The 144,179-nt window shown below is 40.6% G+C and overlaps 2 protein-coding genes across 6 annotated transcripts; both read left to right on the top strand.

Annotated features, from left to right (window-relative positions):
• The first annotated feature begins 28,931 nt into the window (after positions 1–28,931).
• Positions 28,932–50,228, top strand: poglut3 (protein O-glucosyltransferase 3). The gene is made up of 8 exons (XM_060826059.1): positions 28,932–29,287; positions 29,787–29,984; positions 34,657–34,937; positions 35,042–35,252; positions 40,088–40,284; positions 44,101–44,295; positions 46,580–46,684; positions 47,791–50,228. Exons 1-8 carry the CDS (start codon positions 29,068–29,070, stop codon positions 47,914–47,916), a joined length of 1,533 nt encoding a protein of 510 aa, XP_060682042.1. The 5' UTR covers positions 28,932–29,067; the 3' UTR covers positions 47,917–50,228.
• A 19,769-nt stretch (positions 50,229–69,997) lies between these two features.
• On the top strand, positions 69,998–133,089 carry c6h11orf65 (chromosome 6 C11orf65 homolog). 5 transcript variants are annotated; one of them, XM_060826692.1, is made up of 10 exons: positions 69,998–70,050; positions 72,397–72,541; positions 92,561–92,732; positions 109,122–109,214; positions 114,092–114,145; positions 115,749–115,964; positions 117,664–117,800; positions 120,980–121,150; positions 127,146–127,201; positions 132,984–133,089. In XM_060826692.1, exons 2-10 carry the CDS (start codon positions 72,507–72,509, stop codon positions 133,085–133,087), a joined length of 1,038 nt encoding a protein of 345 aa, XP_060682675.1. In that variant the 5' UTR covers positions 69,998–70,050; positions 72,397–72,506; the 3' UTR covers positions 133,088–133,089. The 5 variants fall into 5 exon arrangements, with proteins under 5 accessions (XP_060682675.1, XP_060682679.1, XP_060682678.1 ...); XM_060826696.1 differs by lacking the exon at positions 115,749–115,964; XM_060826695.1 differs by lacking the exon at positions 120,980–121,150.
• Positions 133,090–144,179: the final 11,090 nt, after the last annotated feature.

Genomic DNA, 144,179 nt, shown 5'->3' with positions numbered 1-144,179 from the left:
TCTTCAGTGACTGATCAACAGACTTCCACATGTATACATAACAAAATCAACCTCCTCACCCACTTCCCACTCAGTGCTGACAGTATTCTGGATGTAGACATTATCAGGAATACTGAACATGATCAATTTGAAGAAAGCAGTCCAATTGTTTCACAAGCTACATTAACTGACCGAAAATCATCTACTAATTCAATCAGCAACTTAGACAAACCATTACCTCATTCTTTGGGAAGTGGTGACATTGAAATAGATGAGAAGTTCCAAAAGCAGCAAGCTAAACCAGGCAGTGACCCAGCACCGTTCTATTCGTTCAGTCCCAATCGCTCTACTGCAAATGTGAAGAAAAATACATTGCGACATTACATAACAAAAGTTACTGACATCTATCACCATAGGAGACCTTCTGCTAAGTTCAAATTAAATGTTTTGCATAAAACAAAGAGTGCACCCTTACCATCGTGCGCAGAGTCCAGCCAGTTATTCCTCAAAAATAGCTTACAAAGTAACAACCAAGAGGAATCAAAGGTTGTTTCACTGGTCCGAGATGACATGGCAGGTACCAAAGTAGAACACCAATCTGACAAGGACAATGCAATTTCCACAGCAGATGAATTAAATGGACAATGGATCCAGCAAAGTATCACAGAAGGCAGGAAGAATATGTTAGATGTTCATTCCCCAAATATTGATGACATTACTGTGGTCAGTGAAATAAATAATTTTTGTGCTGTAGATAAATCTGAGACAGAGTCTGTAATTTCACCACTGGATCAAGAATTTGACCAGTTTTCTCCTACAGATAGCCCACACAGGCATGAACTCAGGCCTGTAACTTGTTCGTTAAACAGTGCTGTTGTCAATGCCCACAAAGAAAGTCCTAACTTTTTGGAAAAGTGCAAAGAGGAACCTAAAAGTGCAGATTTAGCAGAAGATAAAACTCCTCAACAAAAGTCTGTAATTACGACAGACAGCTACAAGGATGAGCCATTGAGTCATTCACCAGTCACAACTGTTGTCAGTGCAGTTAATCAAAATGGCAACCATATATCTCCAGCACTTGATTCAGTGTCCATTTACAATACTTCAACGAATACCACTGATAGCAGTAAATATAAGGCCGTAAATATAAGTATTTCACTCAACAATGCTGCTGACATTACAGATATTAGAGAACATTTACAAAAAAACTTATCAGAAATTAACAAAATTCCAGCAATATATTCACTAAATGACATACAGTCCGTGAAGCCTGTTACAGACATCAAGAAAGATGCTTTGCAGAATGATTCATCAAAGGTGCCGGAAATACTTCATGATAATAAATCTTTTAATGTATTAACCTTTAATACAATACCTGCAGCTAACAGTGCACCCTCATCACTGACCAGTCAGAGTTTCCCTGTAACTCTCCCAGAGAAAAGCCATTCACTGACTCAATCGCAACTTAATGGAGATGTTACGATGGACAGGGGGCATGATGAGTATTTGCATAAGAATCACAGTCATCGCTCAACACCAGATTCACTTGGAGATCAACTGTTTCCAGTAAATGGCACATGTGACAACACAAACGAGTCACTTTCTCAGTCTCTGCTCTTTGATCACCTCTCTGTGGGTCCAGGAGCTGTCTGTAATGCTAAGAATTACCAATCCGAAAACCATGGTAGGGATTCAGCAGGTAGACTAATCAGCCAAAGGACTCCAACGAATATCACATCGAGAAAGGAAAATATTCAACATAATGTGTACCCAGATAAAAATTACATTAATTTAAATAGAAGATTCACTAAAGATAATGTGCAACATTACAAATTAGGAATACCCCATATATCTTCAACATCAGATTCCAAGATTGAGCAAGAGCATTCAACTGATATTGCACAAAGGCATAAATATCAGTCACAAAATTATTCACCACATAACAAAATGAACTCACTGATCAATTTCCCACTCAGTGCTGAGAGCACTCCGGATGCAGAGGTTATAAAGAATACCAAACATTACCGATCTGAAGAAAGTAGTCTAACTGTTTTACAAGATACATTAACTGACCAAAGGTCTCCTCCTAATTCAATCAGAAACATAGATAAACCATTGCCTCATTCTTTGGAGAGTGATGACGTAGAAATAGATGAGAATTTCCAAATGCAGCGAGCTAAAACAGGCAGTGACACCGCCCCATTATATTCCTTCAGTCCCAATCACTCCACTACAAATGTGAAGAAAAATACATTGCAGCAATGCATAACAAAGGTTACTGACATCTACCGCCGTAGAAGACCGTCTGCTAAGTTCAAATTCAATGTTTTACGTAAAACAAAAAGTTCACCCTCACCATGTTCTGCAGAGTCCAGCCAGTTGCTCCCCGAAAGTAGCTTACAAAGCAGCAACCAAGAGGAATCAAATCTTTCCCTGGTCCAAGATGACATGGCAGGTAGCAGAAAATGCCAATCTGACAAGGACAGTGCAATTTCCACAGTGGAAGAATTGAATGGACAGTGGACTCATCAAAATATCACAGAAAGCACAAAGAATATGTTACAGAGCTGCTCCCCAAATATTGATGGCATCACTGTGGACAGAAAAATTAATAATGTTAGTGATGTAGGTAACTTTGAGACTGAGTGTATGCCTTCACCACTGAATCAAGAATACAGCCAGTCTTCCCTTACAGATACCCCACACAGTCATAAACAGGGACCTGCAACTTACTTGTTAAACAGTGCTGCTGTAAGTGCCCACAGAGAAAGTCCTGCCTACTCGAAAAAGTGTAAACAGGAAATCGGAAGTACAACCTCAGCAGAAGGCAAAATTGCTCAACAAAAATCTCCTACATGCACAGCAGACAGGCAACTGTGTTATTCATCAGTTACTAAGGATGTCAATACCATTAATCAGGACAAATTTACGATAAGCCATGTACTTCCAGCACTGGATCCAGTGAGCAGTCATCACTCTTCCAAAACTATCATAGACAGCAGTAAAAGTAAGACAGTAGGTTTTTCACTCAATGATGCTACTGCCATAGCAGATGCTGGAGTCAATGAACATTTACAAAAAGACTCTTCCGAAAAGAACAACATTCCAGCATTAGGTTCATTAAGTTGCATACAATCCACAATCACGATCACAGATACCAAGAAAAATACCACACCAAATGTGCCATCACATCTTACTGAAATACATGATGACAAAAAAGGTGATGACAGATTAAAGTTTAAAGGTTTTCATAAAAAAAATAATGCACCCTCATCACAGCTGAAGGTGACTGAACAAATGCCCACTACTGATATCACTCTCAGCAATCATGAAAAGTCACCGACCCATTCCATAATGAGTGGTGCATTTATAATGAACAGAAGAAAGAATTCTTACTTACAAAAGAACAAACCTGAAACCAACAATGAGTTTTCATTAGTGACCTCATTGGCTGGACAACAGTCTCCTTCAAAAATCATAAACAACAAAGAATCTAAGTCACCAGCTCATTCTCCAAACCAAAGTGGTGTAATGGATGCAGGAGATAGCAAGAATCTGGAATTTTGCCAAACTGAAAACAACAGAGAAGCTTTCTCTAAGAAGCCAATTGATCTGCAGTCTTATACAGACATCACAGATGCCAAAACTACAAAGTTTCAGCATTGGTTTCCAGATAGTGACATTTCTTTGAATCAACGATGCAGTGTTAATTTAAAACACTATAAATCAGAAACTGACATTAGTTCTTCAATACAGGATCCAATTCATCAAGTGTCTTTTATAGATATGGCATGTCACAAGAAAATCACAAGAAAGTCAATGAAAAGTGATGATTTTACTTTGGCTGAAAGATATAATAAAGGTTGTGAACACATTGATAGCCATCTAAACAACAACATTTCTTCATCACATGATTTGTTACCTGCTCTTCTGTCTCCTGAAAATATTGTACATTACAACAGAAATGTAATATGTGATAATTCACTGACTAATGCAGAATTCCTGGCGCAAAGCTGTGAGAACGTGAACGAAGGTAGCAAAACATTCAAATATGGAAGGAAATCATTCCATGAAGAAATATTTCAGAATCAAGCATTGAGAATGTGGATGAAAAATACAAAAGTTTCTAATTCATTTCAGCAGTGTTCTCCAGAGGAGAGCCAAATTGATTCAGATCTCGCAGAGATTAATAACTTTCGTAATAGATTAAATGCCTATAGTGATTTTTCTCAATACAGAGCAACTTCCTCTGGTATTGATGAAGATGATCCATTGAAAATGAACAATAAATACCAGGCAAAGACAGCTAGATTCTCAAAAACGTACCCCAGCTTGAGACATTCTCTCAGGCCCAATCCTCAGAACGTTCAAAGTTGGTGTGGTAATCTCTATAAAACAAAAAGTTTAAAAGATATTAATTGCAACCAATCCGCCCTCCAAGATCATGAAAATGTATTTTCCACAAACAGGCTGTATAATTTTAAACCAGCTGTTCAAAACAAGCAAGTCAACACCAGACTTCAGTTTTCAAATCAAATGAAATCCAACAGACTTTATCGCTCTTATTCTGATCTCCCATTTTCTGGTGAGAATGAATTTGACCAGAATAACTGGGTTACAGATCCTGGCAATAAGCTTAGCTTGGACAATCATGATTTAGAAATTGGAAATAAAGACAAAACAAATGTTTCTAAAGAAGAGAAAAGGAAAGAAACACACCTTGAGAACATGAGAAGAGTTTTGGTTGTGGACAGATTGTGGAAACCTGGATACCTTCACAGCAGGGTCTCATCTCCAAGAAATGAGGATGTTTTCAATCCACTTACAAGTGAAATAAACCAGGATCCGGGGGTGAATGATGATACTGAAAGGAATCATGAATATTTTCCTGTAGACATTAATTTATTCTGGCCTAAGGAAAATCCCACAGATATAATCAGACTTTTAAGTTCATCATCTACAGGCAGTAAAGTATCAGAAAACAGTCTTTCACCACATCAGCAAAGTACACCAGTTGTAGTTGACAAACAAAACCTTTCTTGTTACTCCGATACAAACTCGGACACCACTACTGATGATGAATACTTCTTGGATAGCAATGAACTAGTAAAAGAATCTATGTTATAATAATGTTCCCACCTATAGGAATGGGTGGCAGTGTATGTTATTGATTTGTAACAAATCATGTTCTGTGATGTACTATTGGCTGCCATGGCCATCTGTGTGTGTGCTAAGATGCTGTCAAGTATGACACTAAAATATTCAATGGTATTAATACCACTTGGCTATATTTTCAAATGTATAACTTAGTTGTCAGTCTCTTTGGCAGTAATATGATACATTTTCTAAAATGGGAAGTAGCTGTCTTATTGCTAGAGACAGTTGTATTTAATTTTCACATTTTAAGGGGGGCTTAATTCACACCCTGATGTTAAATAGTGATGAAATGTACCTATTTGGTTGTGGTTATATATTTATATAAATAGCACGCAAGACCATCTTCCCTGAAAGCATAAATACTTGGGTTTTAGCTAAATAAATAAATTTCGGATCTGGCTTTTCATCAGATATTTGATGCAGGATCTCATCTGAAACATTAACTTATTTTTGCCCTTGTTGGACCTGCATTCAAGTCTTTCCTGTTCTCATTATAGAGGGTTTTCAGCTTTCTAAATGTTTCTTCTTTTTCATACATTATTTCAATTCTTTATTGTTATAAATTCAATTATCTTCAAAACTATACCTAAGGGGAAAATCAAAATGTGTTACACTACTGTAAAACATGTTACCTGTGTGCTCATAGTTTTGCACAGTATGTATAAGTAGTATCATTAAGCAAATATTTGACAAAATAACCATTTAAAAATGTGCTGCTATTAAAATAATGCCGTTAATATTGTATTTATATAAACTTCTAAAAGTTTGGGCTTTGAATAAAACACTTTTATGTTTTGTTATAGGAAGTATACACTTCATCCTTGTGTATTTTCCTATCTATGAACTATGCAAAATAAAAATACAAAACAAAGTTTGTATTATATGTTGAGCTGTGCAGACATATACAGGTTTTAGAGGTTATTATGTATATAAGAATGACAAATTTAGATTCAGTTTTTGTGAAATAACTTGTTTCTCAAATCAGATGAATAATAAAAGAAAAGCAAGTAACTTACATTCATATGGCAACTTTAACTTCAGTGTCATAAAATCTTATACAGCCAATGAACTGCTTTAAGATCATAATCAGTGCTGTATTGTACAGAAATGTAAGAGCTTATTTGTGTACAACATTGTCCTAAAAATATCAGTGAGAATAATTCATTTATCAGATGTTAGTTGAGGAATAAAAGTTGATTAGAGAGAGGGATTCAAAATGGTCGCAACCCAGTAGGTCTGAGTCAGCTGAGCTCTGGCCAGGATCAAGGCAAAGTGGGGTACCTACCTTCCCCTCAGTTTTTAAACTACTAAAAATAGTTTTTTTTTCCCCAGCAGTTACAGTCATTCTGCATCAGACTTTAGTAGTTTGATACATTTTAAAATGACTAAAGGTAGGCGAGCCTAATCTTAGAGTTTGTCAAGCTCCGAGAGAGGATTGACACATTGATTGAAGAGACCTGGTCCAATTAGGAGTCAATCTTGGTCATGCTGTAGAAGCATGACCGAGAGATTGATAAACTCAGTCTGTCGGAGGGGCGGAGCAATGAGCCGCGGCCTCTGAGATGGCTGTTGAATCTTCCATGGGTCAGGTCTGGGCTCTGAAACGTCGAATCCGGGCCTTAGAAGAGCATATTGATGAGCTTGAAAATCAAGGAGGAGGAAGGCCAGCTTGTTGACTTTTTGGAGCAATGGCTCCCACAACTGCTGAAGCTGGAGTTTGAGTTAGGCTGCGTGTGGGTTGAGTGGGCCCACCGGGTTGCTATGCGCATGCCCGGATCGGACTAGTGCCCCCACCGGTCCTGGTGCAACTCCAGCTGCAGGCCTCCAGAGATTTGGGGAAGGATCCCCAAGCCATGGTGTACAAGGGATCCAAAATAATGCTGTTCCAGGACTTTTCTCTAGTTGTGGTACGCAAGAGGAAGATGTTTGATGAGGTAAAGAAGCATCTGAGGGATTTAAATATTCAGTTGCGATACCCGGCAATGCTGTGTTTCAATCATGAAGGGTCTGTGTATAACTTCAGATTGCCGGAAAAAGTAAAAGAATTTTTGAGTGCTCTTAGATAGACTGATGGACTTGAACTATATGGACAATCACTTTATTTTACCCCCTTTTGTTCTCCTCCTCCCTCCCCCTTTCTCTTTTCCATCTTTCCACAGGGGGGTTCTTTCTTTTAGCTCTTATCTATAACTTGCTTGGTTTATCTGGTTGTTGGGTGATGTTTCTGAGGTTTTTTTTCTTAATATTTGCTGTGATTGTAATTTTATATATTTTATTTTATGTTGCTGTTTTGTTAAGAGTGCCAACATCATAATATGGAGGGGGCAGGTTGGTTGCCCACTTCCAATTTTTGTATTATAAGATATTGGCATTTGTTTATCTTTCTTTATAATGTTTGGGCTGAGGATATGGCTCTAGCTGGGAGGTGTTATGGGATAAATGGAAGGTCGGAGTGTCCCCTGTGGACCAGGGAGAAAGTCTCCTTTTAATTATGTCTTATGTTCTTTTTTAGAAATAGTTCTTAGTTTTTTTGATTTAGTTGTTTTAAAGGTTGTACTTTTAAATTTATGTGAATTGTTTAAGGTCTCTACTTGCTGCTTTTTGATGGGGTTCTTCCTCCTGGGGGGTCTTGGACTTGCTCGAATGATCATGGCTGGTCTTTCATTTAAATGGTGCACCTGGAATGTCAAGGGGAGCCACTTGCCAGTTAAAAGGAAAAATATATTATCAAGTTTTAAAAAAGAGAGAGTTGATGTAGCCCTTTTACAGGAGACACGTCTACTCGACATGGAGCATTTGAAGCTGCAACAGGGAGGATTTGGTCAGGTGTTCTTTTCATCTTTTAGTTCAAAAAGTAGGGGAGTGGCCATCCTTATTTGGAAGAATCTTCCCTTTCAAATGCTAAGCCAGATAAAAGATGAGTCCGGACGGTATATATTACTTAAAGCCCTAATATATGGAGAGGAGTATGGGATTTTGAATGTATATTGTCCCTCACTCGGCCCCCACCCCTAGCACATCCTTTTAAAGTTGTAACAGATGTGCTCTCCAAGTTGATGGCTGTTGGGGTGGTCACATAATTATAGGGGGAGATTTTAATTGTATTATTGACACCAAGGTGGACAGGATACCTAGGGGCTCTGTGGGTATATCTCTGAGATCTAGGCAGTTAGCTGATCTGAATAGAGAGTTGGGACTGGTAGATGTGTGGAGGTGTTTTCATCCTGAGGCTAGAGATTTTACTTTTTATTCTAACCCACACAAGTGCCATACCAGAATCAATATGTTTTTGTCCCGACTTTTCTGAATTTGACATTGTCTTGTAAAGTAGGCAATATAACTATTTCTGACCAATCAGCAATGTATATGGAGGTCAAGACTAGTGATAACAAGATGGGTTCCTGACATTGGCGTACGGACCCTTTCCTATTGAAGGATATTAAGTTCATCGAGTATTTCTCACAGGAATTTAAAATTTTCTGGGGTATCAATTCAGGGACGGCCAGTAACCCATCGGTGATGTGGGAGACTGCTCAGGCATATGCACGCGACTTGGTTATCTCATATTCTGCCACCCGGAAAAGTCAAAAGGGAGAACAATAGCATCTGCTTGAGGCTCGCCTGAAGACAGCTGAGACAGCATATGTTGACAGGCCCTCCATTACTAAATTACAGTGGATTACAGCCCTCAGGGCTACTTTGAATACTGCACTTACTCAAACAGCAAAGAGGGAGATACTATTTACGAGGCAGAGATAATTTGAGCATGGCGATAAGCTGGGCAGGTATCTAGCCAACCTTGCCAGAAAGAAAAAGACACCCCAATTCGTTATGTCTATTAGGTAAGGTGCTGGTACCTTGACTTGTGATTCCTAAAAAGATCATCGCAGCCTTTAAAAAGTTCTAATTTGAGTTGTATAAGTCGGAGGGCTGTGAGGATACAGCAAGGAAGATGGAGTCTTTTTTAAAAAATCTGGTCCTCTCAGGCTTAACCTTGGAGCAGATGTCGCTTTTGAACGCCCCCCCCCCCCCCCCCCCCCCCGACAACCCAGGAAGTTCAGAAGGCAGTGAGACAGCTCCAGAGTGGTAAAGCTCCCAGACCAGATGAATTCCAGGCTGAGTTCTATCAAGAATTCATAGACAAATTGGCCAGAATGCTTATTGTTATAGTCAGGGTAGCCTCCCGCCCTCCCTGAGAGAAGCAAATAGCTCTCTCATTCTTGAGAAATGATAAGTCCCAGATGAATGTACTTCATACAGACCTATATCCTTATTGTCTGTGGACTTGAAAATTCTCTTTAAAAAATGTTAATTGCAACATTCAAGAGGCACTTGGATGGGTATATGAATAGGAAGGGTTTGGAAGGATATGGGCCAGGTGCTGGCAGGTGGGAGTAGATCGGGCTGGGATATCAGGTCGGCATGGATGGGTTGGACTGAAGGATCTGTTTCCATGCTGTACATCTCTATGACTCTATGTTGGCGAGGGTTTTACCATTTATTATAAAAGAGGATCATATGGGGTTTATTAAGAGTGTTAAACATGGTACAAGTCTGCCAGCAGGGAGCAATACCGGGATTAGTCGTCTTCGTAGATGCAGAGAAGGCATTCGATCGGGTAGAATGGCCATATCTTTTTTATACTATGGAACGGTTTGGTATTGGAGAGGTCTTTACCAAGTGAGTCGCAGTGTTATGTAACGACCCTAAAGTAATGTTGATTACCAACGGCATAAGATCGGATAGCTTTAGTGTTGGCAGAGGTTGTCATCAAGAATGCCCTCTCTCACCACAATATTTACACGAGTGATTGAACCGCTGGCAGAAGCTATCCGAACTGACCCTAATATAACGGCCCCGGAGGTAGGACCGGGTAAGCATGAAATACTCTTTATGCGGACAATGTCCTTCTTTTCTTAAATGATTCACTGATATCTGTGCCCCACTTAATTCAAGTGGTTAACTTATTTGGTATGTTCTCAGATTACAAAATTAACTTTATGAAGTCAGAGGTCATGCCACTAGGAGGTCTTACCAGCATTTCCAATTTTGCGGATTGATCTCACTTCCCCTTTCGGTGTTCACTGGGAGGTTTTCTCTATTTAGGTATTTTTATTACCCTGGTATTTGGTCAGCTATACAAAGCTAATTATATGCAATTATTAGAGAAAATAAGGCAGGACCTCCGATACTGGGAAGATCTCCTGATATCCTGGCCAGGAAGATTAGCTTTGGTCAAGATGAATATTCTATCTTGCCTATTATACCCCATGAGAATGCTTCCTTTGATGTTGCCAAGACAGGTATTGCTTAAGCTTTATGGTTGGCTTGTCTCCTTTATTTAGAATCATAGATGACCCCTTATTAAATTAGATAAGTTGCAAATCCCACAAATAAGGAGAGGTCTAGATTTTCCAGATTTCAGGAAGTACCAACTGAATTCTCTGTTATCATATGTGGCTGATTGGGTCTCTTGTGGTCCACAATCAATTTGGTTGGATATTGAGGCTTCCCAAACAAAATGCCCCTGCATCAATCTATTATTTATGAGTAAGATGAGAGTTATTATGGATCATTATAAAAACCCAATTGTACTAAATACAATCAAAGCTTGGAGGATGATGCGACTGGATGAGGGTAATTTACTAAAAACCTCCCCTTTTACTCCTATAGTGGGGACGTTGGGATTTCAGCCAGGTTTGACTGATGCTGGATTTAACATTTGGGAGTCCAGAGGAATCTTCTGTTTGGGAGCTGTGTTCGATGGGGAGGTCATGATATCCTTCGAACAGTTATGTCAGAAATTTGGGTTGCCCAGCAAGGACCTTTTTCGATATTTTCAAGTACGAGACTTCATACAAAAAATAAATTGATGACTAATCCTTATCAATCAGATATGGAAGTGAGTGTGCTTCGGCTGATGGGTGCACTCTCAGTCAGTACTCTCTACCACTCGCTAGATAATAAGGTATCAAAGGACATGGAACGGTTACATAAAACCTGGAATCAAGAATTTGGGATGGAAGCCTCCTTAGAGATGTGGAATGATATCTGGGAAAATGCCAGGCAGGTAATAGAACTCAGGCTATTCAACTGAAGATACTTCAAAGGGCTCATTTGGCACCAGAGCGGCTTGCAAAGCTCAAGGCAGGAGCATCCCCAACGTGCCCTAAATGTAAAATAGAAGTTGGTATTCTCACTCATTGTTTGTGGTCATGCCATAAGATCCACAGATATTGGGAAAACACTTCAGTAAGTTGGGTATCAGAAAGTCTCCCAGGACTTTCGAATTGGCATAGGATAGTTAAGGAATGTATTCCCCTGGACTTCCTTACAAATACGGTGCACCAAAAAAACGGAATTATTTTGTAGAACATGGCAGCCCTTTTTGAATTACACCGATGCAGATGCATCGGCCATAGTGTTTAGAGGCTTTGTTTAGCCGTGAGGATGATGTTTGTTGGTTGGTTCGGGGGCCCCTGGGAGGAAGAATCCCGTATAAATACGGGTTTTATTATGACTTGATATAATTTTATTTTGAATGTGTATTTATTTATTTTTACATTAGATTAGATTCCCTACAGTGTGGAAACAGGCCCTTCGGCCTAACAAGTTCACACCGACCCTCTGAAGAATAACCCACCTCGTCCCATTTCTCTCTGAAGGATGCATCTATCACTATGGGCAATTTAGCATGACCAACTCACCTGGCCTGCATATCTTTGGACCGTGGGAGAAAACCAGAGCACCCCGAGGAAACCCACACAGACACGGGGAGAATGTGCAAACTCCACACAGACAGTCACCTGAGGCCAGAATCGAACCTGTGACTCTGGTGCTATGAGGCAGCAGTGCTAACCACTGAGCCACCATGCCGCCCTCTTTACCTTTTTTTTAATTGTTAGTAATGTACAATATTGTGTTTTTTTAATATATATAGTCTTTTTTATATCTTATTTTGTGTTTTGGTAGTTTGTAGAGTAGATTAGTAGTTGTTTTTCTTAATTTTATTTGGTGCAGTTATTATACTGTAAAGTGGATACACTATTTTGTAATTTTGTAAAAAGAAACTCAAAAATCTTTTTCTTTTCAACAAAAATATTTACAAAAATAAGTTGATTAGAACTAGAAGAGCTTCCTTAGAAAAAGGAATAAATAATAGCTTTCTTAGAATAATGTAATAGTATTTATTTCTAATTGATGGTTAACATTTTTTTTTACAACAGCACATGGAAGTGAGTTTTCAACATATTACCTGACAATTGTCTTTGAATTGATTTGGTAGATGGCAACTGAGCAAGTTACCTGGCAGAGATGATCAACTGATTGCATTCAATGTCAGGAAGATGTGGCAGAGCAATTAAAAACCGATAAAGTGCTATAATCAACAGCTTGTTTAATGATCATAAACTCCAGATGTTAGACTGGGGTTTCACATCCTTGCACTGCATACTCACCACACTATCAGAAAATACAATAATCGGAGACAGGGCAATGCAAAGGAATAACAATGACTTGTATTTACAACAACAAAATCAGAAATTACTGGGAAACCTCAGTAGGTCTGGCAGAGGAGCATTATAAAACAGTATGATACCAAACCACAAAAACATACAATAGATCAGATAACCAAAAGTTTGGTCAAGGAAGTAGATATTAGGAATGACTTAAATTAAGAAATTGGGGTAGTGAGAATAGTGTAAGGAACAAAATTCCAGAGATTAAAGTCCAGCCAACAATCGCATTACCAATGGTTCGGAAATTTAAAATTTCATGAAGTTCTGTGAGGAAAGGTATCACTGAAAATTAGTGAATAATAAATTCAAAATAAGCACTAATAATATTACATCTGTCTTTTATCTCAGTTGGAATGAAGATATGGACCATGCCAAGATGAACCATATTTGCATTTTCCTTCATAAATTTCCAAATCAGCTCTTACATATTTGCAATATTTTCCTGCAGTGCTTGTGATTAAGCTGCAGATTAATTCATGACCATCTTATCAACCTACTGCACCTTAAGGGGAACTATGTGGGCTTGGTGCTTGTCTTGGGGTTAAGAAATTTGAGTTCTGAAGGAGGATCACTGGACTTGAAATGTTAACTCTGTTTTCTCTCCACAGATGCTGCCAGACACACAGAGTTTCTCTTAATAATTTCGGTTTGAGTCAGGGCAATTCTTGATGTCCCCAACCCCCAATGCTATCACCTCCTCTCATTCCTACCTTATTTTCCACTCTTAGGGACTGGCAACTTTCAGTCTGTCACCACCCTAGACAAATCCAAGATAGCACTGGAGGAGTGAGTGTCTCAAGGTGAGTGGCTTAAAAGTTCTACCATTATACTCAGGAAATGAATGTCGGAAGCACAGAAATTAAACTTTGAAGGTAAATATCAAGTCATCATGGACATCTGTAAGAATGTTTGGCCTGTTTTCCGATATTTTGACATAGAAAAATTCTTGGATGCAGCTGTTTAGTTTGAAAAATGGCTGAGCTGCACTCGAAGTGTAGCTACTTCTTCAATTGGTATGTTACAGTTAATCCCTGTATTGCGATATGTCACTTCTCTTCATATTACCTAATTGTTACACAAATGAAATTATATGAACTCAAGGTCTCTTTCAATATGCCTATTGATTAATATACTAAATAACAGAGATCTTGAGTCTGAAAATCTTTGAATATACCTATTAATAACTTGGTCACTTAGGGCATTGTAGCTGATTTCCATAGCCTTGAGTTAATCTGAGAGAAAAACCAAGTGGGTTGTAATTTGTGTACCTACTGTTGGAAATGTACTTGTGTGAAGATTGTGAAAAGCAGTAAAAGAGGCTCTTAACATTGAAAAGCCTTCAAACCAATTATTCATTCCCTTTCAAGTCTATAATCCTCATCCTTTATATTTAAATTCCTTTATACCCTTGTATCCTATTTCTGAAACCTCTTCACTCAAACTGCACCCCTCCTTTGACTTCAACTGCTTTGTCCCTATTCTTCAGAAATCTCAGTTAAACGTCTCTCTATCCTTCTCTCTTACATTAAAATCATCAAAATTTATTTTGTTAACCAACCTTTAAAAACTCTTTCAAATATCTTGGCTTTAACATGCTTTGAAACCTTTTTTTCAGTGAAATTACTATGACTATGAAATTGGTTTATCATTTTCTGAATCAATGACACGACAAACACTACAAGCTGCTCCTTTGTTAAGGTGAAGTGGAGAGAAGTGCCCGGGAGAGAATATTTGTACTGACCTGTTAACATTTTTAATTACCTGGAACTATCTTGCCATTATCTCTCCACCTTTATATTCCGTGCCTGTGCACTTCCCTCCACTTCACCCGCTCCAAAAGTTGGTGATTTTAAATGAACCTGTTGGACTATAAGCTGGTATCATATGACATTGTAACATGTAAAAGACATTTGAACAGGAAAGGCTTGGAGGAATATTGGTGCAATACCAGAAAGTGGGCCTAGTTTGGTTTAGGAACATGGTCGACATGTACTATTTGGACCAAAAGGTCTGTTTCCATGCAGTATGACTCTATGACTCAGATATCAGCCCAATTCTCCACATTATTCTTAGGACCCCATTCCTCACCCACCCATACACCTTCATGCCATCTAATGTCTGCCATCCCTCAGCTGCATGTCACCAATGTATCCTCAATAGCCACTCACCCAGTAAGGAATAAACCTCGAGAGCTGAGTCATAGAAATGGGAAGTCTTTGAAATGTTCAGAAAAAGAAATAAACATCTGACAGTTTAATAGAGCTCATCTTTTGTACACTCCAGACCATTGAAAGAAAGCTAGATTTCACATGCTCATTGAGTTGTAAAAACAAACTCTATTCATAACAACATCATGACATAATCCTTTATTAACTTCTTAATGCAGTCAGTCAAATTACGTATTCAAAAATCACTGAGGAGCAAATGCATCATAGTGTTTGAAATTCAGCCAAACATTCATAATGGAGTTATTTTTGCTAAGATCATTGTAATTTTGGATGCATGCCTTCAGTTTTGCTGATTCCTGCACATATTGTTGACTTTTGGGAGGTATGATTATTAACCCCCATAGTGTTTAATCATTAGCCAACTGCCCGGGCTGTTTTTGACCTCTTTTTATTCAAGATTATGTCTGGTTTTGGCATATATGTTAACTGTCAAAATTGGTTTAATCATATGGTGACAAAAATAATAAGAAAAATAATTTTGCTTCAGAGTATTTGGACTTTGTTAGAAAAAATTGTTATGTGATCATTTTGAAGGATTAGTCACTAAGGCACACTGTAAGGGCTTATGCTCGACACATCGATTCTCCTGCTCCTCAGATGCTGCCTGACATGCTGTGTTTTCCCAGCACCACACTCTTATCTCTGATCTCCAGCATCTGCAGTCCACACTTTCTCCTACTTGTAAGCAACCAGAATACTAGTACTAACTGCAACTTCAGAACAAGTCACTTCCATCTGTTCAACCACTCAGTCAAAAGAGAGTGCATGAGACTGGCAACACTGAAGTCATGAAAGGGGACCTTATATGTCAGGTATTTTATAATTCTGATCATTTAGTTAAATATTTGCATCTTACAAAGACTAACTTACTATCTCCCTGCTTCCACATGTGGAACTGTAAATTATTGTCCAGAAAGGATCACTCTAAGAACACTGGGAGATTTAGAATAAGGTAAAACTAAATGAAACATATGTAGAGAAACAGTATGAGTATTGTAATTGGCTAAGTAAGCTATGATATTGTAAAATAAACTTCAGAAATATGACTGAGTCAAGAGTGCAGTACTGGAAAAGCACAGCAGGTCAAGCAACATCGAGGAGCAGGAGAATCGATGTTTTGTCCCTCTGGATGGGTACATAAATAGGAAGGGTTTAGAGGGTTACTAAATTCAAATTTGATTGGAGTTTGGTATCTTCAGGCATAATTTAAACTGATTGACCGAATTTGAATTTGTTTTTTGTTTCATGGCAACCCATCTGCTGCTATTTGTTTCGACCAAGTGTTACACTGTTACCTTGTTCTGGACTCTCTATGTTTTGTCAGTCTTTGCTAGCGCTTCAACTCTGTTAAAGGTACAGTACACCGCTACACCTTCATAACACCTCCCCCCTTAAGAAAAAATGAACCATCATAATGAAAAGATGGCTTCATTATTTTTCTCAATTCCTTAACCATAATGTCATGACATACATATGACTTTAATCTAAGTTCATTTTAACTTCTTCCCTCTTAAATATAACATTGAATAGATACCAATCTTATCTATACTTTATCAGTTAAAACTGTGATAATTCATCTGTGATTACGTTCTTATGACCTGCAATATGTACAATATTTAAATTAAAAGTCTGTAATATGAGACTCCGACGAAATAGTCACATATCTTGTCTTTAAAGCATTCAAAGAATGTAAGAGGATTGTGATCCATGTACACAACCCTCTCCAACACATTGTTCGTGACATACACATTAAAATGTTGTAAGGCCAGTCCCAAAATCGATAGTTCTTTTTCAATCGTGGAGTATTCCCACTGGTGAATGTTAGTTTCTTCGAAAAGTGACCAATTGGCAGTTCAATCCCATCATCATTTTCCTGTAGCCGTACAGCTCCAACTCCTATGTCACTAGCATTGATGGCAACTTTAAAAGGTTTTGGAAAGCTTGTTGTAGCTAAAACAGATGCGGTGGTTAATTTTGTTTTCAAATGTTCAAATGCCTCCTAACATTGTTCTGTCCATCGAAACTGTGTTCTTCTTCAGCAAATCGGTTAACACCTCTTTCTTTGAGGTTGGTCGTGGAAATTCCTCGATGACCTTCGTCTTTGCGATCAGTGGGGTCACCCTTCCGTGATCGATGTTATGTCCAAAAAACATCACCTCTGCTTCCGCGAACTCAGTTTTGTTTATTACCCGGTTTGCTTCTCATAGTCGTTCAAAGAACTCTGCCAACTGTACCATGTGATCTTTCCAAGATTTACTAGAGATTACTACATCATCCAGATAGACTGCACAGTTTGTTAACCCAGCCACAACTATGTTCATGAGTCTGTAGAATGTGGTGGGTGCGTTCTTCATTCCAAAGGGCATCACTTTAAACTGATATAGCCCATTTGATGTTACAAACACAGAAATTTCTTCCACCATCTCTGATAAAGGTACCTGCCAGTAACCAACTTAGTGATTAGATTAGATTCCCTATAGTTCAGAAACAGGCGCTTCAGCCCAATAAGTTCACACTGACGCTCCGGAGAATAACCCAACCAGACCCATTCCTCTACCTTATATTTACCCTTGACTAATGCACCTAACACTATGAGCAATTTAGCATGGCCAATTCACCTGACCTGCACACCTTTGGATTGTGGGAGGAAACCAAGCACCTGGAGGAAACCCACGCAGATGCAAGAGAATGTGGAAACTCCACACCTACAGTCGCCTGAGGCAGGAATCGAACCCGGGTTCCTGGTGCTATGAAACAGCAGTGCTCACTCCTAAGCCACCATGTCACCCAATGTAACTGATCTGTCCAACTTTCTCGATACAGTCCTCCAATCTCAGTATTGGATATGAGTCCAATTTGTAATGGCATTGACCTTCCAATAATCCACACAAAATCATTGAATCTAATCCAGTTTGGGGAACTAAGATGATTGGTGAACTCCACTTGCTCTGGCTCTGTTCAAAGATATCCTTGTTGAGCATGGCCTCCACCTCCTGGTCCTAGCCAGCTTTGAAGGGATTAAGCTGATACTTCATTTACAATAGCATTAGTCCTCCCCATCTGATTCTGACATATGTCCTCATATTGAAGTAACAAATCTTTCAACTGCATGCTATGCTCCTGAGACAGATAGTTTACTAACATATCCCATTCCTCAAGGACTTAATTTTTAAACATATTTTGAGGCGCATCAAAATGTACACCATCTGGATTTGATTCCTCACTCTGCGGGGCAGTAGCTAACACCTGTCTTTCCAGTTCTTTCTCTCTAGTATAATACGGTTTCAACTTGTTCACATGACGTACCCGATACCTTTGTTATATCTGGCATCTTTACTAGATAGTTCACCTGATTCAACTTTTTCTCAATTTGATAGGCACTACTAAACTTGGCTTTGAAGGGAGCTCTTACCACTGCTAACAGCACTAACACATCATCCCTCAGGAAAAAGTCTGAGTATCTGAGCTTCCTTCTGCCACCTGCTTCATTTTATACTGTGCCCGCTTTAGGTGCTGCTTAGCTAACTCAAACTCGACTTACTCTCTCCTTTACCTCTGATACATAACCTAAGTGTGACATCTCTGACTTTGGCCCTGTCAGTTTTTCTTTAATTAATTTCAAAGGGTCTCTTACTTCATGCCCGAATATTAAATCAAAGGGAGTGAACTGAGTAGATTTGTTTGGGGCATCTCTAAGGGCAAATAATACAAATGGGATACCTTTATTCCAATCATTCGGGTAATCCTGACAGTATGCTCTTAACGTGGTCTTCAGGGTCTGATGCCACCTTTCTAAAGCTCTCTGGTATTCAGGATGATACTCACTGGATTTAAAGTGCTGTATATCTAAGCTCTCCATAACCTGCTTAAACAGCATGGCAGTAAAATTTGACCCTTTGTCTGACTGAATCTCTCTGGGTAGCCCATACTGTGCGAAGAAAGCTACTAATTCCTCTACCATCCTTTTGCCTTGATGCTCCATAATGGAATTGCCTCCGGACATCTGGTAGACACATCCATTATGGTTAACTAGTACTGGTTCCCACTTTTAGTTCATGGGAGGGGACCTACAATAATAACCTGTGTGAAAGGTTCATCAAATGTGGGAATTGGCAACAAAGGTGCTGGTTTTATTACCACCTGTGGCTTACCTACCCTTTAGCATGTATGACACATATGGTAAAACTTAATCACATTCTTGCACATTCCAGGCCAATAAAAATGTTTTTGTACCTTAGCCTGTGTCTTTCGTACCCCTAGATGACCTCCTACAGATGGTTCATGTGCTATGCGTAACACTTCCTGTCTGTATGCTACTGGCAACACAATTTGGTGCACTTCGGCCCATTTCTCCTCTGCAATAACTGCCGTGGTCTCCATTTCTGTCTTAAGGATTCTATCTTTCAGATAATAACCCTCAGGAATATTCTCTGCCTCCTTTTCAGAGTACACATCCACATATTTTATTTTTGTCTTGTCTTACTGTTGCAAGTCCCATAGCCTTTCAGAACCAAACACTTCTGTCTGCCCGTCTGCCTGTTCAGGTTTTTCCTGCACCGTTATGTCAAACAGGGTGTCTGCTAATTGAACCTCAACTCCTTCATCTTTCTCTTTAGTTTTTGCTTTGTGCTGTGACTTATGATAGTGGGATCTGGTTACTATACAGTCTCAGAAAATACCAGGTGTTATGGACTGGGCCAGACCACTGAAAACGTTCTTAAGCAAACAGCCCAGACCATAAATTTGCAAATTGTTTCGGTAAGTACACAGTGAAAATTACGCGGAGTGAGGTTGCGAGGTTGATTACCAGGTTGTAAAACAGACAAAAATGTATTCACAAGACTACACACTGAAACAGAAAGAACAGAGTAAAGAACCCTTACAGAACTCAGTCTATCCAAATTAGACTTAATTATGCTGTTCCGAATATACACAACAGTCCCAATAAGCAAACCCTCTTGAAAGACAGTAAAAAAATGGAACAGATGCTTACAAGTAAAGTTAGAAGGGCGGAAGGAGAGAAAGAATTTTTCACTCAGGTCACAGTTGAACTCCCAACTAGTTCTGGACTGAACTGAACCGCTTAGCTAGAGAACTGACCACTCGCCTTTTATGATACGGGTCACTAGTAAAACATGACCACTTTGGCCTGAAGTCTCATCTGTATACATATAAACAAAAAGGCTTCTCAATACCCTTTAATTCTGTACCAAACCAGTACTGGGAGCATTTTATTACCCCTGTGCAAAAAACCAAGGACACAATCTCCTCGAGAAAAAGAACAGCTTTTAGGGGAAAAAAGGGACTGGTTTTGTGACACAGGATATTTCTGTTTTAACTCCTTAGTTTCTTGGTCTTCCTTGGGCTTCTCCACAACAAGAGATGTTACTCTCAGCTTGGACTCTGCTAAATCATCCCAAGAACAAATTGGATTCTTAGGACTGGCACTTTGTCAATCACTCCCACAGTAACTTCCCCAGTCATGGGTTTGCACAGCAACCTGATCTTACATAGGAGAATTTCTGTTCATCTATCCCACAAATTACCACAGTCTCGGATAATAGATCAGAAAGAGTGCAAATTTGCTCACCTCATAATATAAGTGACTGGTTAGATCCTGTATCCCTCAAAATGATAACTTCTTGTTCTTCTCCCCTGTTCTTTCTGAGTAAACTTTACCCAGAGAGGCAAATTCTTTATAGAGATCAGGTACTAGCTCAATACCCAGCCCCTGCCTAGGCTATGCACTCTTCTGTAACTTCTTGACTCTTCTTGGGGTTCCCTTTACTACCTTTACTGACACCACAGGCTGAGCTTCTTTTACCACATCTTTTCCCACAGTGCCTTTCTTTAATGATCAGCACTGTGACTTCATGTGTCTCACTTTACGACAGTGGAAACAAGTGAGGGCTTTCACCTCCTTTCCACCCTCTGGGGCTTCTTTTTTATCGTGTGGTAAACTCTTATCGGTGCTCTCTACTCTTGGTTTTGTAATGTCGATCTCCCCTTTTCCCCACTTCTATCCCGCACAGGATGAAATTCTAGCCAGAACCTTGTGTTATGCACCAACATGTACTCATCTGCTAATTCTGTTGCCCTTCCTGAATTTTTTGTTCCTCCACGTGAATTCTTATCATCTCTGGAAGTGAATTTTAAAACTCTTCCAACAGAATAATCTCTCTTACAGCCTCATAGGTCCTACCTATCTTTAAAGCACGCACCCATCTATCAAAATGACTATGTTTAATTCTTTTGAACTCAACATAAGTCTGACCTGGTTCCTTCTTTATGTTTCTGAACTGCTGACTATATGCTTCTAGTACCAATTCATAAATGTTTAAAATAGCCTGTTTGACCTCTTCATAACCTCTTCAGCCCTCATCTGACAGAGTGGCAAATACCTCACTAGCTCTGCCTCCCAGTTTAGTCTGAACTAGCATTTCCCATAAATCCTCGGACCACTCCACTGGCCTAGCCAATTTTTCAAATGAAATAAAGAAGACTTCAATATCTTTATCGTCAAAATGTGGCAGTTTTGACATATTTGTATATATCACTACCTTCTCTTTTAACCTCCATCCTGTTGACTTTGCTGACTAAGTCGCAACTTCTTAAGTTCAAATTCTCTCTCTCTTTTTGTCTCTCCCTTTCTTCTGTCTTTCTTTCTGTCTCCCTTTCTTCTCTCTCTCTTTGCTCAGCTAAGAATCTTCTCTCTCTTTTTCCTCTCTATCTTTCTTCTCTCTCTTCATCTTTGTCTCTCCCTTTGTTTATCTTCCAACTCCATTTTCCTCAATTGTAATTTAAGTTTTTCAATATTTCACTTACGTAAATGATTTGGATGCGAACATAAGAGGTACAGTTAGTAAGTTTGCTGATGACGCCAAAATTGGAGGTATAGTGGACAGCAAAGAGGTTACCTCAGATTACAGCAGGATCTGGACCAGATGGGCCAATGGGCTGAGAAGTGGCAGATGGAGTTTAATTCAGATAAATGCGAGGTGCTGCATTTTGGAAAAGCAAATCTTAGCAAGATTTATACACTTAATAGTAAGATCCTCGGGAGTGTTGCTGAACAAAGAGACCTTAGAGTGCAGGTTCATAGCTCCTTGAAAGCGGAGTCGCAGTTGAAAGGATACTATTTAGTAAGCTTTCTTTTATTGGTCAGAGTACTGAGTATAGGAGTTGGGAGGTCATGTTGCGGCTTACAGGACATTGGTTAGGTCACTGTTGGAATATTGCATGCAATTCTGGTCTCCTTCCTATTGGAAAGATGTTGTGAAACTTGAAATGGTTCAGAAAAGATTTACAAGTATGTTGCCAGGGTTGGAGGATTTGAGCTACAGGGAGAGGCTGAACAGGCTGGACTGTTTTCCCTGGAGCATCAGAGGCTGAGAGGTGACCTTATAGAGGTTTACAAAATTATGAGGGGCATGGATAGGGTAAATAGGCAAAGTCTTTTCCCTGGGATCGGGGAATCCAGAACTAGAGGGCATGGTTTTAGGATGAGAGGGGAAAGATATAAAAGACACCTAAGGGGCAACTTTATCACACAGAGGGTGGTATGTGTATGGAATGAGCTCCAGAGGAAGTGGTGGAGGCTGGTATAATTGCAGAGGCACTTGGATGGGTATATGAATAGGAAAGGATATGGGCCAGGTGCTGGCAGGTGGGAGTAGATTGGGTTGGGATATCTGGTCGGGCTGGACTGAAGGGTCTGTTTCCATGCTCTACATTTCTACAACTCTGTGACTCTACTGCACTTACATGTTTTCTCTGATGCACCTAACAGTTTGAGTAACTGCCTTACTGTTTTAGCTTTACATTTGTCCTTGGTTAAACCCAAATCTAACTTGTTTGCTAAATCTAAAATTATAGCCTTTTTCTTTCCTTCTAAACTTTCTAGGCAAATTTGAGAATCATCTTCAAATCCCAGAACCGCTTTAGCAATTTTAATAGCGATTTCTCTCACTTTCAATTTAACCAATCACAAATCACTGAAATTAACCAAATTGTCTCACCTACATTTTATTTAAATATCTAGGACACTAACCTGCAAGCGTTTAAATCTACTGGGCTTTTTCATATCCCAAATCTATTCAAATCTGTCCAAATCTCAGACTGGATCTGTCTAAAACTGTTCAAATCCCAGATGAGCCCCCAAACTGTAATGGTATGGGGTAAACCCCTCTGCTAATTTAAACCAGCCACACAGAAAAGATTCACCTCATGCTGTAATCTGTTAAAATTCAAGAGGCAAAGAACTATCCCAGAGGTGACTATTTAAAGTAAAAAATAACAACTTTATTCTTTAAGTCCAACAGAGAATTTGGACTATTTACAACTCCTTTCCCTCAAACCTATATTTTACCTCCCATTCTAAAATCATGATCTGATGAAAGAAAATCCCGATTAAGATTTACCAAAAAAAAAGTCACGTTTCAAAACTAGTCAGCTTTGCCGATTGGGTAAAAACAATGACTGCAGATGCTAGAAACCAGATTCTGGATCAGTGGTGCTGGAAGAGTACAGCAGTTCAGGCAGCATCCAACGAGCAGCGAAATCGACGTTTTGGGCAATTTTGCTGTGCTCTTCCAGCACCACTGATCCAGCTTTGCCGATTCTCCTTTGTGGATTTTCTTCAATAGATTCTCTCCAGGTCAGCCTCGATGTTCTGCACAAACTCTCCACAGACAAGTATCTTTCAGAGAATTCTTCAACTAACAATCTACATTTGTTGGTCTTTGGCAATTCTTCACCTAACTGTTCAAAATGTCCCATTTTATACCCCAAAACATTGGATTGTTTCATTGGTTTTAATATTATCAAAATACTAAATTCAAATTTTAGTATCTTGGGGCATAATTTAAACTGATTGGCCATTGAATTTGTTTTTATTTCATGGCAATCCATCTGCTGCTATTTGTTTCTACCAAGTGTTGCATTGTTACCTTGTTCAGGACTCTCTGTGCTTTGTCAGTCTTTGCTAGTTTTTCAACTTTCTTAAAGGTACAGTACACCTGTATACCTTCATAACACAATACAATATTCCAGGTGAGGTCCGACAGTGTCTTGTACAAGTTCAGCATAACCTCCTTTCTTTTGTATTCTACGTCCCTATTAATAAAACTAAATCCTGCCAGCTTCACTAATTTGTGCACATATATACCTTGGTCTTTGTGCTCCTGCAATTCCTGCAGAGTTGTACTCTTTTTATTATATTGTTTTGCTACCTAAGTGCTTCATCTTACACTTTTCTCATTGAACTTCAATGAAGTTTGGGTGTCATGGTGGCACAGTGGTTAGCACTGCTGCCTCACAGCGCCAGAAACCCGGGTTCAATTCCCGCCTCAGGCGACTCTCTGTGTGGAGTTTGCACATTCTCCCCGTGTCTGCATGGGTTTCCTCCGGGTACTCTGGTTTCCTCCCACAATCCAAAAATGTGCAGGTTAGGTGAATTGGCCATGCTAAATTGCCCGTAGTCTTAGGTGAAAGGGTAAATGTAGGAGTATGGGTCTGGGTGGTATACGCTTCGGGGGGTCGGTTTGGACTTGTTGGGCCGAAGGGCCTATTTCCATACTGTAAGTAATCAAATCTAATATATTCTTCATCTGTTGCCTATCTGCCCACTCCACTTGTCTATATCCTTTTGAAGTTCTACACTGTCCTGTCACAGTTTACAATGCTTCTAAGATCTGAATCATCCACAAACTTTGAAATTGTCTCCTGCACACCATATCCAAATCATGAATATATATCAGGAAAAGCAGAAGTTCCAATACCAATCCACGGGGAACTCCAACGCAAACCCTCCTCAAGTCTGAAAACTACCCATGAATCAGTACTCTGTTACCCATTGCTTAGCCCAATTTGAATAAACGTTGCTATTGTCCCTTTTATTCTACAAGCTATAGCTTTTCTCACATGTCTGTTGTGTGGCATTGGACTGACTGCTTTCTAGAATTCCATGTTTACCACATCAACGGCATTACTATCGTTGAACCTTTCTGTTATCTCTTCAAAAAAACTCCACTAAGTTAGGTAACCTTCCTTACCTATCTCCATTTTTCCATGTGATTGCTAAGTTTATCCTGAATACTAATTTCTTGAAGCATCCCCACCACTGAAATTTAACTGACTGGTCAAATTGGACAGAAGTAGGCTGTTTGGCCCCTCAGGACTGCTATGCTACACAATACCATCATAGCAGATCTGACACTCATGTAAACCTTTCTGCCCTTTCCCCATTTCAATTTAGAAACTGATAAATTTCTAATTTTTCCAATTTATTCTCACAACTCTTTATTCCTCATGAAACTTTTCTGAACTTTTTCTAGCTTAAGTATATCCCTTTTTAAGTAAGATGCCCAAAACTGTACAGAAGGCATTCTCAATAATGCTCTCTGCACCTGTAATAGGGCTTCCCTACTTTGAAACTCCATCCCCTGCAATAAACGTCAACCCACCATTTGCCTTTCTAATTGCTTTCTGTACTCACATGGTAACATTTAATGATTTATTTGCAAGAACATCCAGATCTTCCGAAACAATGTTCTCTCTCCATTTAAATAATAGTTTGCTTTTCCATTCTTGCCATTCAAATCTCACCTGTTGCACATCCCTGAGTATAAGATCACTGTATTATTGGATATATGTCAAGAATGTGGTGCTGGAAGAACAGACAGCATTCAAGGAGCAGGAAAATCAACATTTCAGGCATAAACCCTTCAACAGGAATGAGGCTTGAGGGCTAGGGGGCTGAGAGATAAATGGGAGGGGGTTGGGGCTGGGGAGAAGGTAGCCGAGAATGCAATAGGTCGATGAAGATGGGGGAGAAGGTGATAGGTTGGAGAGGTGGGTGGAATGGATAGATGGGAAAGACAATGGACAGGTCAAGAGGGTGATGCCAAGTTGGAGGCTTGGGACTGGGATAAGGTGGGGGAGGGGAAAATGAGGAAACTTGTGAAATCCACATTAATCCCATATGGTTATAGGATCCCAAGGCGGAAAATGAGGTATTCTTCCTCCAGGCATCGGGTGGTTCGGGTTTGGCGATGGAGGAGACCCAGGACCTACATGTCCTTCGTAGAGTAGGAGGGGGAGTTGAAGTGTTGAGCTACGGGGTGGTGGAGGTGGTTGTTGCGGGTAACCCAGAGATGTTCTCTGAAACAATTCGCAAGTTGACATCCTGTCTCCCCAATGTAGAGGTGCAACAGATACAGTAGAAGACATTGGTGAAGGTACAGGTACATTTCTGTCAGATGTGGAAGGATCCTTTGGGACTGTGGATGGAGGTGAGGGGGGTGGGCGGTGTGGGCATAGGTTTTGCACTTCCTGAGGTGGCAGGGGAAGGTTCCGGGAGTGGGGTGTGGGCTGGTGGGGGGCATAGATCTGGTAACAGAGTCGCGGAAGGCATGGCCTCTCCAAAATGCTAATGTGGGAGTGGAATATATCCCTAGTGATGGGGTCTGTTTGTAGGTGGTGGAAATGGCGGAGGATGATACAACATATACAGAGGTTGGTGGGGTGCAAGGTGAGGACCAGGAGGGTTCTGTCCTTGTGTTGGGAGGGGTGGGGTTCAAGGATGGAGGTGCAGGAAATGGAGGAGATATACTGGAGGACATTGTCGATTCACCCAAGATTCACAAACCTGACATCCCCGATCAACCCTTTGTCTCAGCCTGCTCCTGTCTCACTGAACCTATCTCTGCATATATTGACACCGTTCAGTCCCCCTAAGTCCAGAAACTCCCCACCTATGATTGGGAACACGATCCACATCCTTCACTTCCTCCAAGACTATTGTTTCCCTGGCCCCCCCATGTCTTATCTTCACCATGGACATCCATCCTTGTCCATATCTGTCCAAGCCCTCCGTTTCTTCCTCTCACGCCGTGCCAACCAGTACCCTTCCACTGACACCCTCATCTGCCTGGCGGAACTGGTCCTCAACCTTAACAACTTCTCATTCCAATCCTCCCACTTCCTCCAAACCAAAAGGGATAGCCATGGGCATGCGTATGGACCTCGACTATGTCTGTCTCTTTGTCAGTTACATGGAACAGTTCATCTTCCGCAGGTACACCAGTACCATCCCCCACCTTTTCCTCCGCTACATCGATTACTGTACTGGCACTACCTTGTGCTCCCACGAGGTGGTTGAACAGTTCATCAACTTCACTAACACCTTTTACCTGACCTCAAATTCATCTCAGACACCTCCCTCGACCTCTCCATCTCCATTTCCAGTGACCGACTAACGGACATCTACTACAAATCCACCAACTCCCACAGCTACCTGGACTACACCATGTCCCACCCTGTCTCCTGTACCTTTATCTATCTATTGCACTCTCGGCTACCTTTCCCCATCCCCACCACCCCCTCCCATTGACCTCTCAGTCGCTGGCCCACAAGCCTCATTCCTGCTGAAAGGCTTATGCCCGATATGTCAATCCTCTTGCTCCTCGGATGCTGCCTGACCTGCTGTGCTTTTTCAGTACCACACTCTCAACTCTGATCTCCAGCATCTGCAGTCCTCAATTCCTCCATTATAAGATCATAAGACCATAAGACATAGGAGGGGAAACAAGGCCATTTGGCCCATCGAGTCCACTCTTTAATCATAGCTGATGGATGTTTCAATTCTATTCCCCGTAGCCCTTAATTCCTTGCGAGATCAAGAATTTCTCAATCTCTGCCTTGAAGACACCCAATGTCCTAGCCTCCACTGCGCTCTGTGGCAATGAATTCTACAGGCCCACCACTCTCTGGGTGAAGAAATGTCTCCTTATTTCCATTCTAAATTGATTCCCTGTAATTCTAACGTTGTGCCCATGGATCCTAGTCTCCCTGCCTAATGGAAACAACTTCCCAGTGCCCAGCCTTTCTAAGCCATGCATATCTTGTAAGTTTCTATTAGATCTCTCTCAACCTTCTAAACTCTAATGAATACAATCCCAGGATGCTCAGCCGTTCATGTATGTTAGGCCTACCATTCCAGGGATCATGCATGTGACTCTCCACTGGACACGGTCCTTCCTGAGGTGTGAGGCCCATAATTGGATACCATATTCTAAATGGGGCCTAATTAGAGTTTTGTAAAGTCTGAGAAGCACATCGCTGCTTTTATGTTCCAACCCTTGAGATAAATGACAACATTAGATTGGCTTCTTAATCATGGACTCAACCTGCGAATCAACCTTTAGAGAATCCTGGACCAGCACTGTAATCTCTTTGTACTTTGGCTTTATGAATTTTCTTACCGTTTAAAAAATAGTCCATGCCTGTATGTCCTACTATCTCCTGCTTGTCTCAATGTCAAACTTCGTTTAACACCTTTAGTAAATCCTAACAATCCTTTTTTATAGAGGTTCAAAATATTTTTGAAATTAAGAAGAGACTAAGAAATAATTTGTCTATTCACAATGTGCTTCAATCTCAGAGTTGTCCACTGGAAAGTCTCAAGGTGAGGTGAATCCTATGTGCTTTTTTAACATGAACATTCAAATGTGGTCATTGTACCTGAAAACAAAAGGCTGCTCGCTTAAGTACCCCACATCCCAAGTACACCATGCTTCCATCTTTTAAAGTCCAAACTGGACTTGTTCAACAGTAGGTCTATAATGAGCTGCTCTTCTCCCTACCAGTTTATCAAAGATTCAAGGGTGAGTGGGATCAAAGAGCAGTAGAGGAGCAACCCCTCAGACTCAGTGTAATCATGAAATACAGACACATACAAGTGACACTTATTTCAGGTAGCTATGGACTACATTAATTGATCTAAAAACATATTAAATTGGACCGTAGCATGCAACAATCTCCACACCTATAGAGTAGGAACAGACTCCAACTTAAGGACTTCTACCTCCGCTTGACTGCAGGACGGAACACCACCCACAGCGCAGATAACGAATCTTATTTGATAACATTCCCGTGACGAGTCTGCAGACATTTTACTAAGTTCAAGACGCTACACAAATACAAGTATTTCGGTTCGGTTCCACCGGGGATCCGCTCCTGGTTTTCCTTTCGTCCCGACGCGAGGCTCTTTGCTTCCTTGCAGCCAGTGGGGTTTCCGCACTCCAGCCATAAGGCGGCCAAGGGATGTTCAGTTACCCCGGGTGGCATTGAAGTTTTTTGGGTGGAGTGGTGGGGTTTGCACATGTATCCGTTGTGAATTGGAGCAGATGGGGGAAAAAATGCAACGGCAGTGTGTGTCATGGGCGTTTTCGGCGGGATTGTTTTTGATGGTTTCTGTTGGTAAATGTGAAACAGGCAAAGAGGAAGTGAGTGCTGCAAAAAGTTTGGTCTGGGGGCCGGGTCTGAGGGCTGATGTTGTGCTGCCGGTTCGATATTTCTATATCCAGGCAGTTACCCACACAGAGGAAAATGTCACCTATTCTCCCGGTATGTAAATTATTCCATATTAGAATTTTGGCCTTTTGAACTATTTTGTTCACTTCCAGATAGAAGATGGTCAATCTGTTGTTTGTGATTCACTGTATTAACTGTATTGATTTGTAATAGTTCTGTGTAGCCAAGTGTAGGTTAACATCGCTAAACTTCAGGAGCATAGTCCCCATTATTGTTAAGCACTTGTCAGTGTTATTTTGCATGCACCTTTTTGTAACACGAAAATACATTCGATTCCTCACAAATAATAACGAAATTATGACCGCCACCAGACATCTGGGAGTCATTTAAAGACTGTAATTGAATTTTTGTGCTCACATATTCGTGCAAATTAAAAACCGCTCTGAATTTTCTGTTGAGTCTTGCCCCTCCAGCAAAGATCCAATCTTGTGGGTTTTAAAAAATGTTTTCAATATTATAATATAATATGTCAACAAAGAGTGTATAATAAATAAAAATAAAAAGTAGTCATTCATTTTCCTTTTAAATTCAGGAAGTAATACATTCAATGTGGTGATTAAAGTACTCTCCTCCAGAGAACATGTCCGGCGCTATGTACCAGCACCCTTGGATCGAAATGATGGAACATTTCTTATGAGGTATCGACTCTATGGAACTGCCAGTGAAGGGCTAAAGATTGAAATATTTCATCAAGGTCAACATGTAGGCCAGTCTCCATATATTTTAAAAGGTAAATTCAGATTTTACAAAAAGTGTTTGGGCAGAGGTAATAAAAGAAATCTGCAAAATGGGAAACAGTCCTATTGAATGGAGATTGGCCTGAACTGGAGCACAGTACTGAGACATGGTTGATTTTGAAGTTGCATTGTTAAGTAATCATGCTTGTTTTAGGGCAATTTTGTAGAGTGGAACTATGTCATAATGGGAAGGTAAAGGAAACAACAAGTGAGTTAGAGTTCGAGGGATGATTCTGCACAACATTTGGGATATAGGAACCCCAGAATGAATGTTCTGGAAGCGACTTGGGGGACGAGACAGCTGTACAGAAATCACAAAAAGGTTACAGCATTTAGGGAGGTAATTCAGCTGTTAAGTCTGTGCTGGCCCTCTGGAGGAGCAATTCACCTGACCTCAGTCCCCGTTTACCTGGACCCCTGCAAATCTTTCCTTTTCAGATAATTATCCAATTCCTATTTGAAGCCCTCAATTAACCCTGGTTCCACACACATTTATACAGTGCATTTCAGATGCTCATGTTGCCATTGTTTAATCACCTTTAATGTCTACCCTCAGGTTCTTAATCCCTTCACCAATGGGAATAGTTTCACTCTATCAACTCTGTCCAGAATGTGCATAATTTTGAATTCCTCTATAAAATTTCTCCTCAACCTTATCTTCAACCCAATTTCTCCAATCTGTCTACATTACTGAAGTTCCTCATCCTTGAAAATGTCCTTGTCAATCTACTTTGCTCTGCAGTGTGGTGCCCAGAACTGGATGTAATTTTCCAGTAAAGGCCAAACCGATATTTAATATGGGTTTAATATGACTTTCTTGCTTTTGTAGTTAATGTGCTTATTAATAAAGCCCAGGATGCCACTCTTTAACCATGTTCTCTACCTGCTTTGGCCCTTCAACATTTTCTGCACATATATACCCAGGTCCCTTTGCCCTTTGCACATTTACTATAATTGTAATTTTTTTTTATTGTCCCTATGTTTTTCTTACCAACTTATCAGTATGTTCCACCAACCTGTCTGTGAACTTTACAAGTTCTAATCCACTCAACTAATGGTTCACAACTTGCAAAATGCAAATTTTGAAACTGTGTACCTTGTGCAACAAGGTCAACATCATTAATATACATTAGGAAGAGCAAGAGACATGATACCAATTCCGGGAAACCCTCTACAAATCTTCTTCCAGTCTGAGAAACAACCATTGCCACTGCTATGTTTGCCGTTACTTGGCCAATTCAGTACCGATATTGCTATTCTGTATGAGCCTTAATTTTGTTCACAACTCTGTTGTGCAGCACTTTATCAAACGTCTTTTGGAAATCCATGACCATCAGATCATGGACCCCACTACTGTCATCGACTTGCCCATATGAGTTATTAATTTTATCTTGATTTATCATTTATGAAACCTTCACCACCAGCAAGGTTAAACTGATTGGCCTGTATTCGTTTGATTACAGCTTTGTTCAAAAATGAAGTAAAAGTAATATTTGCAATTTTCCAGTCCTCTGCTGTTACCCTAGAATCTAAGGAAAGTTGGAGAATTGTGATCCATGCCTCTGCAGTTTTCGTTTTGTGAGATCCCAGCTGGTGGTAACATTGGACAGGTCAGTTCCTCGAGTGAAACCTGGCTCGATAGACTAGAAGTTTCATTTTTGCACGTTAAAACACATTTGCAAGAAAATACCAATGTACTTAACAAAAGAATATTTATTATAAATAAGGGAAAAAAATTACCCTGTACACCATTTGAGAATTATTTGAAACTGTAAAGAAATTTAAAGGGAATGTTAGTCATAGGACAGTGTTGCTGGGCAACAGACATTTTGCCCTGTCTTTCTTTCTGTTTTCTAAAGCACTGAAGTATTCACCTGGTGGGTTTTCTTCCTTCAAGCCTCAGTTAAATAAGTGTAAATGCATTTCCAGACAGCATTGACAGAAATCAAAAATGAGACTAAACCTTTCACTTCTTAATCCACACAATATAGAAATCAAACTTAAAACTGTACATTGATTTTTCTGTGTTTGAACTCCATTTTCAAAATAACAATATATCACATTTTTCTTTCTTGGTCAATTATGTGAGCTGCTTTGTTCCTGGTAGTGTCAAGGTTGTTGTGTTATTGGAGCTGCACTATTCGAGACAAGTGGAGTACCTTCCATCACATTCCGGAGTTGTGACTTGTAGAAGGTGGGCCAGCTTTAGGGAGTCAGGAGGTGATTACACACTGCAAGATTCTAGCTTCTGACCTATTCTTGTATCCACAGTATTTACATGGCTAGTCAGTTCAGTTTCTGAGTTGTGGTAACCTCTGGGATGTTGATTGTCAGGGATTTGGTGAAGATAATACTGTTGAATGTCAAGGGTCAATGCTCAGATGCTTTCCTGTTGGAGACAGTCATTGCTGTCATTTCTGTGGCATGAATATCACTCATGCTTGTCAGTCCATGTCAAGATATTGACCTTGCCTTGCTGCATTTGCATGTGAACTGTTTCAATATCTGAAACGTTAAGTAGTGTTGAATGTTGTGCAATCATACCCAGTGCTGACCTTGTCATGGAGGGAATGTCAGTGATGAACCAGCTGAACGTGGTTGGACCTGACACGGTGCCCCGAGGAAGTCGGCTTGCTTACACCGGATTACTCTTTGTCTATTTCCATAGGCATGGAGTCATAGAGGTTTACAGCACAGGAAAAAGGCCCTTTGGCCCATTGAGATTGTGCTGGTCCAAAACAAGCACTTAACAATTATAATCCATTTTTCTAGCACCTGGCCCATAGCCTTGTATGGCTTGGCATCACAAGCCCACATCTAAATATTTATTAAATATTTTGAGGGTTTCTGCCTTGACCATCCTTGCATGCATTGAGTTCCAGATTCCCACCACCCTCTGGGTAAAACCACTTTTTCATGCCATCTCCTCTAAACCACCTACCTTAAATCCATGCCACCAATCTTTGATTTCTCCACCAATGGGGAAAAGGCCCTTCCTGTGTGCTATCATATTACAGTTTTAATATTGTAAAATACTTACAGCAGTAATAATCAAAATATTGGAAGATTTTAGTAATCCTATTTCAAACTTGGATAAGCTAAATGAATCTGGCAAAAGTGAGGAAGATTTACTTAGTACTGCATTCTGCTTTGGTAAATTTTCCCTCCAAGGGGAAGGATGTAAATTTGCAGATGTGAGGGTCATTGTGTTGGGTGGGGTTGCCTCTTGTGATTTTAAGGGCTGTCAGAAATGCAGTGTAGGCTGGGAAGAGGTGCTGTTAGTCAAGATAGAGAAAAATAACACCATAAATGGGTAGCTCTCTGAGCTAAATAATGGGGAAAATCTGTTGGAGGATAATGGTATAATCGACTATATTAAAGCCTGCATAGAGGCCAAAGTGGGAAGATGCTTAATTACCGAGGTTTTAGTGAACATGAAATGTATAGGGAGAAATTTATATTTTAAGAAAAGGAGCAAAGATAGAGAGAGAATAAGAATCGATTAACATAAAAGAGAAATTCAAAGTTTTACCAATAACATGTTTATGTAAAAAAAAAGTTGAGAAGTTAGTCATTTGGATCGGTTAACTAGTGAAGAGGATACTATGAGTGTAGCAGTAAAAGGAGGAGGAGGTGGTCGTGATGATGGTAGGAAGAAACCATCAAAAGCAAAAGGGAAATACTACTGGTTGCCAGTTCTTAATGTAGAAAGGCTACCTGGTCTGGGTGGGATGCATCCCAAGTGACTAACGGAAATCAGTGAAAATTGTGGAGGTCCTGCCAATGGCCTCTAAGTCTCCTTGGATAAGGAAATGTGCCAGACTGGAGTATGAAAAACATTGTGCTCCTATTTTTTTATTATTATAAGTTAGGGAAAGGTAAAGAGACATACCGAACAATATCACTGGACTTGCAGTCTAAAGGCCCAGACTAATGTCTGGCAATGTATGTTCAAATCCCACCATGGTAGTTGGTGGAATTCAAATTCAGTGAATAAATTTACATTTGAAAGGTACTCTCTCTAATGGGGATCATGATACTATCACTGATTCATTTATAAATGCATTTGGTTCACCGATGCTCCTTTAGGAAGGAAGTGTGCCATTGTTGACCCCAGACCCACTGCAATATGTCTGCAATTTTCAACTGCCTTCTGAAACGGCTGAGGACGTCACTCCAAGGGCAATTGAAGATGGGCAATAAATGCTGGCCTTGCTAGTGATGTTCACATCCCACGAAAGAATAAAGAAAAAACAAATTTGCTTTCGTAGCATCTAGAAGGAGGAGTAGACCATTCAGCCCTTTGAGCTTGCTCTTCCATTTATTAAGACTATAGTTGGTCTTACAATCCTGCCTCCTACCATTACCCTTGACTCCCTGTCTATCAAAAGGCTATTTAACTCAGCCTTGAGTTAATTCAGTGACCTAGACTCTTGATTACTTTCTGTAGAATGAATTCCATACACTAATTGAGCGAAAAAAAATCTCACCTCCGTTTTTGCTTTTAAGACAATGTCCCGTAGTTTCTCCTACAAAAAGAAATGTCAGCAATCAACATAGAGAAAGCCTGAACAATCATTTTTGGTAGTGATAATTGTTACAAAGTTAATGTGTGTAGTAATTACATATAACAATAATTGGCTGTATTCCTGCTTCTGTTATCAGGCCCAGTTTATCATGAATACTGTTTCTGTCCAGAAGTGGAGCCCCAGATATGGAAAGATACTGTATCCTGCCCTGCAGAAGAGGAACAGATTTCTAGGGACTTCATTAATTTTCCCAGTATAGACCTCTCACTCCTCCTAGAAGAAGTACCAAACCGATTTGGTGATCGAGGAATTGTTCATTACACCATTTTGAATAATCAGATTTATCGACGAACAATGGGACGGTACACCGATTTCAAAATGTTTTCAGATGAAATGCTGCTTTCTTTAGCCAGGAAAGTAGGTTTCAATAAAGTTACTTACTAATTTTTTTTTAACATTAATCTGTTTTCAAGAAAGAATCCAAATTAAATAATGATTCATTTTGTATGTACTTTGCTTAGGTTCGATTGCCTGATGTTGAATTCTACGTAAATGTTGGCGATTGGCCACTAGAAACTCGCCAAATGAAGGACAATCCCTTGCCCATCATTTCTTGGTGTGGCTCTGAGGATACCACAGATATTGTCCTTCCAACGTATGACATAACACGCTCTACATTAGAAACTCTGCGTGGTGTTACAAATGACCTCCTTTCCATTCAAGGACAGACTGGTAGGTTTTATTTCTGGTTACTTGTAAGCTCATAAAACTTCATAAAGTCATAGAGATGTACAGCATGGAACCAGACCCTTCGGTCCAACTCATCCATACCAGCCAGATATCCTAAATTAATCTAGTCACATTTGCCAGCACTTGACCCATATCCCTCTAAACCCTTTCTATTCGTATACCCATCCAGATGCCTTTTTAAATATTGTAACTTTACCAGCCTCCACCACTTTCTCTGGCAGATCATTCCACACACACACACACACCACTCTTTATATGAAAAAGTTGCCCCTTTGGTCCCTTTTTAATCTTTTCTTTTTCACCCTAAACCTATGCCCTGTAGTTCTGGATTCCCCCACCAGGGAAAAGATCTTGTCTGTTAGCCTATCCATGCCCCTCGTGATTTTATAAACCTCTATAAAGTCACCCCTCAGCCTCTACTGCTCCAGGGAAAACAGCCTCAGCCTATTCACTCTCTCCCTATAGCTCAATCCCTCCAACCCTGGCAACATTTGATGAATTGAATAACACAGTATGTACTGTAATAGCAATTTTTAAAAATTTAAAGTTTTCATACATATGAACTAGGCACAAAGTAGACCACTTTGCCCATAAAGACTGCTCCAACACTGATTAAGATTGTGGCTGATGTATTAGTCCATGTTCCTACCTACCTTGATGAACCTTTTACTCCCTTGCTTGTGAAGAATCTGTCCATCCCCTTTTTTAAAAAAACACAAAGATACTGTTTCCTTCAGGTTTGAGGAGGAAGGCTCCAGAAAGTTCACCATCTTCGAAGAGTCAGATGAGGAGAGTTTATCTTCTCTTAATTTGTTGACCCCTTATTTTTAAACAGTGACCCATAATCCTAAATTACCTAAGAGGAAATATGCCTTTCACATGTGTGCACTGTGTCAAGACTTCCCAGGATTTTCAATCAACACATTACTTATTCCTTTAAATGCCAGTCGATGCAAGTCTTGGCTGTCCACTCCTTCCTTGTGAGGCAACTCACTTTTTCCAAGTATTACTATAGTAATCTTTCCCTGAACTGCTTCCCATGCATTGACATTACCATTAGGTGATACCTAAAGTATCACCTCCAATTTTTGTTTTTAATTCCCCTGAATAAACAATAATATTCTATTAACTTTCCTAATTCGTCACTACGTATTTCCCAAGAATTTTGTTACTAAGTGGTCTTCTTGTTTTCCCTTGCCCCTTTGCTTCATTTTCTTGGTATTTCTAAGATCAGTTGTATGGAAGCAGGATTGTTCAGGATTGGAAACTAAGTTGAGGTTTGACCAAACAAACACAGCCATCAATATCAACATTTCAAACCCTTGGCACGTCCCAAATCCATACGGATTTTTTCTAATTGCCCATTTGAATGTCTGTAGTCATTAATGTGTAGCTGCCTCAGCAAATGGCATCCCATGTGACTTTAACTGAAATACACTATTCCTCCTCATCCAACTTAACTGGCAGTGGTTTCTTATCTCTTAAGTTTTGGGATTATTCCCACAAACCCATCTGCCTTCCCAACCCCTATCCGTCCTGAAAACCTGTTCAGAACACAGGTCTTTGATCAAACCTTTGGTCATCCCTCCTAACTATTGCATAATGGGAACTTATTCAATGTAACATTTATTAAGGTGTGGGCGATGTGTATCCTTAGTTACTTTTAGAGGACAATAACAACAACTTGTATTTATATATCACTTTTAACCCAATAACAAGTCCCAAAATGCTTTACAGGAGCACTATAAAACAAGATATGGCACCGAGCTGCAAAGGGAGATGTTGGGTCAGATAACTTGATTCGGAGAAAGTGAGGACTGCAGATGCTAGAGATCTGAGTCGAGAGTGCGGCGCTGGAAAAGTGCAGCTAGTGGGGCAGTATCCAAAGAGCAGGAGAATTGAAATTTCAGGCATAAGCCATTCGTCTGGAATGACTCATTCCAAATGAAGGGCCTATGCCCGAAACGTCGATTCTCCTGCTCCTCGGATGCTGCCGACCTGTTTTTCTAGCACCTTACTCTCGACTCAGATAACTTGGTTAAAAGGTAGGCTGTAAGGAATATCTTTAATGAAGCAAAGAGGTGTAAGTAAGGAGTTCCAGATGTTGGCGTAAGGCAACTGAAAATATAGCCACTGATGTTGGAATGATTACAATTAAGGGTATCCAAAAAGTCTGACGAGTGTGGATATTCGACTGGGTTATAGGATACAAGGTGATCACTGAGCTGGGAAGGGGCAAGATCATGGAGAGATTTGAATTAGAATGTGAAAAACCAGCGTGCTTTGGAATATTTGAGTCTAGGGTATTAATGAGGGTTTCACAAGAGCTTACACTTGAAATGTTGACTCTCCTGTTCCTTGGATGCTGCCTGACCTGTGCTTTTCCAGCACCACACTTTTTGACTCTGATCTCCAGCATTTGCAGTCCTCACTTTCTCCAAGCTGAGGGCCATGTAAACTGAGGAGATGTAACAGAGGTAGGAAGAAGTGGTTGTAGTGATGGCACAAATACTTAGGTTGAAGATCATTCTTGGAGTCAAAACTGGTACTTCTCTTGTGAAATGGTTATTTTAATCTTGGACTATTGCCAAAGAGAGAGAGTGACTAACTTGGTAGCTAAGGAACTGTTTGGAATGGGAACAGAAGGCTACGATTTTAGTCCTCCCAATATTGTATTATCAGTAATTTCTGCTTATCCAGCACTGAATGTCACATACAGACAGTCTCCCAATTTTGAATGGATCCTGCTCGCATTGATTTTATCCCGCATTGTGTTCTGACATGGGTACCATGTAAAATAGCTGTTTGTAAGTATGAGGAAATATTTGTATGTTGGACCTTTTATTTGGTTTTTATTTGTCATTTTTAAACTGCGGATTCTGTAAATCAGGAACAAAAACAATTTGCTGGAAAAGCTCAGCAGGTCTGGCAGCACTTGTGAAGGGAAATCAGAGTTAACATTTTAGGTCTGGTGACCCTTCCTCAGAATTGGAGGGTTAGTTCTGAGTTTTGAGGAAGGGTCACTAGACCCAAAGCAGTAACTCTGAATTCTTTTCACAGATGCTGCCAGACCTGCTGAGCTTTTCCAGCAACTTCTGTTTTTGTTACTTTTAAAATGATATTCTTGTACGGGATTGTGTGTGTGTCAGTACAAGCATTAGTAAATCAGATGTTCATAAATCAGGGACCCCTCTATGTAGTATGATCATTTTAACAGTGGTGAGAAGCTGAGGGGGTGGTCGTGAGGTGGTGCTAGATATCAGTGACATCTAAAACTAACTACTTTCAGATATTATTGCAGAAAGGCAGCATATAGGTGATCAAAAGTGAGAGGTCCACAGGTAACTGTGTGTGAACAGGAAGATGAGAATGGAACCAGTCCCACCCAACTGGACATTTGGAGAGCCGTTAGAGTTGGATGATGTGTTTGATCTTATCAAAGGCTGCAGACAAATAGAAGATAGATTCCTTTGTGACTGCAACATAGGATGCTGCTTATGATCTCAATATCAGCTGTTTCAGTAATGTTGTTAGGGAAATTTGGAGACATTCAAGCATGGAGCTCGAGAAAAGATATGCATGGATCTGGGAGGATCTGTACCGGGATAGGAGGATCAGAGTAGTTTTTAATTTAGGAGACAAGGTTCTGCAAAGTAGACCTATTAGTAAAGTTTGATCACATGGGATTCGGGGTGAGTTTGCAAATTGGATACAAAATTGACTAAACAGCAGGAGACAGTGGTGGTGGAGGGTTGTTTTGGAGGCCTGTGATCAGCAGCAATCCACAGGGATCAGTGCTAGGTCCACTTTTGTTTGTCAACATATAAATGATTCAGGTGAGAATATAGAAGACACAGTAAGTTTATGGATGACACCAAAATTGGTGGTATAGTGAATCAGGTTAGCTAAGATTACAAAGAGGTCTTGATCAATTGGGTCAATGGGCCGAGACGTGGCAGGTGGCGTTTAATTTAGATAAATGCGAGGTATTGCGTTTTGGTAATACACACAAGGGCAGACTTATACTGTTGCTCATGGGAAGTTTTGTAGAACAGAGACGTTGGGGTTCAGTTGTTTGAAGTTTGCGTCATGTGTAAATGGAGTGGTTAAGAAGGCATGTAGCATGCTTGCTTTCATTGCTCAAACCTTTGAGTATAGCTGGGGTGTCATGTTGAGGTTGTAAAGGACGTTGGTGAGGCCTCTTCTGTGTCTAGTTCTGGTCACCCTGTTATAAGAAGGCTATTAATGAACTGAAGAAAGTCCAGGAAAGATTTGCCAGGAATGGAGAGTTTGAATTATAAGGAGAGGCTGGATAAGCTAGAACGTTTTTTCCTTAGAATGTTGAGGAGTGATCTTATACAAGCTTATAAAATCATGACAGGCAATAATAAAGTGAATTGCAGATGTCTTTTCCCTAGGATGGCGCATTTCAAGTGTAGGGGCATATTTTTAAGGTGAGAGGAGAAAGACGTTTTAAATATAAAAAAAAGGAGGGGCAACAGAGTGTGGTTCATGTGTGAAATGAACTTCCAGAGGAAGTGGTGGATGTGGGTACAGTTACAATGTTCAAAATTTGGATAAGTACATGAACAAGAAATGTTTGGAGGGATATGGGTCAAGTGCAGGCAGTGGGACGAGGTTACTTTGGGATTTGGGATCAGTCGGATTGAAGGGTCTGTATCCATGTTGTATGACTAACACCTTGAGAACTGTTAAAATATTAGATGGGAAACAGAAGGGAAAGTTGAAATATTAAGAACTAATAACTGATATGTTTAAAGTTACTCAGATTATTTTTGTTTCTTACAAAATGCAAGGTCCTGCCTGGGAAAATAAAACTGAGCAAGCTTTTTGGAGAGGCAGGGACAGTCGAGAAGAAAGGTTGAAACTAGTGAGGATCTCCAAAGAGCATCCTGACCTTTTGGATGCTGGAATAACTGCCTATTTCTTTTTTCGTGAAGAAGAAAAAGAACTCGGGAAAGCACAATTGATCAGTTTCTTTGACTTCTTTAAGGTATGATTTGCTGAATAAATGAAGCAATTATTTTAAAATTTTTTTTTAATTTTGAAATTTTGTTGTAAAATGCAGTGTTATTTAGGTTGCAATTTGGAGTATTAGGATTCAGGTATATGTATAGATGGACTCTTTCAATTTCCCTCACCCTGTTGCATTCCTCGTGTCACTTATGTTGGTACAGATTAGTAGGGGCTAGAAAGATGGCCGTTTCTTGGCCTCTAAACCTATTGATGCAGATACAACCATGGATGGACAGTGTTTTTTTTTTAAGTGTTAAATGCTAAGGTTACTTATAGAAATTGCTAGCCTTGCAAATCGCATCACACGGAATGTTGTGACACTGAAGTATTTAACGCGGAGGGTGCTGTAGTCAAAGATTATACTGCATCACAGAAGGCATTCTGATATTTATGTTATCCAACCCCTTCTATTCCTACCTCCACTGTAACCAGATATTGTACTAGTTGTAATCATATAATGACAGCAATGTTTACTTTTTCTACCCTGTAAACAAAATTTGAGTTAAGAAATTTTGATAGCCTTCCGAAGTACTGAATCCTGAATTTGGAACATCTGAAACCAAGCACAATTCTATTGGAAAACAACAGTCATGCTCCAGAATAGAGGCCTGAGGATCATCCAGCATTTGCCCTTTGATTTTATTGTTCTGAAGAGCTGTAGTAAGCTAACCAATTTTGGCCAAAGCTCATACCCACAGTTAGGCCTCATGGAGGAGAAGAGGAAAACATTTAGATGTGGCTAGGCCAATAGCAGTTCACATTTCTTTGTGGAGCCAGGGGAAGCCTTCCTGCTCCTTGACTTAAAAAAAACTAGACAGAGATTTGAGTCTTTAGTTTTGACTGGCATGCAGCAGTCATAGAGATGTCCTAACAAATTCTGTGGTCCAACTCGTCCATGCCAACCAGATATCCTAACCTCATCTAGTCCCATTTGCCAGTACTTGGCCCATATCACTCTAAATGCTTCCTATTCATATACCCATCCAGATGCCTTTAAAATGCTGTAATTGTACCAGCCTCCCCTACTTCCTCTGGCAGCTCACTCCATACATGTACCACCCTCTGCACCCTTAGGTGCCTTTTTATATCTTGCCCCTCTCACCCTAAACCTATGCCCTCTAGTTCAGGACACCCCCTCTTCCCCCCCCCCCCCCCCCCCCCCCTCAAAACCTGCAAAAAGACCTTGTCTATTTATCCTATCCATACCCCTCATGATTTTGTAAACCTCTATAAGGTCACCCCTCAGCCTCCGACACTCCAGGGAAAACAGCCCCAGCCTATTCAACCTCTCCCTATAGCTCAAATCCTCCAACCCTGACATCATTTGATGCGGCACAGTGGCTCAGTAGTTAGCATTGCTGCCTCACAGCACCAGGGTCCCAAGTTCGATTCCAGCCTAAGGCGACTGTCTGTGTGGAGTTTGCGCATTCTCCCCGTGTCTGCGTGGGTTTCCTCTGGGTGCTCCGGTTTCCTCCCACAGTCGAAAGATGTGCAGGCCAGGTGAATTGACCATGTTAAATTGCCCGTAGTGTTAGGTGTTTTAGTCAGAGGGAAATGGGTCTAGGTGGGTTACTCTTCGGAGGGTTGGTGTGGACTGGTTGGGCCGAAGGGCCTGTTTCCACACTGTAGGGAATCTAATCAAACATCCTTGTAAATCTTTTCTGAACCTTTTCAAATTTCACAACATCCTTCCGATCGGAAGGAGACCAGAATTGCATGCAATATTCTAAAAGTGGCCTAACTGATGTCCTGTACAGCCTCAACATGACCTCCCAACTCCTATACTCTTTATTCTGACCAATAAAGGAAAGCATACCAAATGCCGTGTTCACCATCCTATCTACCTATGACTCTACTTTCAAGGAACAATCAACTTGCACTGCAATATCTCTCTTTTTCAGCAACATCCCCAGGATCTTACCATTAAGTGTGTAAGTCCAGTTCTGATTTGCTTTTCCAAAATGCAGCACTTGACATTTATCTAAATTAAATTCCATCTGCCACTTCTCAGCCCATTGGTCCATCGGATCAAGATCCCGTTGTACTCTGAGGTAATCTTCTTTGCTTTCCACTACATCTCCAATTTTAGTGTTATCTGCAAACTTACTAATTATACCTCCTGTGTTTACATCCAAGTCATTTACATAAATGATAAAAAGTAGTGGACCCAGCACTGATCCTTGTGGCACATCACTGTTCACAGGCCTCCAGTCTGAAAAACAACCCTCCACAACCATCCTCTATCTTCTACCTTTGAGCCAGTTCTGTATCCAAACGGCTAGTTCTCCTTGTATTCAATGACATCTAACCTTGATAACCAGTATCCCATGAGGAACCTTGTTGAACGCCTCACTGAAGTCCATATAGATCATGTCTGCCACTCCGCCCTCATCAATCCTCTTTTGTTACCTCTCATTTCCCACGCACAAAGATTTGCTGACTATCCCTAATCCCTGCTTTTCCAAATACATGTAAATCCTGTCCCTCAGGATTCCCACCAACAACTTGCCACCACCAATGTTAGGCTCACCAGTCTATAGTTCCCTTACCACCTTTTCCTTACAACCTTTCTTAACTAGTGGCACTACGTTATTCAACCTTCAGTCTTCCGGCACCTCACCTATGACTAACGTTGATACAAATATCTGAGCAAGGGGTCCAGCAATCACTTCCATAGCTTCCCACAGAGTTCAAGAGTACACCTGATCAAGTCTTGGGGATTTATCCACTTTTATGCATTTCAAGACATCGAGCCCCACCACCTCTGTAACGTTGACATTTTTCAAGATGTCAACATCTATTTCCCCACATTCTGTATCTTCCATGTCCTTCTCCACAGTCAACGTTGATGCAAAATACTTATTTAGTATCTTGCCCATCTCCTGCGGCTCCACACATAAGCCGCCTTGCTGATCTTTGAAGGGTCCTATTCTCTCCCTCGTTATCCTTTAATGTATTTATAAAACCCCTTCGGATTCTCCTTAACTCTATTTGCCAAAGCGCTCTTGTTCTCTCTTTGCCCTCCTAATTTCCCTCTTAAGTATACTCCTACTGCCTTTATTCTGTAAGGATTCACTTGATTTCTCCTGTCTATGCCTGACATATGCTTCCTTTCTCTTAACCCCTTTGAGGGATTATCACAGACATCTCCTCACGCAGAAACAATAATCCACGATCATTTTAAATGATTTTAGATATCTGATTCAAAAATGAAGCCTTAATTTTAACATTCAAGACAATCTTTTAAAAATTCAGCATCAAACTAAATGTCTCCGCAGTTAATGTGCAAGTAAGTAGCTTATTGTTGAGTCTGTTTCACACCTGGAAAACGGATGCAACAATTCTGACTTAGATTGTTGATGTTGATGTTGGTGCTGATGTTGATCTTATTTCTCCGGACTTACTTTCTTTTAACTGCAAAGCAGAACCTATCATTAGTGTATTTAAACTCAGACCCAACACCTACAATTTGCATTTCTTGTAAGTATTTGATTAAATTGACTTGCAGAAACATAAATAACATTTTTAATGTATTAACATTTTGTTTCCTGTTGTGAATCTAACTTACAAAATATCAGCAGAGAATAAACTTGAAAGTATTACATCATATTAACCTTATCTTGTTAAGTGTTTTTTAATTATTGAAATTAATTTTTAAGGTCCATCCTCATCATTACCATTACTATTGAAAAAATGTACCATTTTTAGAAGGGTTTTTGTCGATGTATTTTTTAAATATTCAAGTGAAGATTTTTTGAATTGAGATGAGATGTGTTTCTGAACATTTTTCCAGTATAAATACCAAGTGAATGTGGATGGTACTGTGGCAGCTTACAGGTTCCCGTACCTTATGTTGGGTGACAGCCTTGTGATGAAGCAGGACTCTAAATATTACGAGCACTTCTACAGATCTCTGAAGCCGTGGAAACATTATGTTCCGCTGAAGAGAGATATGAGTGATGTTATTGAGAAGATTAAGTGGGTGAAGGTAAGTGAGTGAGTTGCAATATTATTAAAACTAAATATGTAGAATTGCCTCAAAGACTGGATAAATGTGGTGTGTGTCACTAATCCAAAAATTTTGGGAAGGTATTCCTTTCATTCTGATTATGCTGAGTTAGTGTCTCTGTGGAAGCCAGTTTGCACGTATCACTAGGTGGATAGTATGTGATTTAAATTAGTGTCGATAGCATGAATTAATCTCCTATTTCAGCTGAGGTGGACCAGAAGTTTCCCCTCTATCTTGCCCCACAAAGTGAAAGGCAATGGTAAACCACCATTGACCTATAAAAATTGCCAAGAAAAACAGCCTAGAATGAAGTATAAGCAAACAAGGTCAAGGACCTGCCTTGGGGTCAAACGATTAGATTAGATTAGTTACAGTGTGGAAACAGGCCCTTCGGCCCAACAAGTCCACACCGACCCGCCGAAGCGCAACCCACCCATACCCCTACATTTACCCCTTACCTAACACTACGGGCAATCTAGCATGGTCAATTCACCTGACCCGCACATCTTTGTGACTGTGGGAGGAAACCGGAGCACCCGGAGGAAACCCACGCAGACACGGGGAGAATGTGCAAACTCCACACAGTCAGTCGGTAATTGAACCCGGGTCTCAGGCGCTGTGAAGCAGCAGTGCTAACCACTGTGCCACCATGCCGCCAAACAATCATGAACAAGTCTCTCTCCATATAGTATTGTTGCAACAAACTCATAGTCTGGAACGAGAATAAATAGGTAGTAATTTGTTTCTACATAGTAATCAAATTTTGTAATTTCATTTTTTTAGGAACTGTGCAGATATGGTAGTGAGAAAGGTGCACGAATGAGTATTTATTGATGTGACCAAATGTGATTTGTAGCGAAATGTAAATTGTGCACAAATCTAACGGTGAAACAAACTGTTTATGTTATAATCAGTTCTGAAACTGATTATAACATAACTTAAATCCAGATTTAAAAGCAAACTTATACAAAATGATTTAAGTGTTCTTGACAAGGAAGTTGCCCTTTTAAAGGCAAATTTAAGTTTAACAAACTTCAATATTAATAATATGTAATAATAGCTTGGGTTATTCTAAGTTATGAGGATGGCTGTCTGCTAATATAATCACATTGCAGAGTTTCCTTTAGGGATACATAGTTTTATTGATAACAGCTGTAAGTTATCTACCCAAGGGCCTTGTATTAGGACATTGCTATATCATGCTGTCATATTGGCCAGACTTTAACATAATTATTACCCAAGTAGATTTACTTATTTATTTGATGTAAAAAAAAATTTACAACAGATACAGTAATCCATGCCACAAGAGTAACGCAGATTGGCATTTTGATGCAATTTAATTTTCTGTTACAATTATTGTTTGGAACATGTGATAATTTGATTTATATATTAACATGCCAGTCTGTTCATGGAGTAGTTGTATATTTTTGTAAATCTTTTACTTTCCATCTCTTAAAGTAGTAAATTTTGAAAATGCATGATGGAAAATTATGTAGAATGCAGCATCGAAATCTGAGTGCACAGTAGTTTTCCTTTTTTGTGGGTGTCACGTGACAAGGCCAACATTTGTTGCTCACCTCTCTTGAACTAACTGGTTCTTAACAGTCCCCTTAAATGGCCCAGAGAACCAATCATATTGCTGTTGGTCTGGAGTCACATGTAGGCCAGACCAGATAGGGATTTCCTTCTCGAATGGACATTAGTGAACTAGATTTTTTTTATGACAATTGACCATGATACATTTTTCACCATTAGACCATTAGAGCGGCTTTTAATTATGGATTTTTCTGAATTCCAATTTAACTATGCCATGGTGTACTTTGAACCCAAATCCCCAGAAAACTAGACTGAATCTTTGGATTACTAGTCAAAAAGTGTGGCACTGGGAAAGCACAGCCGGTCAGACAGTATCCAAGGAACAGAAGAGTCAATATTTTGAGTATAAGCTCTTCAGCTGCTGCCTGACTAACTGTGTTTTTTCAGCACCACACTTTTTGACTCTGATCTCCAGCATCTGCAATCCTAACTTTCTCCTCTTTTTGGATTACTAGTCCAGTGACTAATTACACATCCAATACCTTATCAAAGCTTCCCCAAAAAGCAGTAACATTATTTTGAAATAGATGTAAACCCTATACAAAGTACTCATCAAAGTGTGAACCTTGTTTTATACTTGTAACAATGCAATGGCTAACAAATGTCTGTGAATGGAAAGCTGTGAACCTCTTGCTAAAATCTTTCATTTTTATTGATCTTCTCTTAGGATAATGATGCTGAAGCACAGAAAATTGCCAGATCAGGACAAGCTCTAGCTAGAGATCTCCTGCAACCTTCAAGTCTTTATTGTTACTATTACATAGTCTTACAGGTTTGAGAGACTTAATAGATCTATTTATTATATTGTACAGTCCTAAAAGACAGTTTTATACTGAGTTTGATTCATCTGGATGAGTGGATGATAACACTAATGGAAGGAAACACTAGGGATAGAAGTACTCATTGTTGATGGATCTTTGATTCCTTAAAAGCACTTTTGTCATTTTTATATGTTTTGCTGTTCAGAAACTTGGGATTCCGACATGGAACCTTTATACTCCCTTAATTTTTTTCAGTAAAGTAGTCATGTGGATTTACTGGATTAAAATCCACATGTGAAAATCAGAGTTTGTTGCATATTTTTTAATTGGAACTGCAGTTCTTTATTCTCTGTCTCTGTACAATAATTAAAGGCCTGAGCATCATCTTTTAAATTTATAGCTATTTCTTCATCCTAATAACTTTTAAGAATTTTCTGATTTGGTTATTTAGTGGTAATGGGTAGAGAAAATTTTTGGAATGGTGTAAAATTCATTTTTTATTTGTATGGACTGAACTTTTAGATCATTATTATGGCATAATTATTATTTCTGTAATTCTTTTGAGCTAACAGGAAAAGATGCAGACAATTGGACTAGTTTAACCTGACATGGGAGCAGTTATTCTCAATTGTTTTCAGCAATTTTTGGATCAAGTGATTCCAGTTTTATTTTGTGTTAGCATTTGGACATGGAGACAATTGTTAGCTACCTTTTTGTCACTAAACACTGTTTTTAATGTGATTTTGTGTACTGTACAGACTGCTAAACATTCAGATCATTGGTTGAAATGTTAGCTAATGCCTTTTCATATTCTGTTGTGCTATTCTTCTGATGTACTGCAAAAACACTAGCATATCAAAAGTTGTCATCTCGTCAACAGTGGGACCAGGAATTTCAATTGCCATTATATTTAGTGATTGTAATATAGCAAGTTATTTTTCTGCACATAAGTCCCTTCAATTAGAGTAGCAGAATATTGAACCTGATTTGGGGAATATAATATATTTGTATATCTTGTCACTGCCTGCCATTAGAAAGTAACTAATTTCTCAATAATACACCTGTTAAAGTGGTGGCAATTTTCTAATTTGGATTGCTTTTCCTGTCTACTGTTTAGGAGTATGCCAAACGACAGACTACTAAGCCTGAAATCCGCAATGGAATGGAGCATGTTCTTCAGCCAACTGATAATGAGTCTTTCTGTAACTGCAAGAGAATAGCCAATATCAAGGAAGAACTTTAACTGTTACCAGCATCATTGTCTTTGTTAATTTTGTATGCGTTACTTGAAAAAAATCTCTCTTCCTTTCTTCAACTGTTTCCAGAAAGAGCCTGAAGTAACGTGCATTTAGATGTGAATTAAAGTGTCACTTCCAGTAGCCATTATTCACCACACATTTTCTTTTCCCCTCTAAACGTAATGCTGCTTTTGTGTATAATGTTAATTTTATCCTCATGGTGTCAAATTGACTATATGAAATGTGAACTTTAGAAATTAAACTTGTAGCAGGAGTGATGTGCTGAAGTTTGTAACTTAGAATTAGTTTGTAGTTAATCAAGCTGTAATTCGCAAGTCAAGACACACCAAATATATTTCACCTGATTTTGTCAGTAAGCACAGTGCAAAATGTTGCATATAGTCTATCAGGGTTCATCTGACTTGATTCTTGAATCAACCTGATATTTATTACGGGACCATTTTCAAACCAGTTTATTTCAACACAGTCTCACTGTATAGGTATTATATTTATATATACAGATACTTTTTAAGACTTTTTTTGTAAAATACAATTCGAATATACTTTCTCAAAATGTTTTATTTTAAAATAGTCATTCCAGATGTGTTGAAACTTTGTAAGAAATATTAAACTGTATGTTGTAAAGTAAGATAATATTCAAAGTATAAAGAACTGGTAGAATAAGTTGTGATTCAAAGATTAGAGGTTCCAGGACTGATATTGTCATCCCTGGTGCAGTGTGGTTCATTGATTATCAAACTCTCCACTAGAGAAAACAAACTGTTCACCTTTCAGGAAGGAAATAAGTAATACAAATGATTTATCTATTAAGTCTTATGTTACAAATTGGAAATCACATTGCACTGGTTATAAATGATTCATGGCAAATTAGTTCATATTTTTTAGACAAGTACAGTTTTTCTTAGGTTCCTGGATTCATTCAGGGACTGTGAAATATAAACACATGGCTGCAGCTAACACATTCTTTTAATCACATCTAGTCCATACTAGCTGTGATCTGACCACATTTCCATGTTCCAAACAATGTGGAGCAATGAGCTATACTATGTTAGATCATCTTTGGACGTATATATTTGATTTATGTAGACTAAGCTAGCAAAAAACTGGCTGTAAATGGGACAGTTCCACTTAACACATACTGATTTATTTTTTTCTTTTATGGGATGTGAGCAGTGCATCCTTCCCAAGGTCAGCATTCGTTGCTCATCTAATTGCTTTGGAGCAGATAGAGGTGAACTGCTGCATCAAAATACTGCAGTCCATCTCATGGAGATGGACAGTTCTGGGCTTTGACCCAACAACAGTGAAAGATTGTCAGTTATAGTTCCAGTTCAGAAAGCTGTGGCTTAGAGAGGAATTTGTGGTAAGTGATGTTCCCATGTATCTGCTGCCCTGTGCTTTTACATGGTTGAGATGGTCAGTTTGGAAGATGCTATCAAACAAACTTTAGTGAGTTTCTGCAGTACATATTGTATATGGTATACACTGCTGCCACTATGTTTTGGTAGGGTGAATGTTTGGTGGTGTCCGTTAATTGAGTTGGCTGGCTTGTGATGCAGAGTGGTGCCAACAGAAAGGGTTCAATCTCTGTACCACCTAAGATTACTGTGAAGAACTTCTTCTCAGCCTTGACCCTAGCCTGAGGCATGGTAACCCTCTGGTTAAATGCTCCACCAGTTATTTATATCTCATAAGAAACAATTTCAGTTTCAAACTTTAAAGTGGTGATAGGGTGCCATCAGTTACTGCTTTGTCTTGACTGGTGACGAGTTTTTCTGGAGTGTTGGAACTGCATTTGTCCAGCCAAGTGGAGAGTATTCTATCACACTGACCTGTCCCTTGTTGGTGCACAGGTTTTGGAAGTGAGGAGGAAATTACTTGCCACAAAATTCACAGACCTGTCTTGTCATGGTATTTGTACGGGTCCAAGTTTTCAGATCACTGGTAATCTCGAGGACGATAGTGCAAGATTCAGTGATGCTAATGCTGTTAAATGTCAAAAGGAGGTGGTTGAATTCTGTATTGTTGGAGATGGAGTGGTGCTAATGTTACTGTCACTTATCAACCTCAATATTCTTTAGATCTTGCTACATGTGGACATGGACTACTTTGGTATCTGCATAAAAGCAAATGATGCTGAACACTGCAATGGTCAGTGAACACACCAATCTGACTTTAATGTGCCAAGTCTTTAAAATGTGTTTGTATGAATTCCTTCCTTCCTTACTACTGTCACTGTACACGTCTGCATTCTGGTCATCAATGAGGAAATAAAACGTGGTTCTATGAAGCTGAATATCATGATTGTGTGGTGCCTTGGACAACACAGCACCATACATAGATCATTGCAGGTCCCTTCTTCATTATCAACGTGCATTAATGAGGTCCAAACATTATCAGGTATTTGAAGCTGTGGTCTACACTCGTGCTTCATTGGTTATAATGGTGAAAATCAAACATTAGCTTTGTAAAACATGTACATTGCTGTATGAAATCTTTGCTTTTATTTGAAGAGTTGATTAATAGCAATAAGTAATTAAGTTATTTCTCCCATTAGTTTCAATTTGAAGTTGATGCTTTCAGAAACACAAACCTCCTTGCAAATCAGTATTAAAAAGGAGTAGAGAACATTGGATGACTAGAGCTATTGAGGCTCTGGTTGAAAAAGAAGTCGGCATATCTCGGGTATAGACAGCTGGGATCAAGTGAATTCCTTGACTACACTTAAAAGAGAAATTAGGAGGGCTAAAAGGGAACATGAGATAGCTTTGCCAGATAACGCTAAGGAGAATTAAAAGTTGCATTTTGGTGAGACAAATCAGGGCAGGATTTACATAGTTAATAGTAGGGTCCCTAGGGAGTGTTATCAAACCGAGACACCTGGGGTGCAGGTACATAGTTGCTTGAAGGTGGTGTCACAGGTAAACTGAGTAAAGTAGGCATTTGGTGCACTTGCCTTCATTGATCAGAGGACTGAGTGCAGGAGTTGGAACATCATGGTTTTTAAAAATGTTTTTATTGAAAAATTTTTCCTTTACAAAGTTAGAAATTTATGAAAATATAGAAATTAATATCAAAAACAAACAATAAACAAACTACTACTCTACAAAAGAAATCAAAACTACACTTATTACAAATCAATAAATAAGTAATGCCGCTCAGCATAGCTAAACCATAGCTCTCAACCTTTGAAAGCATCAATTAAACCCACATTTGTTTGAAATTCTTCCTCTCATAGCATTAGGTTTATCAGGCCACTCACCATGGCTAGAAAAAAACACTAATCAAAATGGCGGACAGATCTGCTTCCAAGTAATTCAAAAAGGGCTGCTATGTCTTGTAAACATTGTCTGTTTTCTAGTGCACCATATTTGTAAGAAATTCTAAAGGAATGTGTCCCATAATTAACTTACGCCACCCTGACAGCCCTGGGGGGCTGGGGTTCTCAGATACCCAGCCCATCAGAATGTTCTTTCTCACACAAAATATGAAAATGTTAAAAAGCTTTTTCCCATGTACATCTAAGGGAGGTAAATACAGTAAACCCAGGAGCAAAGAGACTGGGTTCTCCTTAACTTCAGTCCCCAAGACCCTCTATATTTCTTCTGCCACAGTGCTCCAATATGCACAATCTGTGGCAGGACCAAAGACTGAGTGAGTGTACCCGTATTTATCTTACAATTGGGGCACATTAAAGATGCTCCCTGCTTAAATTTTGTGAGATGGTCTGGGCCCAGATGATCCCAATGAAGACTCTTCAACTTTGTAGCATAAGTCCTATTACATATCAAAATCCTCCTTGCATTATCACAAATGTTCTCCCATGTTTCCGAGGTGATCTCAACTCCTAACTCTCTCTCCCAGACCTCACGTAGATGCTCAATGTCACCCGAGGAACCTCACCCCAACAAATAATTGAGAGTACTCGCTGAAAGAGTGCTCTTAGCCTGAAGCACCATCTTTTCTGTATCAGATCTATAACACTCAGTCAAGAGCGCGGTCTCCTTTCAGATAAAATCTCTAATCTGGAAGAAATGAAGAGGTCCTTACTTGACAATCCGTATTTCTGAGTTACTTGATCAAATGATATCAAAGTTTCACCCTCAAACAGATTACCCAAACAAGAGAGACCTCTATCTGCCCAAGGTTTAAACCTGGGATCCATTGTCCCTGGCATACCAACAATGGGAATAAGAAAAGATGTTTTAGACATGTTACCCTCCATCTGCCTCATTGCCCTCCATGCTTTGACAATATTAGTAAATACTGGATTTTGGCAATGTTCTGCAACTGTCCTCATTTTGAATAAAAACAACAGGTTGATAAGAGAATACTTTGTCTGGGAGGTCTCAATGTCCAACCACGTTGACACCAAGTTCCCCCAGGCACAGTCACTTACAAAAGACAGGAGGGAGCTCAGTTGATATCCTCTAATGTCCGGAAGTCCACTCCCCCCAATCCCTGGGGCAACTGCAGTTTTGGAAGCTTAATAAGGGACTACTTATAGCATCAAACAAAAGAACTAAACCAGCCATTCAATTTCCAAAAGAGCAAAGGGAGCATCCACACAGGGTACAGTAAATGAGGAGGAACATTCATTTTGATAAGAGTAACTCAACCCAACCATGATATTGAAAGAGTCTATTTATAAAAAACCAAAATACTAAATGAATTACAAACCACAAAAGGGACTTAATGGGGACTCAACACCCTGCTCATAGAGGGCGCTGACACCTCCATTCCCCTTTCCAGCTTGGGCCACACCCTAGATCCAACACTAGAAGGAAACAGACAAAATAATGAACACTCTGCCCATCCCCACTATATAGCAACACCACTCCTAATCGGAGAAAAGAAAAACACACCAACAGCAACTGCTTTAAGAAAAGGGCAACGTTACAATAAACGTAGCAAGAGAAAAAAAACAAACATTTTTATCCTGGATATAAGTCTATCCAAATTATCTTAAAGTGTCCAAGAAATGTTTCACTTGTTTCGAGGAGTCAAATGACTGCACCATCTCCTCGTGAATAATACAAAGCACCACTGGGTATCTCATTGAATATTGAATACCAAGGTCCCTTATTTTTTCTCTTACCTCATCAAACAATTTCCTTTTATGGATCCTGGAAAAACATCATCTTAGTTCCCTGATAAGTCAGGGCCTGTAGATCTTTCCCCATTCTTCTAGAAAATTCCAGGACTCTCTGCTTGTCCCTGTAGTTTTGAAATCGTACCAGGACCGGGCAGGGGCACCAATCCAGACGGGATCTGCGCACCACAACCCAGTGAGCTCTGTCAACCCTCAGTCGGTCCACCTCGGCATCCATCAGCCAAGAAATTGTGGCAGCCAGTCTTCAAAAAAAGCTTGCTAGCTGTCCACCTTCCACTCCTGGCAGCCCAACGACCTGACTATTTTTCCTCCTACCTCGATTTTCCAGATCATTCACCTGTTCAGTCAAGGCCCAGACCTGTTTTTTTAAGGACCTGGATCACTGCCGAGGACTCAACCTTGGTCTCCAATGCCACGGTCCACCTCATGACCTGTTCAGTTCGCTTCCCAAGCCCTTGGAACTCCTTCTCATGCTTTTGTAGCATGGCCGGCATCAGCTCCAGCCAAGTACGATTGTCTTCCAGTAACTCCTTGATCATCCCTAGGATCACTATGAGTTCTTCAGGGATGTTCTGCTGTGCAGGTACCTGTTTCTCAGATGCTGAGGGAGCTGCAGTTGCATTCACAGTTGCAGTCGCGGGCACGCCTTCAGTGAGTGTCCCATGTGTTGGGGCTTGGGTTTATGCTTTCCTTTCGTCATCCTCACTCACTCAAAAAGGTTATTTACAGTAGAACCTCGAACATCAATCATCTAAATCCCAGACCATCTGAACAAGATCCCAAGGCCATGCAAAAATGGCACCAGGCAACCCAGCATTCAGTTATCAGTTTAATGCGCATTGCCGGATAATCAAGAGGCGAATTGCCGGATATACATGAGATACATGGACACCCGGCACTCATAGATTACTGCTTGTTTCCACCAGTCGACCTCCCTGTCCATCTCGCTCAGACAATCGAAACTCCACTGCAAATGGATTTAAATGGTTTCACAACCGTTTAACATCAATTTTCTCCGAAAAAAGGTAAGGTGGAGGGGTTAAAAATATCACTACTGCTGGGTTGGAATGCAGAGCTCAGAAAGGCAGATCTGTTCGGATCGCTGCCATCTTGGATCCCCAGAACGTCAAATTACGATTGTACCAGACATTGGTAAGGCCACATTTCAAGCACTGAGTACAATTCTGGTCGCTCTGCTTTAACAGGGATGTTATTGTACTGAAAAGTGCAAAAATGATTTACAAGGGTGGCCTTATAAAAGTTTTATAAAATCATGAGGGACATGGATAGGGTAAATAGCCTATCTTTTCCCCAGATTCAATGAAGCCAAAATTAGAAAGGCATAGCTTTAAGGTGAGGGGGAAAGATTTTTAAAAAGGACCTAAGAGGTGACTTTATCATATAGATGATGGTGTGTATATGAAAAGAGCTGCTAGAGGAAATGGTGGAGGCAGGTACAATTACAACATTTAAAAGATATCTGGATGGATACATGGATAGGAAGGGTTTGGAGGGATATGGGCCAAATGCTAGCAAATGGGACTAGATTAGTTTAGGATATCTGATCAGCATAGACAAATTGGACCAAAGGGGCTGTATCAGTGCTGTATGACTCTAACTTTCGCCTCTTTGATCATGAAGGATCTTCCACTTCTGTCTTCATGGTATCAACTGCCTTTTGAGAAATATAATTCCAAATACTTGCAACCTGCAGAAAAAAACTTCATTTCTTAAATGTTAACCCCTTTATTTTAAATGGTGAGCCCTAGTTCTAGATTTCCAACAAGAGGAAACATCCTAACAACATGCACCCTGAGAACCTTCAGGATCTTGGCATCTTCAACTAAGTTATTCTTCTAATCAATTCTTCCAAACTCCAACAGATACAAGCCAAGCAATTTAATCCTTTTTTTTATGACAACCCATCTTGATCCCACTCCGTTCTTGATGTTATTCGGATGTTTCTCTGAAATCTTTCCAACGCATGTTATATCCTTAACTGAAGAATCAAGCACTATACGCTGCTCCAGATATTAGACTCCCTACAGTGTAGAAACAGGCAATTTGGCCCAATAAATCCACATGAACCCTCTGAAGAGTAACTTACCCTGACCCATTTCCCTACACTTACCCCTGGCTAATGCACCTAACTCTATGGACAATTTAGACTGGCCAATTCACCTGTCCTGCATATCTTTGGACTGTGGGAGGAAACCCACGCAGACCCAGGGAGAATGTGCAAACTCCACACAGACAGTCGCCCAAGGCTTGAATCGAGCCCAGGTCCTTGGCGCTGTGAGGCAGCAGTGCTAACCACTGAGCCACCATGCCATCCTTTATGAAAGCAACTTCCCTGACCAGGGTTACTTCATTGTTGGCTCGCATTATCTACACAGTTGCTGTTAACTGCTAATAGTCAGATGTGTATCACACTCTGGTCTTCTGTCTATGCGCCCCACATGCTTTGCCTGCACCACCGACCAACCAACAGTCACCCAAGACAGGAATTGAACCTGGGTTCCTGGTGCTGTGAGGCAGCAGTACCAATCACTAAGCCACTGTGCTGCCCTATTGTGTCACCAGTGCCCAGATCTCTAAAGCATCTGCATATTAATCTTTTGCAATTTATGCACTAGGCTACCCAAATCCTTATGTTTAATTGTTCCTGTCAAAATGAACAATTTCATATTTTCTCAGATATTTGACTACTCCATTAACTTTTGTAGCCTTCTTAAGTTTTTGACTGCAACTTAGTTTCCTACTTACCTTGAGCAAATTTTTCAACCATACCTTTGATGCCTTGATCCAAATCATTTATACAAATTGTAAGAAATTGAGGCCCTAGACCTTATTTCTGCTAACCAGAAAGTTAGCCATTTTTGTCTACTCTGTTCATGATTGGCAATAGTCAAACATACTCTCACCTTAGACATTTTCTTAATGGCTGTCATCCCTGTCCCCTTAATGCAGCCTTGAAAAGGGACACAAACTTGAAAGTAATAATGGACAATTGATTTAGCCATCCACAGTGTGATCTGGCAGGAATGTGGGCGGCACGGTGGCACAGTGGTTAGCACTGCTGCCTCACAGCGCCTGAAGACCCGGGTTCAATTCCCGACTCAGGCGACTGACTGTGTGGAGTTTGCACGTTCTCCCCGTGTCTGCGTGGGTTTCCTCCGGGTGCTCCGGTTTCCTCCCACAGTCCAAAGATGTGCGGGTCAGGTGAATTGGCCATGCTAAATTGCCCGTAGTGTTAGGTAAGGAGTAATGTAGGGGTATGGGTGGGTTTCGCTTCGGCGGGTCGGTGTGGACTTGTTGGGCCGAAGGGCCTGTTTCCACACTGTAAGTCTAATCTAATCTGAATACAATTCTTATTGGGTCCTGCTCTCATCCATAAAAATTGCTCACAATTCCAGAACCATTTTGGAATACAAACATAACCACCAGCTGGATGTAGGTTTGCTTGCTGAGCTAAAAGGTTCATTTTCAGACATTTCATCACCAAAATAGGTAACATCTTCAGTGAGCTGCTGGACAAAGCACGGTTGATGATTCCTGCTTTCTATTTATATGTTTGGGTTTCTTTTGGTTGGTGATGTCATTTCCTGTTCTTTTTCTCACGGGGTGGTAAATGGGGACCAAGTCAATGTGTTTGCTGATAGAGCTCTGGTTGGAATGTCATGCTTCTAGGAATTCTTGTGCGTGCCTCTGTTTGGCTTGTCCTAGGATGGATGTGTTGTCCCAGTCAAAGTGGTGTACTTCCTTACCTATATGTAAGGATACTAGTGAGTGGGTGTCATGTTGTTTTGTGGCTAGTTGATGTTCATGTATCCTGTTGGCTAGTTTTCTGCCTATTTGTCTAATATAGTGTTTGTTACAGTTCTTGCATGGTATTTTGTAAACGACATTAGTTTTGCTTGTTGTCTGTATAGGATATTTCAAGTTCATTAGCTGCTGTTTTAGTGTGTTGGTGGGTTTGTGGGCTACCATGATGCCAAGGGGTCTGAGTAGTCTGGCAGTCATTTCTGAGATGTCTTTGATGTAGGGGAGAGTGACTAAGGTTTCTGAACGCATTTTGTCTGCTTGTTTGGGTTTGTTGCTGAGAATTCCGTGGACTGTGTTCATTGGGTACCTATTCTTTTTTAATACACTGTATAGGTGATTTTCCTCTGCTCTGCATACTTCCTCTGTGCTGCAGTGTGTGTTGGCTCATTGAAATAATGTTCTGATGCAGCTTCGTTTGTGCATGTTGGGATGATTGCTTCTGTAGTTCAATATTTGGTCTGTATGTGTTGTTTTCCTGCAGACACTAGTTTGATGTTCACCATTGGCTGTTCGCTCTACTGCGACATCTAGGAATGGCAGTTTGTTGTTGTTTTCCTCCTGTTTAGTGAATTTTATGCCAATAAGGGTATTATTGATGGTCTTGAAGGTTTCCTCTAATTTTGTTTCATTTAGTGATGATAAAGGTGTCATCCACATAGTGGACCAAAAGTTTGGGTTGGATGGTTGGCAGAGCTGTTTGTTCAAGTCTTGCATTACTGTCTCTGCTAAGAACCCTGATATCGGAGATCCCAAGAGTGTTTCATTGGTTTGTCTGTAGGTTTTGCTGTTGAAGGTGAAGCGGGTCGTTAGGCATTTTCCCCATCCCCACCAGTTTTTTTTTTAGTTTTTCCAGGACAAGACATATTGCATCTACAGTCTAATATTGTCAGCAGTGACTGGAAGGGTGTTCAGAAAGTTTAAAATCAGAATGGACTCTTCCAGTAGGCAGCACCACCAGTGGTGTATCAGTGGGAGACAGCTCAATGCATCCGCATTTACTACTTGGTCTCCCAGATGGTGTTCAAACTTGTAATTGTACACACTTACGTGAAAGCCACCACTGAATTCAACCTGAAGCTATGGCCTTGTCCTCCCTGAGTAATCCTAGCAGGAGTTTGTGGTCTGTTACTATTACAAATTTACATCCATAAAGGTACTAATGGAATTTTTTCACACCAATGATAACCACAAACCTTCCTTCTCTATCTGGGTGTATTTGCTTTCTGCATCAGACGATATCCAGGAAGCATATACTATTGGACATTCCTTTCCATTGGGCCATCTGTGAGCTAATGCTACCCTAATACCATTGGGTAGGCATTGCATGTCAGCACCAGATCTCACTTAGTATGCCAACATTTTAGATGATGATAGCGATTTCTTTACTTCTCTAATGGCTACGTCTTGACAATGAGATCATTTCAAGATTTGGAGATGACGGTGTTGGACTGGAATGTACAAAGTTAAAAATCACACAACACCAGGTTATAGTCCAACAGGTTTACTTAGAAGCATTAAGCTTTTGGAGCTCTGCTCCACCACCTGATGAAGGAGCAGCACTCCAAAAGCTAATGCTTCTAAGTAAACCTGTTGGACTATAACCTGGTGTTGTGTGATTTTTAAGATCATTTCAAGGCTGACTCTTCTTCAATATGTAATGATGCCAGGATGGAGGCTAGGCTACATATGAAATTTCCATTAATAATTCACTGATCCAAAGAGAGACACAAGCTCTAGTACAGACATGGGAGCCGGGGCACCTTTTATCACCCTCACTTTATCTTTCAACTGGTGTAACTCAGTCTTGTTGACTCTGTAGCTCAAGTAGATCACTTGAGTGCCTGAATCACACAATTTTCCCTTCTAAAGTATTTACCCACATGGGAGAAACATCTAAGGACTATGTCCAAGTTCTCTAAATGCTCTTCCCTGTAATTAGTACATCATCCAGATAAATTGTGATCTGGGATATACCTGGTAGAATGTTCTCCATCATCTGCTTAAAAAATGGCACAGCGTGATGATATCCCAGATGGCAATCTCACTTATAGGTACAAACCTTTATGGGTATTAATTGTAGCATACTTCTGGGAATCTTCACCTAACTGCAATTGCAGATATGCATGTCTCACGTCTAACTTTGTGAAAGGACAGCCTCCCAGCCAGCATTGCGTAATAGTAATCTATGCGAGGGATTGGGTATTTATCCAGCTGCAAGAAGCAGTTCACTATTTGTTTAAAATCCCCACAAAGAAAAACTGACTCATTACACTTCACAGTTGATACATCCGGTGCTGCCCATTTCATATACTGTACTGGTTTGATGATTCCTTTGCTTTCCAGCTGCCTGATTTCTGTCTCTACTTTGCCCATAAGACAAATGACACTGGACGGTCCTTGCAAAATTATGGAATTGCTTCCTGGTCAAACTGCAAAATGGCCTTGGCTATGTTGATAGTCCATAGACCTTCCTGAAAATCTTCTGGGTATTCAGACAATAGACAATAAGTGCAGGAGTAGACCATTCTGCCCTTCGAGCCTGCACCACCATTCAATATGATCATGGCTGATCATCCTTAATCAGTATCCTGTTCCTGCCTTATCTCCATAACTCTTGATTCCACTATCCTTGAGAGCTCTATCCAACTCTTTCTTAAATGAATTCAGAGACTGGGCCTCCACTGCCCTCTGGGGCAGAGCATTCCACTCTCTGGGTGAAGAAGTTTCTCCTCATCTCTATCCTAAATGGTCTACCCCGTATTTTTAAGTTGTGTCCTCTGGTTCGGCACTCACCCATCAGCGGAAACATGTTTCCTGCGTCCAGTGGGGTGGCACAGTGGTTAGCACTGCTGCCTGACAGTACTAGGGTTCCCAAGTTTGATTCCAGCCTTGGGTGACTGTTTGTGCAGATTTTGCACATTCTCCCCAAGTCTGTGTGGGTTTCCTCTGGGTGCTCTGGTTTCCTCGCACAATCCAAAGATGTGCAGTTTAGGTGAATTGGCTATGCTAAATTATGCATAGTGTTAGGTGAATCAGTCAGAGGGAAACGGGTCTGGGTGGAATACTCTTCGGAGGGTCAGTGTGGACTTGTTAGGCTGAAGGGCCTGTTTCCACACTGTAGGGAATCTAATCTAATTAATTAGTACTTCACTCAGGCAGCCACTTTCTAATCAAAACATATTGAGACAATTAAGGTGAATCTTTCTTGATCAATTTCACCCCATCAGGCTTGGACATGAGCCTTTTATACAATCAGAGGTGACTAAACCAGCTGCTTCTCACACGAGACTTGAACCAAAGTTATACCCTTTATCTGTAAATGTTCCCCAAGTATAGGTTCTGTCTAGTCATGGTCTTAACAAAGTTAAGTGTTGGAGTCCAGAGCAACTTTTGTTAAAAGCTACTTCTGCAACCACTGATACAGCCATGTCAGTATCAACCTCCATTAGAACCAGGTGATCATTTAACCAGACATTTATTTTGATTGGTTATGATTTGGATTGTTCCAAGTCAGATGTGGGTAGGCTTTTGAGGGTGTGCTCTCTCCTGGATACTGGTCTATGAGTTCTCTTGATCAATTCAGGCCTAGTGTGATTCTCTTGCTGTCTTCAGTCCACATACCATCCACAACAACAATGGCTTGCCAGCACGGATCCTGATGAAATTGTTAACTGCTTGGCCAAGGCTTGGCTTTGTTTTGGCGTTTTCCTGTGGGTGGACCTAAAGTCCCTCTGTTGAAGAATATGTCCTGAGTGAGGCTATGCAATTGCCTTCACTCAAATGGTGTCCCCCAAATTTGGTCTGCCAACGGTGCCCACTTCTATTGGATTACCCTGTAATTTATATACTCCACTTGCAGCATTTTCCAATGAGAAAGCCAGTTGTAGTGCCTGTTTGAAGTCCAGTTGGGTTTCAGCTAGTAGACACTTTTGCATGGTTACATTGTTAACCCAGTGTACCAAACGGTCTCTCGGTATCTTATTTAGGGTTAGACTGGTCATCTTAATCTCGTCAAAGATCCCAACACGGATTCCCCTGGTTCTCAAACTGCCAAATAAAACTGACAGTGTCTCTGAACTAGAGGAGGCTTGGGGATGTAATATTTCTTAACTAAATTTGAAATGTTTTAGTATCTGGTACCTCCATTCTTAAGGAAGTAGTAGAAGAAAATTTTAAACAATTATAATGCAATCATTTACAGTTAATATAGGTTGGTGAAGGCAAAATCATGGTGATAAATTAAGAATATAAGAAATTGGAGCAGGCATAAGCAAGCTCCTCAAGCCTGCTCTATTAATCAATAAGATCATGCTGTTCTGATTGTGACCTTAGCTCCACGTGCTAATCAGCAACACCCCCAATATCTTAAACTCACTTCTGAATCAAAATCTGTCTGTACCCTGCCACCTCTCTTTTTGTGAAAAGATGCTGCTTAAAATCACTGGCCAACCTTTCGGCATCTGGTCCAATGCCTTCGATGCAGGAATAAAAAGTACTTTGTCAAATTTGCAAATGACAATAAAGCAGGTGCATATATAAATTGCAGTGAAGAAATAATAAATTGACAAATTGATGTGAATAGGTTAGGTGAATAGGCCAAAATGAGCAAATTAAGATTAATGCATGAGGTCATCCATTTTGGTCAGAGAAGGAGAAAAACAACTTATTATCCATACGGAGAGAAACTTCAGAGTGCTTTGGTGCAGTTGATCTGGGTGTTCTTGTGCACAAATTGCAGAAAATTAATATGCAGGTAACAAGGAAGGCAAATTGAATTTGGCACATATTGCTAAAAGAATAGAGTATAGAAGTTCAAAGCATTGCTGCCATCATCCAGGAATTAGTGAGACTGAATCTGGAGTACTGCATACAACTCTGTCTCTTTACTTAGTGTCATAGAGTCATACAGCACAGAAAGAGAACCTTTGATTCTACTTGTCTGCACTGACTAGATATCCCAATTTGAAGTAGTCCCATTTACCAGCATTTGGCTCATATCCCTCGGAACCCTTCCTATTCATACACCCATCCAGATGACTTTTAAATTTGTGATTATCTTAAATTTGTGATTATACTTGGCTCCACCACTGCCTCTGGCAGTTTGTTCTATACACACACTAGCATCTGCATGAAAAAGTTGTCCCTCAGCTCCTTTTTAAATCTTTCCCCTCTCACCTTAAACCTGTGCCCTCTAGTTTGGACTCCCTCACCATAGAAAAATGACCTTGGCTATTCACCCAATATTGCACCTCATGGTTTTATAAACCGCTATAAGGTCACCCCGCAGCCTCCGACACTTTAGGAGGAAAAACCCAGCCTGTTCAGCCTCTCCCTGTAGCTCAAACTTTCCAATCCCAGCAACATCCTTGTAAATCGTTTCTGCTACTTCTCATGCTTAACAGCATCTGTCCTGTAGAAGGGAGACCAGAATTGTACACAGTATTCTAAAAGCGGTCTAACCAATGTCCTGTACAGCCGCAAAATGACATCCCAACTCCTTTACTCAATGTTCTGACCAAAGAAGCTAAGTGTGCTCAACACCATCTTCACCACCCCATCTACCTTTGACTCCACTTTAAAAAAACTCTGCACTTGCACCCCTAGATCTCTTTGAGGACGGATGTGGTTGCATTGGAGGCAGTTTTTAAGGAGGTTAACTAGATTCCAAAATACAAGGTTTGTCTTATGAAGAGAGATTAAATGGGTTAGGCCTACACTCTCTGGAGTTCAGAAGAATGAATGGAGATCTAATTGAGGTATATATGCTGCTAACAGTGATTACCAAAATAGATCTAGAAAGAGTATTTCCTCATGTGGGACAATCTAGAATGAGAGGTAATAATTTTAGGATAAGGGGTAGCAGACTTAAAACAGAGATGAGGAGAAATTAATTCCCTCACAGGGCTTTGAGTCTGTGGAATTTACTACCCCAGAGTACAGTGGACATTGGGACATTGAGAAAATTTAAGCTGGAGGTAGTCAGATGTTTAATTTGTAACATGTTAAAGGGTTATGGAGAGTGAGCAAGAAAGTGGAGTTGAGACCAAGGTTGGATCAGCCAGGATTGCATCAAATGGCAGAGTAGGCCGGAGGGGATAAATTGTTTACTCCTGTTCCTAGTTCTTATGTCTCTTCTGTGTGATTTGTTTTCAAATTTTGTTCCAATAACTCTGCGTAGTAACGGGTCACTTTGTGACAGTAAAGGTTCTGTTGTTCTTCTAAAGGCATTAGGGGAGATAAGGAACTGGCTCGAAATTGGAATTTAAAAGATACTACTATGACAATCAGAGTTATAAAGTAAGTTTTGAAGATTAAATGGTATGTGATGAATGAAGTAGATTTGATGTAGAAATGTGATTTTAGCATCAGCTTTTGTAGGATTATTAGGAAGTGAAAATATAGCATGTCTTCATTTGATCAACTTAAGCATTTTGATAGCTCTTCAACTGACCTATTATTTCACTGGGAAATAACAGTAGGTTATAACATTCTGAAATAAAACAGAAGGTTCTAGAGAAAGTCTTGCAAGTCTGAAAGAGAAACAAAGTTAATGTTTCAAGTCCAATATGACTTAGAGTCATAGAAATATACAACACAGAAACAGACCCTTCCATCCAACTCATCCATGCCAGTCAGTTGTCCTAAATTTAATGTAGTCCCATATCACTCTAAATGCCCATCCAATTGCCTTTAAAAGGTTGTAATTGTACCAGCCTGCATCATTTTCTCTGGCAGCTCATTCCAACTGTAAGTAATCTAATCTAATCTAATCTAATCTAATGCACGTACCACTCTCTATGTGAAAAAGTTCCCCTTAGGTCCCTTTTAAATCTTTTCCCTGTCACCTTAAACCTATGCCCTTTAGTTTTGGATTCCCCTACTCCTGGGAAAAAAAAACTTGTCTATTTACCCTATCCATGCCCCTCATGATCTTATAAACCTCTATAAGGTCACTTCTCAGGCTCCGACACTCCAGGGAAAACAGCCTCTCTGTGTAGCTGAAACCCTCCAACCCTGGCAACATGCTCGTAAATCTTTCTGAACCCTTTCAAGTTTCACAACATGCTTCCTCTAGCAGGGAGACCAGAATTGAACTCGGTATTCCAAAGGTGTCCGAACCAAAGTCCTGTACAACTGCAACAGGATATCCCATCTTCAATATACAATGCTCTGACCATTGAAGGCAAGCATGCCATTGGCCTTCTTCACCACCCTGGATACCTGCAACTCTACTTTCAAGGAACTATGCATCTAAACCCTAGGTCTCTTGGTTTGGCAACACGCCCCAGGACCCTACCATTAACTGTATAAGTCCTGCCCTGTTTTACCAGAACAAATCGCTTCAGAGTGCATTTGGGAAGATTAACGAACAGTGAAATTAACAACTAATCTTGGAGGAACCTGTCTGGGAGAGGTCACAGCATAGAAACAGATAAGTGAATATTTAAGCGTGGCCTTACAGTAAGTCTGCAGTAGTAAGTAGAGTGTGTTCTTTCTTGATTATACATTTTATTGAGGTATGTTTCTTGATTAAACTTAAAATGTGGAGATCCAAGATGGCGGCGACTCAGCAAGTCTGAGTCTACAGAGCCCTTCCCAAAACCTGGGAAAAGTGGGTTTCCTGCCCCCACCACACTTGCCAAACCACCCAAAAAATTTCTTTAATCTTAATTAGCTGCTGAATATTATATTTAAACAGTCTAATACTGAGTGGATAATGAGTAAATCAAAGGGACCCCGCAGCTCTCAGAAAACAAAGACCCCTCCCCCACCCTCCTCTCCTCCGGCTGCAGCTGATGTAAAAACAGGCCTTATAGAGATGATTGCTAGATTGGAATCGACACTCGTCAATTTCATCGCAGAATCCCGACAGAGATGGAATGCATTCGAAGAAAAGCTGCAGAAACAGAATCACTCTATCGGAGAATTGCAGGGCCGAGTGGAGGGGGCGGAACTAAAGGCCACGACCTCCGAGGCTGCAGCTCAAACAGCCGCAGAACAGGTGCGAACCCTCGAGCAGAGAATCAGGGCCTTTGAAATCTACATCGATGATATTGACAACAGAAATCGGAGAAAGAATATTCGGTTGGTGGGCCTTCAAGAACAAGAAGGGAAAGGACAGTTAGCAGCATTTCTGGAGTGATGGCTGCCCCAGCTTTTAAACCTGGGGGCTGAAACTGACCGGGTAAGGGTGGAGTGGGCCTACCGGGTCGCAGTACGCGGATCTGGCCCAAACCAGCGCCCACGCCCGGTCCTGTTCCGGCTGCAGAGTTATAGGGAGAGGCAGATACTCCTGGATGCCTCCAGAAAGCTTGGAAAGGATCCTAAAGCTATGATTCATGAAGGATCCAAGATTATGTTATTTCAGGACTTCTCCCCGGCTTTGGCACGAAGAAGGAAGGCGTTTGATGAGGTGAAGAAATGTTTAAGGGACTTAGATATTCAATACACCTTACGCTACCCAGCGACGTTATGCTTTACCCACGAAGGATCAGAGTATAATTTTAGATCATCGGAAGAGGCCAAGAAACTTTTAGACTCGGTTAAATAAATCGTAAGAGACAATTTATGTTGGCTTGCCTCTCCCACACTCCGTGGGGAGAAATGGATACTTTATTCTACTTTACTTTTGCCTCTGGGAGCGGGGTTGTCTTCCTTGCTATGTTATTATACTTAACTGTAATCTGTTGGAGTTGTAATTTTATAGTTATGTGTGTTTGTACGTGGCATTGATGCTAGCCGATATACTCAGGTATGGGTGGGGAGGGGTGGGGGTGCGGCGCTCACTGTTAACTCTAGCTCGGTATTATATCTAAATCCTATTAAGGAGCGCCCGGGTTGAGGGTGGGACACTGTTTGGGAGAGGATATGGTGGAACGTTGGAAAGGTAGTAAGGCCCCCTGAGAACAAGGGGAAGATCTCCATTCAAACATGTTTAATTTTTTTTTGTTCTTATTGTTTGGAAATAACTTCCTTTTTATCATACTGTTATGAGTGTATTAGAGAACATTTTCTCTTATTTGAAGGATGTAAGCGACTCAACTATACACTCTGGATGATTGTGGATTAGTTGAATTTTGATGATTATATATTTAAGATCTATTTTTATATTAATGTTTGTGCTTGAAAATTCTGCTTATTTTTGTAAATTTGTCAAAATGTTAAATTCCCAATAAAAATATCAATAAAAAAAAACTTAAAATGTAAGGCATAACTATTAATTTAACCTGGACCAGTGTTTTATAGAGGAATAAGATGGTGTTATTGTCTGGGTCTGTAGACTGTGAAGAGCAAAAATGGCCTTTAGTAGAGTGATATGCTCTTCTTGTCAGATGTGGGATTTTAGGGAGCGTTTACTGAGGATTATATTTGCAATAAATGTTGTTGTTTGCAAATCCTATCAGATTGAATGGATCAGTTGGAGAGACAGAGGCAATGAGAAATTTACAAGAACAAGGGGATATGATGGATGGCAGTTATAGGAAGGGTGGGAAAAGTTGCAGATACACTCAGGTAGATGGGTTAACTCCAGGAAAAGTAGAAGAGGTAGGCAGTTAGTGCAGGAGTCATCTGTCGCTATTCTCTTTTCAAACAAGAATGCTGTTTTGGAAAATGTAGCGGGTGATGGATTCTCAGAGGAACGTAGCATGAACAGCCAAGTTTCTGGTATTGAGATTGATTCTAATGCAATGAGGGGTACGCCGAGTTCCAAGAGATCAATTGTGTTAGAGACATTTCTGTGGCCAGCAGAATGTTGTGTTGATTCCCTGGTGCCAGGATCAAGGATATCTCACAGAGGGTGCAGAATGTTCTCAAGGGGGAGAGGGACCAGTAGGAGGACATTGTACACATTGGAACCAATGACATAGGAATGGAAAAAGGTTGAAATTCTGAAGGAAGATTACAGAGAGTTCGGCAGAAATTTAAAAAGGAGGTCCTCGAGAGTAGTAATATCTGGATTACTCCTGGTACTACAAGCTCGTGAAGGCAGGAATAGGAGGATAGAGCAGATGAATGCATGGCTGAGGAGCTGGTGTATCAGAGAAGGATTCACATTTTTGGATCATTGGAATCTCTTTTGTGATAGAAGTGACCTGTACAAGAAGGACAGATTGCACCTAAATTGGAAGGGGACTTATAAACTGGCAGGGAGATTTGCTAGAGTTGTTTGGGAGGATTTAAACTAATAAGGTGGGGATGAGGGTGGGGGGAGGGTGGAACCCACGGAGACAGTGAAGAAAGAGATCAATCTGAGACCGGTACAGCTGAGAACACAAGTAAGTCAAACAGTCAGAGACGAAGCATAGAACAAGGTAGGACTGATAAATCAAACTGCATTTATTTCAATGCAAGAGGCCTAACAGGGAAGGCAGATGAACTCAGGGCATAGTTAGGAACATGGGACTGGGATATCAGAGCAATTACAGAAATATGACTCAAGGATGGACAGGACTAGTAGGTTAATGTTCTAGGATACGAATACTACAGGAAGGATAGAAAGGGAGGCAAGAGAGGAGGGGGTGTGGCATTTTTGATAAGGGATTGCATTACAGATGTACTGAGGGAGGATATTCCTGGAAATACATCCAGGGAAGTTATTTGGGTGGAACTGAGAAATAAAAAAGGGATGATCACCTTATTGAGATTGTATTATAGACCCCTTAATTGTCAGAGGGAAATTGGGAAATAACTTTATAAGGAGATCTCAGTTATCTGTAAGAATAATAGGGAGGTTATGGTAGGGGATTTTAACTTTCCAAACATAGACAGGGACTGCCATAGTGTTAAAGGTTTAGATGGAAAGGAATTTGTTAAGTTTTCTGATTCAGTATGTGGATGTACCTACTTGAGAAGATGCAAAACTTGACCTACTTTTGGGAAATAAGGCAGGGCAGGTGACTGAGGTGTTAGTGAGGGAGCATTTTGGGGCCAGTGACTAAAGTTCTACTAGTTTTAAAATAGCGATAGAAAAGGACAGACCAGATCTAAAAGTTGAAGTTCTAAATTGGAGAAAGGCCGATTTTGACAGTATGAGGCAAGAACTTTCAAAAGCTGATTGGGTGCAAATGTTCGCAGGTAAAGGGACGGCTGGAAAATGGGAAGCTTTCAGAAATGAGATAACGAGAATCCAGAGAAAATGTATTCCTGTTAGGGTGAAAGGAAAGGCTGGTAGATAAGAGGAATGCTGGATGACTAAAGAAATGAGGGTTTGGTTAAGAAAAAGAGGGAAGCATATGTCAGGTATAGACAGGATAGATCGAGTTAATCCTTAGAAGAGTATAAAGGCAGTAGGAATATACCTATAAGGGAAATCAGGAGGACAAAAAGGGGACATGAAATAGCTTGGCAAATAGGGTTAAGGAGAATACAAAGAGATTTTAGAAATACATTAAGAACAAAAGGGTAACTAGGGAGAGAATAGGGCTCCTCAAAGTTCAGCAAGGCGGCCTTTCTGTGGAGCTGCAGAAAATGGGGGAGATACAAAATGAGTATTTTGCATCAATATTTACTGTGGAAAAGGACATGGAAGATATAGAATGTAGGGAAATAGAAGGTGACATCTTGAAAAATGTCCATTTTACAGAGGAGGAAGTGCTGGATGTCTTGACACGCATATAAGTGGATAAATCCCCAGGACCGTATCAAGTGTACCCTAGAACTCTGTGGGAAGGTAGGGAAGTGATTGCTGGGCCTCTTACTGAAATATTTATATCATCAATAGTCACAGGTGAGATTCCGGAAGACTGGAGGTTGGCTAACGTGGTGCAAATATTTAAGAAATGTGCTAAGGACAAACCAGGGAACTATAGACCAGTGAGCCTGATGTCGGTGGTGGGCATCTTGAGGGACAGGATGTCCATGTATTTGGAAAGGCAAGGACTGATTAGGGCTAGTCAACATGGCATTGTGAGTGGGAAATCATGTCTCACAAACTTGATTGAGTTCTTTGAAGAAGTAACAAAAAGGATTGATGAGGGCAGAGTGGTAGATGTGATTTATGTGGACTTCAGTAAGACATTCAACAAGGTTCCACATGAGAGACTGGTTAGCAAGGTTAGATCTCATGGAATACAGGGACAACTAGGTGAATTGGCCATGCTAAATTGCCTGTAGTGTTAGGTAAGGGGTAAATGTAGGGATATGGGTGGCTTGTGCTTTGGTGGGTCGGTGTGGACTTGTTGGGCCGAAGGGCCTGTTTCCACACTGTAAGTAATCTATACACTTACTACCCTGTAGTTCTCAAGGGATTCACTTGATCTATATCTGACATATGCCTCCTTCTGAAGGGCAAGGCTGATAGAGTAGGGAATGCTGGACGGCTAGAGAAATTGAAGCCCTGTCTAGGGGCCCAGTCATGCACAAAAATTAGGGGGTATTTTTTAAAAAGTACCAGTAAAATCCAATCCCTTGACTAAAAGCTACCATTTTGACATTCCTAGAGATGAATCATAATCATGTTTTGCAAAATTACTCAATTCCAAAGAGTTATTTACTCTTGTTAATTTTGTGTTGTTAGAGTGGAAACATATTTTTAACCCAGTGTGTTTTGGACAGGATTGAAATTTATATAACTCTATTAAATGTTTAGCATTTGCCCTATGTTGATAATCTTATTATGAAAACTCAAGCTCTCAGGGTTCTTGTGGTAGTGTCCCTACCCCTAAGCCCAGGTTGAAGCCCATCTGCTCCAGCGATGAGTAATAATATCTGAGCAAGTTGATATAGAGAAATATAAAAATACCATCTCCTGAAACCTCAGTTGGATAACGGTGACAATCAAAACTGCAAATCCTCACTCTCCAGCAATGCTGCCTGCGCTGCTCGAGTATTTGCAGCTTTTCTTATTTTTATTCCAGATTTCAATCAAACGCCGTAATTTGCTTTTTGGGGTTTGTACAATTTGCTTAATTTACGGGAAAGCCATAACGCAAAGTTCTTCTTCAAACACACAAAAGACTACATTATTACCAGTTTTGGAAATACAACCTCTTGAGAAATACAAAACCCCCGCAACAAAGGCAAAGCGTGGCTCCTGTTGACTGTTGCCAGGGCGACGGTTTGTGCCGACGTCGCTTCCGTGATAACCATAGCGACCATGCATCACTTCCTCTGTCACCATAGCGACCTGACGCTCATGCTGAATGTGAAGAAGCAGCTCCACGAACTAAAGACGTTGATGGTAAGTACCTGTGGACCGTGGCCAAGGCTGGGTACATGATAAAGTTATTCACGTCAATTTTTTAAAGTAATAGATAAAATATACTTGAATTCCGGGTCGTATTCCTAAAAGGATGAAGGAATTATTTTTTGCAGTAATCGACGTCCATCCCCTTTTGCTAATGACTTGAATTATGACTTGTTTTGCCTTTATATGGACATAATTTGGGATTTTCATCTGTAGTTTGTTACCAGTGGCACTTTACGATGAACCACAATTATAAATGTGGACACCAGGTAAACCATTCAACGCATCGAGCTTACACCGGTTCCATTACCTAGTGCCAGTTTCTTGCTTTTCACCTAAATCGCAGCATGTTCCGAAATAATCATCCAATACCTGCTTTTATTTAACAAACAGGTTTATTATTGATAGACGTGAACTTCAGATCTCCAAATATTTATGAAAGTGAAATAAGAAATGTGCAGAGTGGTGGATGTGGTCTATTTAGACTTCAGTAAGATGTTTGACAATGTTCCTCATGGTAGACTGGTTAGCAAGGTTAGATCACACGGAATACAGGGGGAACTAGCTATTTGCATGCAAAACTGGCTCAAAGGCAAAAGACAGAGTCTGGTGGTGGAGGGTTACTTTTCACATTGGAGGTCTGTGACCAAACCTAAACACAAATAAAAAGCAGGCCATACCACCAATGCTTCATCCAGAGGCTCATTGATGATGTTACCTAGTATGGTGACGAAATGTCTGAAACTGAACCTGCCAGTTCAGCAAGCAAATCTACATCCAGGGACTAGATTAATTTAGGATATCTATTCTAAGATATCTAAAGAAAGAAAATTGGGATTTAGAGGCAAGTTAGCCTGAAGTTGGTAATGGAGAAGATGCTAGAGTTCATGCTAAAAGATTTAATATCAGTTGAAAAACAGTGGTAAGAATAGACAGAGTCAGCATAGATTTATAAAAGGGAAACCATGTTGACAGATCTACTGGAATTCTGAGAAATGTAACTGTAGTAGAGTTGATTTGTATGAGCCATGGACAAAGTTTTTCTGAGGGCTTTTGACAAAGTTGACAAAGTCGAAGAATAAAAAATTACTATGTAAAATTAAAGAGCATAGGATTGGGGCTAGTCTATTAAAATGGATAGAAAACAGGTTGGCAGACAGGAAACAAAGAATAGGAATAAATGAGTCTTTTTCTGAATGGCAGGCAGTAATTACTGGGATGCCATGGGGATTAGTGCTTGGATACCAACTATTCACAATATATGTTAATGGTTTAGTTGAGGGAACTCAGTGTAGTATCTCCAAATTTGCAGATTACACAAAGCTGGGTGGGAAGGTGAGTTGTGAAAAGGATGCAAAGATGTTTGTGTGATTTGGACAAGATAAATGAATGGGCAAATGCATGGCAGATTCAGGTGGATAAATGTGAGGATATCTACTATGGTAGCAAAAACAGGAAGGCAGATCATTATTTCAATTACGATAAACTGAGAGAGGGGAATGTGCAACAAGACCTAGGTGTCCTTGTACGTTAGTTGCCAGAGGTAAGTGTGCAGGTGCAGCAGCTGGTAAAGAAAGCAAATGGTATGTTGGACTTCATTGCAAAAAGATTTGAGTAAAGAAGCAGGAATGTCTTGCTGCAGTTATACAGGACCTTGGTGAGGCCGCACCTGAAATATTCAATGCAGTTTTGCTCTCCTTATCTGGGGAAGATATTCTTGCCTTTGAGGGAATGCAGTGAAGGTTTACTATACTGATTCCTTGGAAAATGGAACTGAGGAGGTATTGAATTGTTTAGGATCATACTTGCTGGACGACAGGAGAATGAGGAGGATTTCATAGAAACCTATAAAATTCTAACAGGATCGGACAGAGTAGATGCAAGAAGAATATTCATGATAGTGGGGGAGTCCAGGATCAGTGCCACGGTCTCAGGATGATCAGTCAGGACCATCATCAATGGTGGAGCAAGCTTGAAGAGTCAAATGGTCTACTATTTTCTATGTTTCTATGAATCCAATAATTTTTTTTCTTCAGTTATGATTGTTGCTATATATTCTTTAAAGGCAGAAACCTCATCCTGTTCATTATCAGTCAAATGAAACACTTTTTGTATTTAAGTTATATGAAACTGAGCTTACCAATAAGATTTAAATATATTTGGTCAAAAGACTATTTTAAAAATGTTGCAAAAGCAACCAGAATTAACTAAGATTTGTATAAAGTCGAATAATAATTATCAACAGGAACAAATAGAATTAAGAGCTCTTGAATATATATGCTATATTTAATTTCAAATTATTGGCACATTGTGACTACAGTATTTTTTTTAAAATTGTAGGTGTAAGACAGTTCATTCTTTAATTAGCTGGTGGATTCATAAGGCATCCAATACGGTGGAACCTTAGGAAAATATAATGAAATGACATCTTGCTTGACAGTGAACAAAAAATGACTGAAGAAATAGCACAAACAAACATTGGCTGGTAAGAGACAGATTTGAAATTCTTAATATCTTGTTAAAATGTAATGTTAAAATAATGCTAGTACATTTATGACTTATTATAACCCAGGGTGGGACTCACCCAGATTTGGAATATGTGATATTGCAAATAAAAATACTGAACCAGTCACACACAGTTGACAAATGGGCCCATGTCTGTCAAATATGTTTTAATATAGAGAAATGTTCTATAGAGAAAACTACACACCATGCAGAAATCAATGCTACTTCATAAAGGAAGAACTTGGGGTCATAATTAGCAATTCAGGACCAGTGAAACTATTGTGAAATTAAATTAAATATAGTGCCAGCATAATTATGTATAAGAACAGAAATGCTACTCCTTTCTTGTTACAATCAGGCCACATTTAGAATATTGTGCTCTGTTTTGGACCTATCATGTTGAGGGTAATACGGAGGTCTGAAATGAGGAAAACCATCCAGATTAATGTTTAGTTTAAGGACCATCAGGTCAAGCTAAATTTGAGGAGATGTGACTAAATCTTCAATATAATGTAATAATTAGATTTAGTCCATTTTATTTGGACACCACAGGATGATAGAGTCCTTGAGTCATACAGCACAGAAACAGAACCTTTGATCCAACTCGTCCATGCTAATCAAGTTTCCCAAACTAAACTAGTCCCATTTGCCTGTGTTTGATGAGCAACTCTGGGCCTAGGAGACCTGGCTATGGATTACATCACAGCATTGGTGACAGCCATCTGTACGGACTTGCTAACAATCAAAAGCAAGGGCACTGGAGGAGTGACAGGCTGCCTTCCTGAGATGACAGCAAATTAGTGCTCAATAGAGCCATTGCACTTTCTCCTATGACAGTGCCTTCGTCATCCAAGTAATATGTTGGAGGCCAGATTGCTGGACAACTCTAGCACCCCGCAAGCCCCTTCTTTGCATGCAGCAATCTTCATGATAGTAACATGAGTTTGCATGGTGAGAAGCTGATGTTTTAAGGTTTTCACTAAAATATGCATCACAGTTGAGGTGCAGTGTCTATCATGACTCAGGTGGTAGCACTCACTGAGTCAGAAAGTTATGGGTTTAATTCCATTCCTGAACTTGAAGACCAATATCTCAGGTGACATTCTAAGGCACTGCTGAAGGTGTTGTATGTCAAATGAGATATTAAACGAAGAATTTGTGTGCACCCAGTCAAGATTAAAAGATCCCATAGCAATATATTGAGGAAGATCAGCTGTTGTTCCTGTTGAAACAGTAAAATACCATGGTTACTGAAAATGTAAAGTAAAAACAAAAATACAGGTCTGGAAATACCTGTGGAAAGAGAAACAAAGTTAATGTTTCTGGTAATGATTTTCCATCAGAATTAGTCATCATGCTGAAATGTTAACTCATTCCACAGACACTAATCTTTTGCTATAAATTCTGTGTCTTGTGGTCCTGCTACAAAACCACCTGAAGAAGGAGTGGTGCTCCGAAAGCTAGTGCTTTCAAATACACCTGCTGGACGACAGCCTGGGGTTTTGATTTGTAACCTATTCCAAAAAAACGTCCTAACCAATGTCCTGTACAATCATAACATGACCTCCCAATTCCTATATATTCAATTCACTGACCAATAAAGTAAAGCATACCAAATGCCCCTTTCACTATCCTATCTACCTCCACTTTCAAAGAGCTATGAACCTGCACGCCAAGGTCTCTTTGTTCAGGAATACTTCCCAGGACCTTAGCATTAAGTGTATAAGTGCTGCCCTGATTTGCCTTTCCAAAATCCAACACCTGACATTTATCTAAATTAAACTCCAAATGCCACTCCTCAGCACATTGGCCCACCTGATCAAGATCCCACTGTAATTTCAGGTAACCTTCTTCACTGTCCAGTACACCTCTAATTTTGGTGTCATCTGTAAACTTACTAACCATACCTCTAGTATTCATATCCAAATTATTTATATAAATAACAAAAAGCAGTGATCCTTGTGGCACACCACTGGTCACAGGCCACTAATCTGAAAAGCAATGGTCCACCACCACTTCTGTATCCAAATAGCTAATTTTCCTTGTTTTCCATGTGATCTAACCTTGCTAACCAGTCTACCATGAGGAACCTTGTCAAACACCATACTGAAATCCATAGAGATCACATCCACTGCTCTGCCCTCATCAATCCTCTTCATTATTTCTTCAAAAAACTCAAACAAGATAATGATGCATGATTTCCCATGTACAAAGCCATGTTGACTATCTCTAATCAGTCCTTGCCCTTCCAAATACATGCAAATCCTGTCCCTCAGAATTCCCTCCAACAATTTGCCCACCATCAATGTCAGGCTCACCAGTCTATAATTCCCTGGCTCTTCCTTACCACTTTTCTTAAATAGTGACACCACATTAGCCAATCTTCAGTCTTCTGGCACCTCACCTATGGCGATTGTTGATACAAATATCTCACCAAGGGGCCCAGCAATCACTTCCCATCTTCCCACAGAGTTCTAGTGTACACCTGATCAGATCCCGGATTTATCCACCTTTATGCATTTTAAGATGTCCAGCACCACCTCCTCTGTAATATGGACATTTTTCAAAATGTCGCTATTTATTTCCCCACGTTCACTAGCTTCCTTATCCTTCTTCACTGTAAACATCGATGCAAAATTCTCATTTAGTATCTCCCACACCTTCTGCAGTTCCACACATAGGCGGCCATGCAGATCTTTAAGGGGCCCTATTCTCTCCCTAGTTACCCTTTTATCCTTTAATGTAGTTGTAAAATCCCTTTGGATTCTCCTTAACCCTATTTGCCAAGCTATCTCGTGTCCTCTTTTTGTCCTCCTGATTTCCTTTTAAGTATACTCCTACTACCTTTATACTCTAAGGATTCACTCGATCTCTACTGTCTCAACCAGACATATGTTTTCTTCTTTTCCATGACAAAAACCTCAATTTCTGTAGACCTCTAGCATTCCCTACCCTACCAGTCTTGCCTTTCACCCTACCAGGAACATACTGTTTCTGAACTCTCGTTACCTCAATTTTGAAGACTTCCCATTTTCCAACCAGCCATTCTTTTACCTGCAAATATCTTCTCCCAATCAAGTTTTGAAAGTTCTTGCCTAATACTGTCAAAATTGACCTTGCTCCAATTTAGAGTTTTAACTTTTAGAACCAATGTATCCTTTTCCATCACTATTTTAAAACTAATAGAATTATGGTCGCTTCCCAAAGTGCTCCCCCTCCAATACCTCAGTCACATGCCCTGCTTTATTTCCCAAGAGTAGGTCAAGTTTGCACCTTCTCTAGTAGGTACATCCGAATACTGAATCAGAAAATTCCTGCCCAGCCAAACCCTTAATACTATGGCAGTCCCAGTTTATGTCTGGAAAGTTAAAAATTCCCTCCATAACCACCTTATTATTCTTACGGATAACTGAGATTTCCTTCCAAATTTGTTTCTCAATTTCCTGCTTACTACTGGGGGTGTCTATTGTACAATCCCAATAAGGTTATCACCCCTTTCTTATTTCTCAGTTCCATCCTTGACATATTCCCAGGAACATCTTCCCTGAGAACAGCCATAATGTTATCCCTAATCAAAAACACCACTCTCCCTCCTTTCTTATCCCACTTTCTATCCTGCCTGTAGAACCTATCCCCTGGAACATTAAGCTGCCAGTCCTGTCCATCCTTGAGCCATGTCTCTCTAATTGGTATGATACCCCAGTCCCATGTTCCCAACAATGCGTTAGTTCTGCTTCACCTGTTAGACCTCTTGCATTGAAATAAATGCTGTTCAATTTATCAGTCCTACCTCATTCTCTGCTTTGTTCCTGCCTGCCCTGACTGTTTGACTTGCTGTCTTTCCAAACTGCCCAATCTCAGACTGATGTCTTTCCTCACTATCTCCCTGGTTTTTTTCACTCACACACTCCCCTCACCACCTCACACACCCCACCCCACCCTTAAATTTAAATCTTCATGAGCAGATGTAGCAAATTTCCCCACCAGTAATTTAGTCCCCTTCCAATTCAGGTGCAATCTGTCCTTCTTACATAGGTCACTTCGACCCCAGAAGAAATTCCAATGATCCAAAAATATGAACCCTTCTCCCCTGCACCCTTTTCCTCAGCCATACATTCATCTGCTCTATACTCCTATTCGTACCCTCATTAGCTTATGGTACTGGAGTAATCCAGATATTACTAACCTTGGACAAAGTGAGGACTGCAGATGCTGGAGATCAGAGTCGAGAGTGTGGTGCTGGAAAAACACAGTCAGTCAGACAGCATCTGGGGAGCAGGCGAATCATCATTTCGGGCATACACCCTTCATCAAGAATGAGGCTTGTGGGTCGGGGCTGAGAGATAAATGGGAAGGGGTGGGGATTGAGGGAGGTAGCTGGCAAAGCGATGGGTGGATGAAGGTGAGGGAGAGGGTGATAGGTCAGAGGGGGCAGTGATGGACAGCTCAGAGAGTGGTGCTGGGTTGGAGGCTTGGGACTGGGGTAATGTTGGGGGAGGGAAAATGAGGAAGCTGTTGAATTCCAAATTTATCCTAGTGATTGCGGAGTCCCAAGGCAGAAAGTGAGGCATTCCTCCTCCAGGCATCAAGTGGTAACAGTTTGCCGATGGTGGGGGTCCAGGACCTTCATGTCCTTGACGGAGTTGAAGGGGGAGTTGAAGTGCTCAGCTCATGGGGCGGTGGGGTTGGTGGGTGAGGGTGCAAGAAGGGTCCTGTCTCCCTGATATAAAGGAGACCACACCGGGTGCAACGGATAGAGTAGATGACATTATGAGATGTGCAGGTGAATTTCTGATGGCTATGGAAGGATCCCTTGGGGGCCGTTGGATGGAGGGGAAGGGAGTGGTGTTGGTGCAGGTTTTGCACTTCCAACCTTGGAGGGAAAGGTACCAGGAATAGGGTGTGGGCTGGTGGGGGGTGTGGACCTGAAGAGGGAGACACAGAGGAAATGATCTTTTTGGAATGCTGATAGGGGTGGGGAGGGAAATATATCTCTGGAGGTGGGGTCTGTTTGGAGATGGCAGAGTGGCGGAGGATGACGCATTGTTTGCGGAGGTTAGTGGGATGGAAGGTGAGGACTGGGGATTCTGTGCTTGTTGCATTGGGAGGGGTGGCGTTCAAGGGGAGCAGTGCCCATGGCTACCTCTTTGGTTTGGAAGAAGTGGGAGGATTGGAAGGAGAAGGTCTTGAGGATGAGGACCAGTTCAGCCAGGTGGATGAGAGTGTCGGTGGAGGAGATGCACTGGAGGGCATCGTCAACTACATGGGAAGGAAAGTTGCGATCGTGGAAGAAGGAGGCCATCTGGGACTTTCTGAAGTGGAATTGATCATCCTGGGAACAGATGAGGCAGAAGCAGAAGAATTTGGAATAAGGGATGGCATTTTTACAGGAGGTAGGTTGGGAGGGGTTGGAGTCTAGGTAGCTGTCAGTGGGCTTGTACATGGCCGTGGTTAGTTGGTCGCCAGAGACGGTGATGAAGAGGTTCAGGAAGTGGACGAAGGTTACTGAGATGGTCCAGGTAAATTTGAGGTTGAGGTGAAAGGTATTGGTAAAGTTGATGAACTGTTCAACCTCCTCATGGCAGCAGAAGGCAGCGCTGATACAGTCATCGATGTAGCTGTGGAACAGGTGGGAGGTGGTGCCAGTGTAACTGTTCCAAATATCTGACAAACAGGCAGGCATAGCTGGTCCCATGCGGGTGCCTATGGCTATCCTTTTGGTTTGGAAGAAGTGGGAGGATTGGAAGGAGAAGTTGAGGGTGAGGACCAGTTCAGCCAGGTGGATGAGGGTATCGGTGGAAGGGTACTGGTTGCAATGGCGTGAGAGGGAAAAACAGAGGGCTTGGAGACCTTGTGTACAGGAACTGGATGTCCGTGGCGAAAATGAGGCCGGGGAAGCGTTTCAAAGAACATCTCTAGGACACCCTCACCCACCAATCCCGCTGCCCTGTGGCTGAACACTTCAACTCCCCCTCCCATTCCATCAAGGACATGCAGGACCTGGGTCTCCTCCACCAGCAAACCATTATCACCCGACGCGTGCAGGAGGAATGCTTCATATTCTGCCTTGGGACCTTGCAACCACAAGGGATAAATGTGGATTTTAACAGCTTCCTTATTTTCTCTTCTCCCACATTATCCTAGTCCCAAGCCTCCAACTCAGTACCGCCTTCCAGATCCGTCCATCACTGCCCCCTTTGACCTATCACCTTCTCCTTCACCTTCATCCACCTATCACTGTCCCAGCTACCTCCATCCAACCCCACCCCCCCCTCCCATTTACCTCTTAGCCCCGACTCACAAGCCTCATTCCTGATGAAGGACTTATGCCCGAAACGACGATTCTCCTGCTCCTCGGATGCTGTCTGACTGGCTGTGCTTTTCTAGCATCACACTCTTGATTATTAACCTCCTCTTTAAATTCCTGCCTACATCCCTATATTCTATCTTCAAAATCTCATCTTTTTCCTCTTCCTTTGTCGTTAGTTCCAATGACCTCCTGCTGGTACCTCCCCCTTTGAAATATTCTGCACCCTCTCCGAGATATCCTTGATCCCAGCACCAGGGAGGCAACACTCAACTCTGATTTCTTGCTGTCGGCCGCAGAAACGTCTGTCTGTGTCTCTGACTAGAGAGTCCCCTATCACAGTCGATCACTTAGAAACTGACATACTTCTTGTTACATTGAAGCCAGTCTCTGCACAGAAATCTGGTTGTCTGTGCTACATTCCCCTGCATTTTCCAAAACAGCATACTTGTTTCAGATGGGGATAGCCACAGGGTACACTTGCAGTACCTACCTCCCTCTCCAACCTTTCCTGGAGGTAACCCATCTACCTGATCGTTCCTGCATTTTAATCCCTTTCTATAACTACCATCCATCATATCCCCTAGCTTCTGTAAATTCCTCACTGCCTCTAACTGCTGCTCCAACAATCCATGTGACCCAATAGGATTTGCAACCAAACACACTTCGTGCAGACATTGTCATCAGCAACATTGAAACTGTCTCTAATCTTCCACATCCAACAAGAGGAGAACATCACTCTACTAAGGGCCATCTTTGTCCCGAAAAATCCATAAAACCAGAAAATAGCACAGTTTTACTGCTCTAAAAAACACTACTGTATGTAAATTAGTGCCTATGTTTTTATATTTTATATTAAATTTTTAAAATTTAATCAAGAGATAGATCTCAATAGAATATATAATGAAAAAAGAACCCACTCTACTCACTGTTGTAGATTTACAAAAAAGTGAAGTAAGGTTACCCTTAAAAACATCCACTTAGTAGCTCCCATGCTGTGAGCTCTCTCCCATAGGTTGCCCAAGGTCAGGTGTGAATTTCGTTCTTTGTTAATTTTTCTTAGACACACACTGTCCAGAGATACTTGAACTCAAGCAGCAGATTGGGTCAGACAACAGTGTATGTTTCTTTCTTGTTTGAATCACTTCCCATGTGGTCTCTGCTTTTATCTCCCTTCCTTCTTTTTAAAGTGCCAGTGTTTTTCTATAAGAAAAAGTTTTAATTATATTTATAGGGTACATAGAATTGGGTACAATTTTAAAAATACAAAGAACTGCGGATGCTCGAAATTAGAAACAAAATCAGAAAAACTCAGCTGATCTGGAGGCATCTTTGGAGAGAAGGCAGATTTAGCAGTGACCTTTCTTTAGAACTCTTCAAGGTATAATTAAATGGAATCTTTACAGCCCATTGTTGATTAGTTTCAGCAATTACTGTCCTAATAATAGCCTTCATGGACTTCTCCATTGCAGCAAGAGCTTGCAGAAATACCTGTGTCATTAAGTGAGTTCCTATGGAATCTGGGTTATACTACCTATCCTACATGAGAGAGCAAAGTTTATGTTGTGCAATCTGTTTGGGTGATGTGGTTGCCATGGTTTAAAAGCTCGTAGTGTGTGTGCTATAAGATGTGGGTGTAAAATTTAGAACAGAGCTGTGTGTAAGGATGCTATAATGCAAATGACTGTCAGGTATGAGGCCTAAATTATTAAGATTGTTGTTAGGTGACTGGTGAGGCGTGGTGAATTGAGTAGTGTTTGAGTCTATTGGTGTAGTTAATACGATATGACAGTTGAAGATGCATTCATTGATCTTGACATCTCATGAGATTATTGAGAGTCTTGTTACACTGCATCCAGGTTCTGGAAGTTTGGCTCCTGTCATTACCCTCCAACATCCCATTGCCTCTTGCTCACCTGTCTGAAGGGTCTCCTTACATCCTGTGGATGCTCCTGTACTCCATTCCACCTCCTCCACCAAGTCCTCCTATGCAGTGTCTGAACAGTTTGCCAGCTGTCTCCCAGTTGCATCATGCCTGAATGCTTTCCAGGTCAAAGTAAATTCTTGCACAACTCCCAGCACCTGCTCCATTATAATGCACTTCCCCTTTCAGTGGTGAAAGCTAGCTTTAAATGGTGCCAACCACTCACATCATTGGCCTTCTACTGATGCATTCAGCCAGTCAGCTGCATAGTTAGTTTGGCCTAAATAGTGTTAAACTGGCCATATAGATTTGGCTTGCTGTCAACTGGTACTAGTTAATTGTGTATTGCATTCTCATTATTGTTTTTTGTGGGCTGTCAAACTTAGTTTCCAAGAGAATAATGAATGCTATCATGGCATAATTATATTTTAAGTAATGTTTCTAGTCACAGAATTCATATACAGGTGCTGTGAATTTTGAAAACTCTTTATACCAGATATCAGGGGTGTTCATGGTACAGTGGCAGAGTCACTATCTCTGAACCAGGAGGCCTGGATTCAAGTCCCATCAGCTCCAGAGTTGTGCCATAATATCTGTGAGCAAGTTGGTTAGGAAAAATATCTAAACTTATCTATGCAGCAAAACATTACACTGGTGAATATTCCTTGACCTTCATTTAGGAGACCACATATTGCTTAGAAAATGGGCACTGCATGGTCTAACTTGACTGTTCTGTTGAATGTGCTGGTGAGTTTAAGGTAAGGATAAAGATGTATAACATATAGAGTAGGAGAGTGAAAGAGAAAGTTTTGTTCAATTTGTTGATCACAGTAATTGTGATTTAATTTTACTATGCTCTCTAAAATGAAAGCAAAACTATTAGCATATTTTACAAAGTTTGTAGTGGCTTTCTAACATCTGGATGCACTTATTCTTATCAGACTGAAGAACTCAAATTTATGGTTTTTTTGTATGCAGTCCATTTCATTTTGTGGAACAAATAGCTGCACTTGTAAATCTGAAACTAGAGGGAGGAAAACAATTCCTATCTGGTATACACCCAGCTACAGTAGGCAATTGCTTAGGAGCCATTATTAAAGCTGTAATTCAAGCACTGAATCTAGTTTTTCCTGTTTCCTCATTTAAGGTTTTTAAATTATTTGATAGTGAGATATGAACACATCTGGCAAGGACAATACATATTGCCACCCCTAATTGCCTTGAACACGATGTTTATTTCTGTAGCACTTGGTACAATTGAATGGTTAGGGTAGTTAAGAATCAACCACATTGTGGATCTGAAGGTCGAGGCTAGGTAGGAATGGCAGGTTTCCTCCCTTGAAGGACATTCATGAACATAATGGGATTTTATGACAATCTGCTAACTTCATGATTGTTATTATGAATGAAACTTGCATTTAATTCCAAATCTATAACACTATAAGATTGCATTGTGCTGTATTGCAACAATCCTAAAAATTGTAATGCTGCTGCAAATTTTGTCCACTGGAAGGGGAATCAATAAAGATGTGGGTATAAGCTCTCCACTCATTGACCTGTAGACTAAAACCATCCTGAACAATTTAGCCAGTATTGAGGGAATGCTGTATTGTCAGAGACCTCAAATAATTCCTCAATGAATAGGTTGATTCACAGATCAGATGTTGCTGAGAAACATGCTATGAAAAGGTCTGTTGCCACAAAGACTACCTTACTTTGAGAGGAATCTGTTGAACACAATTACTGGTAGTTTTTTCAGAGTTGTTTTGCTCTGCAACCATGACGTCATATATGGTAGAAAGTATGTGTTTACATATGGAACTGGACTTTCTGCTGCAATCTTGTGGCTCCAAGTAAAATTCCCAACCAGTGCTAGTTTTGACCAGCCTTAAGTCAGTTGCCCATTTCAGGAGACTGAATGACGATGATGTGTTTTATGTGCTTTGAAGTTAACCTATTTTAGAAAATTAGCAGGGTACAGCCCATACACATTTCATGTGACGCTATGACCCCATTCTGACCCACTGACAGTGTGGTATGCTCCTTTTTTCTCCATACAGAGAGAATGTATGGTAACAACATTAAACAACAGGATGCACAACCTACAAAGCAAGTCAGTCATTAACTTTTCAAACCACTCCATGACCTCACTTTCCCAATATCTGCAACGCCGTTCAACCCTACAAGCTTTCAAGGTATATACACTTTATTGTTGACATTTATAGCATCCCTGAGTGTGCTGTCATGAGCTCAGGTTTTTGTTTTTCAGACCCAATAAAAATGAGACTGTTTTGGGATATCATATTATCGATCCCTATGTGTTCCACACAGGAATATTACTTCACTTCAAAATATAGCCCTTAGCACAAGTTTCATAAATGTCCAATGCATTTAATTTAATCATTGGTTGTAGGATGAAGTGCCAATTATTCAGTGTATCAAGATGTTCATATTTTTGCATAATAACTTTTCATTTCTGCCAGATATCATTTTAAGGTATATACTTAACGGAACTCACAACCAAATCCAACCATATAAATTAGGTGCAGGAGTAGGCCAATTGTGTCCTTACTCCTACTTAATTATTCAAAAAGGTAATTCCTGCCCCCCTGATAATCTTTGCCTCTCTTGTTAGTCAAGTATCTACTTACATCTACCTTAAAAGTACTCAACAACTCTGCCTCTTTCTGGAGAAAAGCATTCCAAAGACACTCAGCCTGCTGAGTGAAGAATTTATCCTCAAGTCCATCTTAAATGGAAGATCTCTTATTTTTAAACTGTGTCCCTTAATTCTAGTCTGTCCCACATAGGGAAACATGCTTTAAGTATCCAATCTGTCAAGCCCTCCCAGGATTTTGTATGTCTCAGTAAGATCACTACTTATTCTAAACTCTAATGGAATACAGACCATGTCTAACTTCCCTTTTTCCATCTCTGGGATCAGTTCAATGATCCATCTCTATATTTTTCTAATGCACTTATAAAGAGACCAAATGTAGACAATACTCCAGGCATGTTCTCATCGGTGCCCTGTGTAATGGAGCATAATATCCTTTTATATTTAATTCTCATTACAATAAGAATGAAATTCCATTTGAATTCTCAGTATTTACCATTCCTGTATACTAACTTACACGTACCAAGACACCAGATCCATTTTTCTCCATTTAAATTAATGCTGTTTTTTTCTATTCTTGCTGCCAAAGTATATTTTCCGACATTGCAGTCCATCTACCAAAATTTGCCCACTAACTTAACTTATAAATCCTTTCATAAACTTACTTTCCTGTGTGTCATCAATGATGTTGTAGTTCTGTTCGCCGAGCTGGGAATTTGTATTGCAGATGTTTCATCCCCTGTCTAGGTGACATCCTCAGTGCTTGGGAGCCTCCTGTGAAGCGCTTCTGTGATCTTTCCTCAGGCATTTATAGTGGTTTGAATCTGCCACTTCTGGTTGTCAGTTCCAGCTGTCCGCTGCAGTGGTCAGTATATTGGGTCCAGGTCGATGTGCTTATTGATTGAATCTGTGGATGAGTGTCATGCCTCTAGGAATTCCCTGGCTGTTCTCTGTTTGGCTTGTCCTATAATAGTAGTGTTGTCCCAGTTGAATTCATCTTGATTGTCATCAGCGTGTGTGGCTAGTAAGGATAGCTGGTCGTGTCGTTTCGTGGCTAGTTGGTGTTCATCATGGATGCGGATCGTTAGCTGTCTTCCTATTTGGCCTATGTAGTGTTTTGTGCAGTCCTTGCATGAGAGTTTGTACACTACAATGTACAAGGCCATGTACATGGACCCAATATACCGACCACTGCAGCGGACAGCTGGAACTGACAACCAGAAGTGGCAGATTCAAACCACTATAAATGCCGGAGGGACCGTGATCGAATCGTGGAGAAGACTCAATGGGCTTGAATGGCCAAATTTCTGCTCCTGTGTCTTATGGTCCTAAGAGTCAGGAGGTGAGTTACTCATTATAATATTCCTAACCTCTGACATGCTCTTATATATATGGTGAGTATCCTCCAGAATGTTAATAGTGGGGGATTCAGTGATGGTAATACCATTGAATGTTGACGAGCAGAGGTTATTATGTCACTTATTGGAGATGGCCATTGCCTCACATTTGTGTGTACAAAACAGTTGAAGCTTTAGCATGATCCCCATGATAATCCATGAATTATAGTTTTCCAACCTGAAAATGACTCATTTATGCATTTTGTTTCCTGTTAGCTGACCAATTCTCTATAAATGTTATTATGTTACCCCTACACCATGATTTCCTAATTGTACAGTAATCTTTGATATGGCACATTACTATACTACAGTTTCCAGCATCTTCCTGATAATAGATGTTAAGCTAACTGCATGCCCCACCTCCCAAAATCTAACTCTGCTTTCTTAAATGGAGGAGTCAAAATTTTTACGGGCAATAGCAAGCGGTATTGGATTGCGAAGAGGTTCTGTTCTTGAATACATTTGCAAGTCAATTTCATTTTTATTGTAAAGAGAATTAGATATAAAAGGAGTTGAAACACAATGCAGGATAATATAAAATAGCTGTTCATAAGTACAGAAATACTTTTATTTCATCTGATCTTTAAAATTACATCCCTACATGGGATTATGCTCGTAAGTATGATTATTCATAAGTCAGACGTTCATAAATCAAGGACCTCCTGTGTTTTTCAATCTGTTGGGATATTTCCAGAATCTAGAGAATTTTGAAAAATTAGAAGTAATATATTTCAACAGGCCTTCTTTTAAAACCCTTAGATGAAATAGAGATGGCAAGTTTTATCAATAGGCTTGCAAATGTATTCAAGAACATTCCTGAAGAAGGGCTCATGCCCGAAACATCGATTCTCCTTCTCCTTGGATGCTGCCTGACCTGCTGTGCTTTTCCAGCAACACATTTTCAGCAAGTTTTATCAATAGCTTTGTTTTAAACTGTCTATTTAATTGCAGGTAGAATAGAATTGAGAATCTAGGCATTTTCTAACCAACTTGATCAGAGATGTTGTTACACAGATCTGGAGCAGGTGGGACTTGAACCCACACCTCCTGGCTCAGAGATAGGAACAATACCACCACAAGATCACAAGAGTTAAGGATATAAAGATTAGCTAATTAGCACAAGGTTGTGTGATTCACAATTCCACAACTCTTCTAATGGAGATATATTTTTAAAAGTATTTTTCAATGGAAGGTGCTGTGCTTTGATGTGCGTAGTGTTTCTGACTTACATCTATCCTTTGGAGATGACCCATTTTGTCACAGAATTAATATACTTTTGGTATAGCTGGACACCATCTGCCTGTGAGGCTTTTTTGATTCTCAGTGCTGACAATACCTCTGGAGTATCTGATATTTTTGAGTTGGCTTGTCATAAGTCCGAAGTGTTTATATCTTATGAGATCAATAGACTCTATTGCTCCTCTATGATAATGTTGTTCTTCCCCTCTCAGAGGTTGTCTGTAATTTTTCCTTGTCTGTGCTTCTAAGGCAATTTGGATAGATTTTTCTAAAGTTAAACCATCCATAGACTGTAAACAATCTGATAAAGACAAACCAAAAATTCAGAAAACAATCCGGAGGGGGCACACGTTGGTACAGTGGTTAGCACTGCGGCCTCACAGCACCAGGATCCCAGGTACAATTCCAGTCTCGGGTGACTGCCTGTGTGGAGTTTGCATATTCTCCCTATGCCTGTGTGGGTTTGCTCCGGTTTCCTCCCACAATCCAAAGATGTGCAGGTTAGCTGAGTTGGTCATGCTAAATTGGCCATGATCGGGGTGAATATGGGGAATGGGTCTGGGTGGGTTACTCTTCGGAGGGTCGGTGTGGACTTGGGCCGAAGGGCCTGTTTCCATAATGTAGAGAATTTGATTCTTCTGAATTATGGTTACAAGTTTCAACTAATTTGTATTGATCAGTAAAGAAGTCATCTATGGATTCTCCTAGCTTTGAACCTTTCTGTTAAACTATTTGTCATTGAAGAATTTAATTTTACATTAAAGTAATTGTTGAGAGCTTTTAGAACACAAAAATAAAATGCAGACAGCTTTGTTTAAAAAAATGCATCAAATTCAGCTTTTAGCTCTTCTGATTTTCTCAGTGCTCTTTCCTTGATTCAGTTATTTGAATCAATTGGATAAATAGATACATTTAAGGGAAAACCAGCTGAATACATGAGAGAAAAAAGAAAAGAAAGATAATAAGAATGTTACTTGAATGGCTGCAGCAGCTTACAGAGAAAGCCATCAATCAGCTGTTTTCAAATTAGCATATGGCCTCGCTCTCCCTATACCCATGGTGACCTTCTGCCTTGCAAGCCTCCAGGCCACTCATACTGCTCTGATTCTGACTCCTTGCGGTGCCCCAGTTTTAATCTGCATTTTTGGTGGCCATTTTTGAGTTGCCTTAGTCCTCAGCTCCAGAAGTCTTGCCGTAATCCTCTCCATCTCTATCTTCAAGGTGCTCCTTAAAACCCACCTCTGTGACCAAATTTTTGTCTTGATTGTCCTTTGGTATCATTTTTAAAATTAATAAAGCTCTTTTTCAGTACTTTTGGATGAACTAATGTTAAAGGTGCTATGTAAATGCAAAAATAAAACACTGTGGATACTAAATGTGAAATAAAAACAAAAAATGCTGCAAGTGCTCAGCAGGCCCAGAAGAACTGTTTAATGTACTGAGAGCACTGACCTAAAACATTAACTCTGTTTATCCCTCTACAATTGATATATTCACATCTAAGAACAGAATTGATGAGTGTAAACATTTTGAAAATTTTCATCATTGTGCTTATTTTTACATCTTATGATGTTAAATGCCAAAATTAAACTGTGGATGATTATCATTGACGAGTTGTTCTGGATAACTGAACTTTGTGAAGGTCTCCAGCAATATTTCAATGGTTTTCTTTTAAGATGTTGTCTTCATGATGGCAACTTCACCTCAACTTTGGAGTTAAGCTCTGGCCACCAAACGTAGCTTGTGGCTATCTCCTTGATTCTGACAATGCCACAGTGACCTTCGTAGAGTTGATTTAACAAATGTTTCCTTAATAGTGATGGAATTATGACTCTTATTCTCCATAGGAGACATATGTCTTCAGTTCTGAGGTTATTTTTGTAATCTTGGCATGGAGTACCATATCTATCACTTTTGATGGTAATGGATCATTTTCTAGTGTATTTCTTAACTTGTTCTTCTGTTATTAGAGTGCTCCTTTCATGTCCAAAGTAGAAATAAAATCTACATAACGACTGTTTGGATCATTTGGCAAATCTAGAGAGCCCATCAGCATTGCCATGTCAGATGGATTGTTGATACTTAATTACATAAGTGTAAGCTGACAGCAACAATGCCCACTTCTTCATACAGCTCCCTGCTAAAGAAGTTATCCATATATAAGGCCCAAATATTGTGGTCTGCAGTCTTTTAGCGGGGCAAATTCCCACATGTACAGAAATCTGTGCAATCGTTTAATGCCAAAAATGACTCATAGGGCCTCTTTCTCTATCTAAGCATAGTTTAATAATATTGTTGCAAAAGCTATTGACACCTCTTCAGCATTGGCTAACATGTGAGAAATGACTGCTCCTAATCCATAACACATTGTAGTTGCAATGGTAATTTTGTGTCAAAATAGATCAGGACTTTAATAAAACTTATTTACTTGTATAAAGGTTCTTTCACATTGATCTTTCCATTCCCAATTCATGTTTTGGCATAGAAAATTGTATAATGACTTCAGAATTGTTGCAAGTTTTGGGACAGACCTTTGCATATTAATTTAGCAAGTTCAAAATATATCATAATTGGTTTACATGTTTAGGCGCTGGTGCCTCAGTTAAGACTTTTACTTTTTAATGTGATTTGTGTAGTTCCTTAGCATCAATGGCCAAGCCAAAGTATTCAATGGACAATTTAAAGCATTCACATTTGTCTTTCCTCACTCTTACTTAGTAAGTCTCTGTACAGTAGCACCTAAATTGTGGAGTTAAGATTTTTCATTTCTCCTTATGACAAAATTATTTTCTAAGTAACCCTGGATCCCTTCCAATTCACTTAAAATTTGATTCAAAGCACATTGGGATAATGCAGATGCAGATGTGATTTCAGATAGAAATTTCTTGTATTTGAATAGTCCTTTAGAGTCATAGAGTTTATGTGTTACAATTGCCAAGTATTTCTGTAATTCAGGCTTGACTGAGGTCAATTTTACTTAGAAGCTAGCCTCCAGTGAGCCCAGCAAATAGGTCATCAATTAAAGGCAAAAGATGTTGCTCAGCACACAGTTCTGGATTATTAGTGATCTTATAATCACTACATTAAGGGTACCAATCAATCTTTCTTCAACATTGGTATGGCAGGTGTGGCCAAAATACACATATTTATGGATCCAAGGACTCCTGTTCTGACTAGCCTCACTAATTCTACTTGACCTTTGTCTGATTGCAGAAGGTACTGGACTAGCTTTGCAAGATTTTGCTGAATTCTAATTCATGACTTTCAATTTGACAAAAATATGTTCCATGCTTCCCAGATCTCTTTTAAAAACAATGACTTGTTTCTTTAGAATTTGTGATAGACCAGTCTCCGAATATGACATGCAATTTACTTCAGCCCATTGAGTTAGGTTTTCTCCAACCATGTTCTTCCCAATAAAGCTGAAAAATTTCCTTTGGTAAGATGTAAGGACAAATCTTCTGAATGACCATATAACTGAGCATTCACATTGATAATTCACATTGATACAATCCCTTTAAGGCACCACTTCACTCTGTATATGTTCTTAGTACAATATTTGAGCGTTGCAGCACAATGTGGCTCAGCTGCTTCTGATACACACTTTCAGGTATCAATGAAACAGCCGCTCCACTGTCCACTTTCATTCTTACCTGTTTTCTATTCAGTAATGGTGTGACCCCCAGCATTGGTTGGTGTCACCAGTGATGGCCAGTATGTTTAATAACAGCCCCTCTTCAGACTAAGACTCGAGGCTTTATTCATGACTTTTTTGTAGCATGTAGATTTTCTTTCTATTCTTCAGTTTCTGCATTTTTGTTGCATGTTGTTGCTGTTTCGTCCTTAAGCACCCCCATTCATTGTGGCCTTTCTTCCTGCAGTTTCTGCATGCAGCTTCTTTAGACCAGCAATTCGCTGCTGCATGACTTGCTTTTCTGAACTCAATTTTGCATGGGTATTCATCTCTCATCTTTGTCAGCTACATTTTGTAAACTCTCATGCTCGAACTTATCTGTTGAGTTTCCTTTGCTGCTCGTTCTATTGACACTGCAATGCTTTCTTTAAGTCTAGGTTCATTTCTATTAGTAATCTCTTTTGGACATCTTAGTCCACACAGATGGTGTCTCTGATGGTGTATTTAAGTTGTGTCCAAATTTGCAAAATTCTGTTAACTTCTTTAACATTGCTATGAACTGAAGATAGATTCACGATTATGCTAATTATTTTGTGGAATCTGAACCTTTCAGCAACCGCCTATGGTTTAGTGAAAAATAGTTCTGAGGAATTCCTAGTATGTCTTCACAAGTTTTGGAATCTAGCTTCTCTGGCTGTAGCAGATTCATTAGGGATTTAAATGTTTCTCTCCCCATAATACTCAGGAATACAGAACTATTTATATTTGCTTCAATTTTATTAGCTTGGGCAATATAATGGAATCTTTCTGTGTAGGAGTTCCCGCTTTTTGTATTTTCATCATACAATTCCATGGATACAAAATTTCCCAGTATTTTATATACTTTTTAAAAGGCAAGGGCTGCATTACACGATTATCACAAAAATACTAGCACTATGCTTTTTCCCATTTAAAACAAGATACAGTATTCCTAAGGTTGCCTATTTCTTTCTGCATTTATACCCCTCAAACATGTCAAAACATTCCCCTCGTGTAGGGCATTTGTTACTCCCTTGTTCCCTTCAGGGTGAAGCAGGTGGCAAGACTTCTCTGCACTGTTCACAATTTCTGCTCTTGCTGACTGGACCTGCTTTAGTATAGTGATAACATCTTTTCATTTATTTATTTATTTGAAGTGTCCCTATGATCTGTCGTGAGAACCACAATTCTGTTTTATTTTGACAAATCAGCGAATTGACCTGGTGGATCTCGAAGCAGTTCTTACCTTTGTCGCCAGTTTTCTTTTGGTGTTACATTTCAAGAAGGACCAAGAGGCCAAAGTGTTTAACAACAACAAGTGTTCTGTGAAGGAGGTGTTCATTCTGCAGGCAGCAAGTTTAGACTAAGCTGTTTTTCACTCAAAATGGCTGATGATGTGATGTTATGTGACAGTAGGTGACTTAAAGTGACTAAAACTGTCTCTTAAAGTGACAGTCCACTATATTTACCAAATGCCCAACATTTGATAGAACATAGAACAGCATAGCACAGGAACAGGCCCTTGGGCCTATCATATCTGTGCTGACAATGATGCCATTCTAAACTAATCCCCTCTGCCTGCACATGGTCTGTATCCCTCTATTCCCTACCTGTTCATATGCCTCTTAAACTTTGCTATCATATCTGCTTATACAATTCTCCCTGGCAGCATATTCCAGCCACCTCTGTATGAACAAAAACTTGCTTTGCATATCTCCTTTAAACTTGCCTCTAACTTTAAACCTATGCCTCCTGGTAGTTGATATTTCGTACCCTGGGAAAAAGATTCCAAGTTCAAGCGTATCCAGGCTTTCTATAATTTTATATGCTTCTTTCAGGCCGCCTCTCAAATTCTTATGATAGTACCATTCAAACCTGCAATCTCAGTCACCTAGAAGGCCAAGCTCGTGGATAGATGTGAATAGCATTTTCTGCAAGATTTTCTTCCAGTTAAAGGTTGCCGAACAAAGAGACCTTGGAGTGCAGTTTCATAGCTCCTTGAAAGTGGCAGATCAAGTCCAATGTGGAGACAGTAAGATGATGCAGGTTGGTAGATCAAGAACAAAGAAAGACAGTATTAAATAAAGGGAATTATTGTAAAGGGTGTGCAGGAGCAGAGGGACTTGCATGTGTGCATGAATTATTAAAGCTGGCAGGACAAGTAAGCACTAATAATGCATACAGCACTCTCGACTTGCTAAATAGGGGCATAAGGTACAAGAGCAGAGAGGCTTTGATGAATTTATGTAAGACACTGGTGAGATCTCAGCTTGGAGTAGTGTGTACACTTCTGTGTGCCAAACTATGGGAAGGGTGTGAATGCATTGGAGAGAGTACAAAAACAGGTTTACAGAAACGACTTCAGGGATGAGACACTTCAATTATGAGCAAAGATTGTCGAGGTTAGGACTGATTGGCTTTGAGAAAAGAAAACTAAGAGGAAATTTGATGGAATTTGTGAAGGGTCTGGATAGAGCAGATATGGAGAAACTGTTCCCAGTTGTAACCGATCAGAAATTACAGGGCAAAGTTTTAAAATGGCTTGCAATAAAAGCAAACATGAAGTGAGAAAGAAATATTTTACACAGTGAGTAGTTAAGTATGGAATGTACTGCTTGCATATGTAGGGGAGGAAAGTTCAATTGAGGCATTCTTGAGGGCATTGTATAACTATTTAAATAGAAATGATGTGCAATGTTGTAGAGAAATGGTAGGGTATTGTTAATAAAATAAAATACTGAGAAGCCAGTGGTTGAATAGCCTCTTTCTGTTCTGTAACAATTCTGTGGTTCAGTTACATACTTGTGTGTCAAAGCTGAGCTAATATTTACTAATTCATGAATTAACTTGTTACATTTTTAAGCATTGAAGCACATCTGCCAGATACCAACAATAAGGATGAACATTGCCTCACAGACAGCAAAACGTTGGTCAATGAGTCCCTTAAATTTGAGAGCTCTGTAACTAAAGAGCAGCAAAAAACTTTGGCAGAAAATTCAGCAAGAATAATCCAAAGAGCATGGAGAAGACACATCGTAAGTTAAACTTTGTGCTAAGTTGGCAAACAGCAATGTAGGGTGGGGAATTACAGTAAGCACAGAATTTTAAGCTGTTTTTTCACCTACATTAACCCCATATTTTATTAATTTATTACTCAATACTGTTTTCATACATTATAATGATAAATTTTTAAAAATACTTAGAAGTGCAAAGCAATTTAGGACAGCTTGAAGGTGTGAAAGTTGCTATGTAAATTCAAATTTTCTATTTTGTTTGCATTGTATTTTTCAAATGTAACAAAAATTTAATGGATAATTTAGTAAATTATAGAATTGAATATATGTTTTTAAAATAAATACACTTTTGAAACAAAACAATTCCCTTTACTACTCTACAGAATGTTGAGGTCTGTGTCTGGAACATGGAAAACCTCAAAGCTTGGCAATGCTGAAAACAGTCAGGAAAGCTATGTTAAAAATAGTATTAGAAACATGTTTTTCTAAGTATACAGCGGAATAATTTGCATAGGCGTGGATGGATTGTTATGGTACCTCCCTGCTATGTGTTATGATGGTAAAACTGATTTTAAAACAGGTTAGACTAATGTTTATTGACACAACATTTGGCAGGCGTGAGATTCTGCCAATGTGTTCACTCCCTACAAAATATACCATCAAATAAAAGAGTAATGATGTTCAAGTAGTGTGGTTAAAAGTATTTCAGGAGTTAGTCTAGTTTTTAAATCCATGTTAACAGATCTGTATTCTGTTTCTTTGGCCTGACCAAATCTGTGCTGTACCGGGCAGGAAGATCGCTGAGAGTCTCGCACTCTTCAGACATACGATTGCCTATGTGCAGGACAGTGGGGTGGACACCTGTCTCATCAACCTGGACCAGGAGAAAGCCTTTGACAGGATAATGTATACATATATGAGGGATGTCCTCTCCAAAATGGGCTTTGGGGAGGGAATCAGTAATTGGATCAGACTACTCTACACCAACATCGTCAGTGCAGTCTCAATCAATGGGTGGGAATCAGATAGCTTCCCTGTCAGATCTGGAGTCAGGCAGGGCTGTCCTCTCTCTCATGCCTTGTTTGTGCGTTGCATAGAGCCATTTGCTGAATCCATCGGGAAGGATGCGAGCCTGAGAGGGGTGACTATTCCTGGCAATGGGGGCCTGCAGGTTAAGGCCTCCCGGTACATGGACGATGTCGCCATTTTCTGCTTGCATCCGCTGTCCGTGCACAGACTCGCGTGCATCTGTGACCAGTTCGAACGGGCCTCAGGGGCCAAGGTAAACTGAGGCAAGAGCGAGGCCATGCTCTTCGGGAACTGGGCCGACCAAACCTCTATCCCCTTTACCATCAGGACCGACAACCTGAAGATGCTGGGTATTTGGTTCGGTGGGGCTGCGGTGTGCGCAAGACCTGGGAGGAGCAGATCAGGAAGATGAGACAGAAACTAGGCAGGTGGGAGCAATGGTCGCTCTCCATCGCGGGAAAAACCTGGTCATCAGGTGTGAGGTACTCTCAGTATTGTTATATGTGGCACTGGTCTGGCCTATCCCCAGAACCTGTGCCGCCGCAGTCACCCAGGCCATCTTCCACTTAATGTGGAGATCAAAGATGACCAGGTCCGAAGAGACACAATATACAAAGACCTGGGCAATGGGGGAAAAACACGCCCAATGCCACCTTTGTGTGTGGCTGCATCAAGCTGTGTGTGGATCCCCGGTACGCAAACACCAAGTGTCACTACGTACTGAGGTTCTACCTATCCCCGGTGTTGCGAAGGATGGGCCTGGCCTCGCTGTCGCAGAACGCTCCAAGTAATTGGACCGTTCCGTACCACCTGTCCTTTGTGCAGATATTTATGAAGAGAAACACCTTTGACCACAAGTCCAACGGGAAGTGGTCAGCACGTAGTGTCCTTGAGACCCTTCGGGAAAAGGAGAGGGCGGATCCTATCGAGCGATTCCCTGAGCAGACTGTCAAAGTCATTTGGCAGAATGTCTCATCACCAAAACTTTCCAACAAGCACCAAGACATGGCTTGGCTGGTGGTGAGAAGGGCTCTGCCTGTGAGATCCTTTGTGCACGCCCGGACTCTCTGCCGTACCGCACGCTGCCCCTGAAGTGGCTGCGGTGGGGATGAGACTGTCACACACCTCTTTCTGGAATGTGCCTATGCAGAGGAAGTCTGGAGAGGAATGCAGTGGTGTTTGTCGAAGTTCGTCCCGAGCAGCGCCGTGACGCGGGATTCCATGCTCTACAGGTTGTTCCCTGGGACGCACACTGAGACGAACATAACTGTGCCTGGAGGATCATCAACTCGGTGAAGGACGCTCTCTGGGCAGTCTGAAACCTGTTGATCTTCCAGCTGAAGGAGTTGACCCTGACTGAGTGTTGCAGACTGGCACATTCCAAGGTCCAGGACTACGTGTTGAGGGACGCGCTGGAGCATGGACGCCCAGGTACGGTGGGGAAAGACCACCATGTAACATCTGCCTGCCTAAGCACAGGGGTCCGATGCAGTAAGGGGGTCCCTGCTGACCCCCCAGCTAAATATGTGGAGAGTCAATCTACAGACCTGTAAATATGAATGATTACTATCTCGGTATGGAAAGAAATGCAATGTTTACATATGTATGGTATGACCAATTGTACAGATCATCAAAATATTTTATAAATAAAGTATATTTTTGAATTTAAAAAAAAATCTGTTTCTTTGGCAGACAGGGCTATATGCTGAAGGATAGACTAACTGTTTGTGTCCCGAACATTCTCGGTCAGATCCACCAACGTCATGCCGGTGTTCTCCTCTGACCACTGCCTCCTGCTGGCCGACTGTCACCTACAGGATGAGCAGCGGGCTGGTAAGGGAACGTGGAAGCTGAACACCAAGCTGTTGACCCCGGGAAACATTGAGGAGCTCAAGAAAGATTACGCAGGTTGGAGAACCATGAAGCCCCTGTTGAGTCTCCAGCGGACTGGTGGGAAACAGTAAAAGGGAACATCAAGAGGTTCTTCATCCTCAAAGGTGTTCAGGAGGTGAGAGAGAGGTGGGGAAAACTGTCCCAACTTCAGGAAAGTATGCAGAACCTGTTCCTGCTGCAGACGATGGGGTCAATGTCACAGAGGACCTTCAGGAGGTGAAGGGCCAGCAATCCTTGCTCTTTGCCTCAGAGACCTCCAAGAAAATCTTCCGGTCCAGGGTCCACTCCATGGAGCAGGACGAGACGTGCTTACATTTCTTCTTCCAGAAGGTGCACAAAGAGAGCTCCGTGCTCAGCAGCCTGAAGGAAGAAGATGGCTTGATAACGTCGTCTCATGCTGACATCATGAGGATCAGCAAATCCTTCTATGTCAGTCTGTATGACTCAAAGCCAACCGACAGTGCAGCCTCCCAGTTGTTCCTGTCCTCTATTATGGAGGTCTTAGAAGACAGAACATGGGAGAGGCTGGACCAGCTGCTATCTCTGGACGAGCTGACCAAGGCCCTCGAGTCCTTCGAAAAGAATAAAACTCCCGGAAGTGATGGCTTATCGGTCGAGCTCTATTCTGCTCTGTGGGACTTGATTGCCCGGGACCTGCTGAAGGTGTAAGTCAGTATGCTTCTGGCAGGTATCATGAGTGAATCCATGAGGAAAGGCATCATCGCCCTCATCTACAAGTGGAAGGGGAAGAGGGAGGAAATCAGAAATTGGAGACCAATCTCACTATTGAATGCTGATTACAAAACCTTGTCAAAGGTCATTGCCAACCGGGTCAGGTCTGCTCTGGGATTGGTGATCCACCCTGACCAAACCTGGGATGTACTGGGCAGGAAGATCGCTGAGAGTCTCGCACTCCTCAGGGATACGATCGCCTACATGCAGGACAGAGAGTTGGACACCTGCCTTATCAGCCTGGACCAGGAGAAAGCCTTTGACAGGATATCACATACGTATATGAGAGATGTTCTCTCCAAAATGGGCTTTGGAGAGGGAATCCGCAATTGGATTAGACTGCTCTACACTAACATTATCAGTGCAATCTCAATCAATGAATGGGAATCAGATAGCTTCCCAGTCAGATCTGGAGTCAGGCAGGGCTGCCCACTCTCTCTCCTGCCTTGTTTGTGTGCTGCATAGAGCCATTTGCCGAGTCCATCAGGAAGGATGCGAGCCTGAGAGGGGTGACTATCCCTGGCAGCAGGGGCCTGCAGGTTAAGGCCTCCCGGTACATGGATGACGTCGCCGTTTTCTGCTCAGATCCGCTGTCCGTGCACAGACTCATGTGCATATGTAACCAGTTCAAACAGGCCTCGGGGACCGCAGCAAGGCCATGCTCTTCGGGACCTGGGTCGACCAATCCTCGATCCCCTTCACCATCAGGACTGACCACCTGAAGGTGCTGGGTATTTGGTTCAGAGGGTCTGGGGCGTGCGCCAAGTCTTGGGAGGAGCGGATCAGGAAAATGAGGTAGAAACTGGGCAGATGGAAGCTACGGTCGCTCTCCATCATGGAAAAAAACCTGGTCATCAGGTGTGAGGCACTGTCTGTGTTGTTATATGTGGCACAGGTCTGGCCAGAACCTGTGCCATCGCAGTCACCCGGGCCATCTTATATGGAGATCAAAGATGGACCGGGTCCGAAAGGACTCGATGTATAAAGGTCCGGGCAATGGGGGAAAGAACACACCCAGCGCCACCCTCACTCTGATGGCCACCTTTGTGTGTGGCTGCATCAAGCTGTGCATGGATCCCAGGTATGCAAACACCAAGTGTCACTATGTACTGAGGTTCTACCTGTCCCCGGTGTTACAAAGGATAAGCCTGGCCTTGCTGCGGAAAGCTCTAAGTAGTTGGACCGTTCCATATCACCTGTCCTTCGTGGAGAAATTTATGAAGAAAAACACCTTTGACCACAAGTCCATCAGGAAGTGTCCCTGAGACCCTTCGGGAAAAGGAGAGGGTGGATCCTGTTGAGCGGTTCCCTGGGCAGACTGTCAAAGTCATTTGGCAGAATGCCTCATCGCCAGAACTTTCCAACAAGCACCAAGACATGGCTTGGCTGGTGGTGAGAAGGGCACTGCCTGTGAGATCCTTTATGTACACCTGGACTCTCTGCCGCACCGCATGCTGCACTCGAAGTGGCTGTGGAGGAGACGAGACTGTCACACACCTCCTCCTGGAATGTGCCTATGCAAAGAAAGTCTGGAGAAGAATGCAGTGGTGTTTGTCGAGGTTCGTCTCGAGCAATTCCGTGATGCAGGACTCCGTGCTTTACAATCTGTTCCCTGGGACGCGCACCGAGCTAAACATTAATTGGAGGATCATCAATTTGGTCAAAGACACTCTGGTCTGTCTGTAACCTACTGAAGGAGCTGACCCCGACTGAGTGTTGCGGACTGATACATTCCAAGGTCCAGGACTACGTGTTGAGGGACACGCTGAAGCTTGGGGCAGCAGCCGCCAAGGCGTAGTGGGGAAAGACCACCGTGTAACGTCTGCCTGCCAAAGAAGAACAGGGGGCCCACTCAGTAAGAGGGCTCTGCTGAAACCTCAGTTAAATATATGGATGGTAAACGTACAGACCTGTGTATATGAATGATTAATTACAATCTCTGTATATAAAGAAATGCAAGGTACGCCTATGAATGACACCACCAATTGTACAGATCATCAAAATATTTTTGAAATTAAAAAAAAGTTTCTTACATAAATGTTTAATCTAATCTCCTTAAAGTAACGGTAGAAAAATGTTCTTTTCCACATGTAATTGATCAAAATAAATCAGAGGATTTTTTTTGTTTTGTGGGTTTTTTTTACTTTGATTCTTTCATGAGATGTGCGCATTGTTAGCAAGGCTAGCACTTAACATACATCCCTTGTTGCTCTTGAAATAAATGCCTTGTTAGTCCAATTCAGAAAGAAATTAAGAATCAACCACATTATTTCCAACCTGGAGTCATGCCATCATGTAGGCTAGAGCAGAAGGCAGACAGATCTCTTTCCTTGAAGGGCATTTGTGAGCGGTGTTTGAATGACAATTAATGATAGTTTCATGATTAGCTTGCAATTTCAGGTTACTTGTTTGAATTATGCCAACTAGTGTGGCTAAGTAAGGTAGTGTGTGAAGCATATTTCCAGTAACTAACTATAATAGTTAATTCGACAGCAGTAATCCACTTCAATGCATAAACATTCAGGCATTTGACAACTAAATAAACTGTAACTGTCATCTCTGACAACAGGTCAGAATATTCCAGTCTCCAGTTTCCGGTTGGTTTTTACACCCTAGCTGATTCCAGGTTTGAGATTCTTTCATGTTTTCAATTAGTCCTAACCTACTCTAAGGATAGCAGACCAATACTCTCTTCTGGATGTGCATTGGCAAGTTTTTTTCATTAGTTCACAAGATATGGATATCATTGGCTTAGCCAACATTTATCGCCCATCCTAATTACCCTTGAGAAGGAGATGTTGAGCTCCCTTTTTGAATCACTGCTGTCTTTGGGATGTAGGCGCACCCACAACACTTGGGAAGGGAGTTGCAAGATTCTGACAATGACATTTAAGGAATAGCAGCATCTTTGCAAGTCAGAATAGTATTTGGCTTGGAGGGAATCTTGCTGGTGTTCCCATGCATCTACTGCCCTTGGCTTTCTAGGTGATAGGGGTTACAGTTTTCATGATGAGTTACACTAGTGAATTTGTACATAGTACATACTGCTGCCACAGTGCACCAGTAGTGAAGAGATTGAAAGTTGAAGGTGGTGATGGGTTGTCAACATCTTTGTTCTTAATGATATCAAGCTCTTTGAACTTTGTTGGAGTTTCACTCACCCAAGTGGGGAGCATGCCATCACACTCTTGATTTGCACCATACAGATTGTAGAAAGGCTTTAGGGAGACAAGAGGTGAGGTTGCTCACTGCAGAGTTCCCAATGTTAACCTGTTCTTGTAGCCACAGTATTTAAGTAAGTGATCCCATTTGGTTTCTGGCCAATGCTAATCCCTAAGATGTTGATAGTGGAGGATTTGGTGATGGTCATGACCTAAATCTCAAGGGGAGCTGGTGAGATTCTCTTATATTGGAATAGTTACTGCCTGGCACCTTTCGGGCATCAATGTTTCTTGCCATTTATCAGCCCAAACTTGGATTTGTCCAGGTTTTGCTGTGTTTGAACACAGACAGCATCAGTAGATCAGGTATAGAAATTTGTAAAACTGGATTTGCATACAACCCAGCTAACTGAGGCATGGCAAGCTTTGTTTGAAACTACAAGGTACAAAGTAGCACTTTGAAGAGCTATATTGACAATATGCTGACATCTAGTGTCGATTCACAGAAACTTACAAGTCCAATGATTAATGCTTTTGGAAGTTTTACTTTGTATGTTATGTTGACCCTACTGCTCTGTTTGTTAAAATATGTTAGCATCATGTGGGAGTGGAGGAACTTCTTAATAATTTTCTCACACTACTCCCTGAAGGCATGAACAATTTTCTGCAATAGTTACTTAAGTACCAATGATCTTCGCATGCTTTCCCAAATGGCTTTTGTGCATACGTCAGTAATGGCAAAATATTGGAGATGTTTTGCCTATGTCGTGTATCTTGACAAGCTGAATCCTTTCTTCACTTTACAGCCAAGAGAATATTTTTCTTGCAAGGGTCATTGGATTCAGATCAGGACAGGGAACTGTGATGATTTTCCTTTTGTGCCAAGGTTGATTATAACAATCTTTCATTATCTCATTGAGGTAAAACAAACTGGAGATCAAATTAGGCCTTTGCTCATCTGTGAGTTTAATTACTCATTGAATAAACTTGCTGCATCGTTTAAAATTCTTTAGATAGACTGAATAAGGGGCTTGATTTTAATTTTTAAAAAACAGCAAGTGTTGGGGAAACGCAGCAGGTTTGGCAGCATTTTTGAGAGAAAAACAGTGTAGTGCTCAACTGTCATCGCTTAGGATGTGGACCCAAACAGGAAGCTGGCACTCTGTCTCATCAATGTGAACCTGGAGTTGTTGGTGGAGAGGGCAGTGGAAAGGACACCACACTGCCACACTCTGCCAGCCTGGACTGAGATAGCAGCCCAGATCAGTGCAATTATCCTGGGTTAAAAGAAACAGACAGTAGTGCAGAAAGAAAGTTCATGACTTTCTGCACTCCAGAAGGCTAAATATCACCATCATCTTCTTGCTATTGCTCACACAAACTCTGTCACTGCTTTCAGCCCTCACAAAGGCTAGGGGGCTATAGCTCTGTGTTACAGGCAACATGTCCACTCGATGATTCTTACCCACTACATCCTCTGGAAAAACTAACCCTTCCTGCCCTTGTGCTTCCTATTCAAGAATTGAGGTCACCTCACAACCTCTTGTGGCCTTACATATCTACAAATGGATCTTCCATCACACTCAACTCTCATTTCATTGTAGAAACATGTCTCCTAGCTGGGCAGAGAGGTCAAAAACCTCACAAGTGAAGGGAATTTGTTATATTTGTTATCTCTGTGAGAGATGGTGATGCCAGGAAGCACTCAGACACTGCAGAGGTGCCTTGCCACTCCATCTCTCCCCTGTCAGTGATGCAAAAACCTGAAGAAGTCCCAAGCTGTAGAGATTAAGCATACATTTGGGCAAATCACTGTCAACAAGTCTTTTCAGGCATCCAAGAATGCTTATCTCTAATAAGCATCTGACATCATGGATCCTTGAACTGTATCTTTTGATGACTATAGCCAAGATGCTGTACTTTAATGTGGACAACACTGAAGTTAAAAGCAATATGTAAGGATTTTGTTAGGGGCAGTCCTACACACATCATCCACATATACCCATTGTGAGTGAGAGTATGGAATAAGTGAAGATTCCACATAACCTAAAGCTTGTTCAATATCAACAAGATACAAGTTAGGAGTGTGATAGAATACTTCCCACTTTCCTGAATGAGTGCAGCTCCAACAGCACTCAAGTAGTTCAAACATCATTAATGACAAAACAACATGCTTGTTTGGCAATTATCCACTCATCCACCACAGATGCTCAATAACAGCAGCGTATAAAATCTACAAGATTAGATTACTTACAGTGTGGAAACAGGCCCTTCGGCCCAACAAGTCCACACCAACTCACCGGAGCGCACCCACCCAGACCCATTCCCCTACATTTACCCCTGCACCTAACATGGGCAATTTAGCATGGCCAATTCACCTAACCTGCACATTTTTGGACTGTGGGAGGAAACTGGAGCACCCGGAGGAAACCCACGCAGACACAGGGAGAATGTGCAAACTCTACACAGTCAATCGCCAGAGGTGGGAATTGAACCCTGGTCTCTGGCGCTGTGAGGCAGCAGTGCTAACCACTGTGCTGCCCACAAATTTAGGGGACACCCGGATTTGAACTGGGGCCCTCTTGATTTGCAGTTCAATACTCTATCACTGAGCTATACCCCCCATGCTAGATGTATGCAGATATTCACCAAGGTTCCTTCGACAGCACCTTCCAAACCACTACCATCTCAAAGGACAAGGGTAGCAGTACCACCATCTGAAAATTTCATTCCAAGTCACTTACCATCCTGATTTGGAAATACATCACCATTCCCTCAGTATTGTTGGGTAAAATCCTGGAATTCCCTTCCTAATAACATTGAGTCTACCTAATAGCATTATGAGTCTATCTACAACACATGGACTGTAGCAATTCAATAATGCAGCTCATCACTGTCTTCTCATGGGCAACTAGGAATGAGCAACAAAGGCTGGCATAGCCAACAATACCCGCATCTCATGAGTGAATTAGAAAAAAAACTGGAAGCAAGGTTTATTCTATTTATCAGCTTTGTAAGGGACTACACTGTTTTTCAAGGCTAAGAGGTGCATTATGCAGTTCATATGTCGACTGTCTCTTGAACAGCATTGGTCTGCCAGGAGAAGGTACATAAAGTGCTGCCCTTCTCAGGCAGGATGCTTAAACATTTGAAAGCAATTTAGCAGTATATGTGAACTATGAAATGTTAGAGGCTAACTGATGATAGAAAGGTAAAAAGGAGATGTCTCAGGATTTCTCTCAACCTGCTGCCTATCATAAGAGACTTCACTGCACAATACTCATATCATATGCTGACTGAAACCTTAAAAACAGATTTAACCTTGATTTGGATATGCCAGTGTTGGCCTGGGATGTGCAAAGTTAAAAATCACTCAACACCTGGTTATAGTCAACAGCTTTAATTGGAAGCACTAGCTTTCAGAGCGCTGCTCCTTCATCAGGTAGTTGTGGAGTATAAGATTGTAAGACACAGAATTTATAGCATAAAGTTTACAGTGTGATGTAACTGAAATTATATATTGAAAAGGACCTGGATTATTTGTTGATTGTTGATTAATGATGTTGTTGATTGACGAATGGACACTGCACAACAATCAACAGACAGGCGTGTTCCTTCCCAGTCAGAGAACACTTCAGCGGTCCAGGACATTCAACCTCAGACCTTTGGGTGACTGTCCTCTAAAGCGGACTTCGGGACAGGCAACAACTAAACATGGCCGAGCAGAGGCTGATAGCAAGTTCGGCACTCATGATGATGGCCTCAACTGGGACCTTGGATTCATGTCACACTATAGGTAATCCCACTGCACTATGCACACACACACACACTCCTACACACACTCCCTCTCATACACTCACACATAAACTTACACACACATTCTGTCACAGACTTATACCCCTTTACACTCATTCTCACACATATACACACACTTTCTCACAGACACTCATAAACCACCCCCCCCCCCCCAACCACCACCACCCCCCCCCACCACCACCACCACCACCACCACACACACACACACACACATATAAATTTGTGGGGTGAATCAGTACTTACTTTGCTCAAAAACTGCATGAAAATTCTGTAAATCTGTTTTTTAGATTAGAATCAGTCTGACCATTGTGACACAAACAGGGAAGCTCACACCTTCAATGCATTATCTGGGCCAAGATGACACCAATTGTTAAAGTCACTTGAGAATGTAATAATGAAAAAAGTTTTGCAATGTACATATGAAAGAACTGAAACCAACACGTTCATTCTAACAGACAAGTTTCAATATATAATTTCAGTTACATCACACTGTAAACTTTTGCTATAAATTCTGTGATTTACAATCTTATACTCCACAACCACCTGATGAAGGAGCAGCGCTCCGAAAGCTAATGCTTCCAATTAAACCTGTTGGACTACAACCTGGTGTTATGTGATTTTTAACTTTGAATTAACCTTAGCAGCATGCAGTGTTACTTTCCTGTCTCACTGCTGTGTTCTCCTTTGTTAGGTATGTTGGGTCTATAAAGTGTAGATACTTGAAAGATCACCCATCGATTCTAAGCATATGGATAAGAAAACATCTATTCGACAACTGAAAAGTTCAAGGAATGCAAAAATAATCAGGTCCACATGTACTGTGGACTAACCAGGGGCAGCTTGCCATATACCCAATAACCACAAAAAGCTACACAGTGAAAAGAAATCTAAACCCAGCTTGTTTCTCCTGGAAGTAGGTTTTAGTTAGATTCTGTGTGGCTTTGTGCACTTGAAATTTCACATGCTTTGGATTTCCTAGTTAAGGTCCTGATGCTGATCCTCTGTTTCATCCCTGGAAGACTGCTCTCGAACCTCCATTTTTTAAGCATCCAGATCATCCCTTTTCAACTCCAGTTATGAAGGGCATAACGTGGCATAATGATTTATAGATTTATGCATCAAGATAGCGGTAGCAGGGTAGGAAGTGTTCGGGGTCCTGACCTGTCTGCTTCTGTCATTAGGCCTGCCATATCCTTTTCTTTTAAATTTTTTTTTGATAACATCAAGATCCACCTTACCTTTGTTTGACAACTTCAAGTGAGGAAGAAGTCTGCTTCAGCAGAGAACAGTGCGGATCTGGTCATTCCTTGTGGCCTCATCCTGTTGGCTCTTTCAACTCGGCTGCTTCAGCAACAGCTTTGAAGTAGCAGTGGGTCCAGGTCCAGGTCCGGGCCTGGACCTGAGACTCCGATGACTGGCCTGGGGTTCCTTTTCAGCAGCCTCGTTGGTGGCCTGGGACTTTTCTTTGACAGTGGCCTGAGACGCCTGTGGCAGCTTCGGCATCAGTCTGTGACTCCATGCAGCTTTTCTTCAGCATCACGGGGGTCCAGCCTGGGATTCCAATGGGTGGATTTGATTGTTGAGCTGAGAACCATGAAATGGACTTACTTCTCTTTTTTTAAATTTCTTTTCTTTTACTATACTATCATGGAAGGACTGTTATTCTGAATTTTTACATTTATTTTTCTAATGTATTACTATGGTTTTGTACTTTTGAAGGCCTGTTGTGCTGAACTTTATATTTCTTTATTTTTCTTTTCTCTTCTAAGAATTTGTACTCAAGAATCTGTACCTACGTACATCCTGGGAAATCTCCTCTGCACCTTTTCCAATGCTTCCACATCCTTCCTGTAATGGGACAACCAGAACAATATTCCAAGTGTGGCTGCACTAGCTTTTTGTATAGTTGCAGCATGACATTATGGCTTCGGAACTCAATCCCTCTACCAATAAAACTTAATACACCGTATGCCTTCTTAACCCTCTGCACATCCACACTACCAAGAATAACCACACAAGTGGTATACAATCAAACCTGAGGTTGCAAAGGCAGTTGATGAACTTATCAAGGTTCTGGTGTTTCGCGGGGTTCTAAGGACCACTGTATCCATGACTATCTCACCGAAGTGGCCAGTTAAGAAGCCAGATGGGTCTCACGATTGACAATTGATTACAAGAATTAAATAAAGTAACTCCAAAGGAACACCCTATTGTAGCTCACCTGGCAACAAATTTTAATGGGCTGAAACCTGAGCTTGGGATTTTTATAGTCGCGTAATGTTGTCATTTATCTCAAGAGGGTTGCAATATAAAAGCAGCGATGTGCTTCTGAGACTTTATAAAGCTCTAGTTAGGCTCCATTTAGAATACCGTGTCCAATTTTGGCCCCCACACCTCTGGAAGGACATACTGGCACTGGAGTGTGTCCAGCGGAGATTTACATGGATGATCCCTGGAATGATAGGCCTAACATTCGATGAACGGCTGAGGATTCTGGGATTGTATTCATTAGAGTTTAGAAGGTTGAGGGGAAATCTAATATAAACTTACAAGATAATGCATGGCTTAGAAAGGATGGATGCTGGGAAGTTGTTTCCATGAGGTGGGGAGATTAGGATCCGTGAGCACAGCTTCAGAATTCAAAGGGTCAATTTAGAATAGAAATGAAGAGACATTTCTTCATCCACAGAGTGGTGGGCCTGTGAAATTCATTGTCATGGAGCATAGTGGAGGCCGGGGCAGAGATTGATAAATTATTGATCTCACAAGGAATTAAGAGATATGAGGAGAGTGCGGGTGAGTGGAGTTGAAATGCCCATTAGCCATGATTAAATGGCAGAGAGGACTCGATAGGCCAAATGGCCTTACTTCCACTCCTATGTCTTATGGTCTTAATTCAGTGATGCAGATCTGGGCTGTACTGCAAGGCTCTGCTTGATATTGGAGAAAGTGAGGACTGCAGATGCTGGAGATCAGAGTCAAGAGTGTGTTGCTGGGAAAGCACATCAGGTCAGGCAGCATCCGAGGAGCAGGAGAATTGATGTTTCGGGCATAAGCCCTTCATCAGGATTGAGGCTTGTGGGCCAGGGCTGAGAGATAAATGGGAAGGGGGTGGAGTGGGTAGCTGAGAAAGCGATAGGTGGATGAAGGTGAGGAGAAGGTGATAAGTCAGAGGGGGGAGTGATTGACAGGTCCAGAGGGCGGTGCAGAGTTAGAGGCTTGGGACTGGGATAATGTGGAGGGAGGGGAAATGAGGAAGCTGTTGAAATCCACGTTTGTCCCGTGTGGTTGCAGGGTCCCAAAGTGGAATATGAGGCGTTCTTCCCCCAAGCTTTGGTGGTAAGGATGTGGTGATGGAGGAGGCCCTGGACCTGCATGTATTTGATGGAGTGGGAGGGGGAGTTGAAGTGTTCAGCCACAGACCGCTGGGGTTGGTGGGTGCAGGTGGCCCAGAGATGTTCTCTGAAACGATCCGCAAGAAAGTGTCCTGTCTCCCTGATGTAGAGGAGACCACACCGGGTGCAGTGGATGTTTCCTCTGTAGATTTTCCTCTGTCTTCTTTTCTTCTTCTTAGGGATTCTGCTTCACAGGTCTTTGATCGATAAAAGGTACCTTTAAGAGAAGATCTTTCTGCGCTCAGTCTCTCTACTTGTTGGTGCTGGCTGCTCTTTGCCGCTGTGGCTAACTGTTCAAAATGGATTATTTCATGGTTCAGTGTTGTCAAAACATTTTTTCAAATTTGATTGGACTTCTGTATGTGGGGCATCATTTAAACTGTTCTTGTATCCTGGCAACACAGCTGTTAGCCAGTTGTTTCAATCCACAGTTACATTTTAAATTTTCCAATACTCTGTGTGCTTGCTAAATCCTTGCCAGCCTTTCAACTCTCTTAAAAGGTACAGTACACTTGCAATGTCATAACACTATTTGTATAACCAGTGTTACTCCCAGAACACATAACATTGCAAATTGCTGTGCAATGCTCATGTAGAGGCCATAGTGATGGTAGCTTATGAAAATTTCCACTCCCAGACTCCCCTTTCTTCCGGTGCTCTGAAATCTCATACTTTTATCTTGAATTTCTCCTTTTTACTCTAATTATTCCATTATCAACCAGGCTTAATGAGCCCTGTCCCAGACTTGAGCTATCTAAAACCCCAGAACACCATCGATGGGCCCGTGACTATTCATATCCAAATCCCCATGCCGCTTAGGACTGATCTGGTAGAATAATTCTGACTGAGAATGGCCTAGCCCCATACTTATGTCTCCACAGTAATCAAACAGACCTACCTGTCATCTCTAGACTGGCAACACTTTTTTGAAAAATCATTTATGGGTCTAAGCCAGCATTCACTACCCATTTTAGGTGCCCTTGAGAAGTAGTGTGAGCTGCCTTCTGAAACTCATGATGGAGGAAATGGCATTGATGAAGCAGCTGAAGATGATTGGACCTATGACATTGGATCCTGAGAAACTCCTGGGAATGTGTCTTTGAATTAAAGTAACTGACCTGCAACACCATAACCATCTTCCTCTGTGCTCACCATGACTCTAACTCAGAAAGAATTTGTCACGGTGCCCATTGACTTTAGGTTTACTAAGGTCCTTGATGCCACACTTAGTCAAAAATGGCCGTGATGTCAAGGGCATCTACACTCACCTCATCTCTGTAATTCAGCTCTTTTGTCCATTTTTGAGTCAAGGCTGTAATTAGTTGAGGAGCTGAGTGGCCCCAGCAAAACCTAACTGAACAGGAGTTGACTTGCAGGTCTGAGTGTGACTCAACCCTGGACTGTAAAGACACTGATTCCTAGAACAGCGCTTGCTTGACTTACAGACCTCCTGGACTGGAATCAAATGAGACCTTTGACTAACTCCAATGGCTACCCCGAACTGTCTGTAGGCCTCCTTTATTCCACCAAGAACTGACCCTTTTGACTTTCGAACCTGGCCATTTGTTTGGAGTATATGGAGTGTGCATAAGCTGCATATGCTCTGGCTTGTATAGGTATGACATTGATGTCATACAGTACCATTTGCACCATGCAAAGCCCTTTAATTGTTCAGTGTTCTGAATATTGCGTTGCTGTCTTTCTGTCTGCGCTAAAAAGCAATGCAAGTCGCACAAACTGACAGCCTATGACTTAGCCCTGAAGAGCTTATGCTGTAAAAACCAATGTTACCTGGACAGGCTGATGGCCTGTAACCGTTCATTGAAGAGCCTACTCGCTGAGAAATTATCTAGCCTGTGGTTCTGGATTAACAGTCCAATGACATTATCATTTAGCCACCACCTTCTTCCAACAGCAGATCTATGTAAATAAGGCAATCACCTCTCAATAGTGAGATTCTGAACTTTGTTTAAAACATTAAGTGGAAAATCAGAAAATATTTTTCTCAACATTGAATTTCTGATTTCTCTTCATTTTCACCATATTTGCCCACCTTTGCCAGTATTACCCATTCCACTCAAGATAATGTAAAATTCCACCAAACTCTTGCCCATGATTTCTGCATATCTTCTATAACAGTTACAGTGAGCATCCAGGAGATGCCCTGTTGAAATTAAAGATCACATTTAAAAAATAATCACCATGACTAAAATTCATCAACTGCATATGTGCCTCAGTTGTAAAATGCAACTTAAATATGCAACATTTGCCCACACACCTCCTCATTTCAAATTAAATTAATTCATTCATCCTTTTTTGAGGAATGTTTATTTATTTTTCGAGATTATAAATGGTAATTATAAAATTTGTTTTGCTATTTGCAGGATACACAGCTGTTTAAGCATTACAAAAACATGATTAATTTCAGAGGACAAGGAAACCCTCGATTTATGATGAAATGTATTAATCCAATTGAGGTAAGAAAGTCCATTGGCAGGGGATTTTTAGGGACATACAAGACCAGGAAGCATGGCAAACAGGGTGATTTGATTAATTGTGAGTTGAAATTTTCCTTTCCCGATGGCTGGTTCACAACATCCTGTGATGATTTCCTACTTGTAAAATACTTGTTTGCCATGAATACTCATTTTATAAAATATGCCTTGTAATAACATCCCACCCTTAAAATCATCAGTACACTAAGAACTTAGATCACAGAAGAATAATGGGGGATCTGATTGAAGCATACAAACTTCTGAGGGGCATAGACTGAGTAGATAAGAAGAAACATTTCCCCTTAGTAGAGTGGTCAATAACCAGGGAGCACAGTTTGAAGGTAAGGAGCAGGAGGTTTTGAGAAGATTTGAAGAATATATTTTTCACCCAATGGGTTGTAGGTATCTGGAACTCACTGACTAAAGGGGTAGTAGGGATAGGAACACTCAAGTAAAAAATGAGGTCTGCAGATGCTGGAGATCACAGCTGCAAATGTGTTGCTGGTCAAAGCACAGCAGGTTAGGCAGCATCTCAGGAATAGAGAATTCGACGAAGGGCTTATGCTCGAAACGTCGAATTCTCTATTCCTGAGATGCTGCCTAACCTGCTGTGCTTTGACCAGCAACACATTTGCAGAATAGGAACACTCAAGACATTTAGGAACTATTTATATGAGCATGTTAAATGCCATAGCATGCAAGGGTACAGACCAAGTACTGGAAAAATGGAATCAGAATAGATGGAGGTTTGATGACTGGCACAGGCATAATGGGGCAAGTGGCTTCTTTCTGTGCTGTGAAACTTTGCAGCTCAATGAATCTAAGCTCTTGGCAGCTAATTCACATTGATTTAAAAACAGCATGCAACAGCCGGCTTTGTGCATTTGTGTTTGAGGTCAGTGTTCCTTGTTGAACCCTGTGGCACGGGAGGGGAGTAGGAGAATGGCAGCTTGCATGGACGCTTGGCACCAGCAAGGATGCAGCAGCGATGGGATGTGATGTGGAATTGGGTTGAGGGCACATTGCAGCTGAAGATGCTTTCAAGAGAGGTCAGAGGGTGCGGTCTGGGCCATGGCAGAGCGAAGTGGGAAGAACCTGCCATGGAGGGGTGGAAAGACTCAGTTTAAGTAAGAAAATCAGGACTGACCAAAGGGTCCATCTCAGAGCATTGAATGGCAGAACTTGTATGGGCTTTGTGTTCATCTATAATATTTCAATTATCACTAATGAGATTAAACTTGAAAAATGTCTGTTATGATTAATAGAAGCTTGGGCAGCTAAACCAGCATTTACAGCCATATCCCACAGCATGGTGTGGGATATGGTAAATTAATGTTACTTCTGCAATTCTCAATTATTAGCTAAAAGCGTATGCAAGAAAGAAATGGGACTATAAGACAGACAGTTAAACTCAATATGCCTGTATAAACTATAGGTATAAACACCTGTTTCCCACTTTTACAGAAACACAGGAACAAACCCCAATTAAAAGGGCCTAGTGATAAGATGCTGTGAAAAGTCAAGGATGTGCCCACAGCAGGATGAGGTCAAATGGCCTTGAGAACAGGAATGGGCACTTTTTTCACAGACAAGGCCAGATAAGACACGAGATAAACAGGAGTAATGGGTACCGGTCTTAGGGAAGTGGAGGATGTAAACAGGGGGGGAAACAATGAAATAAGAAAAAAACATGTAGGAACCAAATTATATAAATATCGAGTATTTGTTGAATTCAGTGTGTTTTGTCCCTGCCTTGTGGACATCACACCCACTTGCAAGTGTGAAATAAAGAGCACTGCTGATTCAGATTTTGTCTCGCACTGAAATTATTGCAGTGAGTGAGCTTTGTTTCTCACAATGGCAAGTCCAATACTGGTAAATAGTTCCTGTTATGCCATCATTTTGGTCGGCACAGACCAGTTTGGGCCAAAGGGCCTTTCTCCATGCTGTTGGACTCTATGACTCTATGGACACTAATATAACCATTCAATAATGATTGAAAGCAGAAACACAACATTTCTACAACAATAAAGGTCCCCAACTGCCTTGGAACCATCAATGTGTACCAACCATGAGGAAAGCCAGCAAATATGGCTGTCAAATTAAACTATTCTCAACAAAAATGATGATGCATGAATGAAAAAAGAAATATAATGGGAAATATTTACGAGTGATATTTAAATTTGAAAAGGACTCATTCCACCTTTATGACCATGATAAATTTTATGTTAAAGGCAGTTGAATTGGGCAGGGGATTGCAACCATGATGAAAACCTTCCCTGTATGCCTAGCGGACTCTTTTTTAGCTTAGGAGAAAGTGAGCACTGCAGATGCTGGATATCAGAATCAAAGAATGGGGTGCTGGGAAAGCACAGCCAGTCAGGAATGGTGATGGCCTGATGTAGAGCTTATGCCCGAAATGTTGATTCTCCTGCTCCTCGGATGCTGCCTGACAAGCTGTGCTTTTCCAGCACCACACTCTTTGATTCTTCTTTAGCTTATCCAAACTTGGTACATCGTCAGCTGTTGGTGGGTTTCAGCACTGGAAACTTCTCCTGCCGTGTGATCACATGTGAACCAGCAATAGAGACAGAAGTAGTACATGGTTCCTGTTAAGCCATCAGAATTAGTGAAAATTGCATCATATGTGTGCTTAAGACTATCAGATATTATCACAGATCTCTTCATATTCAACAATGTCACACCTCACTGGGGTTGGACATTGGAAATTAAGCCATCTATTCCTGGAGTTATCACAAAACTTAAAGATTTTATAAAAGTATGCAAAATTCCCGAATTTAATGGAGTTTTAGACCCAGTTTTCTGTACTTAACAAGAATAACTATAACGAATAAATGGATTCTAGCTACAGGTAAACAATTATGAACCATCAACATATACTTTACCAGTTAAAACACCAACCCCTCTTTTAAAACACCCCCTCCACCCACATATAGACAGACACAAAAAGAACATTGATTTAATGGAGAGAGGGAAAGACTAGGAAGACAGTTGAAAGGTCCCTGTCCACAGGATTCATTGAGATGATCCTTTCGGCCTGTCAGGACTTGCTGAGCCTCAATCTGTCTTCTCCAGGTTCATTCACTTGCTTGCAAGTGGCATAGAGCAATTGGTTCACAACTTATAAAGCCCCCAAATTATTGTCAAAAGTCATTGTTTATAGCAATTGAAGAAAAGAAATTACATGGCTTCCTTCAGGCTTGAAGTGTTTTATTACTGCAGTAAAGGACTGCACCTTCCTTTCCTGAAGACTGATAGCTTCTGACCCAAACCTTCATACTTACAAGCTCTTCAACTACCTCTCCAACGTTCAATTAATAGCAATGTGTATTAACTACAAAATGCCCTGCAGAAATTCATCAAAGCTCCTTAGAAAGCACTTTCTAAATCCATGACCACTATCATTTGGAAGGACAACAACAGCAGGTACATGGGAATATCACACCTGCACGTTCCACTTCAAGTCATTCTCCATCCTACTTGGAAATATGTCACTGTTCATTCAGTGTCATGGGGTCAAAATCCTGAAATTCCCTCACTAATGCTATTCTGGGTCTATCTACAGCACATGGACTGCAGGAGTTCAAGAAGAAAGCTCACTGCCACATTCTCAAAGGCAACAGAGAATGGCACTAAATGCTGGCCTAACAAGTGACAACCATATCTCACGAGTGGAAAAAAACTTGCTGGAAGCAAGATTTCATTCCATTAGCATATTATCTAAATGCTGAGAAATTACAGAGGGATCTGGATGTCCTAGTGCAGGATTTGCAAAATGCTAGTATACAGGTACAACAAGTAATTAGGAAAGCTAATAGAATGTTATTGTTTATTGTGAGGTGAATTGTAACAAAAGTATGGAAATTATTCTTCACTTCTACAGGCCATTAGTAAGACCACATCCAGAATACTATGTGCAAATACTGTGTACAATATCAGCCAGAGAAAGTGGGCAAATGGGAAGATATTGGGCAGGATTGATTTGAGCATGGGAGCACATTCATATCATCCGCCAGTTTGCTGGCAATATCTGCCACTTGCCCATTTTACCAAGAGGCATAGTTTTAGTCACTGGGGTTACCTGCCAACAAGTGGGAGGAAGGATGGGTAAGCCAATCAACAAGAATTGAAAGGGTTAATTAAGATTTGGAGATGCCGGTGTTGAACTGGGGTGTACAAAGTTAAAAATCACACAACACCAGGTTATAGTCCAACAGGTTTAATTGGAAGCACACTAGCTTTCGGAGCGTCGCTGATGAAGGAGCAATGCTCCGAAAGCTAGTGTGCTTCCAATTAAACCTGTTGGACGATAACCTGGTGTTGTGTGATTTTTAACAAGGTTTATTAAGGTCTACTTTGGGAAGCTGGGGTTGGTAATAGAGCCTGCCTGCCATGCTTAATTGGCAATGAACACACACTCTGGCCACTAATTGGCAAATGTAGGAAACATCACTGCCAGCTGACTATTCACCTCCTCTCCCCCCACCACACACACACACACACACACACACACACAGTAATGTTATCATCTCCATTTGTACCCCACCACCCAGAAATTGAAGTGCTGACTCCAAACCCAGAATCCAAGTATTGCCTATTATCCCATTATAAATAATGACACTAAATTCTTTAGTAAATTTAAATTTCATTCTCACTCTCTGTTTTGGGTGATTAGAGTTTACTTGTTTTTTAATAGTTTTCTGTATCCTAAATAAAACGTGGTCATAATTTGCATGCAAATTCTGACTCTACATGGTTAAATTTAAAACATATACAGATGATTATTATAGAAAATTGAGGTTGCATAATTGAAATTTATTGCTGGTGCATATTCACAGGCAGGATTACTGGACAGTGCTGCAGGAGTTCATGTCCGATTCAGACTAGGAGGAGTAAGTGATCTTAATTTTCTTTTGCACTATTGGAACATTTCACTTTTGACTATTCCAGTTTTTTGGTGCTGAAATAATTTGGATGTTATGCATGTTAGTTCATGAAATTAATTTATTTAGAAATAGTTGACTTGGAATTATCTTAATATAAAAGGTTACATGACAATAAAATTTACATGACATTTTCATTAGACCTTATCTGACAATGTCCAGATGCTGTTGAACAATGCTGGTTCAGCAAGATAACATTTAAGGCATTTCTGCAGTGCCTTTCAATTCCCAAAGTCTGGAAATGTCCTTTTCTAGGAGATGGCAAGTTCACATGCCTATTACTGCCAAAATAACCATTGCCAAGGCTAGGCCGTGACACTAACCTGCATCTTCACCTTGGTAGAGATTCATCTGCCTATCAAGAAATTATCTCGCTCAGTCCACCAGTCTCCAAGTATATATGGCAGAAGATGAGATTCAAACTCATCTAGGTAAAGTTTATTTATATACAGATGATGTTCAGGGAGGGCATTTTGTCTGGAACCCTACACACTACAGTTTTGCAACAACCTATAGCTATCCTAGAACAAAGGTACAATTAATCCTTCACTCAACATTATGATCTTGCCCAGTAAGTATTACTATTTCTGAATTCTGTTTGTCCTGGAGTTACACAACGGATTTATTTTTGGGAATGGGTAGATTGTCTGCCCCATACTGCTGACCTTAGACCTATGAATGATACATCTATCATTATTAAGACGAGATCATGATATGCAAAGACCTTGACCAAAATGAGCATTTATTTAATTTGTAAAATGTGTGGAGTTGATATTCACTCCCACACCATGCTGGATCTTGTTTCAACCATTGACTGAGAGGTCCATTAATTTGGGCTGAATGAAGTAAGAATTTTCCCATCCGGTTTCCCATTCCGATGAATTTTTGGGGTGTTCCCTGATACTTTTGGGTAACAGGTGTCCTGATAGCTTTTGTCTTCTCAGGGTGGCCATTATTCCTGTTGCATGAGCAGCATGGCCCAAAATTTTAATCATTGGTTGAGAGAACTTGTTGAGTTTCAACTCAGCATCTTATCACTTAGTCAAGACTGTCGTTATTCTATCATCATGTTGAGCTTTAGTAGATCCAAAGATGAGAATGTCATTCACATGACATACAACACCTTCCACAGCTTTCAACATGTTGGGCAATGTTCACTAGAAACTCTCAGGTATAGATGTTGAAATAACTCCATCAACAAGTCACCCTTTATTTACATATGGAAGGTTCTTGACACTGCCCCAGCTCCCTCAGAGCTAGCTCTCAGAGTGATAGGGATATCTGACATGCCTGTTCTTACCTATCATAAAATGCTCCCTAATTTGACCAGACTAACTATGAGATCCACCTGGCTAACCTCATTACAATCACTACAGATGTGATACCAAAGAGCAAGCAATGAAATCAATAATATCCACAGGGTTTTATGACCATGGTTAACATTGATGCTTCAAAAGTATTTCATTGGTGAAAAGTACTTTACAATGTCTTGTGGCCATGAAAAGACCAACATTAGTCCTTTTTTCTCTTTCTTTCCTTATCTGCTTCATAGGAAACATTTCCTCCAAAAATCTACTACAAAATATTCACTCATCGACCAATTGTGGATCTATGTGCAAACAGTCCCAAAGATTATACACATCCTGCTGCCAAACAGAAACCACCCAGACAAATTCACAACCGTAACTCTGTGAAAAAACAGGAAGATGATCACAATGGATGGTACAAACGATTGGAGAATAATGATTGGAGGAGTCTTTCAGACAAGGTTAAATCTCAATTTCCAATTATGTAAGAAATAAGCTGCAGATATCTAACCTACTTGGAGACCTCAATTTACAGGTCATTTAACTGACATTTAAGATATATGCAGAAATTACTTGGGCTGGCATAAAACTCTAATGTATAAATATTAAGCAAAACAGGACTTGAATCGTTAACTTAGTTTAGGGTTTTTTATTTGTTGTAATTTTGTTAGTGTCCTAAATTGGAGAGAAGCAAAAGATGGGTCACTGCAGGATAACTTAATTTGGGTAATTGGATCTAAAGTGCATGATGAGAGTTAGAGTGTCTGAGATGCATCTTTGAATGAGATGGTAATAGTTAAGTGTTTCTGACTTCTGTGATGGGTAGGTTGTTGAAGCAGACTATGATTTTACTCCACATATATATCAGTGAACTGCCAGCATTCTCTAGTGTTGCCTCTCTGATGCTGACCATAATTTCAGGATGTGGGGCACATGTAGATTAGCATGGAAATCCTGAAGATGTTACTCAGAATTTTGACCCTGTGAATCATCCCCAGAATTGGCAACCATTGACATCATCAAGAATTTCAAATTTTTGTTCCACATAAAAAAATCAGAAAACCTTTAAAGCTTGTTCAATATTACTGCACTGCGATGAGGTGAAATTCTTGCCAGGCAGACTGCTTCATCTCTCAGCATTGCTTACTTCAAGGTCTGCAGTGTTCTTGATTTATAGCTGACCACTAATTCTGGGTCAATATGTGTGAAAATTATGTTGAAATTGTATGATAGAATAAGAACTGTGCATGTCCCAAACATGGGTGGTGCCAGATGAGTGTACGTAAGATTAATCCAGAGGTAGGATATTCACAGTTGAGTGTATCTAAGATTATCCTTGACAGTGGATGGTTACAGCTGAGTGTGTATAAAGGTTAATTCTGACGCAGAATGGTTACAGCTAAATAAAAGTTTAAAAAAAATACAACTTTTATTCTTTTGAATGTTTGTTGTTAGGAGCACTCAAAAATAGTTCCAACCAAAATTCAAGATTGCATATCAATGCTGTTTTTGTTTCAGATACCAAAGCAATGTTATAATGACTTTTTTAGTTGGTTAGTAAATAAAAGGTTTCGTAAATTAACAAAGGCATACTTCACATTCTGATTTTATCTATTCCTTGCCCTCTTTTAACAAGGCAAACCTGTGTATTCTATTTAAGTTCCTTTCTCCTCAATTTGTAAATATTTGACAATAAGAGTAAATTACAGTGTTATGCAGACTGAATATTAAGTGATTTCAGAACAGAGAGTAACAGAAACCTTCTTTCGTACAAAGGTTTGTGAGGACGTGCAATGCACACCAGAGTTAGTAATTGAAGAAATGATTGTGTCAACATTTAACGATGGATTAAGATAGATGGTTAGAGGAAAAAAGCAATAAAGATAAATAGGAACAGGATGGATACGTGGAATTGGGATCAATACTTATATGGAGGGTATGAATGTTTGGTTGGATTTAATTACCTGTTCCAATAGTATAATTTATATCTAATTCTATGTAATAATTTCATGATGTGTGTTATCCACTCTTTGTGACTCCATTCAAAAACAAATCCTAAACTATTGTTTGGTAAATCTAGTTTTATCCATTATACATAAAAGCTTTAGTGCTTTGTTTATTAATTAGATTCACATTAAATTTGTTTTGGTTTCTGTTCAGTACCTTGGAACTACAGTAGATTATATGGAATTTGAACCTAACAGAAAAAGAACAACTTTTCACCACTGCACCCTCCAGAGAAAACAAGATGCCAAGAGAAAGCAAAAACAAAAAAAAATTGAATGGATGAAAAAAATGTGAGTTTGATCAAATTTACATCAAAGTTGGATAATGGAAGTCCTAGAGTACCTAATGTTTTCTGGAGTCAAAGACTAAACATTCAATCGTTGGCAAAAATAAAATAAAGAACTGCGGATGTTGAAAATCTGAAACAAACAGAAATTGCTGGAGGAACTCAACAGGTATGGCAGCATCTGTGGAGAGAAACAGAGTTAAGATTTTGAATCCCGTGATCCAGCTTCTGAACTGATACGAAAACTGGCATAGGCCAGGACTTAACCCAGTAGATCATTGCAGGACAGACCAGAGTTCAGCATTGAAATTTATTCAAGTGAACCCTTTTTGAAGAAGGGTCACAGGACTCAATGTTAAATCTATTTTCTCTCCACAAATGCTGCCAGACCTGCTGAGTTTCTCCAACAATTTCTGTTTTTGATTCAAACTTGGGACATTGTGCTTGCTATCCAAATAAAATTGCAGGAAACCTCTCGAAATTATTAAAGGATTGAGGAGAGACAACAAAAACCAATCTGCACCACTTTACTTCTCATATCCCTCAGTTTTGTTCTCTCCCAATTTCTCCAGAAAGTGGTCAATTCATTGTACAAACAGTAATTGCTCACTGACCCTTACTCAAACAATTATTATTCACATGAGTCTTGAAAGTGAGTGTGATTTGAGTCCTATCTTTATTTTCTTGAGAGACCTCACCTCTGAATCTGTTCCTGCCCTGATTTGGCATTAAGGTCAAAAATTGCCATCTTTAACCAATAGAGCGTTGCACGACAGATCAGGATTTGGCGGTGAACTTTACTCAATTGAACCTGCAGAGAGAGTTTCAACTTTAAAAAATTGAAAACTGTTGAATTTGAGAGTTTCTTGTTTTGTGGAATGCTTGATGCGATAAACTGGGATTTTGTGTGCTAATTGTTGGGGTAGCAACTTCCAGGGGCAATTAACTCCTTACTTCCACAAGCCAGAAAGTTTATTGGATGCAAGCACCAATTAAGCACTTTGGTGCTAAAATATAACAAAGAATTGCAGATACTGGAGATCTGAAACAAACTCAAGCAGAAATTAGCTGGTCTGGCAGTGTCTGTGGAATAGAGTTAACGTTTCTAGCCCTTCTTCAGCATGTGCTGTCCAATTTATGCAGAATCATGTAAAATGTTATATGAAAAATTTAGCAAGGAAACTTGCCCAATACCAACTGGATAGACAATATGCAAAAGGCGTAGGCAAGGTGGAATTTGTAAAATGTATCCATGAGAGCCTTTTCGAAACCAGCATTTAAAAGACTTAAAAGAGACAAAACTGTGCTCAACCTAACTTAGGAAGTGAAGTGAGGCAAGTGGTACAGTGGGATGGGACAGCATTTCGGTGATAGTCACTATAACTTAGTAATATTTAAAATAATCACAGAGAAAGGATAAAGATGCTTTCTAGAAACATAAAAATAAAGGTTTTGAACTGGAGAGAAAGCTGATTTCTAATATTATAAGACCAGACCTAGCCAAAGTGGACTGGGAGCAATTGGTTGTAGAAAAATCAAAGTTTGCAGAGTCATTTAAAAGGAAATAGTGCAAAACAAACATGTTCTTGAAAAGAGGGAGATTGGACCAAAATTTCCAGAAAACTCTGGATGTTAACAAAATAAGATTATATAAGGGTAAAAAGGGAAGCTTCTGCTTCATACTGAGGTCTTAGAATACCAGAAACTCTCGAGATGTATAGAATGTGCATTGGGTTACTTCATAATAAATTAAGTGCAGAGGAGACACAAATAATAGTAGTGGGTAAAATAAAGGAAAATGCAAAAGCATTTTGTTAGTCTAGTATATAGGGGCAAGATGATAACCAGGAAAAATACATCAGTGGAACAGGGAGAGAGTGGGGCCCATTAAGGACCTAAAGGGCAAACTGTGGATGGAACTGGAAAATGTAGGTAATATTTAATGAGTACTATACATCTGTATATTATATGAGTACTACACAAGAGAGAAGAACCATGTAGGCAGAGAAATATTGGAAGAAGACTGTGATTGAGTTGAACAAATCACAATTGAGAGGCAGAAGGTACTGCTGGTTTGGTAAGTATTGAGGTTGCAAGTCTAGATTACAAGATAATATTGACAGGTTGGTCGGATGGGCAGGTCATTGGCAAATGAAATTTAATCCTGAAAAGTGTAAAACAATGCATTTTGGGAGGGCTAACAACACAAAGGAGTACATGATGAATGATAGAACCCTATAAAATACTGAAGATCAGAGGGACCTTGGTGTGCATGTCAGCAGATTCTTGAAGGCAATAGTACAGATTGATAGATGGTTAAGAAGACCTAAGAGATACTCGTCTTATTTGTCTTTGTTAGTCAAAACATTGAAGAGATGGGACTGTGTAAGACATCAGTTGGCCCACAGCTGTTCTTGTCACACACAATAGGAAGGACCTGATTGTAATAGACGGAGTGCCAAGGATATTCACCAGGATTTTACTTGTGCTGGACCATTTCAGCTATGAGGAGAGACTAGATAAGCTGGGGTTGTTTTCCTGTGAGTAGAGATAGCTGAGTGGGGAGTCTGATTGAGATGTACAACATTGAGGGGCATAGATAAAGGTAAATGGGAAGAAACTTTCAGCCTTAGTAAAAGGATCAAGCATTGATTTAAGGTGGGGAAGGGGTGATTTATGGAAGTTTCTTCCTCCAGAAGGTGATGGTATCTGGAACTCACTTCCTGAAAAGCTGCTAGAGGTGAGAACCATTGCAAAATTTAAAAAGTATTCAGATAAATATATGAAACATATACAAAGTTCCAGGCCAAGTGCTGGAGAAAGTAGAACGAGAGTACAGAAGTGTTTGATGACCAACATGGACATAATGGGCCAAAAGCTCTCTTTTCACACTGTAAAATCCTGTAGCTCTAAACTCTGTGCCAAATAGATGTACTATCCATGACTTACTGAAGATGTTAAAGTTGATACCAATTTGAAAATAAATGCATATAGATCCATTAAGTTTTAATGTTAGACAAGAAGATTGAGGAAATTTTAGAGATCAGCAAAGGATGACAGAAAAATATAATAAAGAGGGACAAATTTGAGTATGAGAGAAAACTAACAAGAAACAATGACAGTCGCTAAACAAAACAGCAATTAAGCTCTGTTCCTCAAGTTGTTTTATTTTGTATCTTGCAGGTACCAGGATGGCATACTGCAAGCCCAGACACTGAATCCAAATACAGCTGTCCTAGTGCAGAGAGCAACAGAAGGTTTAATTGACAGCGTAGAGCAGAAAGGCCCTAATTCTATCCTTGATTGGGAGGTGGATGAATTACTTGAGTGGACCAATGCACTGAATTTTGAAAAGTAAATAACATTTAATTTAAAAGACATACATTGTAGTTATTGTTCTTGGGACTGTGGTAAACTCCCAATAAGTAAACTCCTAGGAGATCTAACCACAAATTTATATTAAGTGCATTTTCAAATTAATTGAAGAAACCCTACTGTAACATGATTTGCCTACAAATACAATCCATGTTAAAAGTGCCAAATGAACACAGTAAAGCCATAAATGTATCAAAGAAAAGTCCTTTACTCTAATTATTCATAGCTTACACCAGTTTTCAGGTTCCTAACCTCCCCTGATCCACTGGTTAGAGCTTGGCTATGGTGTTGGGGAGTCAGAATATTAGCTTGAAACTTTTAAGGCCGGTGATGGCAGGGTGCGCAGGCTAGTTGTAATAATCTCCCATTTTGTTTGTTGATATTGTCAGAGAATTGTTCAATTACAATTAAGGCCCATACGCTGATCTTGTGAAATTGACCAATACTGGTTTATTTCACGATATGGGAAGAAAAATTGACTGCACATATGCAAAACAGACACTCGGCACAGCTGATTCAAAAGCCCTCTTCTCCAATTTCAGGTACAGTCAGCTCTTACAGGGTTAGAAGAGATCGATGTTAATTACAAAACAATACAGTTTCAATCACGGTTGATAGGAACAATGTTGCTAGTCCTGCAGTATCGGTCAGATAACCATGGGAACAGAAGGTTAGTTAATCTACAGAAAGGGGTACTAATATTCAGCATTCTGGCTGCAATATTTCATAGGGCAGTGAGCATTGAAATCAAATATCCTGGTGTCATCTAGTCTGCATGGGCATTGTGGTGACTGGGTTCCTGAGGAGACAGGGAGCGCCCTTGAGGCTCCAGGAGCTGCGATGCCATTGTGAGGCAGTGAATCTCATTAGCAGGTCATCTAGATAACATGTTCCTTCAGTCAGTAAAGGCTTAGGTAATGGTCTTTTACTATCCATTCCTGAATGTGGTGAAAGTGAATACTGCAGATGCTGGAGATTAGAGTCAAGAGTGTGTGGTGCTGGAAAAGCACAGCAGGTCAGGCAGCATCTGAGGAGCAGGAAAATCTAAGTTTTTGATGAAGGGCTTTTGTCCAAAACGTCGATTTTCCTGCTCCTTGGAAGATGCCTGTTCCTGAGTGTGTCAAGTTGAGGTAGCAGTGGCATTATGGGTAGGCCCTTTATGGCTAAGGACAACTGGCCTGTACATAAAGTGTTTTTTTTTCTTTTCCCACAATATGTTTTGTTCACTTTCTTGATTCATGCCTCAAGAATGTTGGAAGTCATCCAGATGGTTTTGTTACCCTCATAACTTCTTGGGTAATGTCTTGACATTCAAGAAGCAACATGGTCTCTTGGACATTATTATCCAGAAGTGATAGCTTTTTGATGTCATACATGTTGGTGCAGATCATATCAATAATACATGCCTTGCTATGCCTTCCACCATTAAATGTTTCACTTTTAACCATCAAAGTACAGTCTGGCAAAAGATGGTGAAAACAGTCTGGTTTCTTTCATATTGAAAATATCTCTTGGTGTATAGTCATTCAAAATGTGGAAGAGGGCATTTGCTTTATAACCATTGCACCTTCATCACCTATCATGCATGAAGTGATGCCATTCTTTGTCTTGAAACAGTCTAGTCATACTTTGCCACAGTCCTTGTGACCCAGCCTCTTTGACACGGCACCTCCTTTTTTCTGGAGATGGGAGTGGTCTCTGCTCAAATACCTGGAACCAAGAAAGTAGAGCTTCTCCAATGTTAGGATAGGATAGGCAGCCGTTTTCATTGTCTTTTTCACAGGAAAGAATGTATGGTTGTCACTGTTCCAAAATTTCTGCCTTGTGATTCAGAATTAATGGTGAAATCTCCCATTCCTTCACAATGTTCACTTTTTGTTTCATGTCATTTTTTTTCCACTTGCTGTTCAATTTCACCTTCTCTCAAATCAACATTTTTAACCTTCTCACAGGTTTTGGCATGCTTTTACACAGAAATTTTGATGTCAAGTCATACCTTGTTTAGTATTCCATGACTCTGCCCTATTGTGTGGCTTAACTTTGTCCGTTTGGTCAGAACACTGATATGATCAGCTTAGCCAACTTTTACTAACTCAGTTACTACTTCAAAGGTATAGTTAATCACAGGCATTAGACGATTGAATTTTCTGTTTGGCTAGTGGGAATGACTGGACCCAATTGAAGTTTTATATCATCCAAATTTGACTCATCACAATTTTACTGTCATTAGTTGAACACAATCCATTAAAAATAGGTCTTTGTAAAGTACTCATGAGTCTTATTTATGAAGGTAAAGTCAGCATAGTCCTACTGGATCACAGGACTACTCTCCCATTAGAGAGAGATGACTGGTGATGGTTTAACCTGTGAGTCACCACACCTCAAGTGAGGGGAGAGGTTGAGAAGAAGCGTCCGTTGTGGTAAACTCAACCAGTGCAGGAATTGAACCCACGCTGTTGACACCACTCATTAGCCATCCAGCCAACTGAGATAACCAACCCTTTTCTGTATTCGAATTGCAAAACAGTTCTATTATTGCACTCACCTGTTAATTAAAGTATAATAGTGATGACATTGTAATAAGTTTGAATGCAGTGAAAGACCATGTCAGATTTTATTTCTTGTTTTTGGAATATGGACATTGCTGGTAAGGATAGAATTTATTGATCAGTTCAATTTGTTCTTACAAGGTGATGCTAACATATGACTTCAATCTTTGATCCATAATCCCTAATGCCTTCTCCTAATAACATAATAAATAAAAGCATGACTAGGTTCCCCAAGGCTGCTGTACATTCAATAGAGTCATGACTGGTCTTCTACTATAATTCCACTTTTCTTTCCTATCCCCACAGACCACTGTTTCCAAAAATTTAGATCTGCATCACAGTCTTGATTATATGCAATGATTGATCACTTAGAGGTTGCTAAGTAGAAGATTCCTAAAGGTTCATAACCTTTAGAGTGAAGAAATTCTCCTGCATTTAAAAATATGTCAATCTAGTCTTTAAACTTTCAATTAAGCTGGCATCCATTTTCTTTTGAGGAAGCAAATTCTGTCACCTTTTATATGAAAGATGCTTCCTGATTTCACCTCTGTATGATGTAGCGTTGATATTAAGTTTGCAATCTCTTGTTCTTGATTCCTTACCAGAAGAAATAGCTTATCGATATGTAAATATTGTTACATGCCTCATTAGATCACCCATCAACCTTCTGAACTTAAATCAATGCATCCTAAGTTTATGCAATATTGCTTCGATTTAACCCTTTAAACTCTGTTTTACTTTGGTGAATCTGCAAAGCCCCTTGCTTCAATTTCAGTATTTCTTTCCATAGGTGCACTACCTAGTTATGAATACAGTAGTTGAAGTCGGATCTGACTGTGACTCCAGAAAACTGATGAATAACTTATTTGTTATCTAGTAGACTCCAGATAATGGGAGAAATGATTATTCCCAAGATGCATTACCTGTGTGTTAGGTGATGTTGAATAAGCTTGGCAGTTTGCTACACAGCACATTCCAAAGCTTGTACATGCTGCAGTCATAGTATACTTGTGGTGGAGCTACTGGATGTTCAAATTAATGGTTAGGAAGCTAATTAGGCAAACTGCTTTGTCCTGGAATGTGTTAACTTTCTTGAGTGTTCGTGCAGCTGCACAGGTACCATCATATTTTTTACTTGAGCCTTGTAGATGGTAACAGGGCTTTGGCGATTTGGGAATCTAGGGGCTTGAGACAGTCTCTGACTTGTTCTAGTAGCCATAATTCCCACTGTAAATTAATGAGCAGTGATATCAGCTACTGTAAGATTTTGAAATTCAATTCAACTTTAATTGAAGACTTATGACAATTATAATTCAAAACTAACATTGAGAGAACCAAACTAAACATTTACTAATCCACTAGTTCCATTTCAGATACAAATGTGTTTTCACAAGTTTTACAGAATGAGGTTTTTCATAACAAACACAAAGACACTGGATCAGTGGTTAACACCGCTGCCTCACAGCACCAGGGACCTGGGTTCGATTTCAGCCTTGGGCGACTGTCTGTATGGAGTTTGCACATTCTCCCCATGTCTGAGTGTGTTTCCTCCTGATGCTCCGGTTTCCTCTCACAATCCAAAGATGTGCAGGTTAGGTGAACTGGCCATGCTAAATTGGCCATAGTGTTCAGGATATATAGGTTAGGTGCATGAGTCAGGGGTAAATGTAGGGGAATGGGTCTGATGGGATACTCTTCAAAGGGTCAGTGTGGATTTGTTGGGCGAAGGACTTGTTTCCACACTGCAGGGATTCTAATTCTAAGAAAAAATAATTTTAATAAAAAGCAATTAATTGCATTTGAAACGCTTCAGGATGCAACTGTGACTCCAATGTGGTTGACTGAGCCATGATTTCTTGTTTTGTTGACTGACATTCTTCTGTCTACAGTCATTAGATGAACAATCATGGTCATTCTTGAATTGGCCAGGTAGTTTTTACCCAATTCCTGATTTTTTAAAAAGCCATGGTCTTCTGTGTAGCATCACATCTGACAGTCATCTGACACATCAATCCCATTGAAACGTCATCCTTTTATGACAGTTAGTCCCTTTTAGCTTACCAACTTCATAGATCTTAACTAAGGTAATATGGCATCAATGAAACTATTATTATTTGCCTATTATGTATCATCAGCTCGTACAACTTAATGTCATCCCAGATCTTCCAACTGATACATCTAAAACTGTCAAAGCATGTCAAATGTAGAGATGGTTGGAAATAATGTTGTAAGGGGGACTATCTCTGTTCAGACCATGAATCCAGAAGGCTATGTCACTGACTTAGTGCCAAAGCACAGGATATTTTCAGGGCTGAACAGGAACTTGGAGTGGGAAAATGAGGATCCAGTTGTCATGGTCCATGTTGGTACTAGTGACACAGGAAGAAGAGGGAAATAGCATCTACTTGAACAGTATGAGGAGCTAGGCGTTTTCTGTCCTCTTGTAATGCTTTTCACATAGTCATAGTTCTGCTTGCATCCTGGTGAAAGAAATAATTCCAGGCAAAGGCATAAAAGTGGGGATTGCCCTTCAGTCATAGCCAATGGTGATAGATGACCACCTAAATTACAAAGAAGGAGGACTTGTTCCAGGAAGTTGCACATATCAGCAATGATTTGCTATAAAGGCCAATGCATTTTGCCTCAAGTGCTCTGTGCTCATCCCTTCTGTATTGTGGAGCAGCCTATGGCTTGGAAGCAGACACTGCTCCTGCTACTGGTACTCCTCCTGCCGCAGCTGGTATTTCTTTTAGATCAGCTTTGGCTGTGGTCTTAAAGTCAGAATTCAAGATTAAAAACTTAATTGATTATTTAAATATCGAGATTAATGATCTGATAACTCCATATCAGCTTCCCATTCTGCACCAAGCATATCTCACTAAAACCCATAAGTCGGCAAGAGTTGGGCATTTTTTGAGGCTTTAACGGCCTCTTCTGCACTTTCATTAGTATTCAACCACTGCCCTAAACGCCTCCAAGCTTATACTATAAATATCTGAAGAAGAAAAAAGACCAGGGGATAAATATTCTATAGATTTGAGGGTTATGAAAGAATGCATTAGAATATACAATTGTGCAGAGATTCTTGGTGTCAAGCTAATTGAACTATATGGAAATGAAGACCTTACCAAATAGTTTATTTAGTGTTTGAAAAACAAGCAATATACCAACTGTAGCGTTATTCATTCAATATAGAAATTATGTTAAAACAGAATGGATTAGAGGGTACAGGTAAGAGAGAGAAATCACCAGTCATATGACAAGTTTTATCTTGCATTCTGTGAGATATCTGAGATAGGTAACAGATGAAGATCACTAGAATAGGAACAATATTTGAGATGGGTAAAGGATTATAAAAATTTACATTGTACAACTTGTGATAGAAATGATGTATCAGAGCAAATTTCTGATATTTCGCTTTTCAGGTATTTAAATGACTGGACGGAAATTGCTTGTAGCAGTTCCTCTGCAAATCTTCCAGGTACCTCGATATTCATTTTAAATCTTGTTGTATGTGCACCAGTAACAATAATTCTCCAGATATTAATTTACATAAATATATCAAACATGGAAATAATGCACCAATTGAAAATTGTAATGAGGCTATTACAAACTAAGTGAAAAGAGGACCTTCCTTGGATCTGGGGATATCCAATAGCATTTTCTAGTACATTTTCAGGAATGGTATGAACATATAAAGATGATGGGTGGAATCTTAAAGGGGCCTGAACAATGTGGCTGTAGTGGGAAATGTGGCAGAATCACAAAAAGTGTAGTAAGCCCAATTTCAACATCAGGAGCAACTTACTCTATGTTTTAACTAAGTTCCAGGCTATCAGGGTCTGAGGTAAGATTGTCACTCGGCAAAAGCAAGTTACCTATTAAGTGGGATTATTTAATGACCTTATTAACTCATTAATATGTAACTTTCTATTGTACCCACCCACTTCAAACAAACTGAACACTAAGAATTCTCAACGTGACATGCACCAGTCTCTAAGTACTGACATGGCACCTCTCCAACCCACTTACAATTGTGCACTTTAATGCTGCACCTTGAGACATAACAGTAACTGTCATTGTAATGCTGTATCAAGGACATTTTGTGCTGAGGGCAACACGGTGGCTCAGTGGTTAGCACTGCTAACTCACAGCGCCATGAATCTGGGCTCAATTCCCACCTCAGGCTACTGTCTGCATGGAGTTTGCACATTCTCCCAGTGTCTGCATGGGTTTCCTCAAGGTGCTCCAGTTTCCTCCAACATTCCAAAAGATGTGCAGGTCAAGTGAATTAGCCATGCTAAATTGCCCATAGTATTAGGTGCATTAGTTGGGGTAAATGTAGGGAAATGAGTCTGGATGGGTACTCTTTGGAGGATTGGTGTGGATTTGTTGGGCCAAAGGGCCTGTTTCCACACTGTTGGGAATCTAATCTAGTCAAAAGGAATGCAGAACAGGTATCTGGTGAAATCAGCTCACCAATTGCTCTAAAAGTACGAGTCGTTACTATCTTACCAGACCATAGGACTCACTGTGCATTGTTATTAGAGAAGAAGGTTGAGAGATGACTTAATTGTGACATATAAGATAAGCAGACGGTTAGGTAGTTTGGACAGTGAGAGCCTTTTTCCTCGAATGGCGATAGCTAGCACGAGGGGCCATAGCTTGAAATTGAGGGGTGAAAGATGTCGGACAGATGTCAGAGGTAGTTTGTTTACTCGGAGAGTATTGGGGCATGGAAAGCGCTGCCTGCAACAGTAGTAGACTCACAACTTTAAGGGCATTAAATGGTCATTGGATAGGTATATGGACGAGAATGGAATATTGTGGGTTAGATGGACTTCAGATTGTTGCATCAACCTGTGAAACCATTGAGGGCTGAAGGGCCTGTACTGCGCTGTAATGTTCTATGTTCTAAAATACAGGGTTGCTTGTAAACAATGTGCATGGCTGTGAGTTTAAGGCATTAATTTTGTAATAGGTCACACTAAATTTAATAACATGCTCAAAGTTGTAGCTTTATTGGAAATGTAATTTGAATTCTCAACTTTCAGTCATTAATAACCAAAAGTACTTAATAGTTTCAAATTTATTTATTACAGTTGCTGTATAATTCAAGAAAGTATTTTCTCAAGCATGTTGAATAAAATTGCCATGATTAAATTAAAGTGGTAATTGTAACCCTCAGAAGTTTTTTTTTAATAAGTATATTATTGAAAAGCTTTTTAAATCATTTACAAACATTTATATACAAAGAAAAAGAATAACACCATCAACACAGAAAAAAAAAGTAGTACACAAAACAAGGCCATAGCATAGTACCATTGTTAATAAACACCCCACTATTCTACCAAAACAAACATATGTACTTAACTAAAACTAAACTACAAAAATATGAAATAAGTACTAACTTAAACTACATTCAAATAACTTAAATAATATCTCATTACTTTATTCTATCTCACTCATGACACCTCCACTGAGGCTCCCATCCCTGGGAATATCATCTACAGAACCCATATTCTTTTCCTTCCAGTCTCCTCATCCCGGGGCCCCACTGGCACCCATACCGATTCCCACGGCTATACCATGGCCCTGACTAATATTGCCGATAAGTCTGTGTCAATGTACTTTAAAAAGAGCCGCTACGTCCTATAAAACTGTTCCATTTTGTGGTGAACCATATTTGTGAGCTTATCTTGGAGGAGATGCTTCATCACTAGCATACGCCACCCCATAAGACCTGGTGGTTTTTCTGATGTCCAATTCAGTAGAATGTTCTTCTCGCGCAATGGGTAAAGATATTACACAGTCTCTTCCTGTGTTTCTCCAGACAGGGCAAATTTGGCAGCTCCAAAAGAAGAATGACTAAATCCATGTTAATTTCAATCGCCAGGATGCCCTTTCGCTCCCTTACTATAGCACTCCAGTATCTCTGGATCGTACAACATAACCGGTAGCAGTGTGTAAGAGTGCCTATACAAATGTTACATTTGGGACATTCTGGTGGTGCTCCTCTCTTAAACTTAGTTAGACTCCCTGGCGCCATATGAGCCATGTGTAAGATCTTCAATTGCATAGCCTGTGCTCTGTTACATACTGAAATTCTCCTTACGTTCCCCAGATGTCTTCCCATATCTCCAGCAAAACGTCCTCTCCTAACTCTTGGTTCCATGTCATGCAAAGTCCTTCCATATCCCCCAGAGCACGGCCTTTCTGTAAATGATGTAAAGTACTAAGTGAAAGAGCACCTGTACACCGGAGTATTCTTTTCTCCGCATCTGATTTTTAATACTGGACCAGGAGTGTGGTCTTCCTCTGTATATAGTCCCTTATCTGGAAGTATTGGAAAAGGTCCCTATTGGACAATCCATATTTCTGACTTAACTGATTAAATGACATCAGGACCTCTCCCTCGAATAAATCTCCCAAACATAGAATTCTCTTATTCTCCCATCTCTTAAAGCTAGAGTCTGTTGTCCCAGGTTTAAATCCTTGGGCTCCTACCAATGGGGTAAATGTCAAAGTCTTAGACCAGTGGCCCTCATCATGCCTCATTACCCTCCAGGCTTTCACCGTATTTAAGGTAATTAGACTGTTACACTGCTGGGTCACGGATTTCATCTTGGCCATAAATAATAAATTAATTAGAGGACATCTCAACTGTGAGGCTTCAGTATCAAGCCAAATTGACTCTGAATTCCCCCGTACCCAGTCACCAACATATGTTAACAGAGCACTTATTTGGTATTTCTTCAAATCTGGAAGATACACCCCCACCCACCCCCACCGACAACCTCCCCCCCCGCCCCCCCCCCGCCCCCCCCCCCCCCCCCAGCCTGCAGAACTTGCAATTTAGTGAATTTACTTAGAGGACGCCTATGGCACCAAATAAAGGACTCTAGCCAACCATTAATTCTTCGTCATACTTGTCTAGGTAACAACCATGGGAGCATTCTCATGAGGTATAGCAGTCGAGGAAGGATATTCATCTTAATCAGGGCTATTTGGCCCAGCCATGATAACGGTATCCCCTCCTGCCATTGCAAATCCTGTTTTATCCTTTCCAATAATTGGATATAGTTAGCTTTATACAGCTGGTGGAAGGAAGGGGCAATAACAATTCCCAAGTCCAATAAACCTCTTGGTGACCATCCAAACGGGAATTACATTCCATCCTTCAAGTTAGGCACCTCCACTAATCCCCCTTTCGGCATGGCTTCTGATTTTGTGAAATTGATCCTATAACCTGAGAAACTACCATATGAATTAATTGTTTGGATCAATCGGGGAATAGACTTCTCGGATTGGCCAAGAATAAAAGGATGTCGTCAGCATATAGGATGTTCTTATGCCCCCCCATTCCCAACTTTGGCACTATTATTTCAGAGTCCCTTCTGATAGTTTTGGCTAACAGTTCAATCATCAAGGTAAATAGCAGTGATGAGAAAGGGCGTCCCTGTCGCCTACCTCTTCTAATATTAAAATTATTTGACTTAACACCGTTTGTAATAACTGCCACCTTAGGATCATTATACAATACTGCTACCCATCTGGCAAAGGATCCCCCCAAACCAAAAAATTCTAGAACCTCAAATAGATACGGCCATTCTATCTGATCAAAAGCCTTTTCTGTATCTAGGGAGACCATCAACCCCGGAATCAATCTTTGCTGACATACCTGTACTGTATTCAGTACTCTACTAATATTGTTTGAGGCACTGCAGCCTTTAATAAAACCTGTCTGGTCTTCATTTATAATATGGGGCAAGAACTTCTCCAACCTCAAAGCCAATATCTTTGATAAAATTTTGAAATCTACATTCAGTAGCGAGATTGGTCTATATGAAGCACATTCTTCGGGGTCCTTCCGTTTCTTTAAAATAAGGGAGATATTAGCCTCCCTAAGAGTGGCGGCAGATAATCCTGTGTATAAGAATATTTGTATATCTCCAGAAGTGGTTCCACTAACATGTTTATGATTCCTTATAGAATTCAGTTGGGAATCCATCTGGCCCCGGTGCTTAGCCACCCTGGTGATGTCTTAGTGCTTCCTGCACTTCCTGTACTGTTAAAGGCACATTCAAAAGGGAAGCCTGCTCTGTACTCATATTGGGGAGGTCCAGACTTTCAAAGAAGGACTGCATTCCCATTGTATTGTGTTCATTCCCATCCGACTGATATAGCTCTTCAAAATATTGAGTCATAGAGATGTACAGCACAGAAAAAGACCCCTTGGTCCAACATGTCCATGCCGATCAGATATCCTAAATTAATTGAACCCCATTTGCCAGAACTTGACCCTTATCCCTCTAATCCCTTCCTAATCATACACCTACCCAGATGCCTTTTAAAGGTTGTAATTGTACCAGCCTCCACCACTTCTTCTGGCAACTCCCATGTGTAAACTGCAGCAACCACCATTACCTTGAGAAGCGACAGTAATTTAAGACAGACCTGTCCCTTCCGAATTACAGGAGATCTTTAACCTGCACAATTCTGTAAACCTAGCATTGATCTTTTTCAATTCACAGGTAATCGTACCAGCCTTCTCCCTCACAGATGTAGTAGATTGGGAGGCATTTCTCCTCCTGGCCAAATAAGCCAGATATCTACCAGGCTTATCTCTGAATTCAAACAATCTTTGTTTGGCTAAGGAGACCTCTTTGTTAGCCACTTGTGTGTGTATTGAGTTGAGAGCAACCTGGAGAGATGTGACCCACTGAAACTTAACCAATGAAGGCCTGTTATAATATGTTTTCTCAGCTACCTTCAGTCGGGCCTCCAGCATCCCTTGCTGCTCCTCCCTCTGCCTTTTCCTAGTCGTCAAATATGAAATGATCAGACCTTGTAAATATGCCTTAGTGGCCTCCCAAAGAATTGCCGGATTACTAGTTGTACCTGAATTAAAATTCCAAAAGGTTGAAAGCTCTCTTTTAATATATTCAATAAATTTACTATCCCCTAACAAAAATGAATCCATGCGCCAGTCTCGTGCTTTCATTCCACTACCCTTAGCTTTAATATCTAAATATACTGGTGCATGATCCAAAACAGCTATATTCCCAATTTTACATGCCAATATTCTGTCCAAATCATCAGTTGGCATAAAAAACATATCAATTCGCATATGACATTTGTGTGGGTTGGAATAAAATGTGAAGTCTCTGTAACCCTCGGAAGTTGATATGTTCAAATAAAGACACTTTGTGGCAAGCATTCATGATCAAGACATTAAATTCTGTTTCACAATTCGTCCACAGGCTCAAGATCCCACTTTGTGGAAAATGATCTCTACAAACAAGTTAGATTATGTGTAATGAATACCTACGCAGCTATGCAGGATGCTGCACAATATACTATTTAACCAAGAACAAATAAATTTTATGATCATCAAAAAATGGTGTAAGCACAAATGTATCATCAGATCAAAAAATAGGTAAAAATGTAGATATTGCCTTTGCTGAAAATTGATAAACTGTTGTGATGCTGAAAATGTATGTGTTATCCTTTATTAAATGGTCTTGTGGAATTTGTTCATGGATAACTTTTTTCAACAGTAGTAGTATCAAAAACACAATCTATTATAATGTTTCATTACAGCCTTATATTCTTGTAGAATATACATTTGATAGTATATTTGCATAACAATAAAGATAATGTATTAATTTATCTGGAACTGGAGTCAAAATCCATGGATTTTTATTAAGCATTCCATTTACCTTTAGTTTGTGAGTGGATTCAAAAAACGACTTGTCCTATTATCATACAATTCTGGTCATGTGGGTACTCTCAGTATTGATTTATAGTGGTCATATTAATTGTTGTATTGAGCTTAAGGCTTACATTGAATCATGGAATACCTTTGACAAAAGTAACTTATAATATTCATACAAATATAATTGTAATGTTCTTCACCTGGCAAACTGCGTTTGCAAAACGAATATTCAGTTTCCAAATGTTAGAAATATGCAGGGGATGATTCACTTGGACACATGCTATTTATTCTTTCATGGGACCTAGTTTCATTGGCAAGGCCAGTGTGGGATATGGTAAATTAATGTTACTTCTGCAATTCTCAATTATTAGCTAAAAGCGTATGCAAGAAAGAAATGGGACTGTAAGACAGACAGTTAAAGTCAATATGCCTGTATAAATAGTAGGTCTAAATATCTGTTTCCCACTTTTACAGAAACACAGGAATAAACCCCAATTAAAAGGGCTTAGTGATAAGATGCTGTGAAAAGGCAAGGATGTGCCCACAGCAGGATGAGGTCAAATGGCTTTGTGAACAGGAATGAGCATTTTTTTCACAGACAAGACCAGATAAGACACAAGATAAGCAGGAGTAATGGGTACCGGTCTTAGGGAAGTGGAGGATGTAAACGGGGGGGAAACAATGAAATAAGAAAAAAAAATTGTGGGAACTAAATTATATAAATATCGAGTATTTGTTGAATTCAGTGTGTTTTGTCCCTACTTTGTGGACATCACACCCACTTGCAAGTGTGAAATAAAGGGCACTACTGATTCAGATCTTGTCTCAAACTGAAATTATTGCAAGTGAGTGAGCTTTGTTTCTCACAATTGGTGCCCAACGTGGGGCTGTCCGGGATGTTCTTCCATCGCCGGGGGGGAGTGGCTGGCCCTGGACACTGGGAAGACGCGTCCCGTTCCCCATTGAGGAGCGGTCTTGTGTCCCGGTTTGGTCCGCTCCCTTGGGCGACTGGTACTAATCCCACGAGACATCTGAATCAGACGGTGACAGGCGGTCGATAGAATATACAGCGGAAAGGGGCCAGGCAACTCTGTGCACAGACCAAGGTAAGAAAATTGACTTTTGAGTATTGCCTTGGTGGCCAAGATTGAGTTTTAGTAGTTAATAAAGGACTAACGAAGGAACTCAATATGGGTTGTGCCGTGGGTAAGGAAGAAGCCTCCGGGGAAACAGACAAAGAACAAAGCAATGGAAATGGAGGCGGGGTCCCTTACAACATACCTCCAGAAAGTCCGTTGGGCAGGATGTTGTGGAATTGGAAAAATCACTTTCGTACAAGGAAAGAAAATGATTAAATATTGTTGCTTTGTATGGACTAAGGAATCCATTCTTCATCCCGCGGTCTTCTGGCCAAAGTACAGGTTGGACGAAGATTGGGTTTGTAAATATCTGAATTTATATGTCAATGTGTGAGAGAGAGAGAGAGAGAACGAAAAGAGCTGTACAGCTGATTGAAAGTTTAACCCTTTGTGATTTGGTTTAAATGCACATTTGTTTGTTGGTGATTGAATGTTTGAGTTTTATTCCCTGGAGCTTGAGTTCCAGGACTGTTTTGAATCTGATTTTTTATTATGGAAACTTAACATGATTTCTTTTAAGGTTAAGGATTCTATAGAGATTATGGAAATAAATGATAACTCCTGTTCTTTTTACAGGTCATGACTGCCTTACTATCAGTTTCTAACTAATCTCTTTTATCCTTACATAAAAGCGATTTATGGAGGACAGTTGAAGTTTCAGTAGTAAAAACGAAAACTCCTATGGCTAATATCTGTGACCTTGGATTCAGCCATTTTTCATGCATTAGAAGTTTTTTTTTAACTTGAATAGACAAATTCTTTTAACGCAGCTCTGATTATTTCACGACCTATAGTATTGTAATTGAGCAATGATTGGTCAGGACTACTTAAAACTAATTTTGGATTTAAATTAAGAGACTAAAACTGGGTGATTACAGTGGATTTCAAAATTGGGAACTGTATGCATTTTACATTTTAAATATTAAATACTGAATAAATGAACGTAAATGTATAAATATATTTACAATTTAGGAACAGGCTTTAAAGTTAGTCAAGCATGAATTGATGAATTGGTGTTTGAAGTTATGGGGAGCTAGAAATATTGCAATATTTCTTAAAAGAAAGAAAAAGGGGAAGAACGTAATGACTTGTCCCCTTCGGGAGGTACCAATAGGGGACAAAGATATTGGGTTTGTGTGTGCCCCCCTCACCAGTGGGGAGGTCAGAACATTTAAAAAGGAAATGCGGTCCTGGTTGAGGATCCGGTAGGATTGTCTGAACAAATTGATCAATTTTTGGGGCCCGGTCTGGATACGTGGGCTGAGTTAATGTCTATTTTGAATATACTATTTACTGGCGAAGAAAGGGGACTTATATGGGGATGCTGGACAGGGAGAGATGAAGTTTCCCCTCAGAGACCCCCAGTGGGGAAATCAAAACCCGGAGCATAGAGCAGAAATGAGGGAATTGAAAGACCTGATTCTAAAAGGAATAAGAGAGGCAGTTCTGAAGTCGCAGAATCTGACTAAAGCCTTTGAAGTTAGTCAGGAGAAAGATGAGACTCCTTCAGCTTTCTTGCAGAGATTAAGAGACTCAACGCGGAAATATTCTGGAATGAAACCTAAGGACCCAGTGGCACAGGGTCTTTTGAAAGTACATTTTGTGACAAAGGCATGGCCAGACATACAGAGAAAGATACAGAAGATAGAAGGGTGGAGCGAAAAACCATTAGATGAATTGTTAAGAGAGGCACAGAAAGTGTTTGTAAAGAGAGAGGATGAGAGACAGAAACAGAAGATAAAAATGATGGTAGCTACGGTTGATGCGGTAGTTAAGAAAAGAATGAAACCAATAGTGAGCAACTGGAGCAGTGGGTGACAGCATGTAGGGCAGAGAGGAAAGGGGAGAGAGAGAGGACAAGGAGGAGCATTTGATAGAGGGTTTCAGCGACAGGGGCAGAGATGGGGGTCTCCACAGGCAGGATGCTATTATTGTGGAAAGATAGGGCATTTTAGGCGGGAGTGTCCTGATCTACAAAGGGGAGAAAGGGCAATTCCGCTTATGAATTTTGATAACGAACAGGGGTGTCAGGGGTTCCTGCCCTCAGGGACCCACCAGGAATCCTTGATAAACTTGAAGGTGGGACCCTGTAGGGAAGAGGTAGTCTTCCTAGTAGATACGGGGGGCAGCACGGTCATCGCTGAATTTTAAACCAAAGAAAGTAGACATGTCGACACGGTCAATTACTGTTTCTGGGGTGAAAGGGGAGGGATTTACTGTCTCAGTATTTGAACCTATGATGTTAGAAGGTCCTAAGGACAGGGTCACAGGGGAAGTGTTGTATATCCCCAATATAGGAAATAACTTACTAGGGAGAGACTTAAGTATCCACTAAGGACTGGAGATTGGAATGCAGGAAAAAGAATTAGTTGTACAAATGGCAATGTTGACAGAGGATATGGAGAGAGAGAGATAGACCCTATTGTATGGGCTAGGGAAGGGAATCGTGGAGGACTACAGATCCCTCCCCTTGAAGTAAATTTAAAAAGGGACGGGGACATTGTCTGTGAGTGACAATATCCCATTTCCATGGAGAGTAAACGAGGACTGCAGCCAGTAATTGAGGGACTGATTAGAGATTAAGTAAGATCCCTCATGACCACAAATGGTTTAGTGTGATAGATTTAAAGGATGCCTTTTGGGCTTGTCCCTTGAATGGCTTGCCTTTGAATGGGAAGACCCCAAGACAGGACGGAAACAGCAATACCTGTGGACTGTGCTTCCCCCAGGGGTTTACAGAATCCCCGAATTTATTTGGACAGATGTTGAACAAAATGATGATGCGAGAGATTATGGCTGTCCTACACCAAGGCAGCCATTGGGGAGTACAAGCAATGTGTGATTTAGTTCTTAGGGAATATGGATGTAAAGGAATATATACAATTGCTAAACAAATATGTGAGGGATGTATAATCTGCAGAAAGGTAAATAAAAAAGTCTTGAGAAAACAGACCCTGGGAGGAAGAGACCCAGGATTGAGACCCTTCCAGAGTATACAAGTAGATTATACTGAGTTACCCAGGGTAGGGAGACTAAAATATATGTTGGTCATAGTAGATCATTTATCCAGTTGGGTTGAGGCATACCCCCTAGCTACTGCCACTGCAAGTGGGGTATCTAAAACAATATTGGAAACACTCAAACGACAGCTCTCTAAATTGATAATAGAAACTAGACTCCCTTGGACCAAATGTTTACCTATAGCTCTTTTGCAAGTATGAACAGCCCCAAGGAAAGATTTGGGACTATCCCCCTATGAAATTTTATTTGTATTACCTTATCTGGGAACGAATGGAGAATTGCTAATTCCCGAAACTAAAGATTTGTTCTTAAAGAAGTATATACTGGGCTTGTCCTCCTATTTGTCTTTCCTCAGGAAACAGAGTTTATTGGCACAGACTCCACCCCTAGAATTCACCGTTCATCCCATCCAGCCGGGAGATTGGGTCTTAGTAAAATCATGGACAGAGACTAAATTGCAGCCGGACTGGGAAGGGCCGTATCAGGCTCTTTTGACTACCAAAACAGCAATAAGGACGGTGGAGAAAGGCTGGACTCACTACACTCGGATCAAAGGGCCAGTGGAATCTCCAGTTGAGGAAGAAGTCTGGACAGCCGAATCAACGCCAGACCCACGGAAACTCAGACTAAAGAGACTTTGAGTAACTGATTATACAGTGGCGACGCGAGCGTGGGGATTATTTCTGTAGGATTGCATATTAAGTCGTTTTGTGCTTCAGCATGATGTTTAAAGTATTGGGAATGCTTAGAGTTATGATGTTAGCCCTCTTAGTATTGGAATTTTGTCAAAGATCATTTTCATATGTATTATTAATGGTTCCTGAGTCTGATAATCCACAAGTAATAGACGCTGATGCATGCAGCTTAGTAAATTGTGGGGATGTAGATAATCAGAGACAGTACCACAGCTCAGAGATACATCTTAAGTCCTCTGGGGATGGCCTTGGGGATGGTACTTGGTATAATAGTTACGTTACAGTACACCGGACCCCCTTTCAACCAGCTCGCGATTGTTATGATAAAAAGTGTAACCCAATATACCTGACAATAAAGAAAACCACATGGCACGAAGCAATTTTAGGAGGGGGCACCTATGAGATACAATTAAATGAAACATTTGGGATAGAAATGAAAGCACATGGGAAACATTTTGTGGGCTGTTGTTTTTTAATTAGTGTAGGACAGGGAAAATGGGCGGAATTACTGGATAATGAGATACAACCTTTCACCCCTCCCACTGATCCTAACGTAGTAAAAATTATAGAGTTAAAGGACTTGAAACAGACAATTGAAATAGAAACTGGGTACGGGGATGCAAATGCCTGGATTGAATGGGTAAAGTATACTGTAAAAAGTCTGAACAAAAGCAATTGCTATGCATGTGCCTCCAGTAGGCCAGTGGCCCAGGTGGTTCCCTTTCCGCTCGGGTGGAAGTGAGACAGGAAGGGCATGAAATGTATGATAGCCCTGTATCAGGATGAGACTGCATGGAATGATAGGAATTGTACCTCCCTATCTTTGATGTTCCGTCCCTTGGAGAAGAAAGATGTACAAGTTCCCCCCACATTTTCCGCCGCAGTTGGAAATCACACGTCGTGTGTGCGTAGATGAGGTACAAGTCGGTCTAGAGATTGGGGGAGCTGAAATTGTGTACAGAGATTAAAAATGTTACCAACACGGAGAAAGGAGGGAACTACTCAGCATTAAAGGTTCACCGAGCGGATATGTGGTGGTACTGTGGAGGCAAAATATTGAGACCCACCCTACCTCTGGATTGGCAAGGGATATGTGCAATTGTACAATTGGCAATTCCATTTACCCTGGCATTTGAGAAGGAAAAGATAGTAGGGAAAAAGGGAAGGGGTAAGAGATCACTGTTAGACACTTCTTTTGATGACAGGATTTATCTCGATTCTATAGGAGTCCCTAGGGGGGTACCTGATGAGTTCAAGGCTCGTAACCAGATTGCAGCAGGCTTTGAGTCAGCTCTCTTTTGGTGGGTAACAATTAATAAAAATGTAGATTGGATAAATTACATTTTCTATAATCAACAGCGATTTATAAATTATACAAGAGATGCGGTTAAAGGAATATCAGAACAGCTTGATGCGACAAGTAGGATGGCATGGGAAAACAGAATGGCTCTTGATATGATTTTAGCAGAAAAAGGGTGTGTGTGTGATGTTAGGAGGAAGCTGTTGTACCTTTATTCCTGTGGGTTCAATTACTCGGGCCTTAAGGGGATTGACTACCTTAGCAGAGGAACTGGCTGAGAATTCAGGAGTAGACACATCTCTCATGGGATGGCTTGAATCCTGGTTTGGAAGATGGAAGGGGGTGGTGGTTTCCATCCTTACTTCCCTGATAGTAGTAGTCGGGGTATTGGTAGCCATTGGCTGTTGTATCATGCCCTGCATACGTGGGCTCACCCAAAGACTGATTGAGACAGCCTTAATGAAACAGATGCCCTTAAAAGGAAATCAGACAGAAGAACTTTATCAACTAAATAATGAGGAGATGAGTGAGATCAAGATGGATGAAATTTCTGGAGTGATGCTTGCGAATTTCGGGGGCAATGCTTAAAAGAAAAATGCAGAAGATAACAAATGGTAAAGAAAGAAAAAGGGGAAATTGTGTGATATGGTAAATTAATGTTACTTCTGCAATTCTCAATTATTAGCTAAAAGCGTATGCAAGAAAGAAATAGGACTATAAGACAGACAGTTAAAGTCAATATGCCTGTATAAACAATAGGTATAAACATCTGTTTCCCACTTTTACAGAAACACAGGAACAAACCCCAATTAAAAGGGCTTAGTGATAAGATGCTGTGAAAAGGCAAGGAGGTGCCCACAGCAGGATGAGGTCAAATGGCCTTGAGAACAGGAATGAGTATTTTCTTTCACAGACAAGACCGGATAAGACACGAGATAAACGGGAGTAATGGGTACCGGTCTTAGGGAAGTGGAGGATGTAAACAGGGGGGGAAACAATGAAATAAGAAAAAAAAAATGTGGGAACCAAATTATATAAATATCGAGTATTTGTTGAATTCAGTGTGTGTTTTGTCCCTACCTTGTGGACGTCACACCCACTTGCAAGTGTGAAATAAAGGGCACTACTGATTCAGATCTTGTCTTGGACTGAAATTATTGCAGTGAGTGAGCTTTGTTTCTCACACCAGCATTTGTTGTCATTTCTCTGTTATTTCACAGGAGTTTCAGAATTAATCACATTGCTGTTGCTCTGGAGTCACACAGAGGCTAGACCATGTAAAGACGGCAAATTTCATTTCCAAAAGGGGCTTTAGTGAACGAGATTAATTTTTACAACAATTGATGACAGCTTCATGGTCATGTTATTGAGGCTAGCTTTCAATTCCAAATTAGTAATTAACTTAATTCAAATAGTTGAACTCATTATCTCAAAGCATGAGCCTGGACATCTGATCCCTAAATCAGTGATATTAGTACTCCAGCGCTAACATTCTTGGTGCTATCAGCTTTTTTATCCCATGGGTCACAGATTCTCACCTAACTCTTCTTCTTTTTAAGACCTAAAAACACTAGCCCAGCTGACATGTGGTATATTAAACAAATTACTTATGCTGAGGGACAGTTACAAATTGAAACTGAAAAAAGGTGAACTTGAACTAACTACCTCCCCACCCCACCTCACTGAACTGCAAGGGGTACCTTATCATCCAATCACTTACCTTCTATTGATTTAACCTTGTTAGAATTTTGTTTGCAACTCAAATTCCTTCCTCCCCACTATTAGATGTTGGCTTTTGGGGATTAAACAAAACTATAAAGTTTTAAAATTAATTGTTAAGGCATTATCTAGACAGCAAGATGATATTTATGTTTCTGCACAAGATCCTGTTTTGCATGGAGAATATAATCTTTAATATTATCAGCTTTTGCTAATAGCTTGCCATAAAAATTTTGGATCATTCCCAATTCCCTTTTGTGTATGGAAGGATGAATAGTATAAAAGCTGCCATGTTGTTTGTGACATAAACATGGACATTCAAATACACTCAGGATGTAGATAATTCCAAGTATTTTGCAACCTTTCCACAGAATTGTTTATACCACATGGGTCATAAAGCTGCTCATACTATCAGTCAGTTCCTGGACACACATGGGGTTGATCTTAACTGTGACAGCTTAAAACTGGTGACAGTGAGTTGACAGTCTGTTTACATTTATCTGAATTAGTACTTTCATTGAAGTTTAGGAAAATAAAATATCAGGAGAAATGTAAAACAAGCTGCCAACTTCCTACCATCCATTTTGACTATCAAAGAAAGGAAAGATTTTACTTGTGGTATTTTTATTTCAGAATTTACTAAGTTTCTATATTAAACATACAAGTGTATAGAATATTTTACGATTATACTTGCATTCTAAACCTATTTTGACTTTATGGCTGTACTTTCATTCTATATCTGAAAGAGTCATAGAGTCACAGATGTACTCATGTATGGAAACAGACCCTTCAGTCCAACTTGACCATGCCAACCAGATATCCCAACCCAATCTAGTCTTACCTGGCCCATATCCCTCCAAACTCTTCCTATTCATATACCCATCCAAATGCCTTTTAAATGTTGCAATTGTACTAGCCTCCACCACTTCCTTGAAGTTCAGAGTCAAGATTAGAGTGGTGCTGGAAAAGCACAGCATGCCAGGCAGCATCTGAGGAGCAGGAAAATTGAAGTTTCGGGAAAAAGCACTTCATCCAAAATTCCTGATGAAGGGCTTTTGTCCGAAACGTCGATTTTCCTGCTCCACAGATGCTGCCTGGCATGCTGTGCTTTTCCAGCACCACTCTAATCTTGGCCCAATTCCTCTGGCAGCTCATTCCATATACGTACCACCCTCTGTGTGAAAACGTTGCCCCTTAGGTCTCTTTTATATCTTTTCCCTCTCACCCTAAAGTATGCTCTCTAGTTCTGGATTCCCCCACCTCAAGGAACAGACTTTGTCTAGTTATCCTATCCATGCCCCTCATAATTTTATAAACTTATATAAGACGACCCCTCGGCCACCGATACTCCAGGGAAAACAGCCCCGTCTGTTCAGCCTTTCCCTATAGCTGAAATCCTCCAATCCTGGCAACATCCTTGTAAATCTTTTCTGAACCCCTTTCAAGTTTCACAACATCTTTCCAATAGTAAGGAGATCAGTATTGCACGCAATACTCCAACAGTGGCCTAACCAATGTCCTGTACAGACGCAACATGACCTCCCAACTCCTGGACTCAATACTCTGACCAAAAAAGGAAAGCATACCAAACACCTTCTTCACTATCCTATCTACCTGCAACTCCACTTTCAAGGAGCTACGAACCTGCACTCCAAGGTCTCTTTGTTCAGCAACACTCCCTAGGACCTTATCATGAAGTGTATAAGTCCTGCTAAGATTTGCTTTCCCAAAATGCAGCACCTCACATTTATCTGAATTAAACTCCACCTGCCACTTCTCAGCCCATTGACCCATCTGGTCAGGATCCCATTGTAATCTGAGGTAACCTCCTTCGTTGTCCACTACACCTCCAATTTTGGTATCATCTGCAAACTTACTAACTATACCTCTTCTGTTCACATCCAAATCTTATATAAACGATGAAAAGTAGAGGACCCAGCACCGATCCTTGTGGCACTCCACTGGTCACAGGCCTCCAGTCTGAAAAACAACCCTCCACCGCCACCCTCTGTCTTCTACCTTTCAACCAGTTCTGTATCCAAATGGCTAGTTCTCCTTGTATTCATGAGATCTAACCTTGCTAACCAGTCTCCCACGTGGAACCTTGTCAAATGCCTTACTGAAGTCCATATAGATCACGTCTACCGCACTGCCCTCATCAATCCTCTTTGTTACTTCTTCAAAAGACTCAATCAAATTCGTGAGACGTGATTTCTCACACACAAAGCCATGTTGACTATCCCTAATCAGCTGCAAATGTGTTGCTGGTCAAAGCACAGCAGGTTAGGCAGCATCCCAGGAATAGAGAATTCGACGTTTCGAGCATAAGCCCTTCATCAGGAATAAGAGAGAGAGCCAAGCAGGCTGAGATAAAAGGTAGGGAGGAGGGACTAGGGGGAGGGGCGATGGAGGTGGGATAGGTGGAAGGAGGTCAAGGTGAGGGTGATAGGCCGGAGTGGGGTGGGGGCGGAGAGGTCAGGAAGAGGATTGCAGGTTAGGAGGGCGGTGCTGAGTTGAGGGAACCGACTGAGACAAGGTGGGGGGAGGGGAAATGAGGAAGCTGGAGAAATCTGAATTCATCGGATTTGTTGTAGGTACAGGTTGTCCTGGTTGGGTCCAAATTTTGTTGGTTGGAATGTAGTTCGGAGTCCGTGTGGGATCAGTCGGTTCCGTAGGCAGGTGCTGAGGAAGGAGATGTGGCTGTGGTAACGAGTCTGTTTGAGAACGTGGCTGAAGAGCTTCTGTGCAGAGGAGATGACCTGGGGGGTGCAGTGAGAGAGGGATTCACTGAAATCCTTGTAGAGGGAGGAAGAGAAGATTTTTATCCCTAATCAGTCCTTGTCTTTCCAAATACATGTTCATCCTGT

The sequence above is a fragment of the Hemiscyllium ocellatum genome, chromosome 6 (assembly GCF_020745735.1).
Source record: "Hemiscyllium ocellatum isolate sHemOce1 chromosome 6, sHemOce1.pat.X.cur, whole genome shotgun sequence".
NCBI lineage: Eukaryota > Metazoa > Chordata > Chondrichthyes > Orectolobiformes > Hemiscylliidae > Hemiscyllium > Hemiscyllium ocellatum.
Note: the sequence above shows the minus strand (reverse complement) of the source record. Positions and strands in the feature narration are given on the sequence as shown.

What these genes read in the sequence shown, in the direction of transcription:
- poglut3 (XM_060826059.1), top strand. Translation starts at nt 29,068, where the DNA reads ATGGGGGAAAAAATGCAACGGCAGTGTGTGTCATGGGCGTTTTCGGCG. An exon ending in TTCCATTCAAGGACAGACTG is followed by an intron (nt 35,253 to 40,087) that starts GTAGGTTTTATT and finishes ACAAAATGCAAG; the next exon opens with GTCCTGCCTGGGAAAATAAA. An exon ending in AGAAGATTAAGTGGGTGAAG is followed by an intron (nt 44,296 to 46,579) that starts GTAAGTGAGTGA and finishes ATCTTCTCTTAG; the next exon opens with GATAATGATGCTGAAGCACA.
- c6h11orf65 (XM_060826692.1), top strand. Translation starts at nt 72,507, where the DNA reads ATGACTGAAGAAATAGCACAAACAAACATTGGCTG. An exon ending in AATGTATTAATCCAATTGAG is followed by an intron (nt 109,215 to 114,091) that starts GTAAGAAAGTCC and finishes GCATATTCACAG; the next exon opens with GCAGGATTACTGGACAGTGC. An exon ending in ATTGAATGGATGAAAAAAAT is followed by an intron (nt 117,801 to 120,979) that starts GTGAGTTTGATC and finishes TGTATCTTGCAG; the next exon opens with GTACCAGGATGGCATACTGC.